Below are 128,260 nucleotides of genomic sequence, written 5' to 3'. Positions count from 1 at the left end.
TTTATAGACTACAGTTGCTGATTCTAGTTAATGCCACATATGAACTTCATATAAAACAGCTGAATAAGGCTCTAATAGATAGATAGATAGATTTCCTTGTTATGCTAAAAGTTATCGATAAACTTTTATTGCGAGGGCTGCTTGCTTTTATAACTCAGTTGTGCTTCAAAATAAATAACGTTTTCATAGCATTGGCAATTATTGAATTGAAATTTAATGATAAATGATTACTAAACCTGAGCTGAGGAGGCATTAGACGGCTTTTGGCATTGCCTTTAGCTGTGTTTATACCCACAAACTGACCTGGCGTATTCCAACTGCAACCTTTTGGCGCTGCTTTGTCAATAAGTGAACTTACTTATGGCTAGGCGAACATACAGTGGTATACAGAGATGACGAACGAGCACTAGTTGAGCTAGTCAAGAATACAAAGTCAACCTCAGACTCTGGTTGCAACTATCATTTGTCAGATATTCGAGTTACTTTCAGCTGTTGCTGAAGCTTGAATAAGTTTTTTGTAGTTGATATTTGTTGCTTATTCAATTTGACACACATTTTCAGATTTCAGAGAACTCATTAGAATCTCTTTTTCCACTATCCCTCTGTCGCTCTTTGCCCCTCTGCATGACCTCTCCCTTTCTTCTTCTTTAGTTCCACTCCATCTTTAACCCATTATTGATATTCACTTATTAAGCGTATTAATTGAACAAATTTACATCAGCTTTCTTTTCGTACTTAAGCCTCAATGGGCGTAGTCCAGATTTTAATATCTATTCACATTTTCCATTTATTTTCAATAAAAAATTAATAGAAAATATAAATTTGGCACTGAAGCTGATTATAATTTGTATTCTTCCATTTAGGGAGTGGAAAACTAATTGTTGGAATAAATTAGAGGACTATCGCGATAGCATTGCATTTCGGGTAAAATATTATTATTAATAATTTATCGATCGGCAGTCGATTGGTAATTTCCATGTCCACGAACGTGTTCAAGGGGCAAAGCGTGTGTAACGTGCTTGATAAACCTTTGTTTGAGCTCCGGAATGCGAACACGATTTACCTGCAGCACAAATTTATCTAGATTCACTTTAGCCAACCATTTAATTGCACACAAACAGGCAAAACGCAATTTACCCGATTAGCGTCCAATTAATTTCGGGTCTACATTATTTGAAACATAAATGAACATTGGAAAAGTCAGTTGGCTGATAACAAAGGCAAATAGAGAGCAGGCCTTCTGGCAGCAGTTGCCATTTGTTGTTTACTTTACAAAATGTAATTTGATTTTGATTTAGTACATGTTTTATTCACTTTGGTTCGAGACAAATGAATTCGAGAAGTTTTCCATGGTATTCGAAATATGATTCGCTGCGCTTTCCCTGACCTTAACTCGTTCGTTTGGCATTCGATTTTGATTCGCTTATTGATTTGTATAGCAGTTAGATTGACCGTAACTAAACTACTTCTCGTCGGGTTTCAGAAGCCTATTGATTCAGATATTTAATATGTACTTAGCTTTAGAACAATTGGAAAGCTTTCCAACTAATTTGCTGAGCTTTGAGTAGCTCTAACTCGGGCATTATATAAGACATAGGCTTATCTATTTACATTCAAATATTTTCAACCTGAGTCTGTGACACATCCGAGAATTTTGTGATGTAAACCCTCAACATTTTTCATAAATTCGGTTTCAATTCGGAAGTCGATCAGTATTGATCGTTAAATTTGTGTTAAAATTTAAATATTTTCTACTCAATTTTAGATTGTTATACCTGTTCAGAAGCATATTTTTTCAGAGACTCGTTATATATTTATTATTTATTAATTAATTTACTAATTAATTCTTTCATTTATTTATTTATTAATTTATTTATTTGCTTATTCATTTATTTATTTATTTATTTATTAATTTATTTATTTATTCATCTATTTATTTATTTGTTTATTTATTTATTTATTTATTTATTTATTTATTCATTCATTTATTTATTCATTCATTTATATATTTATTTATTTATTCATTTATTTATTTATTTTATTATTTATTCATTAATATTTAAATATAAATTTATTTACTTATTTATTTATTTATTTATTTCTTTATTTATTTCTGTATTTATTTATTTATTTATTTATTCATTTATTTATTTATTTATTTATTTATTTATTCATTTATTTATTTATTTATTCATTTATTTATTTTTTTATTTTTTATTTATTTATTGCTTTATTATTTTATTTCTTTATTTATTTTTATTTATTCGATAAAATTTTAATTTCTGGAGGAGTTTACTTGACTCCGAAAACTACTTAAATTGAGTTTTGAATAGTTCTAGTTCTTAAGCCTAACTTTCGATTGATTCACAGTCTACAACTAGCTTAAGTCAAAACTCTCAATTGATATTCAAAAATGTCAATGCTGAAATGTTGCCATTTTCGAGCTCTTATAATATTGCAATCCTTGTTAACTTTTGACTAGATGTAACTGAAGTAATATGAACTGAACTAGCTTTAGCAAAGCTTTTGGCTTTTTGTTTCGCAAGTGCAATAAACACTAAGAAAAAATTGTAAACGATTTTCCAAATTAGGAAACAAATTACTCAACTCCGAAAATGAATGCCCTAAACTTGGCACGAGTCCAGCTCGATATCAGATTTGTTGAATGGAAAACCTGTTGGGACGCTTACCTCCACAAGGAATCGAGCCAAGTAGCCTCCATTGAGCATGCTTCGCACTATTATGTATGGAATAAATAGTGTGTTAACGGCCATAATGAAGCTTAAAGTGAAAGGCAACTCCTTTGGAATTGTGAAGGTATTTGAATGGGGTCGCGGGGCTTAAGGCTGCAGCTTCACACGTGATTACGCTCGTGCGTGTGTGTGTGTGTGTGTGTGTGTGACTCTCTGGGGCAGGAGTGGAGGTGAATGAATGAGGCGAACGCCACTTGAGTTCAATTAAAACCGCACTCGTGTTTGTTTGCACAACAAACACACTTGACCAGCTGAGCGTATGGCCATAGGACAACAGTTTTTCGCCCACGCCGCTCTGCAGCTCGAGAGATCGACAGACTGGACGGTGGCAGGTTGCAGAGCTTTCGTTGCTGGCCATTGTTTAACAATTAACCTCAAATTGAATGCAATTAAATAAATAACGGCGTTGAAGCTTTACGTAAACGTAAACGCAAATGCAAACGCAAACGCTCGTAGGCGCCGTGTCGTTGCAACCTTTACCTTTGTTATGCCAATAGCAAACGGCCAGGTAAACACACGCACTTCTGTTTCGGTAGCCAGCGCACATATGAGTGTATCCAGCTGTGTTGTGCAAATGAAATGAAATATTACGTATACGTCATGGCGGTCCATTTGCCAGTTCGCCCACACCACACACAAACACACTAGCACAACAATGGCTGCTGTCGACTGCTGTTCGAGTATTTGTTTAAGGCCATTGTTGTAAATGTCGCTCGCCTATTGGCAGTGAAAAACAATTTACGGAACATGCAGCCAGCTACAATGTCTAGGAGTAGCAGCAGCACACACACGCACACACGCTGCCAATTACACAGCACAACAAATGTTATGGAATATGCAGCTGAATCTGATGAAGCCGCATGTGAAGACTGCACGTTTGTCGAGCACAATTTGAGTCTCTGCTATACTGTGACATATCTGCCATTGTCTTAACTAAAGAGCTGGTGTCATACCCTCTCCACCTGCCACTTTTGCCTCTCCGTCAGCAAGTGACCAAGCCAGAACAATACCAAAAGATACAAAATGGCTTAAGATATTACGTTATTTCTGATTTCATATTGAAGCCACATACATGCCATTATGTATGAAGAAGCACATCAATCAAATAGCCATTCAATTTTATAAGACTCAGCTCAATATGTGAACTCTCTGCTGATGCCCAATTCAGCTGCTGGGCGTCGTTTGGACTTTTCTGTGAGCGCTTCGTGGCAATCTCTGTCTGGATGTTGGCTGAAGCAGCAAATGAGTTAACTTAAACTCGAACTTTACAATTGTGAGAGGAATTGGCAGAGCAGTGAAGGCATAGGAAGGAGCGATCTCTGCACAGAATTTAGACAATTGAGCTGGAATTTCGCAGTTTTGCTTTATTTGTATATCTTTAGCTAATATAAGATAATTTTTAATTAAATGGCAGGCTTTAAATTATATTAAAGAAGCTGAATATTGTCGATATCTTAGACAGTTGTTTATATATAATTATCGAAAGTAGCATCACGCTTATTTGGTCAAACTATATTTTCAGGTAACTTTAAATTATCTAGAATTTTATGCACCTTTCAAATAGTTAGTTAATGTTACATAATTTATAGTAAAATGGCAATTCTTATTTTATATTGCAGTAGCTAAATGTTATCGATATCATGAACAGCTAAGTAAATATAATTATCGAAAGTAGCATCACGCTTATTTGGTCAAACTATATTTTCAGGTAACTTTAAATTATCTAGAATTTTATGCACCTTTCAAATAGTTAGTTAATGTTACATAATTTATAGTAAAATGGCAATTCTTATTTTATATTGCAGTAGCTAAATGTTATCGATATCATGAACAGCTAAGTAAATATAATTATCGAAAGTAGCATCACGCTTATTTGGTCAAACTATATTTTCAGGTTACTTTAAATTATCTAGAATTGTATGCACCTTTTAAATTTTTAGCTAATGTTACATAATTTATAATTAAAGGGAAGTTCTTATTTTATATTGCAGTAGCTAAAAGTTATCGATAGCGTGAACAGCTATATAAATATAATTATCGAAAGTAATATCAAGCAAATCAAACTATATTTTCAGGTTACTTTAAATTATCTAGAATTTTATGCACCTTTCAAATAGTTAGTTAATGTTACATAATTTATAGTAAAATGGCAATTCTTATTTTATATTGCAGTAGCTAAATGTTATCGATATCATGAACAGCTAAGTAAATATAATTATCGAAAGTAGCATCACGCTTATTTGGTCAAACTATATTTTCAGGTTACTTTAAATTATCTAGAATTGTATGCACCTTTTAAATTTTTAGCTAATGTTACATAATTTATAATTAAAGGGAAGTTCTTATTTTATATTGCAGTAGCTAAAAGTTATCGATAGCGTGAACAGCCATATAAATATAATTATCGAAAGTAATATCAAGCAAATCAAACTATATTTTCAGGTTACTTTAAATTATCTAGAATTTTATGCATCTTTCAAATAGTTAATTAATGTTACATAGTTTATAGTAAAATGGCAATTCTTATTTTATATTGCAGTAGCTAATTGTTATCGATATACCAACCAGTTTAAATGATCGAAAGTAGTATCAAGCTAATTTGGTCAGAGAATATTTACAGAATACTTCAAATTATCTGCTGTGGCTAGGAATATTTTCGTTTCGTTTGCCCATAGTTACATTCCAGTTTGTGGCCTGCCCGCTGCTTCCCAAATGCTGTTGGATAGTGTCATTAGCACTGCGTGTCGCCCATTTGCGTGCGAGTCGTCAGCCCACTTTCCCAGTTGAATCCTGTGTAATTTGTTGTTAGCCATTTGTAAATATAATGGAATTAAAAACTGATTTCACACACTTCATAATCGAAAAGAAGAAAGCGTCTCGTTGGCCTTGAGCAAGTCGAGGCTGTGCTCCTTTGGCCTGTTTGACAAAGACATTGCAACTTGCTTGCGTTTCGATTTCGGTTCTGCTGTGCCTGTCGCACAGACAGGTGTCTGGACACAGATGCGCATGCATTGCCAAAGCAAATAGAAATATTTCATAAAATGCACGAAAAGGCCACCGAACACGAAACACGAAACGACAAAAGTCAAATGTGACTCTGACACGCAAAGTTCTTGTCACACATTGCGATTTGTTTGATCAGGCGACGGGGGCTGCGCTGCTCTGCGCTGCTCTGCTCTGCTCTGCTCTGTTCGCAATCTCCGTTCCAGCTGAGTGTCTTTCGATGCTCTCCTTAAATTTGGAGCATATATATGCATGTCTAAATAGCTAGCTGTGGGCCTTTGACAATTTATTGCCTGGTGTTTGAGCAAATTGATTTGTATTGCGGCTGGCAAAGTGATTTGCAAATGAAATTGCATATGCCTCAAGAAGTGGAAAGGTTTCTAAAGCAATATAAAATATAAACTAGAATTTATGGAGCACAAATGTCGGAGTATTTATGGTAAATGAGAATTTCTGCTTTATTACTTCGAATGGGAACAAGTCGAACTGCTCTGTGGTTGGGTTTGCGCGACTAGACTAAAAAAATAAAATAAATAAAAATTTTAATTTTTGTTTCATTTGTAGCTATGACTTCATACATATATTAACTATATAAGAAAACGAGAAGTTTACCAGCTGCTGGGGCCTGAACTACCTCACTTGGCCTCACTTAACTACCTTTGCATATGCTGTAAGCTTTCAAATATGATCAGCTAGGAAATCAATACTTGACCTTGGATAGCATGAATCTCTGCCTGAATTCCTGCCCGGAATGTGACCTTTACGTTCAGCTCGCGGCTATCAATGACTTTTGCTCTTTATTGCTATTCTGCTTGCTCGCGCGACTAGCGCAAGTTAAAAGAACTTAATACTCAGCTATAATTAGTATTATTTAATCATCTAAGAAACTTGGCCGTCTCGTTAATGGCTGCATAAGAAATGTGTTTTCTGGTTTGTTTCACTTGCGATTTATTGGCAGCGTGTTTTTTGTATCTCGACTCGTTGTCTGCTGCTCTTAGCCAAGCAGCAAAGACAAAGATCGAAGTCAAGTTTTGTGTGAATTACATATTTATTCGCGGCGAAACCCTTGATGTTGGCTGTTGGTCGTTGGCCGTTGGACAGTGGACGCTTTTGTTTTGTTTCTTCTCCTGCTCATTAATTGTAATTGAAGTTTGTAATTAAAAAGTTTGCTTACAGCGTGGACTGGGCCATTAAAACGAAATGATTTCAGCTTGGCTAACAGCACAAGAGACTGGCCCAGGCCAAGTTTTGATTTAAATGGCGTGTAAGCATTCTAGGACTTGCCCCTTCTACCTCAATAGATATATTTCATTCGCCCACAATTAAGTTATTGGCGTAATTATCTCTCGGCTTTCCAAAGTCAACGTCAATGAAGCCATGAATTGCCAACGAAATTCCTATAACTGTAAATTTTGTTACCACTGCGTATGCTCAATGGATAGGCTTAAAGACCTCAAGCATTAACAGCATTTCACATATTCACATACATAACTTCATCATGAGTCACCAAAGGCAGAGCCTTAACAAGCTTCGAGGACGTGACCAAGACGACTCAAACCCAAGCGCAGCAAGACGGGCGTTATTGACTGAATGATGCACGCTCAGAGCTAAAGTGTTTTAGGCATTTGCCACGCCTCAAATCCATCCAAATAGAGTTATAAGGCTGACAGGATTTCATGGCTGCAAGTCATCCTACTGCTAACCCTGTGTAAGCTTTTGCTTTTCCAATTTCTAACACCTCTCAGCATGAGAAATATATATAATATTTGATAGTAATGTTGAGAAGCTGCACAGTAAGGCTTCACTGTCATTCATAGAGTTGAAATTGAAACTGTTTCCATTATGAATACTTGACTTATAACCAATTAGTCAAGCTCGCAGCGGGCGAAGACCAGAAGGCTTTTAGCTTCATTAGTCTGGAGCATAGACAAGCATTTCTACCAAGTTTCAAGTACAGCCTAACATACGTCAGACCATCTAGATACATATTACTCAAACCCATTATACCCCTTTCGCCTTATAAACGAGTATAACCAGTAACTAAGCTTGAGCCAGCTCACGCCTCAACCCTTAAGCAAACTACTTAGTGCAAACACACAATAGTTGCATGCATTATCAACACAAAGCTAATATACCCCTTCTCAAGCATTAAGCAGAGCATGCCATACAGTTAAAGCCAAAGCGAGCAATAAAAGCCAAACAGCATATTAAATATGCGTGTCATGTGCATGTGTTTGCCTGGCCTGTTGTCACCTTCGCAGCGTGTTTACTTCAGTCAACAGGGAGAAAGACTTTTGTCTTTTTTATTAATCAAAATCAAAGCCAAAATCAAATGCAATCAGTTCACAATAAGGGTCAACATCTGATTGCAGCCACTAGGCCAGACGTCTGCTTTGAAGACAGTTGTAAATATGTCAACTACGCTGGCTATAATAGGCGCTGATGATATGGGCAGGTTTGTAATGGGGGCTGGAGTTGTGGACCTGAAATTTATAACAGATATGTATTCATGGGAAGCGAGATGTGGAGTAGGCATGCTCATGGAAAGAAAGATGTGGAATAGGTAGATATGTGTTTATGGAAAAGGAGATATAGAAGATATATAAATATATAGTCATGACAAGGGCTACATGGATTTGATGGACAAGTGTTTAGGGAAAGCTTTGTCTTATAAACTTTTCAGCTTTGTTTAATAAAATAATAATAAAATGGCAAAATATGGGTAGCTTTTTGAGTTGAAAGATATGGAATTTGAGGTATATTTACGAGTGATAGACACAGATAATTTAGGCATATTTCCTACGTTTTCTACATTTTTTTTTAATTTTCTATATTCGAAAGACATCAAGTTTTTAGGCACGTGGAAATGCTTCAGGTTTAGCATAGTTTAATTGCTAAATTGTGTTTTTAAAAAGATATATCTATATATACAAATTTTGCCTCTTAGCAAGTCAGTAAAAATCTTAAAATTAATTAGTAATAGTTGAAGACATAACTTTGATGAAATAATGAAGACTTAAGATGCCGAGCGAGCATTGTTAAATTATTTGAGTTGAATTTGTAAGGGAAGCATTTGTAGTTGGAATTGGTGGAGCAAGAAAGTGGCTCTCCCTGTGCAATGCATAGTAGAGAAATTGTTAAGAGCGCAGTTGCACTTTGTTTTGGTAAACGAAGAAGCCGCAAGTTGGAACTTATCAGGTAGTCAAGTATGCTCGACTCACAGTTGGCCAATGCTTTCGAGAACAAAACGAATATTTCGAGCTCGTCCGCAGAAATGAACTTTAACCTACGCATAGACATATGGTTTCACGTGGCGTATACGTAATTTGTATATGTAAAGAGTGTGCATAATGTAGGAACTTATTTAAATGCGAGCATAAAACAAATGTATTCTTGCTTAGCGCCCAGTGCTGACCTTTGTGCAAATATCAAAATAAATCAGATAGTGAACAATTGGGGCTGCTGATGTGGGCATAAATAATTTTTATTGCCTACGAGAATGACAGCGAGACAAGATTTTTATTATATTTTTTTATCATAAATTACATTCAGCCATTAAGCGGAGCAGAGCAGAAGAGCAGCAGGAAATTCTTCTAGTCTAACTGCTAAATTTCATATTTTCATTTCTTTTCGTTTCTTTGCCTTTGGCAGAACTATTCAATCATGGCTGAAGCTTGCGAAATATTTTTGAATATTCACAGATTGTTCGAGCGCTTCAGGCTTGGCTAAGCGCGCTTAACAAATTACAGCCATAAGCCCGAGTAATGTATTCTCTTTCTGTATAATATGCTAATTTGATTAATCTCCATTATATGGCGCTGCCTGGCCCGGGAAGCCAATTAATTTCCAGATATTCGCGTGCGCCCTCAAAAATGCTAACTACACGAATATGTTTTAACAAATGTGAAGCATCTAATTCGAATTTGCTAACATTTCTTTTGCTGGCTAACCAAGTCATGTAAATCAGTTGGCTGGGCTCACCTGGCTGGTGCCCAATTAGGATAAACGTCGCTTCAGCCGGTGGCCAGTAAGGGAAATGTTGATTTAAACGTGAATGATGGTTTCCATTGCCTATAAAATTGCCTTGTGCCGCGTCGCCGTTCGTGCTGTGACAGTTGCGTGCGTCGTCGGGGGGCGTGGGAGTGGGCTCAACTGGGAGTCAAAGAATGCCACTGACTGCGGCTGCGGTAATGCGATTGGATTGTATACAGCGCTTGGCTGAACTTCAATTTGAATTAGATTCTCTCGTGACAAGCAGCCATGAACACCAATAACATAATTTATAGCCATAACATGCCGCTAAACAAGATAACTGAGGGCAATTCCAATGCAGCATCAAATGGAGAAAACTTTCAAATCAAGAAATTTGACTTCTTCCCATAGCATTTCCGAGCTACAACCGGCACTTAAAACCTCGTACATAGTTGACACACATTTGATCTAATCACATGTCTCCAAGCACAAACAGCTAGCCGCATGAGTGGCCCAATCTTATCGTTTGACTAACGAAGTAACGCCATTAGCCATTTGCTTGGGGCGCAACGACAAATAATAGCACAGTAAAAACAGGAGCCAACGCCAACAAGCCGGACATTAAGCAATAAGTGGGCGGTGGGCGGCTGGTCTAATGAAATTCCGTAGAAACATGTTCTCGCCTGATAAGCGACCATTGGTCAACGGGCTGCAGGATAACGCAAGTGGCATGCAATGCTCAGCCAAATGTGCACCACACAGGCGAAGGCGCGGAAGCGAGCGTGACTTCTGTTGAGCGAGTATCATGGCAAAAGTCACATAAAATATAAACAACTGAGAGAGTGAGGGCCAGCTGGGCGTGAACGACTGAGAGACACCCTCACGCCGAGCAAATACTCGAAATGCTTTACACAAATATAGGCACATGCATCATTTTCGGCAAGACTGCTCCCTACTATGCTGAATAGTTTGATTGAACTGGGGTTCTAAGCATCCATTCTTAATGAAAATTTCAGTATAGGTATATGACAGCCTGAAGAGTGTGTATACAAAAATCCACAACTCTACCTTTTTAAATATCATTTTTTAGTTAAGCTTCACATAATTGGAAAAAACTTATCTTCAAAAGAATTTATTTATAACTTGAGTATTCGCACTGAGAAACTCCATGCCAAATATGGTGCTCCTAACGCTAAAACTATTCGAGTTATGACAATAAAACCATTCAGAAATATCGATATTTATCGATATGACGAACACTTGATGACTTATGAAACAAAATTAATAAAATTATAATAGGTACAGTATACTAGAATATATATATTAAATTTCAGCTTGCCAGCTTACGTAGTTCTCGAGATTCGCTTAGAGACAGCGCTGTGTACAGTCTCACAAGGATATAACGACTAAGTTCATTATCTAGCTACAGCGTTTACATATTTTAAAGGCTCGATCACACCTTCTTCTGCCCACTATATACATTTGCTCAAAACCAATATAGCCTCTTTGCACACTTTGGCAGCGTATACCAACCCACAAAGGCACACAATTCAAGTCGTATATATATTATGATATAATGAGAGGTGAAGGGCTACAGTCAAAAACAAAAAAGCAGAAGAAAAAACATCTGTGCATTGAAGTTGAGGCTAAAAAGGATTAGCCATTTTCCTTGAAAGCATCTTTGACAGAATTTTTAAGGTTGTTTCCCGCTTGTTTTTATTTTACTCGCGCACCGCCAAACCCTTTTTGCAACTGGGCCAACTTTGAGGCATTTATGTTAATGAAAAGAAAACGCTTAACGCGCGCTCAGCACCTGGGCTGTTCAACATAAGCTTCATTGTTTTATTTGAAATGGGCAGAAGCCGAAACGTTTTCCGTCGCATGATCCTGCACTGAATTTTATGCAACGAAATGGGGTATGCCACACAGACCGAAGCCCCAACTCTCTCAGTTTCATTGTGCTGTCCCAAAACAAAGGTAAGAGATAAACTTTTGTTCTGCCTGAACTTTAGCCGCGCTGCCGTTGCCGTTGCCGTGGCTGTTGCTGTTGCTGTTGCTTTGTCATTTTTATATTTACCTACACAAAGTTTGTTTGTTTTTTTGTTAAAATTTTTAAAACCGAGTTAAGCATAATTCGTAGCAGCACAGACAGCTGAGTGAGTGTGGAAAATTCTTGTCAAGTTTTTATATTGGGTGACCCAATAAGAGAAATATGACAAGAAATTGTATTAAGATGAAAACAGGTTGGCATTTGACATTGCTTTGAATACTATTTAAAAGTTACAGCTTTGCCATTAAGTAAGGATTAACAAATTTTTATAATGACTATTAAAAATTAGATAATTCAGTGCAATATGTTGGCGCTTTGTAGACGCCCGATTCTGCTATTGGACTCTTCTATGGCTGCCTCTATACTGAGTGCTACATTAGCTATATTTTTGATATGTCTTGACAGTCTCTATCTGAATAGTGGCAGAAGCAGCAAGTGCTTTAACTCGAGCTTAAACTTTACAGCTTTGCTAGGAATTAACAAGTCATTGAAGTCATGATTGATTACAGTGCGTATACATAATCGAGCTGGAGCTTCGCTTGAAATTTATATTATTTTCATACGCTTGGCTTATATTAAATAATTTATAATAAAATGGCAAATCTGATTGTATACGATAATAACTAAATCTTAATGCTAACTTAAAGAGCTGCTTAAATATAATTATAGAAAATAGTATCACTCTTGCCAGGTCACCCTCCACAGCATTTAGTGGTTCAAGAGTTGATGATTTATTGATGCCTTGAAGTAAGTTTTCTTGTTGAAACTTATAAGTGGGAGTATGTCTAAATTGTTTATTATTCAATTTGGCAATGGCATTGGCTGAATGTGTTACTCGCTGGCAATCAGGCGCCTGGTGGGAGGCACGAGGCGAAGGGCGAAGGGCGAAGGCGCTCGAATGCCGCCAAACGCCAAAGCAATGAATTATGCAAAAATCTCAAGCGGCTAACGTGTTACAGCCTGAAAGCCTGTCGAGAGAAGAAGCCAAAGTGAAAAGGAGAAAAAATCAAACAAAATCGATTGATGTACAAATTTTTCTTAACATCCGCCAACAATTTGCTGGGGAGTAGGCGGCCTTTTGATTTGTGCCTGACTTCTTCATTGGCAGGCAGCTTCTAAATTATGTAGATTTGTTTTACCATAACGCTTGTCTGAGTGGGTGGGCGTGTGTGTGTTTGTTTGTGTGTGTTTCTGTGGTTTTTTTCCTTCTACTTTACGAAGAGTATCTTTGCTCTGGTTCGACGTACAACATTTTAAACCGTCATTAAGCTGCGCCCATAAATATCAGGGCGTCTTTTGCTGCTGCTCCTCTTCCTTTACGGCTTTTGCTTTTGACTGTAAAATTATGTAAATTTATTTGGCCATAGCATTGCCCTTTTGCTGTTGCCTTTAGTTTAGAGCTCGCTTCGCCTCTAGCCGCTGGGCCAACGAAACTTGTAAATTTCTTCTGAATTATGGCTAGGCGTAGACATCGGGCTAGTTAACTTAGTTTGCTGCTGCTCTGCTATGTGTCACGTGTTCCAACTTCGATCTTTAGCCAACGCGCTTTTCCCATTTTCCCGCTTTCTCTTTCATTTCCATCTTACTTCTTCATGCACTACATTTGAGAGCCCAAACTTTTCCAGCTGCTCAAATCGGCCGAAAATTAATTTAATTCACAGTTTCGCTTAAAAAAGTTTCTCTTTCATGTAGCTTTATGATTTGGCGGCATCAAATTTTTTGTATACGCGCTTGCAATTCAGTAAGTCGGGTATATTGGTGTGGCTAAACGAATCGATCTCGAAAAGTATATATGCTATAGACTTGAAATTTGAAATATATATTTCTGTATAATGTATGTAGCAGATGAATATTATTTTTCTTCGATATGTCTGCTCAGTTTGTTATAATCGATAAATATTGTTACTCTGACTTAGTTTTTGTTGCATAACTTGACATACATAACATCCATAACATACATGTAATGAATACACATATTATGAATGTATCAGATTTTAGATAATATATTAAAAATATATCACTTTAAGCAATACAGTCTTGATATTTGTTATTTACGCTCATCTGTAACGTACCACTAGAACCCAAGTTTAAGCAGTCTATTCTCTTATATGAAGAAGTTAAAGGAAGACCAGGAGTCAAGTTGCTTCATTAAGTGAGCAGTTTGCGGCTCACTTACCTCAAAGTGCTTTGGGCAGTCTACCGGGTATCTGGCAGTCGTTCACTTCCGTATCAAATACTTTTATATTTTGCTGAAGGAACCAAGATGCAAAATTTTTAATTATAAAAGTTTGAATCGCAGTTCGCCCCGTCGCCCTGTCGCCCTGTTGCCTCGCTGGCAGTCAGTGCATCAGTCCATCTGTCAGAGGCGAAGAAACAATGCAATGCTGAAACCATTTGAAATTGTAGCCACTTTTATAAGGTTGCGAGTCGCTGATGCTGACGCTGCCGCCGCCTCGCCTTGCCTTGCCAATTTTGCCAATATTAATTATGATTTCATTTCCGAGTCCGGGAGTACTTAACAATTGAGTGTTGAAAGTTTGCTTCTTGATGCACTTGCAGTTAATGTGAACGCGAATGTGAATGTCCTGCGAGAGTTTTGCTTGTGGCGTAACTTAATTAATTTTACATTGCTTTGAAATCCTGGGCGCTGGCTGTCAGAAAAGTGTTCAAATGATAAACGAGCTAATTAATATGCGCTGAAAAACTTTCCGCACCGACTGCAAATTAGCGCTTGTGGCGCTCCAATTATGCATTGCGATATGCAAAAACACAAAGCGACGAAGATCATGGCACTGCGGCAGCCAACGCAAATGATTTCCAGCCAGCTCCTGCTCTGGGTCGGTCAACGACATTTAGTCTAAGCTGTTGTTGCAACGGTGCGCTTCGGCAGCTGCATACGCAAAATTGCATTAAAATTCATGTGAAATATATTGAGACTTGCATGCATAATGGTCACTAAAGTTTGAAATGTGCACAAAAGTTGTGTCAAGTGTGCCACGCCCATGCGACCAGCTCTTGCCTACATAGCTACATACCACTGGCATGCCTTGCTCAAATATGCAAATAGGCAACGTCGAGGAGCACACACAGAGAGCAGCAGGAGCAGCAGAACAGAAATTTCCGGGTAGCTCTGGCCCACCTTCGCCTGCCTTCGCCGTCCTCTTAGCTTTGCCTTTTTGCGTTTTTAATGTATTTCTCTGAAAACGAAGCTCAAGTAGTTTTGCGCTCTATAAAATTTCATGCATAAACTTTAGCAAAATGCTAAAGTTTTTATAATTTAAGCCCAGCACGTATGCGTTGTCCACTGCTGTACGACAAAAAGTGCAGAGGCTTAGCAACTGCTCGAGGCAACAAATACCTATATATACATATTTGGTAGCATAGTAGCTAAAAGCTATTGCCAATACTTAAAATATCACTCTCAATTATCAGCAAACTTCAATGAGACTTTTTAATAGGCTTTAAGTGGCCATATGTAGCAATGCCATGAACTGGAATTGAGCTATGGAAGTGTTTGGCACTGGTCAGATGCTAGCAGATTGGCGCAGGTCCAGGGAATTTTTTATGGAAAACAAATTATTCATTATTTTTTGAAATATGTAAACTATAATATGTATATATATATATTGAAGTTCAGTTATACAGATGTCTGTATTGGTTTTACTCGTTTCATCGTTTAATGAAAAAGCCATTAAAAAAGTAGCTCAAGCTAATATGTAATCCCAGCGAATAAGAGAGAATAAGAGACGGCGAATATCGTATAGCGCAAATCATATAACAGGTGTGGTGCATTGTGCCTCATATAGTGTTTTACGTATAACGAATATATATATATATGAATAAATGGAACTTATATGACTTAGCTGATATGCTATGATAGCATAGTACTATTTTATTTTGCGCAACTAGTTATATTTTTAATATTTTTTTACATTTTTATTATTTTTATTAATTTTATATATAATTTCATTATTTATTTATTTTTTAAATATTTTTTTTGTGTATATTTTGGTATAGTTTCCGTATCTGAAGCACTTACCCCAATCAGTTAATGTTGTAGGAACTTAAAAAAATATATTATTTTTATTATTATATTATTTCCCTCTGCACGTTCCAGACGTTCCAGACTACTGCCATACATCTGTATTTGTACACGCCCACATCACGTCGCAATCCCAGTAAAACTATTTGTGATATATTTTTATTTTACATCTAATGCTTTATTTTGTATTTGAATAATTTAAAGATTCCTTCTTATAATGTTTCTTATGCACAATTAATTTAGCATAGTTCTAGTTAATAATTAGTGAATTTTATAGATACGTTGTTTGGTTGCGTCTTCCATAGCCACCAATAGCACTGAGAAAACTCGATTTAATGCATTTGCCTCTTGCGTTTTGCTTTCTTGGTTAATTATTTATTCATATATGCAGTAAATACAGTCTAGTGTTAATATTATATTACTTGTCTGAAAGTTGTCGATCGACCCTCGAATGCCTTAGAGCTAATATGTATCCCTAGCCATGATTTCAAGTTGCTTTATAAACACACATAGTTAATATATGGAACACGTTGCCAATGAGCCCAGGGCTTGACTCATCGATGGCGCCACAAAGCCATCTTTAGATTTTACTTGATCTGAGTGAATTTTTTAATAGTTTTTCAATTTTAAATGTAATTCAAATTGTGTTCTATTGAAAGTTATGGATTGTTCCGAAAAGTTTAAAAATTCCACAAATTTATATTGGCTTATCGTAAAGATAAATTTATCTGAGAAGTTGAAGATATTATTGAAAGTTGAAGTTCAGCTTGAATCAGGAAGTTGTGTTCGTGGTAGCTACCGATTCGATTGGCCCGGAACTGATTAAGATGATGTGCTCTATTACTTACTATTTTTACTTTAAGTACAACTACACAGAAATCGCAATTGGATGTGCTTATATGTTAGCTTGGCCTATTTCTTTTAATGGCATTATGACGAATGGATAATATACAAGTACAAACGAATATCGTATCAATATTTGTCATACGTGTGTCAGACAGCAAATATCGTAAAACGAATATCGTATGACGAACATCGTAAAACGAATATCGTAAGAATATCGTATAACGAATATCGTATGACGAATATCGTATGACGAATATCGTAAAACGAATATCGTACGACAAATCTCGTTTCAATATTCGGTATACGAATGTCGGACAGCAAATATTGTATAACAAATATCATTCACGAATATCGTATAACGAATATTGCATATCGTATTTTGCACAAAGAGTATCAGTAACGTACATACAAACGAATATCGTATATCGTTAGGTGATAAAGCTGCACAAATACAGCGCCCTTAATGGCTTTACTCTACTCAGTAAGTGTAATTTTGTAAAATGCATCTTTTGTATTTTATATTTTTGGGTTTATTTATGGTATTCTTGATATTTTGGTGGTACAACATGGTTTCTTAATGCTAGAAAATGTCCATTGAAAAGTCAACGCTATTAATAAATAAGTGAATTTCGAGTGCGCTTAAAACTAAGTTGAGCAAAATAATAAAATAAACAAGAAAAAATTAGAAAAATTAAAAAGATATTTGTTTTTAAAAAAATATCTTATTGCTAACGTTTTACAATGGTGTTTCAATTTGGTATTCATGATTTTATTTAAAACTAAATAATATCACTATAAAATGCTGGCTTAATTTACATATATATTATTTACGCAGTGTAGCTTTTGTGTTCTTTTTTTCCCGTTTTTTTTCTCTGCTTGTTTTTAATGAAATACATAAAATGTAATTCACATTCAAATATCTAATGCATATTTACATGACCTACTTCGACTGGATTATCCGACTATGGATTTACTGCTCTTACACGTAGATACACATACATATACATATATATATATATATATGTATATTTGTATTCTTTATTCGTATATTGCATTTCGCATTTTATGTTTCCGATTTTATATTTCTCGTTGTTTTTTTTTTTGGTTTTTGGTTTTTGCTAATTAAATCGCTGACAAAATGCTTGATAAATTATTTACATTGGATGTTGTTTAGTTGTTTTTTGCATAATTTTTACATATATTTTCACAAAAACTCATAGGGCTATCTCTTTGGTTTGTTTTCTAGGCAACGCAAAAAATAATTTATTCATTGACAAAATTTAATTAAAAGTGCTTTACTTAAGCTGAAAAACTATTGCAGCAACTGGAACGCGTCTTACACAGGCCAACAAAATCGAGGACACCAAGAATCAAACTGAGCTAATATTTTGTATTTGAAAGCTAAATACATTGAGATATACTTGTTTAATAGTAATTTGAGGATCTGTCATAAATGATTTCTAGATGCTAAGGATCACTTGCTCTATACCAACTCTGCCCGTATCCCTCTCCCTTGGCCTCTTTGTCTTCAAATCTATTGCAGCAAATGATGTCTCAGTGATAAAAATATGATATAAACATTTAAAGGGCATTTTACTTTCAGAAACTTTAAAGATATATTTAGGTCTATTCAGGTCAGATCTCTCCAAAGCTGGGAATTCTGAACAACTCAAATTTAGTGAGCTATTCCAGCATTAGATGCCTATTTAAGTTATTAAAAAGTCATAAAGTCTGATTCCTGTTTACCAAATTCTGTTGGACTGTGTAGTGTTAGCCTTCATATACTACCCTATCGTAGTTAGCAAATGAATACAATGTAACGTTTATATGCATGCAAGCTTTAGTCAATGCAGTGTCTGTGGAAGGTCCATGCTTACCCCAAGCCCAATCGCAGTCTGTCGAACTGACTGTTCCGTAAGCCGAAGACGAGCAGCAAAGCGCCACGCAGCAGCAGACAGTGGGGCAAAGCATTCTGTAGACTGCTCAGAGCGCCGCTGTTGCTTCTCGACTTGGAACTGGCCACGACCTCGGCATCCTCGGGCGCAATATCCATGCTGTTGCTGGCGACAATAAATTGGAATATATCGCTGACCTAAGAAGGTAAAAGTCAAGGGAATAGGGAATATATGTTTAGTATAAACAGAGAAAATATGCTGAGAACCCGTTTTAAACTCTACTCTACGCTAATAACCCAACTCACCTCATTCCAGCCATATCGATTTTTAGCTTGAACAATTGCTTCGTAATAGGCGCCAGGATGCAAGTGCTTAATAGTGTACGACATGATGTGAGTTAGCGGCTCGGAGGCTGGACGATGCTCGGGTGTCAGTATAAAATCGTGCCATCTGCCTGGCTGCTGGAAAGTGTCGTTCATCTGAGAGGCGAGAGAGAATGAAATCAACGTGAAATTAGCACCAATAAATTTGAATATTGTCCAGACTTAGGCCTCAATTCGTTGGACTTACCAGCACACGTCTATAGAGCAGACGCACCTCCTCGAGCGGCGGATAACTGTCTATTTTCCATGTCAAGTTGTAGCTGTCCGAGGAGCGACCCCACTTGGGGGAATAAAACTCAGCCGGGCCCGGCCGTCCCGACAGCTCCATGTATTTGCGCGAGCGCCCCAAAGAGTTGTCAGCAACGCAGCTGTCCAGAAGAAAGTTGAGTTTAGAGACTGTGTCACATGCCTAACTTCTGCTGTCTATTAATAACTACGCTCGTTCAGCTTGTGAGAAGAGTATATTAGCTTCTTGCCTCAGCCTGACAGTCTGACTGGCTACAACTGTCAGCAGCCACTTGCCAACAAGCCTGGTTGACGACGGATGTGTTCTATGGAGTCAACTCAACTTGACTCCAACTAGACCCTTAACAAAAACAAAAACAAAAACATAAACTTTCTTGCTATATGTGAAATGTTTTGTCAACGTTGGGAAACTTCAGACAGACTGACAGTGATGGGCTGCAAACTTGTTTGTTTCTGTAAATGGTCAAGAGACGATGTCTCTTGGCAAGGTGGCCAAGTAACTATATGTAGCTGTGGCTGTTGTTAACTCTTCCATCATTCAGATAGAAGTTACAGTGTTCTAGTTCACCTGTAGTTGCCGAAGTCCTCCTGCTGGATGTGTCTGATGGTCAGAGTGTGTCGATTGGCTCGTGTATTCATAATCCTTCGATCAGTTGTTTGTATGGGAAATGAGTTTTGATACCAGGAGACCTGCGGAGATAACACGATGTAAATGATTGATGCAGATGATTATGAGCAATAGAATTGAAAGCTAAAGGGAAGAGCTTAACGCACCGTAGCAACTGGATCGGCGTAAACAATGCAAACGAGTTTCGCCTCGAATCCCTCGCCAGAATGTATCCAGGATTTCTCCACCTGAATATCGGGTGGGTCTGAAAACAGATTAGACAAGTTAAGGCTATACAATGGTGGCTCTAAATTAGGCTTAATTCTATTTAAAAAAATTTGACTCAAAAGGCCAACAAATACTCAGGTTTGAATACTGTACAAAGCCATGAATATTTCATAGCAATTGCTCACATTAATTTAGTGCATAAATTCATTAAATAAAAGCATAAATTATTATAAATACATTTATATATAAAAAAGAAAACAATAGTCAAAGACTTCTAATTATATAGAAAAATATTTATGAAAGAAAAAAATTCTAAAATAATATAACAAATTTTATATTCGAAATTGTGTTTACTCATAATTAAAATTCATATTTTTTTAATATGATTTGCTTAGCTATAATTTAAATTATTATTTTAATGTTCGACCTGCTTTAGTCGCTGACTAACTCTGTTCAACAAAATTGATTATTGTTTTATAATAATTTTAAAACTATTTTTTACATAGATTTCGAATCTGAAAATTTTTTGAAGCAGCTCAAAATTTGAAGCCAAAGGAGAAAGTAATTTTTTTTTATTTTTTAAGTTATTTAAGAAACAATCAAAGAATGTGCATTAACCTTATGCTATTGCCACTTGGTTTGTATAGCCAAACTTTGCTAATAGCTGAGCTTCTGCTACTAAGAACTGAATTTTCATTTGCATTAAAAATGCATTCAACATTTTATCTAAGCTGAAAACTAAAATTTTGGCTGCACAGTGTAAAAATAATTTGCAAATTTTGTAGTCGAATGAATCGTTAAATATATATAGGTGTCTGTATATATTATTCAGGATAAACTTACATAGAACATCGAGGCGCATATCGACTGTGACTGGGTCACCGACTCCATTGTCGGCGGTGCATTGATAGACGCCCGCCTGCTGGCGCTCCAATTTGTCCAGTGTGAGAATAGGTCCATCGCCGATTCTGGCTGGCGATTTACCCGTGCCGCTCTGTTAGAGAAGAAGAAGAGAATTGCTTGGCAATAAATGTAAAGTCATTGAGGGCGAGAGCAGTGGATGTCAAAAAGTCAACTACAGTTGTCAACAGAAACTGAAAAAGAGGAATGAAAGAAAGACACTCGACGACTCAAGGAGTCACAGTTAACCCGTTGTTCCTACAACTAAATGTAAGCAACCAAATCGAGAACAAGATGAAATTGTTCGGCAACAGCAGAGAGAGTGAGAGAGAGAGGGAGGGGAGTGTCACAAGAGGCCATGTATGTGTAGCCAGTCTGTCTTTTGGCTGAGACAGTCGTGTCCTGGGCCAACGGGGAACACGTGTCGATATCAGCTCCAAAAGCAAATAGAAAATCGAACTTACATGCTGTGGGTCGTGTTAAGGTTGCCGGAAATGGCACTAGATTGAAGCGAAATTAAATGACATACAACTTCTTCTTCTTCCTCTTCTTCTGCTACTACGACTTTTCTTTCTTCTTCCTTCTTGGCACCCGCACACTCACAGTCGCATCGAGTGATTGAGCTTTGCCCATGTCAAGAGCAAAGCATGCAAGCAAACAAATCGAACGGAAATGTCTAAAAGTGCAGCAAGCCAAACGTTGTCTCTGCTTGGCAAGCAGAAGGTAGCAGGTGGAAGGTGCAACCCAGCAGGTAGATCAACTTCCTAGACACAAATATATTCTCTCTCTCTCTCTCTCTGAGCACACTTTGTCACTTGTTTCATTGAACAGTTACCAAATCTCTATTTCCAATGTTCTCAAAGAGAGCGGGACGGAAAAACAGACAGACGGACAGGGCTATATATTATATATATACTTTATGTATACGCTGGGATCTGCCACGCCCCCTTCTGCATGTTACATACATTTTAATAAAATCATTATACGCTAATTTCGCATTTTTAAAGAAATCAGCATATAAAAGCACATTATCTTTATATAATTTATGAAGTATAGGTATATATGTAAAGCATATATATTCCCGATCAGAATGACAAGTTGTGTGTATATAGCTAGCTTCTAACTTAATTCAAAATGAGTGTGAATTCTCACTCAAAAAGGTCTCAAGAGCTCTGCTGCAGTTGGCTCTCGAGTGACTTTTGGGTATAAAAGGGCGCCGCAGCAGCTGTGGGCGATCAGTCGAGTTGATGACCTGGACTGGGTCAGTCGCTGTGCGGTGCAGTGCAAATAGTGAATTAATTTAAGTTTTTTGTTAAATTGTTTAAGTTTAAATTATTTGTATTTCTCTAATAAATATTGTATTTGTTTAAATATATTTAAGGTTTTTTTTTTGTAAATATTTGAATATATATTTAAGTTTTTTTTGTTTAATAAACATATAAGTGTTTAAATGTTGAAAATATATCATTTTAGTATTTTAGTTACTTATAGGTTATTTATTTTAGTTATTTATAAACACTAATTGTGATTATAATAATGAAGTTTGTCGTAATCTTCATTAGCGACAATGATCATTAAGAAAAATGATGATTTGTGTACATGATTATTACTGGTAAAAATCATTAACGATAATGATCATTACCAATATGATTTTCTTATGATCATTTTCGTAATGTTAATTATGTTACGATTCAAATACCCAGGCTGCTTACTAAATTTATTATTATTATATATTTGTTAAAGTAAATAATAGTTAATAGCATTTTATTTTATATATTATTTACATACTTATAAATATATTTATATTTAACAAGTAAGAAAGCTCTAGTCGGTGCCCGACTAGGAGATACCCTGATCCCAGTCCCATTTGCATTTTTTAATATTTTCCATAATTTGTAACAAGAATTTCAAAAAAGAGAAAAAAAGCCGACGTCAGGGCACCAAAATTTCTATATATAAAATATTTATATATATCTATATATAATATTTATATATATATATATAAAATATTTATATATATATAATAAGGGTATTAATATTAAATATTTCTTCTTATTTTACCGTTTATTTTCTTTTTTACTTATTACTATTTATTTCAGACAGCTTTGTTCATCCCCTGCAACTTCAATTAATGATATATTACTAACCTTTTTGGTCCAGTAAATGGATGGCACCGGATTACCCGAGCCCTTGCACTCCAGCGTAATGGGTCCGCCTTTGCGTGCCTGCAATTGGCCAGACGTGGGTATGGCACGCACGCTGGGAGGCACTGTAAAGAGAGTAGAATTATGAGTTTAGCATATTTCTCATTAATATTCATTGCCAGTTGAGTTGTTCCAAGTTTGTGAACTGTGACACTTACCCAATATTTCCACCGTATGCACTTGATCACGATTGATTTTGTCACTGATTTGGCACACGTAGTCGCCGGCGTCTTGCGGCTCCAAATCGGATATCTCCAGATTGTAGCCATCTATCAGTCTCACGCGCTCATCCCGTGTCACCATAATGTTCGAGGCGGTGAGCACATTTGTGCCGCGGCGCCACAACAACACGAAATTGCCTGCGAAGGAAACACACACAAAATATATGAAAAGGCGTTAACAAAAATGTCATCGTGTGTGCTCCTCTTCTTCTTGTTGTTTGTGGGAAAAATTATTGTTAAATACCACAGTGCAAATATTAAGAGGCGAGGGTGGTACGAACAGAATGGATAATAAAAAGACTTTGCTTGCGCTGCTTCAAGATTATCTTCCCTTATACACTCACAGCCTGGCTTCCCTCTTACTATAGGGAACTTTCTAGCTACTTCAAGGTGTGCTTTAAGCTATAAAGTGAAATGAATATCGGGTCTGTTTGAAATGTCCTCACAGCTCTACATCCGTTCGAACAGAATGCTGTTGCTGCAGCTGGCTCTTCAACAGACCTTCTGTTGAGCTATATCCAAAATAATGTCTCTAAGTGAACTGAAGTTGTGGAAAATCTAATTTCCAAATTATTTGAGTTAATCTAGTCTAATTGCCTTAGGAGATACCTGTAAATTCTTTGGGGCCAGCAGAAATTGATTTTTGAATACTTTTCGCTGCTTCTGGACTATGAACAACTTTTAAGCTGGCTTCCGGCTGCAAAATTCTTACTTTAAGTCTTGAAAGAAAAATATTTCAATCTGAGTGAGCTGCTTGAGGCTTCGATTGCCATTTTTACTACACAATTTTTGGCCAGTTGGAAAAGAAATGTTTGAACTGCTTTCAGCTTTGTTGTGTGCAGAAGCTTTTTCATTTTTAATTTCTGCTTAAAATACAAGGAGAAATGCCAACTCCAGCGATGTTAGTTTTAGTCTTTGGAAAATGCAATTTTCAACTCTCTCAAAATAGAATCAAACTCAACTTTAGACTGCGAACATTCCCAATAAAATTCTTTTGAATCACATAAGCAGAGAATTCACTTTCGTTGTTCAAGAAGCAAACACTAAAAGAGTTTAGGGTTCTTCAACTTTAAGCTTAAGCTGCTTAAACAATAGTAAAATCTTCAGCTGACATTCAACTAGGATTATGTCAGGCTGAATACTGTTGAGACAGCCCTCGCACTTGTAAAAAGCTAAATAAATGACTATCAAGTGGACAGCAGAGTTCAAATTGTAGTTGTGTTTGTAGACTAGCCGCAAAGACAAACCTACGCACAGAGATAGATAGGGACAGAGACAGGGAAAGTGAGAGTGAGAGGGAGATATATATATATATATAGTTATAATATAAAGCCATCTATCTAATATGCTATCCGCTTTTGGATCCGTCTACTAAGCTGTGTACAGTCCCTTGTTTGGCTATCCAATTGGATGCTGTCTGCTGTCTGCTGTCTGTTGTCTGTTGTCTGTTGTCTGCTCTGTCTGCTGCTGTTTTCATCTATTTTTTAGTGTGTTTGCTCATATAAATGACATAATTTCACAGATGTTGCCAACAGATTTTTCGTCTTTTCTTTTTGCTTTTTCTGTTTCTTTTCTTTTTGCATATTTTATATAACTTACGTTTCTTTATGGCTGGCAAAGCATAAATTTGTTAAATGCGTTTGCCTGACGCATAATTTATTTATTTATTATTGTCTGAGACGCTCAACTTGGCAATCTCCATTAACAAAACATTCTAAAGCATTGAACAATTTACCCGCAACAAATCTGCTTCATCTTAGATTATTATCTCTAAATTATCTGTACAGACGTACGCTAGGCTGCCTCTGTCTGCTGCAACTTTTGTTTTAAAGCTATTAAAGACTGCACTAGTGAGTGGAAGTGTCCGACTAGCGTATACCCGTTTCTAATTAGTGCACTTTTTAGTCGTTGTTTGGACTTTGGACTTTTTAAATTAAATTTTTAGAGCTCTCTACTCTTTGTCATGCGCTTTTCACAGACTTTATTAAGCAGGAAGTAGATTTGACTGAATGAAACTGGTTTTTCGATTACTTTTGAGACTTTGCTTTAGAGCTAACTGAACAGCTGAACTATACCCGCACTGCAGTTCCAGCTTAAAACTGCGACCTTTAAACAATCGATAGCACAGTCTGAAAACGTTTTTTTCTAATTCTAAAACAGTTTCTATTGGTAAAAAAAAATATTTCTTCACATAAGAAAGCCCCAAATATATCAAAAAATCATTTTTTTTTTTCAATTTCCGTTTAAAGATTTGAGGCCATGAAATACTTTCTCTTTCAACCTTTAAAAAAAAGTAGGCAAAGTCTAGCTTACTTAGCCCTGTTGACATGTGTAATGAAAATTGAAAAGTAATGAAAGTTTGGCTGCAGCAAAAGACTTCGTTTTGTGTTAGTTTTAAACTGTGGCTGCAATACAATTATTTATAAATAAAATAATAATTGAGTGGGCAAGTTCATTCGACGCTGTTCTTCTAGGTAAAAGTTGTCAACTGCTGCCCCTCTACGACTGGCAAATTGTAATGCTAACTGCATTAGGTATTGTGAGGTCTAACAACCACTTGAATTGGCCACAAAATTTGTGTGTGGGCAGCTTGACATAAACCGGTTAAAAATACAAGCAAACAATACATAAACATTTACGTGAGTGCAGGGATAAAGGACCGAAAACTGTCTGCTGTAAGCCTTTACTTCTGCCCCACCTCGAAGGGACGCCTATAAAAGCGACTTAAACGCACACAATCATCTTTTTATGACTTTGATTATTATTGAATCGGATTGAAATTTCGTATTGCTCGCTCGTAATTGTTCAGCAGTTGCTTGAGGGCAAAAGGTTCGATGCGCCCAGCGCGTCAGCTGTGTGCCAAGGGGTGGGCCGTGTGTTCATATTATTGAGCTCAGCTCACATTTGGCCAATAAAAATGGAGTTTTATTTATATTTTATAACTTTTTTATTTGGAAAACATGAATTTGTGCCAAAGTTGTTAGCAAATTGGATGCCTTTCTGAGACCTGAAGCCGCTTGCAAGTGTCTGCAACTTCGATCATCTATGACGACAACGATGAGTGCCTAGTCGGGAGTAAATGACGGCAAAATAACCGGAAGTTTGCTTGGAGTTTGCAGTGATGCATTTTATCCCTAAGGCATATCAAGGTGTTTGTTATAAGTGGAAGTCAGGGTATTGCTCAGTCAGGTTCTTTGATCGAATTGCCTTTTTCAACTGTTTAATTAAATTTCTTTATACTGTAGCCTATGCAGTCTTACGGCTCATCGATCCATTCATGTTCTTTAGTTGTTATGTTTTCTTTATTCTTCAACCGTTTGCATGACGAAGGGCTTCGTCGACCATTTGATACTTAATTTGTTTTATTGGATTAAATACTATTTTGCCCTGGGCCGCCTTGTCTTTCCTTCTCAATTGTGTCAATTAATCCATGTTTTTTTACCCCGCTTCTTTTACCGCACTTGACAGGTAATTTAATAGCGCAATTAAACCGTCCCGTCCCATTCATTCGCTTTAAAGACTAATTGGGGATTAAATGCAGCACAGCAATGATAATAGTCAGAGTTGAAATAATGTTTGTTTTCTGCACATCGACGTTTGTTTTGCTATTAGTTTGTTGACTAAACACAAACATGTGTCCCGAGACTTGCTTATTTTAACACTTATTGAAGACGGCGAGTCAATGTTTAACAGTGACGTTTAATGTAAGGCCATTAAATGGGGTATATTGGCTTTGTGGTTTGTGTATGCAACTGCCAGAAGAAGGCTTGGCGAGGTCTGAGCTTATAATCTTGGTGAAGATTAACAGCTGATTGGATGTGGCCATATTTATCTGTCCATCGATTCGTCCTTTCGTCCAGCTACTTAATATCGAGAACTTCAAAAGCAAGAGACTTGATATTTGTAATATATATTTTTATATACCTAATACAGCGCACGTTATACCTTTTTTTCAATATTTGATCATAAAATAAGGTTAGAATTAATATTTAGATTTAGTTTTTAAAGCATTTTTTTTTAAGACTATTGCAGGTAGAGGCATCAAATTTGGTATGTGTGACTTAGTATTGAGCTCACAGCTTATGAATATTTTATATGTCTGATCTTATAATTGAAGCTCTAGTAAACTGTAAAAGAAAACTTATTTCAAATGCTAGAGGCTTGATTTTCGATATACACACAGATGTTAATGTCAGAGGTATATTCTGAAAATTTCATCAAGATTGGACAACTAGAACTGAAGTTCAAACAGTCTATTACACATAGTAGGGAGCTGACAGAAGCACTAAGGCAAGTGCTTATAGGTGCTTTTATATGTAGTCACACACACACAGCCACGCACACGCTGGTGTATTTATATGTGAAGTGCTTAACTGCAGCTTTAAGCTGTGGCAGGGTATTCTGCAGTCAGGCAGGGCCCAGCACTTGCCAATTATAATTGGAACAACAGAAATATGAAAGTTGATTAAATTCACACATTTCAACGATTTCAACAATATTATTTAAAATATGTGCATAAGTAGCAACTGTGTTTGATTAAACAAATATGCAGGGAACGGTAATATTTCAGCTGCTGCTAGAATGTGTTGCATTTATCTCTTGCTGCTGCTGCTGCTGCTGTTGATGCTGGCCTCCATATGGACCAATGATAACTGACAGCCTGAACAGATTTCGGTCGCATTGTCGTCGATGCCGTCAATGTTCAATTTATTTTCATTTCGCTGAGCGAACGAACGAACCCGCGAACGAGCGAGCGGTTAATTGCATTTTATTTATTGGCTTGTCAACGGCAGCTGCAATTAAAACTCTTGGCAACAATTTCAGCCTTTAAACTGGGTCATGTTTAAGTGTGTGTGCTCAGCCCTATGATAAATGCATTCAGTAAATTTTTTATTTATTTATTAATGCTTAAAATGTTTTTACCTTCACAAGGGCTTAAACTCGGGCGCTGTGAATTTACAAAAATTACTTTTGAAGTATTTGTAAATTTGTTTGTTTAATGTTTGTTCAACAGGGCGTAGACAACCTTAAAATCATGTATAAAAGTTGCGAAAACTGTTTAATTACTCAGTGAATCCCATTGAACCACTTTGGCAACTCGATTTATGTAAACTTTTCCCGATTCTCACATCAATTTTGTGCATTAAAGTGAATAAAATATGTTTATATTAATTTCTAAGGATGCCAAACTTGGTGCTCTGTAAATGAAAATACAAATGAGCTGGGTCAGTGTGAAAAATAGTTTGTAGAACAGTTTAAATACGCTGAATTTGCTTCTCAAGCGGAACTTTTAATTAATATGACTCGATGTGATTCAGTAAGCAATTGCAAAACATCTCAAGGCCATGCTCAGATATATAAAGACAAGGAAATTGAAGGCAAGCCCAGTTGAGTACTCTCGAGATAACCTTGAAAGTATCGTAATGGGAAAAGGAAATTGGAAAAGCGCAGAAAATCGTGAGTAAAGCTCGGCCAAGCAGCAACTTGATTGAAATCGAATAGACAAATGTCAACAATAATAGCTTGAAGTAAACCACCTACAGTATGTTAAGCTTAATTAAAATCAGATATGAAAACGATGCCAAGCAGCTTATATATAGCAAAGTATATGAGAAAGTGATATTTTTACATATTGCAAGACTCACTGAACAAACTTTGAAGGCGCCTGGGTGGTTGCTGGTAAACATGGCACATAAATTGGAACGTCAAACCCAATTTATGGCGTATGGTCAGCGACTTCCTGAGGTGCCTCCAAAGTTGATCAAATCAGTCTTACAATATATACGACCTATAAATTGGGTTTGACGTTCCAATTTGTGCGCCAAGCTTAACAGCGCTTGCCTCAAACCCAATTCTTAAGCCACATTCATCTTCCGACTGCCTACAGTCAATGGTGCCTTGATCTGGTCTGAGTAGCACTACAAATGATTCTTTCTAAAGCAGTCAAATATTCTTAAATGATGCTCGCTTTATTAAATAATCGAAATCGCTAGCCTAAATGCTGTCTTATCTTGGCTTAGAGCACACCAAATTTTTAACTCAATAATCTTATATGTTAGCAAAATTAATGCTTTCAAAATTTAGCTTAAATATGAATAACTTAAATATGAATTTTAGATTTTATTTTTAAGCTTACACAAAGTCTAAAATGACTTGTCTGTGTTATATATTATACAGCCCTTTGCTTATATAAATGTTCCTTTTGTGATTTCATTTTAAAATAATTTGGAAAATTTTAAAAAATTTTCCACATTTATCTAGCATTTCAAATCGAGTCGAAGCACATTCATATAATATATATTAAAATAATAATAATAATAAATACAGTTTTGAGTTGAATTCATATCACTTTAGCTTTAGCTAGCTGTGTTTATAAGGTGTTTAATATAATTTCAAGGCTCTTCAGCAATCTTTTCTATAAACTAAGTAAAAAAGTCTGTGTTTTATATAATTTCAATTTTAGTTTCTATTTAATTTTAAAGCAAAGTTGAATTTGGCCCACGACCGACTTTAATTAACGAATTCGATTTGTGTTTATAAATTTATAGCTGTCATTTGATAAATATGTTGCTCGTTGGCCTGGGCAGGAAAACAGGGAGCGACAAGCTGTTGACAGCTGTTGGTTTTGCATTGTTGCTCAGTTGCTGTTGCCGTTGCCGTTGCCGTTGCTGTTGCTGTTGCTGTTCAGCCTGCCAGCCATTGTTTATGGATGTTTTTGTAAAATTTATGCAGAGAGACATTTTGGCTAGAAACATATTTGCATATTTGTTATTTGGCTTTGCGGCCTACGGTAATCGAACGAAATGCGATTGGAATTTGCGATATTTAATGCCAATGACGATCTATTAATTATGCGAATTTCTATTTAAATTTTATATATTCTCGTTGTCTTACCCAGATTTTCGACCTGACAGGGCAGCACGAGTGTGTCGCCCACCACGGCGCGATAGGTGTGTCCGCGTGACAGGAAACGCGGCTGCGCCGCCGTCAATGAGGTGGACGAGGCCGCAAGGGGCTGAGCGGCATTGTTACCTGAAAGTAGAAGAAGCAAATGGGTATATAGAAACAGCAGACGCAAGTTCTTATCGCATATCGAATATAAATTTATGTTCCATTGAAATGTCTTTCAATTAGCATAAAAATATATTACCTTACTCTCCCCAATACATAACTCCCCGGATGCTCGTAAGCATTTGCTGTGGCGCGTATCGATGCCACCTGATATGCTCAATGTTCACGCAGCATATTGAACCATTTGGTTTCCTTGGGGCATCGTTTGGAGTGGCGAAAATGCCTTAAGCCACTTTCAACGACGTTTTAAGCTCGTCTGACTTAGGCCAGGCAGCTAGCCAGTTAGCTAGTTGGCCAGTTGGCCAGCTAGCCAAGACATGTTCGCCTTTTCACATTGGCGACAAATGTGCGCGACGAGGCAACTAAAGTCTGCCCCCAAGACCCTAAGCGAACTTTCAGTAGTTGCTCAAGTTCTTAGCTCAAACACCAACGCAGCGTGACAAATTTGATTACAATAGCTGCAACAACAGCAGGATTCGTGAAAAAATAAAAGTTTGCCATCAAAAAGCGCCCCAAGGAGCAAGTAAGACTGCTGGCATTAAGCAGGCAGGTACTGTCAGAAGACAAGTCGAGTGTATTCTGGTCGGGAGTGAACGACTAGCAAATACCCGGAACTGAGCGCAGAGATGCTGTCATCTTGAATGAGATATCCAGAGACAGACAGAAGAGAGTCTGTTCTGCGTGCTGTTCCCTGCTATGCGAAACAGACTGAAGGAGCTTGGGCTCTGGAGTTCTAATCTTCTTGAAATTTTCAGGAGTTAAACCAGATATTCTTATGTGTGAGTATACTAAGGACTCTCTCAATATTTTAAAGAGAAGAGCTGAATATATCCTATAGTCATCTATAGCATTCCTATGAATGAATAGCCTAAGTATTGAATATATAAACTCAGCTGTTGGTCCTAGTAAAGAGCATAAACACATAGAATCAGCTAAGCCACATTATACCCCTTCTCAATGAGAGTATTAAACTAGCTACATCAGCAAATCTCTCTGGAAAAACAACGCGTATACGCACTGACTGCACTTTTGCATTTTTATGACGCCCAGAGACACATGGTCTGGACATTGGCAATGTTTTCTCCACACGGCCAACATCTTAGTTGCTGGCACTTAGCTAGCAGGTGACTTATCCTCTCTTCGCCCAGTTCGCTGTGGTTGCACATTCCTCGTTTTATGGCGAACAACTTGGAAATGCTGTTGCACATTAAATTTGATGAGAACCTTAAAGCTGAAGCGGGAGAAATGTGAATGAAGTTTACTCGATACAGCTCCTCTGACTGGTCTGAATTGCAGTACGAAGACTTCTTCACTTCTTTTCAAGCAGTTGTCAAACTGTGCTCTACGTCACAGCGGGTGGCATAACATAAATATCGCTTTCAAGCTCGAAGCTGTAGTGTGCCATATCTGAGAAGAATTACTTTGAAGCGCAGTATATGATTACGAAGATATGGATAAACATTCTATCTTATAAAACTGGGAAATAAAACTGCAGCACTTGCAGGTGCATTGTCTTCATGTGAGACAGAAGCTAGAAGAAAGCTTTCAGCCTCTCGGCAGAATCATTCGTGTCAGCTGAGCCCCAACGAAATGTGTCAGAGCCTTGGACACATGCACTGCAGCTGGCCTTAAATTGCATGCATGAAATGCATAAGAAATTTAAGCAATTTAAGTCGAGCGAGCTGTGCCTGCTGGCAGAGTTGGCATAGGGCAGGGTGCGCTAGGTGGGTATGCTCGACTAGCTAAGTTTTCTCTTTCACTTTGGAAGACTTTTAGTTAAGGTGTCTTCAAGTTAAAGTGATCCTGTGGGATGTGTCTGACTAAAAAAGTTTTATTTTTCAATTTGAAAGAGTTTCAGTTAAGGTACCTTAAACTAGGAGGCATCTGGTCGGGAATGCTCGACTAACGAAGTTATACTTTTCAATTTCAAAGAGATTCAGTTCAGGTATCTTCAACTAAGAGTGCTGTAGCAGGGTATGCTCGACTAACTAACTTTTCTTTTTCAATTTCAAAGAGATTCAGTTAAGGTACCTTAAACTAGGAGGCATCTGGTCGGGAATGCTCGACTAACGAAGTTTTCTTTTTCAATTTCAAAGAGATTCAGTTCAGGTATCTTCAACTAAGAGTGCTGTAGCAGGGTATGCTCGACGAACTAACTTTTCTTTTTCAATTTGAAAGTGGTTCAGTTAAGGTACCTTAAACTAGGAGGCATCTGGTCGGGAATGCTCGACTAACGAAGTTTTCTTTTTCAATTTCAAAGAGATTCAGTTCAGGTATCTTCAACTAAGAGTGCTGTAGCAGGGTATGCTCGACGAGCTAAGTTTTCTTGTTCGATTTGAATGAGTTTTAGTTTAGGTATCTTAGACTAAGAGTCTTCTGGTTGGCTGTGCTCGACGAGCAGCTACAATAGAGGCTCTGACATGCCTTCCTCAGCCTGTGACATACGCTGCCAACAGCATACCCCATTTAGCAACTTTCAATGGCTTCCATGCATAATGTCTTGCAACTGCAACGCACCCGCACTTTCAAGTGGTGCACACCTCGCACACACTTAAGAAGAAACAACTTTCATCAGTCTAAGTGTGTTCGTCTGTAAATCAGTTTGCCTCGTCGCTCTTAAACTTGGATTTGTTGAGCTCTTGGCTACATTTCATTGCTGCCTTTGGCAACTGTCTTTTATGATTTGATATGTGCGAGGTTAAAGTAAACAATTTCAGATTCGAGATCTACAAAGAAAATTCTCAGGCACAAACTTTGCTTGACAGTGTTATTAATATGGCTCAAGTCTCTCAATATGCGTGTGTCTGCCGCTAGAGTATTTCAACTTCGTTGTGGCACAGTCAGCTCCACTTTCTTGCCTTTGCTTTTTTGTTAACTTTGCACGCTTCTGCACTGAGTATCTGCTCAGTGCTGAAAAATGAGCTGCAACGTGTCTCCTTTTTTGTTTGTTGCATGGCTAGAATTAGGTCACACACACACACAGGCACACAAAGCGCAGACAGTTAACGAAAACAAATGCACACCTGCTGTGTCTGTGTGTGTGTGTGTGTGTGGAGGTATATACTTTAGATTTGTGCTCGAGTGCTTACCGCAAATGCCTGTCGTCTGCGTCGTCACACAACAAACTCGATTTTAAAAAGCGCAGTTGTTGCTTGAATAATTTATCTAAAACACACACGCACACACACAGACATTTTGAAGTGTTCAGGTAGGCAGACAGGTGAGTTGGCAACACAAACACTACACAGCTCTGCCTCTGACTCGACAAGGTAATGTGGCGCTGTGGCGCTGCGGCGCTGCGGCTCTGTGGCTCTGTGTGTGTGCCAATGTGTGAATGTGGTATTAGCGCTTTGCTTTTGTTCATAAAACGCAGAGCCATCCTTTTGCCAAAGGGCTTTGTTTGTTGCACGCACCTTGCCACAGCAGCAGCAGCACCAGCAGCAGCGACAGACATTTCAATGCGAATGTCATTCATATCGAGTGTTCACGCAGCTCCAATTCCATGTCTCTCTGTGGTTTCTAGTTTCTTTTTTTTTGTTTTTTTGAGTGAAATGTTTTGTAACTATTGCTGAAAAACAGCTGCTCAAACAGATGATATGCTTGTTCGCGCTTAACCGCAGCGCTAGCTTTGAGCTCTGTCGAAATTGAATTTGCAATTATGACGCACTGTAAAGGGCTTAAACAGGGCATCAAGTTGCTATGCAAATGAATGTAACTGGCAGAAGAAGCCTTGACTGAGTCAATGTGTTCTTAAGCAGCAAAACATTAATCTTTCTCAGACTATGACTTGGCAAAGCATCCAGCTCGAGCGGTTCAAAAGAGACTTAAAAGCTAACAGTCTTATATACATACATACATCATTCTTTTTACATAATATCGATAAATATCGATACTTTTATTATTGATTTTTGAGCATATAATTTTGCTATTGTAATACTCTTACGACTAATCCTTCTCGGTAGAGTTCTTCCTCCTTTTTCACATGCTGAAAGTTCAAATATTGTTAGCTGCACACATTTAGCTGTCATCTTCATGCTCTTTAAATTTCAACAAGATCATATGTATAGAAGCCAAGTTCATTCAGTCTGTTTCTAATGGTGGGTTGTTTTGGTAAGTACAAGCGCAACCTTACTTAGCGTCTTGCTTACTCAAGTGTGTGTGTGTATGTAACTATATATAGAACAAGTCTGAGATCATTCAAAAATTAGTTTTACTCTACTTTCGCGGTATCTTCTAGTCGTGCACTCCCCCATAAGAAGCCCATACGCCGTTAGCTGTTACATCCGTACGAATACAATTCGCGCTATGAGTGTTATTTCCTAAAATGATTCATTTTATATAACAAACAAAGGACGCGCTGTCCAGCTGTAAAATAGCGAATTCGCTTCATCATTTTACTCGCACGCGCGCACCTTTACAGGTGGGCTGTGAGCGCCGTGCAGGTGAGTCATATGCATATTGCAGCACATCATTCCGTTGTATTGGTATCTTTTCTCATTTCCTGTGGCTGGGGTGGCTCTAACAAACTTTGTTTTGGTTTTTGCGGTAAAGTTGGACGCGACGACACCTTTCAAACTGAGCATTGGCGATGCTCTGGGCAAACGCTAGGTGTTGAGCTCGCTCACCTGTACACAGGTTATATACGTTTACACAGCACACGTAAGCGCCACATTTTGTTTCATTAAAACTTTGGCTAGATATGCTCTGTGTGGTGTGTGTGTATGTGTGTGCGTGTGTGTGCGCGTGTGTGTGTGTGTGTGCGTGTGTGTGTTTGCGATCAGCATCTTTGCATGTTTTGCTATTAGTTTTGTGTTTACTTCTCTTTAGCATCCACCTGACGGCGCTGCTCTATCTGCAATTCACAGCATTTTAAATTATGCACAGGAAAAACGGCGAGCAGCGAGAAAAATAACAAAAATATATAGAAAATGTCCAGCTGACATGACAAACATTGAATACTCTTATAGAAAAAGCTTAGCAAATAAATATTTGAAATGCTTCTGTGGCTTAAATATAATAATAATAATAAATAAAATATAGTTGGGAAATACTTAAAGGATATAGAAAATACTGTAAGAGTTTGACTTCTCTCTTAAGCTAAGTTTAATTAGAAAACATATTTCATTTTCTGTTTCAAGTTGATTGAGCTGGAACATCATTTAATATTTTTTATTGAATCTATATATATATATATATATATATATATATATATATATATATATATATATATATATATAATAAATAATAGTTTTAAATTAAATCTAAAACTAGCTCAGCCTTCAAAGTTAGCTGTGCTGAGACCAATTTAACTTCCACTGATATTTTCTATATCCTTATTGCATAGATGGATATATAACTAGAAAGTATTGCATATGGAATATATCTGTACCCTATCTAGAAAGTCTCTTAATTCTATACTTTCTGAATCCTTATGCTATTAGAGAGCTCTCAGCTCCCTCAGATATGTCTTATGTGCTAACTGATCAAACGGATCAGAGTTACTATTTTCCAGCTACTTTCTTCTATAATATTTTTTCTACTTAAGCATATCTGTATTATATATAGAAATATATTCATTCTTCACTTTTATGCATATATCTCATATAGACCTACTTGCTCTTAGAGCTTTCTGCTCTCAGCTTATCACCATCCAGAGTTAGCTCTGCGGAGCTACTTCAACTTAAACTCATATTCGCTATAGAATCTAGTTATTCTACCTGTATCTTTACCCCATCTAAATCGACATCTCTTAGATAGCTAACCTCAAGATTTGTTCAGCTTGCTTAGAGTTCTGAATAATCTATTCTGAAATACCTGAACATGAACTGATATATGGAGTCATCATAGCTCTAACTCTATGCCCTCTAGATTCCATTAGAGAGGCCTTAGCCTTATCTACTGAAAGTTACCTGCTGCATGCTAAACCTCTAATACCTTCAACGCGTCCTGCATCAAGGTGCGAGCAGAGCAAAACAAAAACAAGATTTTCATTTTCTCTGCAGGCGGAATGGTCTGCTTGTTAGCTGAGATTTCCATGCACAAGGGCCGCGAGCTAAATTGGCTTTGCCCTGGCTGCTTCTACTTCGTGTGCTTCTTCTTGCACGTGTTTTTCACATATTTCTCAAATGCATATTAAATGCATGCAAATTATTAACGCATAGCCAGCCACTTCGAGCTGTTCATCAGCAGAGCAGAGGAGCTCAACCTGTTTTTCCATCTTTTTTCGAGTTTTATTGGTCGTAATTTAGCAGAGTAGCTGATGACATGACAAAGGCGCCTGCTGGCTGTCAGTTGCCATAAGATGATGCCGTTTTGGCTGACTCACTTGACTTCTCCATCGAAGCATTTATCAAAATCCGCTTTCGCCTGTGCACTCGGCGGACTCCACGTTGGGTGGAAAGAAAAAAAAACTAAATGCCAACGTCAGGTGCCAAAGTCGGCTTTCAAGCGCTGACTGCCAAGCGAATCCTGGCACACAATTTCGCTGCAATTTCGGCAACACTAGAGCAATGTCATTCCAACGTCGAATGCCACACATTCATCTACATATGTGGGCGTGTCTAATGGGGAAGGGTAAGACCATTTGACAACCAAAGACGTAAGAGCGTTGCCGACCTTGCAATGCTCGCTCGTGGTTTGTAGATAGATAGAGAGAGAGATGAAACTGAGATGATGTTATAGATGGATAGATAGATAGATAAATGTTTGTAGAGAAGATCTACAGGAATAAAATGAATTTATAGCCTAAACTTTTGATAGGTATACATATGTTGACTAGAATGGTTATATTTTCGATAACTAGATTCAAAAAGTTCTTTAAATTATCGATTAGATCTAGCTGTTGAGCTACACAATCTGAAATGCCATTTTATCATGGGTCGTTTTATATCTGTGAAGCTAAGACTTAGTTTAGAAATCTGAATTTTGTCCTGCAGTCAGTCGATTCCAAGGCTTCAGTGCATAGGCAGCTCCTAGCACAGTCTCAATACTTTGAGCTTGAGCTTACTCTTTAGCAGCTTCAGTCACTATTTATAAGAAAATTTGTAGAAACTATAGAAAATATAGACGACAAAGCTGCCAGTATTAAAGCATATATAGAAAAGTTCCTTCGAGGCGCAACTGCTAAATTGGGCATCGATAGGAAGTCAGCATATGGCACCAAATCATCCAAAACTGAAGAAATATTTGATTAATTTACAGTTGCACACATAATGGCAGGGTTGTAGCATTAATATAAAACCAGCAGCAAAGCATCGCATCAAACCATTTTCATTAAATTAGAATTTCTTTTGCTACTGCTCTTATTGTGTCAGCCCAATATCGAAAATCAAGTCTCCAGCTGCAGTAGAGCCTTATAAGAAAACTTCGGCAGTTGGCAGTCTGCAGAAGTCTAGCTACGTTGACAGCTTTGCATGCACTCAGAGTCGCATACAAAACAAATATACTCCTTCCACTTGAGGCGAACGAGCATGGAAATATGCAAATGTTGCCAGCTTGTGCTTTGCTTCCGCATCAAAGTTCCGAGCCGCGAGCAGACCGTGAACCTGTGAAGCGTTCTCGCATGTTGATAGTCAATCTATTCATCTTTCTAACTGGTTTCACATTTGAAAGCTGCCAGTCATTTGCTGCAGTGTATTCGATGGGTTGGAGTTGGGGTTGGTTGAATGTTTGCTGAATCTGTTGACTTTTATGCACATATCATTTGCATAACATTATTTATCTATCCGCCCAGCGCATTAAATTTTCAGATTCTTCAGCTAAATCCGCAAGTGAAATGCTTTTCACGCCATTTTCTTTTCTTTTTTCTTTTTTCAGTTAACTCTGGCTTCCTGACAGCGCGATGCACTTTGCCAAGTTGCTCTGCATCCGCTTGCCGCTTCTTGAATCCTTCAACTCCGCTTGATTCCGATTCCGATTCCGATTCCAGGTGAGCTCTGACTCTGACAGTTTCTTCATTTGCATCGCAACTTGATGCTGCTTTGATTTATGCCTGTTGTTGTTTGTTCTTGTTGCTTGTTTGGCCTGCAACTGGGCCAATTGCTGAATGCGCTTAATGGAAATGGATTGCTGCACTTGAGCATCGATAGTGACTAATCGAAGTGATGATAAGATTAGCTCAGCATCTATCAGCAGTTACTTAAATAGTGCTGCACTTGCAAGAGCTAAATTATCTCAGCTGTAAGTTATCTACATAACTCAGAAATAAATCTTCAGCTCATATCATTGATTGCTCTTCTTCTTCACTCTGAGAAATCGACGAATTTAACTCAGGCTCTATTCGAAATGCGAAGAGTTTCCATGCTGTCAACTCATTACAAGCCCAGACATACCACATGTGTAGCTGGTAGCCTAAATGATACTCAAAGATTGATCGATATTAATCGATATGGAATAAGTCATCGAAGAAATGTAAGAAACTTCTACAGCATAATATATCTATACCGATATCTATATCTATATCTATATCTATATCTATATCTATATCTATATCTATATCTATATCTATATCTATATCTATATCTATATCTATATCTATATCTATATCTATATCTATATCTATATCTATATCTATATCTATATCTATATCTATATCTATATCTATATCTATATCTATATCTATATCTATATCTATATCTATATCTATATCTATATCTATATCTATCTATATCTATATCTATATCTATATCTATATCTATATCTATATCTATATCTATATCTATATCTATATCTATATCTATCTATATCTATATCTATATCTATCTATATCTATATCTATATCTATATCTATATCTATATCTATATCTATATCTATATCTTTATCTATAATCTATATCTATATCTATATCTATATCTATATCTATATCTATATCTATATCTATATCTATATCTATATCTATATCTATATCTATATCTATATCTATATCTATATCTATATCTCTTTCTTTGGCCTCTCTCTGAATTGCATGTTTCACTTTAAAAACTCTGTTTAAAGCCGTTTGCCGCATTGAAACTTCTTTAATTGGTTGGAAAATGACATTTAATGAGTTTGGCAGTAAATTTGGTGCTTTGGCTGTCGCCCACGCACGTTGCTGGCTATTAATTTGCCACGCCTAAAAATTGTTTACGCAACATTAAACAAATGCAGCGACAGCAGAAAAAAGGAGAAGAAGAAGACTCTGCGCTCATTGCAGGAGCCGAGCATTAGGCTTTGGCTTTCACACAGTTCTGTGCGAGGCAATGCGAAGGCGGCAAAATATCGCATTAAGAATTTAAATTAATTAAATTAAAATGCATGGTATATGTGGTTACACTGTTGTTGTTGTTGCTGTTGTTGCTACTTTCTTTCTCTCTTTCAACGTCAGACGATTGGCCACATGGTTGGGGTCTGCTTATGCCAGGAGCCGGGGGCATTTGCCTTTGGGTTGTTAAAGCTGCCACAGCATTTGCATAAAGTATAATGGCCAGCCAGCATCCTGTCGCTCTCTCTCTCTCTCTCTCTCTGTCTATCTCTCTCGCTCAGTGGGCATTCAATTTTCCGCTTTTATTTTTCCCTGTCATCGTCTTTGAACTTTTCACATTTCCTCGTCTTGGCTGTCGTGAAACATTTGTTCCACACTTTATACAAGACGTTTCCGTGCCGCATTTTCAGTTCCTGGTCCGAAAACTTACTCTCAACGATTATGCTCGTTCAGCATTTACAAGTAGAGTGTATCAGTGCCTACTTGATGGCAGCCAGAGACTTGAAATTCGATATATAGATAGAGTATTATGTGGCTTCGGCAATTCTTCTGGTAGAGTCTCACAAGTCAATAGACAGCCGCAGCTATATTGAATATTCAGCATGTTAACTACTATTAGACATCTGAATAGACAGATCTAATAGGAAACTAATATAAATTATCATCTCTTCATGGAATTTTAAATAGATAAAATGCTGTATATCATACATAGCTTTTCAGCTGTAGTCATTCAGGTCATAGCAGAATTCTTACTCCTATTAGATTGATCTGATATGATATCTGTGCAACTCTTGAAGGAAGTTCAAATAGGCAGAGAAAGAAACTATGTATATTCTTTAGATAATCAGTTAAAATCCCACCCTTCCATATCTTTAACAATTATTTAACTAGATTTTAAGAGTTCCGCATGAGAGCTATACTTGACTCTCTCTAAAGACATCAAAGAAGTAAGCTTAGAGGCATATTAAACGGGCAAAAGAAGAGACTGTGGAGGTGGTAGTAGAGTCCCTCAAGTCAACATATATATATATATAAATATATATAAATACAGTCTGAATCAGCTCTATATATTTCTCACACATTTATCACACTACAAATCCATGAACATGTATTAAGCAGTCAGTTGGACTCGACTGCAACGCTTCCTACTTGCTTTGCATTTGGCTCTGTTTATTTGCAATTTCTCTGTCCATTTCTGCTCCATCGTCTATTCGGCTTTGTTTCCTGTTGTGCTGCTGTCTATGGCGCGTAAAAATTCAATTCTCTTTTATCTGTTTCATGCGCCATTCAAAGCTAATTAATATCATCTTTCCCTGCCCTGGACTACGGCCAAGTCAGCCCAGCCAGCCAAGTTTCTGCTGGATATATGAGAGCTCGAATCTGGAATGTATTTAAAATGTTTCACACTTATAACAGAGCTGCTCCCATATCTAATTGCACTTAGCCGTTGAGGTTTCTTGGGTAAATATTCTTGATAATTAAGTTTTTGCTCTCTCTATTTGCTTTAGCTTTTGATTAAATGCTGTTTGCAGCTGGTCACTCGGCTCTGTTTGCTTAGCGTGAGGGGGTTGCGAGGCAGAAGAAATTTAATGCGGATAATTTGCGGCTTGTTTGTTTGAATTGCATTTGATGACGTTAACTCGTTTGCCCTAATGACGCGAATAAACAAATTAATTGTAGCAGTTCCTGCATTCAATGAAAACTTTCAGTTTGTCAACAGAAGCGAATGCAAATTGAATAATACAATATTTGAGCAACTGATTGATCAACCAGGCAGAGTAACTGACGAACCTAAGCTGTTAGACTGTTAAATAAGCTGGAATCTTATGTATTTACTTTAAAGCTTATCAAGTGTGCGTCAATTATGTGGAAAATGCAAATGAATTTGACTAGAAAGTCAATCAAATGAAGTCGTATAAAATTATTATTTTTCCTATGAATCAAGTTCTATGTCTCTGCGTGAAGCTTGCTAAATGATTACAGCACTTTGAACCACAGGGAAATTATTATTGCTATTTGTCTAAATATTCAATTGACTTTTATTATATATATAATTTGATATTGTAATTGTTGCCCTGTGTAGGCTGCGGAGGCTCAAAGCCTACCACTGCGAGCTGATGCCATTGCCTTAGCCTTAAGCATGTCTTCAGCTTGAATGGCCCGGCATACTCTGCATTAGAGTCACTTTAAGCTTGAATTGTGTTCATGATATCATATAGATAAGAGAGATTTTATTTCTTTGCTGTTTGTATGTGACTTATTTCCATGATTTCCTCAAACTCTTCTTGAATTTAGCACATCATTCGCTCCAATATCATTACCAATTCAGCAATGTTCAACTTTGTCACTTCTTTGCTTTAGAAAAGTGTAATCCGTCTCTATTAAACTTCATTAAAATTTTTCTACCTTAACTCATCACACAGCTGTTATCAAACCCCATTCAACACTTACTAACATCATCATAAAGCCTTGCCAAGTCAAGCTCAAACACGTCTACAACTTTATCTTAAAGCTAAATTAAAATTAAAATGAAGCAAGTGCAATATATACACTCATATTATATAGCTTTGTTCATTAAAATAGTAGTGCTGCAGTTGTGTTCATTAGAATAGTAGCGATATGAAATTTGAGCGCTTTTCAGGTTTCATCAACATTTTGCTGACATTCATAATTTGCTTACACAACAATTATAATTATTAAAGCTTGTCTTTATTAAGCCTTGTCAGCTCATGCTTAATCACATAATCGACTCTCTCTTGGAGCTGAGAGTCCATCAAAGTTTACTTTAAATGCCGCAAGCAGTTGCTAATTGCTCTTAATTCTGATCCTTATTGCAAAATTATTTGTTGGCTCCAGCCAAAGTTGCGGTAATTCAAATTGATATTTGGAAATAACATCGAAACTAGGTCAACATATTCATAGCCAGGCACTCATTCGCACATGAGTATGCACAGCCGTATGCGAAGGGAATGTGTGTTACGCATTCAATGGCGACTGGCCAAGTTCTGTCTGCACAGGAAGCGGAAGCGGAAACGAAATGCTGCACATAAGTTGCGAGGCAGGAAGGAAGCGAGCGCACCATTCGCAAAGACTTTCGGGCCATTCCGCAAGAAAACCAAACAGATTTCTTGACAGCCTTCGAGCTGCATACATGTATGTGCCAGCTCTGCTCCATCGATATTCCCGTCGGCGCTCAGCAACAACATATCAAATGAAACTCAAAACAGTGCCAAATGCTTAAGCAAACATAAATACCAATTTCGAACACTTACGCTGCTCCTAGCTTAATTTGATTATTTAAACGTGGCTAGAGTCGACTCTCGACTGCCTGATGCTCGCCGAATTCGACAGCGAGAACTTAAACCAGCTAATTGCAGCAAACTAATATGCTCCTTGCTTAAACTGAGCGAGCATCATAATTTGATTGATTTTGAAGAATGAATTCGCTGTGAATGTTGCCCCAAATTTCATTTTACACTTGCATAAACATGTGTGAATATATTTGTGTATATATATATACATATGTATATATTTAACTGGATTTATATATATATATATAAAGCTCTGTCGTTGACAGAAGCAAACGAGCAGAAGCAAAAGTAAAATGCAAACTGTGCAAAATTAATTACACTTTTAATTAGCGAATTGTTGTTTCATTGACTTGTGGGCGTGGCACATTCCAGTAGTGTGTGTGTGTGTGTTCTATTTGCAAAAATATATACTGCTCCGCATTGCACTTATGGAACAAACAACTAAGGTAAACAAACTGCCTTTAAATAAATAATTAATAATGTCAGCGCATGAAATATATTTATTTTTTGCTTGCTTTTAGTTTTTTATTTTTGTAAATTTAATTAAGTGCTTATTTAAACATTATTAAATAATAAATTAATCGAGTCTCATGTAGTGTATTAAAATATATGTTATCAATGCTCAAATAGCCCTTGGCTAATTATACGCTTTTAAGTATTAACAAATTATAGCAGATTTGTTTGAGTTTTGCATTGAAATTGAAATTAAGAAAATTAAATTTAAATATATATATTTTATATAGAGGTGTTTTCATGGAAATAGTAGTGCTGCAGTTTGTTCATAAAAATAGTAGTGCTGTTCATAAAAATAGTAGTGCTGCGGTCATTTAAATAGTAGTATAATGAAACTTTACTTTTTCAGTTTAAAAATAAAAGGACGCTCGCCTCTTGCTTAGAATATTCATTCAAAGAATACAATTACGAAAAAATTCTGTTACTTATAATTGTTTAAATATGTCTATATAGATATGATTGCATTTTAAATTTCACTACAAGTTTATTATTTTTTCAATAACCCATCAATTAAAACTGATAATTTGATTTGGTGTTTTTGAATGCCACAAAAGCTGGAAGCTTTATATTTACTTTTGATGAATGTACAAATTTGAATATTTCGTATTTTGTCTACCTCTGCTGCCAAATGTGAAAACAAAACCCTAATTCATAACATTAGAGACTTGTGCTTTACCAAATACACACATTTGTATCCCATTATTACGCTCCGAAAATTTCATTTAGCAATTGCATCTAGAACAGAAGTTATTGAGCAATTAAGTTGCCATAGTGAAGCACAGAAGGGCGTGCTTATGTGTGCGTGTGTGTATAGGTGTGTGAGTGTGTTGCATGTGTTGTTTGTTAAGTGTGTATCAAAGTAGCATTGAAGGATTGCAAGCAAGGGCTGAGGGTATCTGTTAGTCGAGCACTGCCCACTCGAGCCTGCCTGACTTGTTTTTCATGCTATTTTTGGCTTATCCATCATAATTGTACTTTACTGTGCTGCCTGTCGCTTCTGTCGTTTCACATTTCTATAAAATATTCGCTCTTAACATGCACGCTTAATTTGTAAACGCAAAAAATTCATAATGTATTGTTTTTTCTTTTTTTTCTGTATTTTTTTTTTGTTAGCTCGCTCATTAACGTACGCCGTAGGCTGATTCTACTGTGCGATTGCCAGCCATTTTTTTGTGTGCTCTGCCGTGAGCTACTTCCCACTGGAGGCAGTTTAGTGTGTGACTGCCATTTATCAAAGCTCAAATGGTGCCTTTTGTTTGGCACATCAAAGGGTTAAATCTAGCTACCCCTATAGTAAAGTGTATATGCGAATATCAAGTATATATAAATATATATATATATATATATATACAGGCAGGTGCTTGTGTATGCTTGGCATATGAACAATAATCCTGCGGCTAATCAGTGACATGCGTCGATTAATACTACAGCAATATGAGGGCTTTCGACTTGAACTTTGCTTTTATGCTCGTTCATGAAGTGAAGAAGGGTGTATTAGTTGCATGGCATGTTGATGTGGGTGTAGAGATTTGAAATTTAGTCAATTTAAATACTGAAATGTGTGTACTGATCAGAGTTACTCATACACCTTTTCAACAGATGGGATATACACGGTTGCTTGAGGCGTAACTAATCTAACAGAGCTAAGCCCTTAGAGCTACGATTATCCAACTTCATAGCTCCCATAGTTGACTTCTATAGGCAGCCTTTTATGGTCTGAACATTTCTGGGTAAGTAAATAAATTCTCTGGCTGTTTTTCAGCTATGAACGCGTATCATGCAGCTGGTTACGCCCGACTCAACTGCAAATGTTCGGCGACTACAGTGAAAGCTCATGTCAACCTGCAACCATTAAAGTGAGGCATATTACAAGCACGTTACAAACCGCTTTGTAAGTCCCACGCTATTTAGAGAAGTTGCTGAAGTAGTTCACACTGTAAGAAATTACCTATGACTTGCGCTACTTAAATTGAGTTGTGATAAATATGTTATTGAATAACTATGATTCTTATAACTTGCTTCAAGTGCCCATAGTACACTGCTCAACATAAGCAAGGATTCTGTGCCAATTTTGTGATATATGTATAACAAATGTATAACAGTTTTGTGCATTCACTGTAGCAATGCAGTTACACTGAAATCAATGATCTCCTGGTTATTGAGTCTAGCTAAACTCAGCTCTGATAACAGCTTAAGCAAACATCTTATTGATTTGCTCTAACTTGTCTCTAAGTGCACGTATAACACTGCTCAACATAAGCTCTGGGAGACATGCATAACAACTGTATAACAGTGCTGTTCGCTCCGAATCCGCTCACTTCACATTTCAGAGCTCTGCCAGCTTATGAACAGTTTAAGCGATCAAAATTGAGTTCGAAAAGACCAAATAATTTCGAGATAGCAACAAACTCTCAATATATTTTGGCCAAGCAACAGCTGCACTTTGAAGTTGGAGCCTGAGGCGATTTTTTATTAGCTGCAGCCTGCTAACAAATGCCTTCAAATTGTTTGCTTATGTTTTACAGCGGCCCACACTCAAACAAGAAAAAACTGTGTGTGTGTATGAAAAAACCGAAAAGCCATTTTGTTTGACAATCTCGGTCGACTGGTTGACTGGCTGGCTGACTGGTTGGACGGGCTTATTCAGCTGTGGCTGTGTACTTTGTCTAACAGGAAACTTCAATATTTTTCCTTTTGCGCCCCAACAATAAACAGCAAAAGGGAATGTTAGAGAATTGGCAGAGAAAAGAAAGGAATGCAAGGCAAATATTAACCCGAGGCTATTCATTAAGTAGTCTTTTGGCTCATATGCCCAATGCCGCTGTCCCCTGGCTGCCTGGACCCCTTGCGGCCGTTGGCAACATGTGGAGCACTTGAAGCCTCTTCAGGCACCGAAGGGTCTAAGTCGAGTCGCCAAACTTAATTTCTAATTTCATTTTTCATTTATTCGTTTTGTCACTTTTCATTTGAAATATTTCTGCCAACTGATTTCATCTGCCTCTTCTTGGCTGTCATTGTTGTTGCCGTCTTATTATAATGCCTCTGCTGCGTACAGCTGTCGTCTGCCGGCATTAAAGAGCTTAGTTGTCATTGCTGTCCGCCTTTGGCTGTTTGCTCTGTTCGCTCCTGCTCCTGCTACTGCTCCTGCTACTGCCTCGTGCGTCTGGCGCCCATAAAACACACCTGATGTGCAAAAATTGCTTAATTGAAACATAAGCCGCTATAATTTTGCCAGCATTCAGAGACAAATTATTGAAATTTGTGCTCTGCATATTAAAAGGCACGTCTGCCACCCGAAACCTGACGATTTCGTCTGCATTTTAAAGTTGATGTGGCAGAAATTTGGCAGCTGTCGGCAATTAAACGTTCATTTTCTGCCTTTGCCTCAATCGATTTGGTGTTTGGTGAACATTTTTAATTCATTGAAAGGTACAAAATATTAATATAAAACATTAATGATTTGAGATTTCTTAAGTTAGAAAGGACTTCGAAAATTCTTTTATATATATAAAAAAATTAAAACTTTTTTTTGGAATTTTTAAGGCTTTGTAACACAAAAATGCATTTCTTTTTTACAAAAACAGTTTTAAGTTATCTTTGAGTAGTAGTCTTAGCCTGCCTAACACCTTTCAAATATTTGCAAAATCTTTATTTATCGTCCAGTTATCGGCTATTGAACTCACTAAGCCACCCTGCAGCACTTTTTCGTTGAGTCTTCCGCAGCAGACGATATCTCGTTAGCAAATAAAGACTTCAAATAAGTTTAAAAAGAGCCTTGAGCAGTACTTTCAGATGCTAAAGATCTACATAAAAATTATAAATTATTTTCATATTAAAGTCACTTGGAAACTGGAGAAGAAACTCTATGACAACGAGCATATCTCAAGCCCCAAATGAGATAGCTTCACTCTGGTTTCAGTTTCATGTTCAACACATTTAATAAAACCTCCGAGAAGCTAAGTCCACTCTTTGCCCATCAAAATCCTGTAGGCCTGTAGAATGCCAAGCAGCGAGTCACTTTCGACGGCTTCGAGTCATAACCATTGTAATAGCTTTTTGCCCAGTTTACTTTCCTTAACTTGCCTTCCGTCAAGTTTGTTTTAACTGTTTTTTTCATTGTCTTTTTTTTGGCTCAATGTCAAAGGAAATGTTGTGCCGGCGCGTCTAACATAATTATCGGAGTTTGAAAATGTGCCCGGACGGCGAAATTTTGCGGGTTATCTCCGTAAATATTTCCCGCAGCAGTGACACCTCTTTGCCCTTTCTCCCTTGGCGGCTGTTCTTATAATTTCTGTCAAACGTTAAATCAGAACGCATTTCGCTTGCGCTGGGGCTGGGGCGTGTGGGGGCGGGGGCTATGGAGGCTTTTGATTGTAGCTTACGTAATTTATATAGCGCCTTTGTCATGAATACGCACGCGTTGCCATCTCCTTGTGATTGTGGTCCATGCCTAGGTAAAGACTGCGCTCTGCTGCTTAGCATCTCAATTTGTTATGGGTTGCTAGCTATCTAAAGGCATTGACAACTGCGCCGCTCTCACTGCGATAAAGAGACACTCGACAGCCGACGCCCAGCCGCCCCCGTCAAGGCAGTCCCAGGGGCGTGCCTCACTTTAACGCCTTGGCACACTTTGACTCTGATTTCTCTGGCTCAGCTACAGACACCTCAGACCACATTGGAGACACAATTCTAAATTTAGACTGGCTAAAATGGTGTGTGTGTGAGTGTGTGTGTGTGTGCGTCATAAACTCACGTGAAAATCTTAGAAGGTAAATTAAGTTTAGCTAAATGCTTAATGTAGCTTAGTTGGTTAGATAGATAAGTAAGTCTCTCTCTCTCTCTCTCTGCTTCCATCTCTCTCTCCCTCTTACTCTCTCTCTCTCTGCTAGTTATCTCTTCTGTATATTTAATTAATTTTCTGTTCTTCTCCTTTATCTTCTGTCAGCTTCTTTTCTGTCATCCTTGTTTTATCAGTCTTTCTTTTATTTCCTTTTCTTTCTTCTTTCATTTCTGTCTTATGTTCTCTCGATTCTTTTCTTTCTTTTCTTCACTTTTTCCTTATTTTATTCAATGTTTTTATCCTATGATTTTTCATCTTTCTCCTCTGTCTTCCCTCTCTCACGCTTCGTTCTCAATTTTTCTCAATTCTTCTACATTTTCTCTTTTAACTTCTCTTTTCTCTTTCTCTCTTCTCGTTTCTTTGTTTTCTCCACAGCTCTTTTCTCTTTTCTCCCTTTTCATTTCTACCCTTTCTCCCTTATGTTTGCCCTCTCTGCTCTCTCTTTCTCTATGCTTTCCTCCTCTCCTTCTCCGCCCTCTTCTATAGTTTTAAATTGCTCGTGTGATGAATATTAAAGTTGCCTTGAAACTAAATCTCCTGAGGAAAAAAATAAATAGAAATAGAGAATGTGGCCGCAGCAGGAAACTTTTCCAATTTGCGGACATAGACCGACTAAGCATTGAGTAAATACAGAAATACATGGACATGGGCAAACACACGAAATGCACCTGTAGCCACACGTATATGCTTACAACCATACACACACACACACACATACATAGCCACATACAAAATATATATTTAGGAAAACTTTCCATTGCCAATCAAACGAATGCTGACCTGAACATGGCTTGGCCTAAAATCGAGCAACAAACTAATCGAAGTAAAATGCTCGTAACGAATGCCTGATTTCTCGAGAGTGCCCAGGGCTGAGCACAAATCCCACAATTCGACAAAGCAAAGAAAAACTATTGCAAAGCATACAAAAAATGTTGATATCTCTCTGATTGTTCGCTTCTCTTTCTAGATTAAGTCTGTGCCATTTATGCAAAAAGTATAATTAGCTAAAGTCGAGCCTTAGCTGCTCAAGCTGAATCTGAGAACTAACTTATGAAAAGGGTTTCCCACAGATTCTGCACCTAAACGCGCTAATTAAATTATAAAAAACCGATTCTTGCATCATTTGCATTTTGCTTATATTTTGCGTTACATTTCTTGTGCTAGCTCAGCGAGTGAAAGGAGTATATTGGCTTCGCCTTTTATGACAAGCTGAGCTGCAGTGAAGCTAAAGGCTTGAAATTGGGAATATGTGTTCTATAGGCGTGTGAACCTCGTCCCTTGAGTTGCTAGAGAAACTTTATTGAAGCAGGAGACTTGAAATTGCAATATATTTATTTTTGGGTACATCTTGATTATATAATTATATCTATAATTATATCTATATGCCAGCGCCTTCTGGGCTTGGGCAAATCAGTAAAGACTTTGCCCTCAAGACCTTTTAAGGCCATCTTAAATTGAATTGAACAAATCATAAAAACTATAGCTTAAATAGCTAAGCTCACAAATGACCTGCTTTGTAGATAAATCTTTAAATTCTATAATCCACCCTTAAGAGCATAGTCAATTAGAAAATCCTGAACGAGTATTAAGAAGTCGCTGAAACCCTACAGCAACTGCCCCTTTATCAGCTTGGCCTTAGAGCCCTTTATTTTGGGCTCCACTGATACGGAACTGAACTTAAATCAGCGTCATTTAAATATTACGAAAAATATGCAGGCAGCTGCCCCTTTTTTTGTTAGGACATTAGGCTTAGGCCAGTTTCAGCATATTGCGGCTTATAAACGAGCGAAAATGCTAAGCTCTCAGTGGGGAAAGAGCGATTTGGCAATGTTTCTGGTCATTTTCGGTGTTATTCTAAAGGCTTTTCATATTCGGATTGCCAATTTCATTTGATGCTATATACAACATCAAGTCTTTGGCCACTACACAGATTTGTTGCTGTTCTTGCTTTGTACATTTCGGGCCGGGCTCTGGGTTCCGGGCTCCGGGTTCCGGGTATCCTTGTGTCCGCCCGTTTGACTGTCATTACAGACGCGACTCTCGCAACGGCGTGGCAAAGTCGTAAAGTACATTTTTTAATTAGAGTCACGAGTAAAACAAAGCAATTAGAAAGGCTGTCAGAGCAATCCTTTTACATTTCCCTTCGCTCCCAGAAACAAATTCATAGCACTGCGCCGTATTTTTAATTTCTTTGCCATGTTTTTATTTTTTTTTGTCAAAATTTACGCGCGGCCGTGTGAATTATTAAAAAACGAGAAAAAGCCGGCAAATTATGTGAAAAGGAGCAAATTAAAGGAGCAGGAAACTGACGGGTCAAAACGTTCCCGAGCCCTCTCACTTAATATACGAAATGAATGTGGAACACTTGCTCAACATTATAGCGGTTACTCAAGGTGAGTGATTGCGGGCAAAGGTAAATGTTTCGGTTGGACTCGGCTATATTACGTACTAGTTGATTAAGTCCTATTTGTTGCCAATGTCTGTAGCCGCTGACCATTCCTCTCTTCGTCTGCCCATCTGTCAGTCCGCGCGTTTGTCCGTCTGCCTGTCTTTTCTTCTGTACGTCCGTCTATTCGTCTGTCCTAGCTCATAAGCTAGAGTTTTATACACAGCACGCAAAACAAGTTTGTTGCTCTTAATCGATAACTTTACCCACTCTCATTTAATCAATTAATTGTCTTACGACTGTGAATATGGGTTAAGGCTGTTGCATGAAGTGCAGAGTATCTTATCGTCAGTCAGCATCGTCGAGAAACTCTTTGCCCGCAAACAGCTATGTCTATATTAGGATAAAACTGAGCCTAGAGTGCCAGGAAATGCCTTTTTGGAACTCTTTTCAAAGGCAGAGTAAGTCCTAGTCGGGTAGTCTCTGCTAGGGACTCAAGAAAACACATCTGTAAATATATAAAGCTGAGTATGGACTGCAGAGTAACTCCTTGTCAGCAAGTCTCAGCTAGGGACTATTTTTACTAAAAGTGTAAATGGACTAAAGTTGAGTATGAACTCTAGAGTAACCCCTAGTCTAATCTAAGGACTATTCCCACATTCAGACATTCTCAACTAGGTTCTCTGTCTATAGACTAAGCCTGAGTATGAACTCATAGTCAGGCAGCATCGTCTAGACACTCTGTTCTCATACTGCCAATCAGGCAGTCTCGTCGAGGCACTGCCTCCATATATTAATTTCTATATTGACAAATTTACACATGTTTCCCATGTCCATTGCACCCACACACTCCGCCCTAAAACAGAGTACTTTATAGACAGCAGCAGTCACACTTTTTACTATAAATTTATGTTTTGGTTCGATGGAAATTTCATGATGCTTTGGTCCAGGTCGCAGCAGAGTTGCAAAGTTTTGGACTTGGCCGCAGTTGCGTGGCTTGCAAAAAAACTAAGTTATTAAGCACAAACTGTGCGCTGTGCGAGGGTCGACTCCAAAGTTTGGTTGCTGTGGCTGTGCGGTCTGCTGTTTGTTCTCGTTGTTGTTGTTGCTTTTAGTTTATGTTTAGTGCATTTTGAGTGCAAACGTGCGGCAACAACAAGAGCAACAACAAGAATTTTAGCATCGCTTTGTTTCCAAGCGCAACACATTGACATTTGCAGGAAGTCGCTTGGCCCTAGACCCACTGAATTGAAGCAGTGGCTGTATGAAGCATGTCGCATGCCGCGACGACCAAAGCGCTCTTTGCCCGTTTCAGTTTCAGTTTCAGTTTCAGTTTCTGGCTGCAGCTGCAGCATCCGCCCGTGCACCAAATTTATTGCACTTCCACTTGCCACCAGCAAAATATTTGCGGTGTTCACAATTTACATTTTACTCTTTTCATATTAAATACTTTGTTTATTTACGAGCTCGGCCATGATTTATCATGCAATTTGGCAGTCCTGTGAGTCTTATTAGTTGCAAATACTAGCGAAATACTTCCAAGTACTAATCAAAACACAAGCTTGGAATGGTCTCTATATGCTTTGCTCTTAATGTTTTAATATTTAATGCTTATTGGAAGTGCACGACTAGGAAATACCCAGAATAACAGCTGTGCAAAATGTTCTAGCTAAGCACTGTCTATACATGTCTATCATCAGAATGCAAATAAATAATATGTTTATGAAGATTTTCAGCTATTAGAAAAATCTCTTTCCTTCTCTCTTATTCACGCTTCGAAATGTTTTCTAACATGACATGAAATGTAATTGACTTTCAATTGTGATACTCTGTATAGATTTCCAATAAGAATATTTTAAAAAGCGAGAGACATAGAGTAAGTGCCTCAAGTTACTCAAGGATCGAGTAATTCCTTAGCTTATTGAATTTCAATTAATTTGAATTGTGATGTAACAAAAAGGTTTTCGAAAGGTATATATAATTCATAGATTAAATAAAGTGTAAGAGGAGAAACTGCATTAGAAGCATGATAGATCTTAAGATGAGCAAGCTATGCTCTTAATAATAAAGCAGGATATCGATTTTAATCGATTATGATATGAAAAGATATTGATGATTAGAAAACAAGTTGATCTAGGTGTAGTGAATCGAGCAACTTCAAGACGCAAGCTTTTATAAGTTTTTAGTGACGTAAGTTCAGATACAAAGATAGCTCAGCTCAGCTCAGCTTGGTTGATCCAGGTCAAGAATAGAAATGTGCTTTACGCTGTCAGTTACACTGCAACAAAAACATTTCACTTAATTCAGGGTTTTCAGGTAGAAATGAAACAAAATAAAATGTATTTATATTTCAGTTACGCTTGTTTTCTTTGCATTTTGCCAACAGCCATTTGCCAGCCCCAAGGTTTTTCCTTTATTTCGACTATAAAAAACATAGAAATTGCAGTGGCTTTCGCTCGCAGGAGCAATGCGTTTCTTGAAGTGCTTCCAAGGACTTAGTTAAAGTAAAGGACTTACGGCGGAAAGTATTGCTCAGTTTTTTATATATTGTAACAAGCTTGCTAACGGCAGCTGAGCAGAGACTTTTAACGCACTAAGCAGAATTTTTAATATTTTCACTCGCTTGGACTGTGAGCAAAGTCTAGAAAAGTTCAAGCGAAGGCAATTGAAATCGCACTTGAAGCGAGTGCAGATGGCCAAATGGCCAAATGGACTCAAACGATGCACGAAAAACTCAACTGTATTGATTTATGATGAAGGTGTGTGTGTGGGGGTGGGGGCTAAAAACTTTGTCCTGCATTACAGAGCGAAGGCGATTGCGATGGCTTGTTCAAAGTTCAATGAAGTATGGAACTACTCGAGACTCTAGTCAAGTCACAGCATGGCCACAAGTTGAGGGCGGCAGAACCAAAGAAATTGATCAAAGTTGCGTCGCCCATTGGCAGATTGGAAACTTTGTCAAAGTCAAACAGAAAGTCGCCTGGGCACACACAACAGTTAGGGTATCTGTGAGCGAGGGCGTCAACTTGTCCAGCATTAGCAGTGCATTAGCTGCTTGCTACATTATTAATGCTCTCGCATGGTTCTTCGATTAGCCAAGTCCAACCTCAATACTAATTGGCTTGGACTATGTGTGGCGAGACGCGCGCATGACCAGAGCGTTTCATGACTCTGCCAATTACTGGCCATAGATAAGTTTCAGTGTGTGCGTGTCGACTGCGTCTCCGACTCCAGCTGACCCCCTTAACCTGTTGCATGATGACCCGAAGTTAATTACTTTGATTTATTTGTTAATTATTTAGTTGCCGTTGTTGCATGCGTGTTTGCCTGTCACAGATTTCAAATTAACAAAATTGCTTGCGGTGTGAGTGCGCAGGTGTTGTCGGGGTAACTGCAAATGCTCAATGGGCAGCCGGAGCACTTTTAAAAGTATTTATTATGACAACAAAGTTGTGTGCTCTAGTCGGCGGTACACGACTAGCAAATACCCTGAAGCAGACCTGAGAGTGCCTCAGTCACTCCAGGCTTTTGCTATACACACAGTCCCCTTCTTCTTCTTCATACAGCCCCCTACCACAAAGATTTATAGTGCTTGAATTTGACAGCCTCTTTTGCATGTGTATTAAGTTTCAAGACTCTAGCTTGCAATATAGATTGGGTTTACCTTGATTATGGAAGCTATTGAGTTGAAATATCTGAAAGCTCAAGCTCACTTAGGTTTTAGTCAGTCAAATTTCTGACTGTTTAGCTTTTATGTTCTTTATCGCATAGTCGATATATATCGATAACAAAAAATGTGTGAATATATATAAATAAATAAATATATATAAAAATATATATAAATAAAAAAATAAAATAAAATAAAAATATATATAAATAAAAATATATATAAATAAAAAAATAAAATAAAATAAAAATATATATAAATAAAAAAATAAAAATACATAAATATATATTTATGTATAAAAAATAAATATAAATACTAGTCTATATGTTGTCCTTAGTCTTTTGTAGTTAACGAGTTCAATCAAATTGATTGACAGTCTGGGCGGACAGACAGACGAATGAATGGATGGGCAGACGAGCAGAAGGATAGATGATCACATCTTGATCTACTCAGCTTCGCCTTAACAAGAAGATAAATAGCAACATGCTGGGTTTGATTAGCCCTTCTCTGCCACTGTGCAGAAAGACCTCAGCACTTTTCAGTGAGCACAGGGTATAAAAGTTAAGTGCATTCCCCCCATGATGTGGCATAAAATAATGTAATTCTTACATATACGAATACACACATACATAGACTTACATATATATATATATTATATACATTATATATATATATTTAAATAAAAATGTAAAAAGTATTTAAGACCGATATAATCTCAATTAAATGAAATTATAGCCGAGATAATGGCGACAGCAAATTTGCATTGATGAGAACGATAAAAATTGTTAATCGCTTTAAATCTGTGGCGGGATTACGGCAAATGGCAGCGAACGTAAATGAAAAACTGCGAACTATCAAATTGATATTAAATAATTTACAATATAAATTTGCATTCGCACTTCAGTTTGCTCTGCAGACGCAGTTGATGCCTGTTACAGTTGCTATTAAAGATGCTGGGAGCATTGTCTCTCTCCCTTTACCCCTCTCCCTCTCTCTCTCTCGCTCTCGCTGAACATGTCTTTTGAGTTTCTGTTCTCAATATTTACGCTTGGTTTCGGCTGCCGAACTTTATTATTAGAAAAGTTTTAATGTATTTGGCAAAAGCAGAGGAAATCAAGGCACGAAAAACCCGAAAAACCCCAACAGAAAACAGGAAAAACATGTTCGAAGTGGAGAGCCCAATGATTATCGATTGATTACTCGGAAAACTTAATTCAATCAAGGTAGGTCGGCGCTTCTAATGGAATTTGTAAGCTCGCTAAATTCAAGGGCAGTCAAAATGATGTTTATTCATATCGGGCGAGCTTAGCCCGACTATATATATATATATATTGCTGCATAATGGAATAGGCATAGAAAACTTAAAACTTAGAAATTAAATTTGTGGCCATCGAACTCAACTGAGCTGCGCCTTAGAGTCTGTTGCGGTCTCTGCTGCCGCCTTGGCCTTGCGTATGTAGGTCTTGTAGTAGAAGTCGAAGAACATGGCGAACATGAAAATGTTCTGTATGAAGCCAATGAACGATATCAGGACTGGGAACTGGCAGGGATTCCGCACGATCACGAGCAGGAAGTGCAGAGTCAAGAAGCCAAACTGCAGCAGCTGCAGCTGGGTGATGTGACGCTTCCACCAGAGCAGGTGCTTCACGGCGCCCAGAGAGCTGGCAAAGTAGTAGGCGTACATGACCGAGTGCACGAACAGATTGATCACGCCCAGCATGGTGCAGTGCGAGCCCGCCAAGAAGGTCATATAGACGTAGACGCCGAAGATCATGCCGGCATGATGATACACGTGCAGGAAGCTCACCTGCGAGTTCTTCTTGCGCAACACTATGAAGACCTGCGAAAGAGCAGAGAAGTAACTGTTTTAGCCAAGCACAGTTGAAGCGCCAGCTGCTGCCACTGACCGTATCAAAGAGATCGAGATATTTGAGCAAGTAGTAGCCATAGGAGGCATAAATCAGCCTCATCATCTGCGGCGTCGTATTATCGTGCTCCACGGGCTGGCAGCTCAAGCTGAAGCTGGGCTGCAGCAGCGAGTAGTAAACGCCGTAGACGAACAGCAGCGAGTTGGCCACCACCTGAACGACGTTGTACAGCTGCATGACGAACTTCAGCTTGAACGGCTGGCGCTTTTCCATCCATTTGGGCCCGAAATGCAGCACAAATGCCAAATATCCAATGATCACGAGCGCCACGCCCCACATTCCACCCGTCAGCGGCAAGTGAGCGATGCGCGGATCTTTGTGCTGATCGTACAGATCCTGCACCGTATAATACAAAAAGGCAACAACATTTGGCGCCATCGGAGAGCTGTCACACAGGATTCTCTGGTTCACTTAATGCCAACACGAAATTCCTCAGCGTTTCGCACAGCTCGAAAGTCGATGTTATTCTGTGGCCCAACAGCGCGCAGAGGCCCACGTGCTCAGCTGGCCGGCCAAGCTGCGTATGATAATGACCGCTAAATGAGAATCATTACCAGCGCCCAATTGACCCCGAAGCTAAATGTTGCCAGCAGTGGAATTTTAGCGAGTGGCCATTGGCCCCCAGAGCAGCCAGACTAGCTATACTGACAACAATGACGACAGAGCTATGACGCCTGCAAGACTATTCGCAATTTCTGATCAATATATATATCTCAATATATATATATTATGACAAACAGCCAGCTGAGGGAAGTGGGGTAGACCAAAGACATCTTGGGCGGGTTCTACAGTTCATGTGGGAATAGTTTATAGATAGAATAGAGTGTTGCTATTGGCCATGACTATACTTCAGCTGCCTTACAAGTTGTTGATAACGCTTGACTATTTAAATATTTAAAAGAGTTTGCTGTTTAATTATAAATTGGCTTACATTAGCTAAGCTAGAGGAAAGGCTTGCAATGCGCCTTGCGAGATTCCGTTGTGCAAGTCTTTACTGTATTACAGTTGACATATTTGAGTATTCTTACTCTATGCAATCTAAGGTCTAACACTAAGCTGCAGATTGGTAAGTATGTAATAAATATAAATGCCATTGCAACTAGCATTAAAGCAGGCACAGAAAAGTGGATTCCATACTGAGCAGCTGAATTGGTAGTCAACATTGCGAACCAAGTCATCAAAAATTTAATAAATATTTTAATGAAGTCTGAGCTCATATCAAATGGCATAGATGTAGCTTTAATATAAAATTAGCAGCAAACTAATATCAATAACAATTGCCCCTTTATTGCACTTTCTTTTACTATTGCTCTTATGCGGTCAGCCCATATAACTTTGACAACTTCAGAGCTAAGATCATGCAGCTTTGAAAGCTATAAGCCTTAAGCAGTTTTGGGCATAACTAAGAAAAGTAAATAAGATTCGAAAGACAATCAAACAGTGACAGCCAATGCTGAGCTGATTAGTCCTAAGCAGAGTGAGTCCAAGTGTCTAAGCAAGTTAACATGGCTCTGTAAGTTCTTTAAAGATGCTCAGCTTAAGCTATACTAGACTAAGTTTAAGTTAAGCGTTAAAGGCTAGAAATCATCAGAGCTGAAGCTAGTTTCGCTCATTGAGCCATGCCAAATTGATAAGCTTTGATTTCTTAATGAATTTAGCTGCTTTCTGAGCCATAAAGTAGAGGCAGATGCATCAGCTGCCTGTGACAGACTGCTCCTGCATGCACATATCAAAAGTCAATTAAGCTCATTTGAACATGGATCAATCTAGATAGATTACACACATATACGACCTTAGTAAATGGCCTGACCTTGTTGTTGTTGCTGCTGCTATGCCCCAGCACCTTGCTGGCCAAGGGAAACATTTGCATTTAGCTGGCAGCTGCTGAGCGGAATATGACAATAAACGAGCTGCAGCAGCTCATTTGCACAAATAAGCCATAACCGCATGACTGTTGGCGGCCATTCGCCGTTCGCCGTTCGCCGTTTGCCGTTCGCCGTTCGCCTTACGCCATTGGTCTTGGAACGTGGCTTGTTGGCAATGTAAAGTGTGCCGCTGGTAGTGTAATAACCATAATGCCAACGTTTATGGCCACAGCAAACAACAAAAATAATAATGGTAATCATTTCGCCGTTCGCCGGAAGTATGCAAATATACGAGACGACTGCGTTGATGATGGCAATGACGACGACGACGAAGGCGACGGCGATGTCGATGTCGATTCAGCCTGGCCAAGGCCATGAACTGCTTCAAGGATATGCGAGGAGTATATGGTCAGTCTTCGTCAAGCCACCTTGAGCTGTTTCATTTGCTTTCCTTGCGCTCCGCAAATGATGCGTTAATGAACGTGACACAGGCAAACATATAGTCAAGAGCGGCAAGTGTCTCTCGCTGCCTCTCTCGCTCTTGAGCTGTGACTGTCTGTAATCATGGCTCAGTGAATGAAAATAATAATAATCTCTCTTTTGGCAGGAAATGAAGGGAAATTCAACAGGAAACTTTTGTGACGTGCCGCAAACATTTCGTGCCATATAGCAATTCTCTCTGTGATTCTATGGCTCTGCCTGGCTCTGTGTGCGTGTGTGTGTGGATGCCTCTTCGCTGGCTTTTCAAATATTTAATTTTTGAGCACTGAAAAAGAGTATATAAAAAAGAGTATATAGTTTTAAGCCATGTACGCTTGGCAGTTCGTTTGGCTACCTGTACACTTGCCTCTACTACACTCATTGGGCAGCTGGCAAATTGGGCTTTGTTCTGGGGCTATTAAAGTTAAGGACTTGAAATTTGAGCATATCTTTGCAAGCTACAAATTTGAAGTGTTTGCAGTAGTGACAGTTTGGAACGTATCAAATGCTCTGCTGTAACTGCCACAAGTGTAACTTCTACTAAATGCTACTTGTGTGATGTGTTGGGTATATTTATACTAGCTGGGGCATGATAAGCCCTTTGTATCTTCCCAGTAATTTACCGATGATTCCCTTTATAGATTGGCTATTCATTTGTTTGAGGTACCACAAAGATCGACGATTCTTGGAAGGACCAAAACTCGTTGTAGTTCAAGTTAATTTCAGTTCATTTGAGCCTTTCTAAGAGGCGTCTTTTGGAGTGACGAGGAGTTTAACAAAATTCACTGTAGCTCGGACATTGTACGTATAACCATTAAATATACATACCCTTTACATACTCTCTGTACCTCCTATACTATCTATACCCTCTAAACAATCTTTACCTTCTATACTATCTATACTTTCTATACTCTCTATACTCTCTATACTCTCTATACTCTCTATACTCTCTATACTCTCTATACTCTCTATACTCTCTATACTCTCTATACTCTCTATACTTTCTATACTCTCTATACTCTCTATACTCTCTATACTCTCTATACTCTCTATGCTCTCTATATTTTCTATACTCTCTATGCTCTCTATTCTCTCTATACTCTCTATACTCTCTATACTCTCTATACTCTCTATACTCCCTTAAGTCAACTTTAACATAAGTACATCTGTTCTAACTTCTTATTGATTTACTATTTTCATCTTGTATTTCATGCCACATATTCATCAATTTCAACTGCTCAAATTGTCAGCTCCAGCTGTTTAGCTATCTGTCTATAGCTGGTTTTCAGTTCAATCTGCTCGACTATCGATAGCTGCCGCTCAGCTCAAGCTGTTCACCTGCTTTAAGGTATTGTATTGCTATCGCTGTAGCATATTATTTTCAATGAACGTGTTAATTAGCTCTCGCTGCAGAGTCCGCCTGCAAGACAAGTGGCAACAACTACTTTCTTTTAACAGTTGCTGCAACAGTTGCGACTATCGCCGAGAGGCAGTAAAAACGTTTTCGTACTGTCGTCATTACACAGCCATTTGCATTTCAAGGATGTAAATGTAAATGTGCAGCTGTTGGTAATTATTGCCGTGATAATGACTGCAACGGCACCAAGAAGAAGTTAAATGCCTGGGAATCACTGAGATTTTCAATGTGCTTGCGGCCATTTCCATTGATTTTTGCCTCAAACTGAATTTTATACAAATTTCGTATTTTTTCGTAGCATATTTTGAGGCGCTAACGAGCCAGACAAAGCTGAAACATTTCTCTCTTTGCGTGCGTTGCTACCAAGAAGGTTGGCCCTGAGACAGTTTAGCTCATTCAATCGAAGGCAAACGAGTCATGGACATGCCTTAAAAGGTCAGTTTAAAGCTACGAATTTGCTGTAAGCGGATGTGCTTGGCTAGGATATACCCGAACTGATTTGAATAGGTGATTTTTGAAGCATTTTAGATAATGTCAGTGGAGAAAAGATGTTGCAATTTGGATATGGGTCAAACTAAAAATTTCGATCTTTCCCAACTTTAGAGAACTAAAGGAAGGCATAGAAAAGATGGAAGGTTCTGTATCTACGTACACTTTGAGGTATCGTTATAGCATATATTTGACGTACTTTGCACATTTAGCAGTCAGCTCTTTAAGCGGACTTTATGTGTTCAATATTGTTCATATCGATATTTATTATTATTTAACTTTTACTTAAAATGTTATCGAAACTTTGGGGCAAACGTGAGCTGTGCTTGCACATGCAAATCTTTCACATTAGCCGGACTACGAGATGGATGTACTGATATAGACGTATTCATATAGACGTATTCATAGAGAAGGTTTCATATAGACGTAGTCGGCTACACGGACTACACCACAGAAATACAGAGAAAAACCCAATTAATATGGCTTTCTTTATGACTCACCTATAACTATAATGCCCTGTCTCTGCAGAATACATATCGAGTTAGTTCTATGAAACGACGCCCACACACAGATGAGACTGTTTGAAACTGATAAAGCCTACTATTAATTCGAAATCAATCAGGTTTATTTCGTTATCGCGCAGGACACAAGAAGCCAAATCCGTGAAACAAAGCACGAGGGCAGTAATAGAAACGATTTCGTAAAAATATGACAAACAATCAAATCGCATTCGTAAAAAGCCGCAACAAAACATGCCAGCTGAGCCAGAGATTTGTTATCCAGCAGCAGCTAGAGCAGCATCAGCGCTGGAGCCGGCCTAGTCAACCCAAGTGCTGGGCGTTGGTTGTTGTTTGTTAGTTAATGGTGATGGAGGCGCGGTTGGCGTGAAGTAGGAAAAATAGCTGCAACAGCAACAGCGGCAACAGCAGCGGGAAGAGGAGCAGCAGCAGGAGTTGTAGGACTGATGAAAATTTATTGCTGCCAACATACCCAAAGGGATTCGCAAATATAATACTACAACCACAGCGGGGCGTAGCCCAGCATTCGGACGGATGAGCGCGCGAACAGATGGCAAGCAGGCGTCGACGTCGACGGCGACGTCGGCAGCGACAGCGACAGCGACAGCAACAGCAACAGAAGGCAAGGCAACTGCATATAAACACGTACAACATGTCATGCAGTTTGCCTGTTCCCTGTTCGCTGGATCTGAATCTCTATATATATGGTCTATGCGCTCGTTGCTATGCTAACATGTTTCTCATGAATGTGTATGGGTGTGTGTTGTGTGTAGCGTGTGCCTGGAATGTGTGTTACAGGGGCGTGCGTATGGCAAAAAACTAAATCTATGAAAAAAATTTTACAAAAGCAAAACATATAAAATGCGGTTTCGCAGCGCAAGAAATCCGTAAAAAAATCTGTACAAACAAGAGTGCTCCTAGGAGGAAGTGAACGACTAGTAAATACCCAGCTGGTATTTCTATCTTGGCATAACTATGTGAGACACTAACTGTACTTGCTCTTGTTCTTTAGACAGCCCTTCACTATTAGAAGCAGGCTGTTTGAACTCTGCTTCTAGATGTGCAATTATTTTGATATACTCAGTGCTTCAATATAACAGCTAAATGTGCGTGTGTACCAAAGCATAAGTCTGTATAATATGAAATGAGGTTTTTCTTTGAAAACTTGGCTTGGAATGGGGAACATTTCCAAAACTGAAAATAATGCTTAGCAGTGTACATATCGAATAAACTTAAAAACCCATTGTGATCTCTTTAGTTTATATAGCTATCAAGTTACTGAAATTAGCAAATATTTATCGATATTATGAAATTGACATGAGATATAAAACGAAAGCTTCTATATTCAAGTGCGAATATCTCATAAAAATACACATCTCAATTTACAAATCTCTAGCACTTATACTTTTCGAGATATGTGCAAGTATCCATCAGCCAAAGCCGCTTATGTGGCAAGTGCAGGAAAACGGCATTCCCGCTACAACTATTTGGCAAAGGGTACTTAAGCTAGATATATATACATGTGTGTATGACAGCTAGAACATGTATGTGGGTTCATCCTCTCACCTCGGCTCTCATCCAATCTCAGCCAGTGTTGCTGTACATCGTGCTCAGCATGCACGAGCCACAGAGCACGCACTCTTCATGTTTTGTTATGAAAATTTAAGTGAAATCACTTAAAATGCCAAACAAAACTACCAAATAGGCAGGCAGACATAGGAGCGGGGGCGTTGTTTGGTGCACTTCAGGGGCAGGTCTACGTGTGATGCAGTCTTCCATTCGTGCTGCGATAATAATGCGACAGTATAAACTATTGTCGCTTGATGTGTGCTAAGTGCTTGCTCCAAATCCAAGTCTTGGAAAATGGGTCAGGCCACAAATCTGTAAGCGCTAAGGACTTTTCAGCTAATGCTATTTGGCCGCTCAATAAGCCACGTTAGGGCGATGCCGCCAATTTGCAGCGGAAGCTCGTCGCCTTGCCTCCTCCTCTGCACATTTGTTGCTGTCAATAGCTACGTTTTATTGCCGTGTCCTTTGCACTCAAGAACAATAGAGAACTTTCGCAATGGGCATGACACTCACGCTCACGCAGCTAGTTCACAAATTTATGATCAGTGACAAAGGCACATTTCCAGCTGTGATATACCTTTACTGCTGCTGTTCACTTCTCCGTGTGTGCGGCTATGCTGGTGTGTGTGTGTGTGCACGTCTATTATTGTTGTGTGTTTTTGTTTTCGCAGAGTACACGCCTTTTCAGTGCCATTGTTACAGACACGCCTCCCGCCTACAGGTTGACGAAAAAACGTTGGCAATTCCATGCTGCGCCACGCATCGATGGTCCTTTTATGCGCTTCGCAGTTTTCACATATTTCTCTTTTTTTTCGTGTGATACTCGCTCATACAGTGGGGATGGGTATATGGGTTTTCTGTATAAACTGGTCTGGAAATGTCTTTAGATGGACTTAGCTTAAGCCTACTGTAAGCTTGTCAGCTGAGAAGTATTTTTAAGCGCTGTGCAAGTTAGAGATTTGGAATTTCAAAATATATATTCTGAAAAGTAAATGACAGCTCAAAAGTTTATATATAAAGGTTCCTTAGGGGCAGCTCCAGTTTCTGAGAAGTGTCTGACTCTTCAGATAATAACTTGTTATATATAAGTTGCTTGTTGCTCTATAGATGTAGCAAATGTTGTAGATACACATCTGCTGTGGGCGTGGCTACGCAACTGCAGCTCTTATAGATTCACCTGCTATGTTTGCCAGCGAGTATTATGCAATCAGTTAGGCCCGTCTGCAATGGCCTTCAGTTGTTTTGTTTTACGCGCGTTTGCCTTGGATTTCTGCGATAATGGAGACAAATGTTGGGCTCTTAAATTTATCGATTGGTTGCTCGGCTTTTGTAGAAGTTGCTAAGGCAAAAAATATGGCCCTGGCATGTGAATTTGTTTTTATAGCCCAGCCAGCCAGCCAGCCAGCCAGCCCGCCAGCTACCTAGCCAGGTGGGCTGTCCAGATTTAATGCTTAAAGTCGCACACACCTGAACTTTCAATTTATTTTGTGTTTTTCATTGCCTAATAGAAGCAAAGCAAAGTCGTCGCCCAAGATAAACTTGCGGCCAAGATAAGCCAAACTATTTGCGCAATGTAACCAGCATTTCTCTCGGCATAGTTTCAAGAATTTGCAATTTGCGACTGGCTGCCCGGTTCCGGCTGCTGGGCCACAGGTTCGGCTCCTGTTATAAACTTTCAAATTGAAAGTTCATCGCATTTTGGCAGCTGTTCCGGTTCGCAGCTGGCTGGCAGGCAGGCAAATTTGTTGAAACATTTGTTACGTTTTGTCTGAGATTCTTAAATTTTTCTAGCATTTCTTCAGCATTTTTTGTGTCGGTCAGAGCTTTGCGTTCTGTGTACTTAAGCGAACTTTTAATGTTTTTTCATGGTTACTCAGCTCAAGCATTGCGGTTCGGTTCAGAGCGATTAGGGCAACGTGCTCAAGGGCCTCGCCACACGGATTTAGTTAGCATTTAAATATGCTCGCGATAGCTCTGCGAAATGCGTGCTCGCGTATTTTCTATTATGCAAAAACATAAATGCAACTAACGTCGGTTGAAAGTGCTTCTGGCAGGGGAAAAAGAAGCACAAATTGCAAATTTCCCAATGGGAATGATGGACTGGGAGATACCTGGCATGCCGGGTATTACCTATTTACATAGAAGCAATTATATAGATTTTTATATATAGGTTATACAACTTCTTCCTTCAGCTTTACTATTAGAAATAAAATATGAAGATATTCGATTATTTAGATAAAGCTGTAAGATACTTATATATGTTTTAAGAGCAGATAAATTGTATATTTCATGTTCAGGCAGGAAATTTGAAATTTCAATAAAGGAAATTAAAGTATAGAAATTAGAATTATAAAAATATCAAACATAAAATGTCTTTGAAAAGCAAGCAGAAGAGAAAATTCCAGACTTGAATTAAAGTAGAAAAAGTTAAAATTTAAAATTTAAAAGTTAATATGAAATTGATGGCTGAAACCTTTGGGCACTTAGTCAATTTTCAATGAATTTGAAGTTTAAAAATTTAGGATAAACAAATATTATATTATATTATTATAGAGTCAATTTATAAGGAAGCTACACTGGAAGATGCCATAGATGTTGCATTAATTTAAACAACTTTACTCAATTTTGTTTTCATTGCTAGTTTACAGGGTATATTAGCTAGTGGGAGTGAAGAGTTGTACAGACACAAGTATGAAAAAAATGTATATATATATATATCATATATAAAGTTGTACACGTTAAATGCATAAGCTGCGGCACAGAGCTGGCATCACTTCCAGCTCCCTAACTTCACCTAAAATGCCAGCGGGCACTCATGCTTTTAGTGGCATGAAGCAGCTTTTGTTCAGGCAAGCCAAGGCTGGGGCGAGAGGGAGAGGTAGCGCGAAAGAGTGTGGAAGGGAGATGGCGCGTTTGTGTCTACTTACCTCGATTCGAAATGGCAGCATCGGCATAGCAATGCGCGTGTAGCAACCAGCCCAGGCTAATTACAATCAAAATGGAACAATTCATTTTGCGGGGGCGTTGGCTCGTCGAGGAAGTCGCTAAATTCCCGCGACGTATGCTACGTAAAATGATTCTCATTGTTTCGCGTTTGCCAGTGCTAAACGCATACGCACACGCAGACGCAGAAGCAGACGCAGAAGCAGACGCAGTCGCAGCCTTTGCTTGTAATTGCTTGAAGTGGTCTCGAGCTGTGTCAACTGTAATTGATATGGTTTATGAAATACTCGAGCGCCGTCTTCTGTCTTCTGTCCTTTGTTTTTGTTTTTTAAGTCCTTACTTTATTTTAGCACTCAAATTTTAATTAAATTTATTTCTTTCTGCTCAAATGTTCTTTTATATTCACTTGTAACTCTCAAGTACATATAACATCACTTTCGTTTTTCTCTTCGAGGGTTCCACACAATGTTTAAAACGTCTCGCAATTATCTAAAAATAGATGAGAAAAAAATATATTTTATTAATTTAATTTAAGCTTTTTAAACTTGCACATATATATATAATAAAAAATTGTTTAAAAATATCAAAAATAATTTGGGAAATATTCAAAACAATTTTTAAAATATGCAGAAATATTCAATAACATATAACAACATTTTCAGAATATTGAAAAATGTTTAGGATATTTAAAAGAATATTTACAATATCTAAAAATATTTGTAAATTACTCAAAAGCTTATTTTTATAAAACCTCAAAATATTTTGGAATTATTTTGAGAGATCTATAAATATTTTCGTATGTTTTTCTTTAAAAATATTTTTAAAATATTTAGAAATATTTCCACTCTTGTCCGATACATTCAGCTCTCAGTAAAAAGAACACCTTAAAATAGTTTAAAAAAAATTAGACAAATATTTAAAATTATCAGAGATTTTCATAAATATTCATAGATATTTTTGAAGGTAGCTTTAAATATCAATATATTAATTTTAAAGTATTTTTATTGACACTCCAAAAATGTCATCACTTTTATCAAACAAGCTTATTTACGCAGACAAGCCTTGTTTTTTAATAATCCCCAGAGTGCAAACTGAAAGAGAGCTTAAGAAGCAAGTGCAGCGCATGTTTAGGGGGAAGTAAACGCCCGACGGAGATGAGGAGCAAAGTAAACGAAACTTTAACTGTAAAGTTCATAGTCAAATAACGAATTGCTCTTAAGGACATACTCATATATGCACACAAGCCCTTGCCTGGGTCTGCCATGGTCTACTCTGCTCTGCTGTCATATTTAAAGACAAAGTTTTACATAATTTAATGAGTTTGCCTTTTGTAATGGGCAAGCAGCAGGGACAAACGCTGGCCACTGCATGTGTGACCCTTGGCTGTGGGCTTACCCACAGCCCAAGAACCCAAGAAAAATAAGCAAACAAAAAAGTTCAAATTATTTCATTATCACTTTCGAGCAGGGCAAAAAAAAACACAGTGACTCGCAAAACCATAAACGGCAAAAAAGCTTCAGACTGCTCTTGTGCCCGACTAGCACATACCCTGACCGAACAGTCCAGCTGTGAGCGTGACAACGCTGACTGCACTTGCTCTTCCCACAGGCTCAAACTATGAGAAATGGATGGATTAAATTTTGGTACGAGCTTTAGGTTCTAAATGAAGAAACTACTACAGCTAAGAGATGCAATGCTTCAAGTCTCTAGCTTTTGTAGTCCTCGAGATTGTAAAGTTCATACCAAAACGCCGATGACTCATCGCAGTATAACCCGTTTATCCCACTTCCTATGAGTACAGGGTATTGCAATTGCTTTAAAGCTGTAAAAGTCGCTACTTGTTTTTTTTTTTTTTTTTGGGTGGCTTGAAGTTGGGAGCTGCGGGCAAGACGCGACTGCTCATAAAAAATAAAGTTATAAATTTAGATTAGTCCGTGCCGAGCCGAGTCGATATAACTGAAGGAACCGAACCGTCTACAGTCTATGAAGCGGCCGGGCCCCGTGCAGTTGGCAAACCCATTAAAGTCACTGCGCTTGTGTTTAAGAGGACGTCATGTATATAATTATCTATCGTATTCATTATTGCCATGGATAGCCCGAGGCGGCGCAAGGTTCTCTCCCGTCGCTTCATGTCCTCGAGGAGCAATAAAATATTTGTATCTATTTCGTACGCTGCACAGCTCCGAAGCGAGGTGCTGCCACACACACACAGACAGATGTATGTATATATATGTATATATCTGTGTGTGTCTGTGCTAGCCATGTAATTACTCAAAATGATGTAAGGTATTTTATAGGAACGGAGGTCAGCAGGAAGTTAGAAGCTTTTATATATGCCGGCCTTTGGTCTTCTGCAGGCCGAAAAAGCTTTTATCACGTGGTGCTAAAGAGTCATAAACAAAATCGTCCTGTCTGCCATATAAGGAGGCAACGCAGCGGGAGACTCTACAAATAGCCAGCCTCCATTGTCCATTGGCCATTGTCATCTTAGACGGTTCAACATTACTCTATGTTGCTGTTGGCCAAGGTTATCAGTTTTATGGTTGCATGGCCTACAGATTTATATACCCTGTACAGCTTTAAGCATGAAATTGAATAGGGTATATTGGTTTTGTGAGAGTGTATGTAGCAGGCAGCAGAAAGGGGTGCGGCTGATGCCAAAATGCATACATGGACTTGATTAGAATCAACAGCTGAATCCAAGTTTAGATATTCTTGAGTTTGTGCGAATGCATATATCTCAAGAAATATAAAAGCTAAAGACTTCAGCGTTGATATATTTAATCCTGTATACTATACGCTGTAAATATCGTAGACTTTCTTTCGATACCTCATGCCACATTGATTATATCGATAAATATCGATATTTCCAGCAGGCTTTTATACATAACTTGAAAAATGTTAATGATAGATGTACAAAATTTGGTATATAGATGCGCTTAGAGAAATGTCAGACTTATAACATTTGCTGAGTCTTAATAATTTTGCTAATTTCCTCAGAATTCGAAAAAAATAGCTGATAGAGTCTTAAAATTTTGTATATATCGACACTTTTAAATCCTTTTTATACCCTCAAAATTTCATTAGGTTCGCACATCTAGAACCCGAGTTCAATCAGTTCATTTCTTACAGAGGATGCCTGTATGAAGACCAAACAGCTAGTGCTGCTTGTGGGCATGTTATTGTGTCCGCATGCATACTGACAGTATCTTAAGCTTAAAGGTACAGCTCTGTGCTGGCTTACAGGTATCTCCTAGTCGAGCACTCCCTACAGGGCCTGCCTGTTATATACTGCACATCATAGGCCGCATGCTGTGTGCGCGTAATTTTGGTTTAGCTTTAATTTATGACACCGTCTCACAGGGCAGTCGCTGGACTTATTGCTCCAGCAAAGATCTTGACTTTGATTTCTGCCTTAACAAATTTAGTTGAAATGCTTTGGTAGAGCATTTGTCTCCTCGGACGCTGCTGCTGAGATGAATATTCCTACTGCTGGTCGCATCATCTTTAAGTGTTTCTCATTAACATTTTACGTGCGATTGCAGTTGGTTTTGGAATTTTCGTTCAAGTCATTTGCTATCTAACCTTAACTTTTTGGTGACTTTCGCTTTTGGCCAAGTTCCGTTTGGTCCTTTTGGCCCTATAAATTGCACTTTGCGGTATAATTGCGAGCTACAAGTTGCCTGCGCAATCAGTTTTTGCTGGTTAAACTGATTTTCTGCCAGCAGACGCTGACACAGGATGGGCCCCAGTGGGACGTGGATAAAGGCGAAACAGAAACAGACGGAAGGGAAAAGCCAAGTCTTTTGTCAGTCAGTTTGCTGTGGCCGACAGCCGAAACTTTAAAATGGGTTAATTGCATTGTAAACTAGACAAACAAATGGCAAACAAGTTCAGACCCCTCGCCGCCTGCGCAACACACACAAAACTCGAAAAAAGTCACTGAGCAAATTGGAACAGCGCTGCGCTAGTGGAGCTTGGCTCAGATTCGATTTAAGCAGTTGAGTTTTAATCTGTCTTTTTTAGTCTGCTGGATTATCGACTGCTCGATACTCGCTCGTGCCACAAAAACTGCATAGCTTAATTAAAGATATGCCACGCCCTTAAAAAGGGTCATTTGTGTATAATATTGCTTCAATTTATAGACGAGCTCAACTGAGTTGTCTGACTTCGTTCTGTGTAGAAGCTTAAACAGCAGCTCAGTTGCTTGACTTTCAAGTTCTGTTAAAGTCTGAAGTATATATTTTTTTCACAATTTTAGAATCCCCCAATAGATGTCGCTTTATATAAACTGAGCATTTTCTTAAGCGAAAGGTAGTCTAGTCCCTATCTACGCGCTGCTTGCATGCGCATGCAAGAGGTATGACTACTTGAGTAGACAGGACCTCCAAGTCCCTCGCTTGCCTACACACATATATATATACTCGAGTATATCCATCAAAATGTCAACTCTTCATCTACCATGTCGTATCTTGTTTTAGTAACTCCCAATTTGCCACAAGCTTAACCGACACGGCTTCACTTGACATCACAAGTTTCAAGCTTCAAGTCTGCAGCCAAACTCACATCAAAGTCGCAGGCTAACCAAATCCAATATACTCCTTTTCACTTCATGAACGGGCGTAATTAGCAGAGCCTTGTTGCCTCAGTCTGAAGACAATAAATAAGCAAAGCAGAGCTCATTTCATGCTCTGCTGCAATCACGTTGACGCAGCTTCACTGAGCTGTGCAGCAGCCTATGAATGCATTAGCAGCTCCTGGCGAGTGAAGGACACCAGGCAGAGCATGTGATATCGAGACGATTTCTAATGGTGTTCAACTCTCGCCGCTGAGGTTAAAAGTTCAAAGTTCAGCGACAATGCGTGCGGCTTTGATAGGCCTCGTAGATATGCGAGTCTAAGAACTTTTTAATATGAAGAACTGATAGAAGATTATTAAAATTTTCCAAACGAATGTGCACAAGTTGCAGTGCAACAGTTTTTCAAGTATTTGGCTGGCTCAAAAGGTTATCTGCTGCTGTCGCCATATGCCATAGAGAGATGCCATCGAGCTGGCCTAGAGGGCGAGGGCGGGAGATGCCTTTCACATACTTCAGCTCTGAGTACTAAGTCTGTAAAGTTTTGTAGCCAAGCGACACACACTCAGTGCTTGTCATGAAATTTGCTGAGCTATGCGATGTGCTGCACACTTATTAAAGATTTCTTTAAAGTGAATGACTTTCTCAAAGCTGCAGCCATGGAGCCATTCCTGACATATAATATAATAACTTGGCCAAGCCTTTGACCCAACCAAATTCATTTATAGAGCGCACTATAATCGAGGTAATTTGAGATCTTTGCTCTATCTTTTACGACCAAATCAATTATCTTTTATGCTCATGCAATTTGCAGCTTGCAAAAGCTTTTAGGTATACCTCATTACAGTCAACATATGATGGGTATTGGGCTGAGGACTTGAATAAGACAGATTTTTTGTTAAAATTTCACATGAAAAGTTTTCACATGACTTTTCACATCACAGGCCCAGCAGCAGAGAAAGAAACTTTGCATGGATTTACATGCTCGCTTAAGAAGTGAAAAGAGTATATTGGTTTTGCGATATGTTCATTCAGTTTGGGTGTGTAAGCTTAGATCAATTTGTCGCCATTGAAGATGCTTGAAAGATTTCCTCTTGAGATTAATCAGAATGGATTTAAATGCCTTCGGAACTTCAACGAATGGCGCCCTGATGAAGGTAAGCAAGATATAAACTCTACTCCATGCTGAAGTTGAATCTACAAACAGAGCAGCTCTACTATGAAACGTCCAGACGTCAGCAGTCAGAGAAACTCTAATGGCTAAATATGTTTGTCTACAAATGCAAAAATGTATAACAAACAAATATGTTTTGCCATAGAAAACCTAATCTGAAAGAACTAACTTTGCTCTTCAAACTTCCTTTCAAATTTCAGCGTGATATTGTCATCTGACGGAGGACAAGTTGAGGCAGTAAATGGCAGGAGTTAGCACAGGTGTTCAGTAAAGTGAACAAACGATTTGACTTTGATGTTGCAAATGCTCACAATGAACTCAAAGTACTATGTTTTTTAACTCTTAGATAAGTATGTCTCATTAAAGGACTATTGTCAGCTCAGAATCGGGTGCAGCATTTCAGAAAACCTTTTTTGATAGTGAAACTTTGTCAGCTTTTAAATTTGCCAAATTTTATATATATATATAGAAATATATACATATATATATATATATATATATATATATATATATATATATATATATATATATATATGCACGTAACAGATCAAATAGTATTTAAATAAAAATGAAACTTTGTTCAAATTTATTTTCTAAATTGCTTTGGACGTTTGACCAATTCGTTATTTGACAACCTGCTGAGCTCCGCAATCGAGAAAAAAACTGTTATTGAACGACATTTGTAATAAAACAACGAATGCAACAAAAAATTGCAAAATCCATAAATCAAACAAAAACCAAAAATCTAGAAAAAACAGCAATTATATTAAATTTATGCCAGGGCATAAAAGTGCTTTGTTTAGGAAGCTTCAAAGGCTTTCAATGAAAACGAATATTCGTTATTTGAGACTAATTAAGCAATTGAAAACAATTGCAACTTAAATGTAGCGTAAAGTAAAGAAAAGATTAGAGATGCATAATAAACAAAAATAAAATTTATAATTGAATGAATGAGTTTAAGCAAATCTAGAGATAAAATCTCGTTTTCGATGTCAACTGCCCTCGGGTATGGAAGTATAAAACAAAATATAAAAGCTTTTTGCTTAAATAAGTTGGATAAACACAAGCAAATAACGGTGCTCTGTAACGGCAATGACTGACTAAAAGATACCCGAAGTGCCTTTTGTCTTTCAGATGTTGAGGAAGTGGACAAAGCTATGAGAAAAGTGAAGCGTAGTCGCAATAAACTGATTTCTGATTCTAGATTTTATTAGAAGACATTTAAAAGAAATTTAAACTTGAGCTTAAGTAAGTCTTCATTCAACTTTGATGGAACAGAACTCAGTCCAGACAGACAGACTTAGGCTCAATAAAACCTTCACGCCTCTTTCTGCCCGTTTCAATTGAATGAAAGAATTAAGGATTTCCATATTCAATGGCTGCAGGATATAAATACTAAGAGCTAATTTAATTAATTGTTTATCAAAGGCCTTGAACTTGGCCAGAACTGTTGACTGGCTGAGCCACATTTGAAGCCCCATCAAATGGAGTCAGATAGGAAAAGTCAGGTTGGGCTAGACAGTGTAATTATTCCATTCAACTCATTAATTTTCAGTGACAGACAGACAGACAGACAGACAGGCCTTGTCCTCGAGTAGTGTGTGAAGAAGTTCTTCAACGATTCCTTACCGAATAGCCAATAGCAAGAAATGCCCTGAGGACTGTAATTTACATTGCCTGCACAATAACCGCGCACCTGTCACACCTGACGACGCAAATTGAGCGAGCGAGCGGACTGGTATAGGATAGGCAAGTGTCACGCCCAGACAGTTAGACAATGTTCACCTTTTGTTTACAGCTACGGCTACAGCCACAGCGACAGCTCGAGCTCAAAGTGCACGACATACAGTGACACTTGACAAATTGTGTTTGGCAAAGAAACTGTTTAGCTTGACGAACAACTTGTAGATCAGCTTGTCAGATTGGCTTTACATATCAATATTCGGCGGAGAGAGAGAGAGAGAGGGAGAGAGAGTTAGAGTGAGGGAAAGTGAAGAGAAAAGAAAGGAATAACATTTTCACTTTTCTTCCTTTAAAACTCTGAAAGACTTCAACTTGACATGCTCTCAGTGCATATCATTTCCATGACAATTTTAATGAGATTCAACATAAAATTCAAGCTTAAATTGCTTGGCTTCAAGCAACTTTAATTCTAGTACTTTTTCTTTTTCATTTTATTTTTTCAGGCAGGTTTAGATACTTCAGCTTTAGTAAATTTTTCTTGATTAAAATTGGAAAAAATTTCTTCATTTGGAAATCTATTTCGCTGAAATAAACCTGAGCTTCAATTTGGTATTTCAAATTGATTTTTGCATCATTTCTACTTCTCGATTAGTAGAAATAACAACTATGGATAAGTATTCAAGAATTTTATTACTGAGATGGCCAAAGATGGAACTCGTTGCCGAAAATAAACAATCTTAAATTTTGCCTAAATATAACTTGAGTATTTGCTATTTAATTTCGATTTGTGATATGAATGCTTATTCATTCTGATCATAAAATATGATGAATAAATTTCATCTGGAAGAAAAGCAGCAGCAGCCCATTCATAGGCAGAAAGCGTGCTTGTGCTTAGCAGCTCTGCGCAAGATTCAGGGTAGCTCATAGTCGGGCAGTCCCGAAAAAAGCCGTTTGATTTGTTTACTTTTGTTGTACATAAACTCTTTGCTACTAGGAGATACCCTGAATAGTAGCAAATTCAGGGTATCTGCTAGTCGAACAATCCTCATTTCAGCTCTTTTAATTTTTTACTTTTGTTATACATATAATATATCGCGACTCTTCCAACGCTTATTGACCACGTTGCAAATCAGTAATTACTAGATCTTCCAGATGAGGGTATACTCTCTCTCTCTCTCTCTTCGGATAGAGTGGAAATATATTTAAGAAAGCAGCTAGTGTAATGCGCCTCTTATGTATTTATTCACTTGCTGCGAGTTAATTAATTGAAATTTCAATCGCAGTTGCTCTGAATGGGGCGTATGTTAAGGACTCACTCAGCAGTAGCCTTGCGGCTATCTTGCTTAGGCAAACAACTCGCAACTCGCAACTCGCAGCTCACATGCCACGTGATGAATTCACTTGCTTCGGAGCATGGAAACTTTCTGCAAGACTTTGTACTGGTTGTCAGCAGCACTTGTTAAACGCTTTTCCTGTTCTCTTTTCTCGCTTTTGTTGTAGTAGTTTTCATAAACTTTCCCTCCATGAGCATGGGTGTGTGTGTGTGTGTGTGTGTGTGGCACAAAAGCTGTTGCTTGCTTTGCTACTTAGGCGTTAGCTAAATGCTTTGCCCGCTGGGGTCAGGCACCAGACACGTCGTAGGACCCTTGTGCCGCTCACAATGCATGGATAGCTCTTGGCCATGCCAAAGACTTGCCTTCGCTGTTTGGCGGCCATGTTGCTTGTCGCTGGGTTTTCTTTTTCCTCTCCTCAAACAGCGTTGACTTCCTTGCTGCTATTAACTATAATTACCGCATTAAACGCCAAAGTGTCTTAATATTCAATTATAAGTTTCTTTTTTCCATCGAATACATTGTGCTATTTGCGCCGCTATGTGGGCAAACTTTTACTAATATTCATTTCAGCTCACTTTTTATATGCTTATGCAAGTAGAGTGCTTATTGGTTTTGTAGTTGAACTTGTAACAGGCTATTGGAGACGTGGAGGAACAGTCGTTGCGGCATCCATAAGATCTTCCATTTATATGTCTGTTCATCTTTACGTAAACAGCCTTCAATCTCGACTAGAAATAGTGCAGGTAACTCAAGTTTGCTGTTACTTATCGATATCAAACAACGAAATCGATAAGAATCGATATCAAGCGTTTGCTATTTGAGCGTATATCAAACACTCCATGACTTAGGCTCTATATATGACATATAGCTCAGTTATCTATGTCTATATATATCTATATATATCTATCTATAATAGCTATACATTACAGGGTAACTCCCAGTCGCTTACACCTATTTAGCCCGGCACACTCTCACTTGTTCAAGTTGTCTTTGTGTACTCTGTTAGCCGCCTTAATGACGCTTGAGTGCGTACAAATTATATCAGTAAATCTTAATGCTTCTATTGCTTTTGATTTTGTGCCAAAGCGAAAGGCTGGCCGAGTTCTGTCGACTCTTTGTACTCTATATATTGAACGCTTGAGCCGGGCAGAAGTATGTGCGCCATTTGTTTTATTGCCGCATCGATAAAATAAATTGTATGTGTGGCCCTTCCGGCACAGCTAATGGCCACAAGTTGAAAGTTTCGACATCGATGGCTGATTTTCGTTACGTTGCCAAATAGATAGAGAGAGAAGGAAGAGAGGGGGAGACCGAGGCAGATAGGTCTAATGAAATTAGAAGTTTGTGCCCCACAGACTTCTTGTTAGTATCTTGGCAAATTGTCCTACGAGATTCAACTCGGGCTGACTTACTCGCACTTCACTAAACTAATGAACACTCTTAAAGCAACAGAAACTTAATTAACGAATCGTGAAACCCCAATTTTGCATATTAATAATTACGGCACAGAGTTACCTTTAGTCGAGAGCCTCAGACTAGGGCTGCGACAGGGACACGCACACGAAGCCCATAAATAAGACGCGCTGTATACAAATTTTCTAGCACGCCTCGAATTTAAGTTGAGTTTAATTTGATTTCAACTCAATGCACACGAAGCAGCTCACGACGCAGCTCTAGCTCAGCTCATGGCTGCCAAGGCAGAGATAATAATAAGAATATTTATTACATATATAAACTCCCTCTCTCCGCCCTCGCTCACTCTTTTATCGGCAATTTCATTCAATTTTACTAAATTATTTTTGATTTGCGTCTGCAGCTTAAGCTGCCCTCAATTTTCCGGCTGAGATTGGGTTTATTCTTTCACAATTTCTGTGTTTTGCATTGTTTGCTATTTGCACTAGGATATATCCTAGACCAGCTTACGATTACACATACTTAAGCCTATGTGCTATGTGCCTACATGTCTGAATAGGGAACAACTATTTGTGCCTTCTTTCCATACTCGATGAATTCATTGAATATCTTTGGATTTTATTGTTTGCAGCACATGAATAGATCTTCTATTGTTGAGAGTTCTGAGCTCTGAGCTCATTAAAAATGGGAATAGGCAGAAGAAAGCACAGCAGACCCCATAAAGTATATATATTCTTGATCAGGACAACAAGCAGAGTCGTTCTAGCCATGCTCGTCTCCCCTTCTGTTCGCGTGCTCATGTGTGTATGCGTGTGTCTATCTGTGTATCAGCGCAGCGTTCGGGCATTTCCAAGTCAGGCACTCCCGACTGGAACACTCTCAATTGTTTTTTCATAATTTGTTTAGATGAGCCTATTTCAATTACTACTACAAGTGTGTGTATATTTTAATAGAGTTTATATAGCCATATAGTTGACTCTGGTTGTTCTAGATATGCTTAAAGAACTGAAATGTTGATAAATATAATTGATAGTTTTTAGAGGTGGGAAAAGATAGCAGAATAGCTCGACAGGCACAAAATATGGAATACATAGAAGCTGTTTAAAAGTCAATGATTTCTGTGAATTAAACCAAGTCTCCAACTACCTCAATTCCGCTAAATTCTTAAGTCCTATTGACACATTTTCAATGACTTCGGGCTATAGACGTTAAATACTTTGCTAAACTTTATTATTTTCAAAGAGTTCTGTTTAAATGTTCAGCTTGAAATCACTGAGTGAACATTAAAGTAATTTGCACTTGAGAAAAAAACTGTTGTGTTAACTGCTTTTCAGAGAAGCCAAAAACTTGTTAAGCTCACCAAAATCTTAGCAAAATTTTATATATTTGAGCTGAAAGAAAACTCTAAAAGGAAATGAAGGTGCGCATTTGTGTTTATGTTTTGGTTGGTGCCTTGCAAACCTTTTCAGTTTCACAATAACGGCAATTCGGAAAAAAAGGTTAAATAGCATTCGTTGAGGCTTACTTCTGGGCTATAGAAATGTGCTGGGAAAATAATCTAAATGCAAACACAACTATTTCGAGACGATTTCCTGCAACAATAGAGTTGCGCAACAAAAGCGGGAATAAAACATAAATTTCATAAATTAAAGTTGCCTTTTCAATGGACCCAAAAAGTATGCAACAAAAGAAAGTGCAAAACACATTTCTATAATAAAAAGATTTACATATATATATAAATATATATATGTGTGTGTATCTATGTGTGCGTGTGTGTAGGAGGAGCTGGAGGAATAGAAAAGTTGTCTGCCAATCCGTCAGCTGGTTTTTGTAAATAAAACCTGCCCCGACAAAGATTTGTTGGCAGCGCAAAGTTTCCCAACATGGAAAATTCTTAGCCTCGAAGCTGTCAGCAGCCAAAAGACGCAAAATTAGTGAAAGCACAGCGAAGAAAAAATGCTGAAAAATTGGCTAGAAGTGTGTGCGTGTGAAAGTCGAGGCCTGAGCCAGTTCTTAAAGTCCGGCCATATCCACTTTTATAAGCCAGCAAATTAGGCAACAGGCTATAAACGTTCATAGCCAACAATTTGCAAGTAAATAACTTGTTTTGTCTCGGGCAAGAAGTTCAAAATGAAAACGCTCCAGCTGCTGTTACCTTCTTAAACATTACCAAAAATATAAGAAGCAGCAGTAGCAGAAGCAGAAATAGAAGCAGCAGCAGAAATAAGCCAACAGCTGCCGACCTACTGCTAGGCAGCAAATGCCATTCTCAGTTGCCAAACATTTCTGCTTTGTAGGCAAATTATTCTTTTCCTCTCTTACTCTGTTTGGGCACAGCCTCTAAATATTCTGCTCAGCTTTAACAAATATTACAAATAATGACAGGCAACTCTGTAGCTGTGTAGCTGTGTGGCTGTGTGGCCGTGTAGCCAAGGCATTGCTTCTGCCACTGGCAGCAGACATTTGCCTAACTTCCTTTCTTCGTTCCTTCCTGCACTCCGTGTATCTACTTCTAGGAGATAAATGCCCATCATGGCCGTGCACACAAGCATTTCGAAGACATTCAAAAGTCGGCATGAAATTTAATTAAAAATGTTATTGCAACTACAGCCTGAGTTGTAGTGAAACCGAAAACCAAGTCTGACTATTTATATTACGTCTAACACAATTCAGTGTGATATGGGAGATATGCTAAAGGCTTCTTCTTGCTTACATGCACACACAGCATGAGCAAGTGCATTGCTAACAGCAGCTGCGCTCGTAGCTCCCCATCATGAGCAATAGTCCGATTGAACTCAGCTTCTGCCTGTCAGATCTTAATGAAATTTTCAGCACATGAAGATGTCAATAAAATGTTTGCTCATGTCAAATATCAAGAATCTATTAATTGTAATATATTTATTTTTGGCAAATTTTGGAAGTTGACTATGACGTATCTAAATTCTGAAACAGATACAATCCGTGTATTCGTTAGGAAAAGCGGCATACCAAAATTGATATCTCTAACTTTGATGCTCTTTAAGTTATGCCTATAAAACCAACTTAATGTATCGATATTTATCGATATTAGAGAATGAGAGTGAGCTAATATTTAAAAATGTTAAGCTTTTGCAACGTTAAGGTAAACAAGATTAAGAATTTTAAATTGCAAGTCTATGTCTCTCATAGTTCCAGAGATTGATGCAGACGCAAGGACAGACAAGCCAAGCAGAGACAGAGCAACACAGGCAAATGGAGTCAGCTTCCCACTGTCAATCAGTTTTGGCTGCATGCTCAGTGAACAAGCAACACTACAATTAAATTAAAGATGAGCTCACAGTCGATCCCACAATAGGCTGTGAAATTAAAGTGGCCCCAGCCCTCCACACATCGAATCCGAATCGTGTACAAAATTATTTGTGCTACTTCCGAAATTGTAGATGTTTAGTGGTTGAACATATGCTGCTAGTTAACTGACTAATCGCATTAGATTAACACATATACAAATAAAACTCTTGACGGCCAACAACAAAGCCACAACAATTACAAGGCAGATAGTAAAGGGCAGCTTAAGCAGGCGATGAAAAAAGGCGAACAGAAAAAAGTAAAAGGCGAGAGAACAAAAAACCAATCCAATATAGTTGTTATTGCCTTTGTGTTGTGCCTTGCAAAAGGCGTTTATAAATTACTTAAAGCACTTAATGCGGCACGAAAGAAAACTGGCAGAGCAACAGGAAGGAACATCCCAGACCCAGACCCAGACCCACTCCCAGCCCCAGCCCGAAGCCCGAAGCCCAAGCCCCAAGAACCAACAACCAGAACAGAAAACAACTTGTGGCATGACCAACCCATACGCACCATTGCAATATGCTTTCTCTCTCTACTTTTTTCTTTTTTGCTGCCTTGGCCAGATTAAAGCGTATCATGTTAGCAGCAAGTCCAAACCGCAGGCAGTTGAAGTAAGAACAGTTCAGACGAGCGCAACCGACTGCCCCATACTCGTCGAACTGGAAAGCAGACTAAGTGAGAAATCAACAGCTGCAAGACTGTGGAAAATAGAGTCTGTCCGGTTTGTTAGTTTCCTAAGAGATATGAATGTAGGAGGTACAGTTCTTATAGCTGTAGCTCCACATCAGACCATATAGAAGCTCTAGCACCACATCGGAATCTCTAGTTTCCCAAGTCTCTTTAGGTCAGTCAGTACACAAAAGCCAATAGACTCTCTTTTTGCCTCTCTCTTGGGCGAGCATAACTGGGTCTATTGCCAGAGCAAAGAAGAAGCTGGCGTCTGTTATAGGCATAAGAAAATCCTCTCAATTGATTATCAATCAATTTCTGTGTGGCAGTGTAGCATCTCCGCCCTCTGGAGTTGTGCGAAACAAAGGCGATTGAGGCTGCTCTATGCCATACATAAGATTGGGCTAATGGAATTAAAACTGGGCATGAGACAGTCGAGTCGAGTCGAGTCGAGTCCTAGCCAACAGTAAAACAATAAAAACGTGTCAACACAAATCAATTGCATTAAGCAGACAGCTAGCTGTAACATGACTCCCTACCCCCCGATAGTCCGTTAATGTGGTTTAGGCTCCTAAAACGAAATTGAGTCGCCTAATCGGGTGCTCAAATTAATGCTAATGCCAACAGCTGGCAGCGACTTATTTATGCAATGCATTGCGGAATTTTTGCTGCTTCTCATAATAATTAAGGATTATTTTGTGCGCTTCCTCAAAGCATTTTGCTCGAATACCCGAAATTCCACACAGAACATAATGGAAATATCTATGTATCTCTGGCAATTGTCTCTGTCCTGAGTGTGCCTATCTCGCTCTGTCTTTCTTTCTCTGTGTGGTGGCGTTATTAGAGTCAGCAACCAAAAATATTTCCTTAGACATTTTTCCAACCAAACATCCTTTGCCTGAGGTCTCCATCGCCATCTCAGAATTGAATAAAAGTCGTCGCAGTACATGCAATATCCAAGTGGAGACAAAGTCGCATATTGCTCGCTGCCCTTTTTATACCCTTAACCCTCATTGCAAAGGGTATAATGTTTGTGGCGAAGGAATGTGAATGTAGGCCAAAGCAGCTTAGACCGAACCTATAGATGCTTGCTTGATTGGGGTCAAAGTGCCTCTGTCCATCCGTCAGTCAGTTCCTACAGCTGTCCGTCTGTGTTGCTTTATGAACACTTGGATCTGGGAGCCTTTAGGAGCTAGGAACTTTATATTTTTCAGCTAGGTCATATTTAGACAATATTTCAATTCATCGATACCTTTTTTTATTAATAAAATATCGATTAAAATCGTTATCAGATTTTCGCTTTTGAGGGCACCTTAAAGCTTATTAGACTTAAAGATAATAAAATGTAATACATTTGTGTTCTGAAAGTATAGGCAAAGCACGAATAACCCATATTTAACTCTATTCTTTCTTAAAATAGGAAGTCAACATAAATTTAAAGATTTCTAGAAAAATAAAAATCTAAATGAAATTTGAATAGATAATCTATAAAGATGTGAAACTCTGACGATAAGTAAATTTAAGGTATGGATCTAAGATGCACACCTAGCCATATAAAAGTTCTATAGAAAATTGTGCGTTAAGGGTATTGCCAAGTCGTTCACTTCCGACTAGACCACGCTCTGTCTTGGTGTTCGTTTAGAGGGTAACTCGGAGTCATTCACACCCGACTCAAGACGTCAGTCTTACTTGATTTTCTTTTTCACACGTCGACGCATGTGTTTATTCGCACTTCGCACAGTTTAGCTTCCCTTTTGGCCTTCTTTTTTTCGGTTTTCCTGTTTTGGCATTTGCACAACAATTTTTGCGTCTTGAATGGAAATTCTCGTTCAAGAAACACAATTCGCCGCCTTAAGCCAACGCAAAACAATGAAAATTGGTTTTGTTACAACGTCTGTTGGCCAAGTTTGTGGCTGGCGTCTGAGCCTCTTTGCAAAAGACGTTCGCGTCTTTTTATTGCCACAGTTATTGTTGCTGTATTTATTTGGCAACAGTAAATGTGGCCAAGGAATGCACATTGCTGCCTTTGCAGCCTTTTTGTGTTTATGGTGTTGGGGGATATTATCTCATAAAATATAAAATGTAAACACTGGTAGGCTGTCAGACAGACAGCGGGACAGAGGGACAGACGACCTGGCTGCCTAGCTGGTTGGCTGACTGGCTGGTTGGCTGGCTTTGTCTCTTTAGCACGTACACGTTTATATTCCTTAATGTGATATTCAGTGTCAAGAGGCATGCCAAAAATCGAGAGGATTTTCAATAGTCGAGGAATATATACATATATATATATTATGAGTGTTTGCACTGTCATATAAATATTTATTACCTTTTCTTATAGGTGGTACTCGGAATTTCGATATACACTTGCACTTTCTATACACTTTCAGTTCTCAGTTATCAGTTTTCAGTTATCAGTTATCAGTTATCAGTTAACAGTTATTCCTTAACTTGCAAAAGCTGTTCTATTATGTCCATAGTACTTGGCTTATTCCGCTCAACATCTTAGCAGCTGTAAGCACAGACACAGCACACACACACAATCGCACGCATAAAAGCGTGCTAGAGTAACGGTATCTTTAACTGTAGCTTGCTTTTAAGCATGCACCGTTAATACATGAATACGCGCGCGCCACGTTTCACTGTGTCCGCCTTGTGTAAGAGTTCACTTTCTACTAAACACTTTAGTGTTGAGCGCGTGCTGCCGATTACCGTTATTTGTTCGGGTCGCCTTTCGGCAAAGCTTCGTGTGTTGCCGAAGCGTTGTCGTCGGTCATGCCAATATGGGCTTCGTCACTGAGCGACAAGGCGACGTGTTGGATGCGCTCTCAACTGACATGCGGCCAAGGTTCGTTTCGAGGCAAATTAAGTATGCGGCGAATTCAAGCAGTATGAAATTTGCCCTAAGGGGCGATGCCTGGCTTACATACAGCGATCGCAGCTAGGTTATCTAAATGGAAATGAAATATTTGTCATAACTTGTGTATTACATCCTAATTATATAGTATTTTAAGCACAAATATAGCAAATATTATGTGGTCTAAATATTCAGTTCAAGCAGCAGGACTTGGCTGCTTTGCTTGTCTTACATTTCCCCAGTCAGACGACAACCACTTCGAACACACTTGCGTTTGAAGGGGTAGCGTCGCTTACAACATGTTCGCTTGCAACATGTTGGCAGCAGCAGCAACGCCAGCTCCAACATGTTTCAGGTGGCGAAGTATCAAAGTACAGCAGGCGCTGTGGATCAGACTTGCGTGTAATTAAAACCAAACAGATTCGCGCTAACCTCAGCCCACGCGCCCTGCCGCGGGTCAACCTGATAAGGCAACTGTTGCCACGAAGACAGCGTACGGTTTGTCAGCATTTTGTTGCCTTTGCCATTGCCGTTGCTGCTGCTGTTGTTGTTGTTGTTGCAGTAACAAAAGCGAAACGTTCACAATCTGCGCTTTATTCTGCTGCAGCGTCCATAGGTCGTGAATTAAGAAACGGAACACGAATTTTTGCTGGCTATGCAAAAGCTTCAAAAATAGCCAAAATACGTAACGAAATTATAAGGAATATATGTTTACAACCTGGGCCAAGCTGTCATGGAAATTAATTTCAACATTTTTCAAACTTTCTGCTGCCTTGGAGAGCGTTTCCCGTGCTAAAAAGGACTCAAAGCTGTTCTTTGACCTTTAATACATGAATCTAGCCTCCTGCCTAGTTGTTGACTAACTTAGCAATATTTAATGGCATAGATTGAATAAAAACAGGGTAGAATCATAAAGAAAATTCATGAGAATCGTAAGCTTCATTTGAATTACTCAAAAAATTATCGTGGCAAATCGGAAAGCCCTATATGTATGCTACAATAGTCATAAAGTTAGTTATATTTGTAGATAGATTGATTAAGGTTGAGCTCAGAGTTTTTTGATTGAACTGATATTTCATATAAATTGAGTAAAGTCTGTCCTTTTAGAGGCTCACAGCTTTGAGTTGGCCATTCTAATTGATTTTTTAACCAAACTTAACTAAAGCATACTTAAACAATAATGTCATGCCATTTACTATCCCATAAAATTAACTTTATTAATAGTACAAATATAATTCTTTACTTAATTTTGATTTAAACTTGTGCTACTTTAAGAAAAACACTCAATTGAATCAAGAGACTTTCTCTATGCCATATCATATATGAAAAAGGTCACAGTTCAGCTCTAATCGAGAGCTTGAGAAAAACTTTGGCTTGGTAACGTTCAGCTAAGGTCAATGGACTTTGTCTAAGCCTAGATTTATCCCGTATTTTAGGGTTTCTGGAAGAGCACCTTGACCTAGAAGTTAACTGTTCACTTTAGATATATCTTTTATCTCCTTTTCTCCAGTTGCTACTCTTCTCTTAAGCAAATTGCTTTAACTATCAGTTCAACAAAAGTTTGCTTTGACAAAGTTACATCTTGTAGCAGAGTGTAATGCAGGGACTTGTGGAAAATGCTTAAATTATGTAATATTATGAAGTTTTAATTAACATTTGATAAACTTTCAGTTTAATGCCATAAAAAGCTGTCAGAATGAGCTCAGTTGATTCAAGTGTTGAAATCTTTGTTGTGCAGTTTAAAGAGTTTTCATGTTGCACAGTTTAAAAATGCATAACTATGAGAACTTGTAGAGCTCTCTCCGAGAGCTTATCCTTGGGCGTGAGTTGAAGTTATTGTTGCACTCAGCTGCACTCACAGGAGGCCAATGTCGGATTATGTGTCGATTTCAATTTACTTGGCACTAGGTGCATATGGGCTACTGGGCTGCTGGACGGGTAGGCCAATGGCTATACCGGAAGTCATGGAGGTGCGGGTGGCTGAGGGCAAACAGCGAGAAGAACTACAAACAGGCAAACAAATAAACAAGCGGCAAACAAACATGCCTTCACGCTCCGCGCTCTGATTGCCGCACATTTGCGCAAAAAGGCAAAACAATTCAATTCAATTGACAACAACAGCCCGAAGCGAGTCCAGAGAGAGTCCAGGAAGAGGAGGGGCGAGTGAGTGGGGTGAGAGAGGGAGAGAGTGGCAATGGGCTTAAGAGAACTGGCTGACAACGCTGCAGATAGTATTAAAACCAGTAGCAAAGCGGGCGTAACTGACTGCCGAATACGCGCTCCTAACTCAAAAACTGTGCAAGAACTCACAGGCTATATAGTAGAGCGCTACGAACTTCGTGAATGTGAGCTGTAGTGATGTCTTTCGATATAGTTAGAGTGGATATTAGGTAGATCTATAGAAACATCTTTAGAGGAATTTCAGTGTACAAGCTATAAAACTCTGAAAGCAACAGAGTTTAGCGGACTTGCCTTGACTACTGTGAACGTAGCTATATAAACTCGGCCTTTTTGTGGGAACGGGGTATAGGCGGGTATATACTCTAGTCACAGTAGAGACCAAATGATTTGACTGCACTCAGGCAGACAAACATTACACCAGCTCAATATACCCCTCGAGTATAAATAGGCCTCTCTGAGGTCAGTTGAGCACACACTCGACAAGATATAACAAAATTCAACAATAGTTTTCATACAGACAGCCTGAGAGAAAGCTGACTGAAGCCAATATACTCTTTAATAGTTGACTCACGTGCGTAAAAAATGCAGATGCCAAATTTCAAGTCTTTCAAGAGGAGGAGTCTGAGGAGACTCTACCTTAGTTAAGACATTCCAAGTCTGAAGTCTCTAACGGACACGCTGAGAGGCGAATTTACATTAGTTCAATCAATATACTCTTCGCTGTTGTAGTGAGCGTGTATAAACATACATCTATGAGATCGGAGACAGATATATGTGAGTATATATATAATAAGTCTAATGTTGCTAGCTTGCCTAGGTTCAGGCTGCTACCTAAAGAGATGTGGCACAGAAAGCCAATACACTGCCTTTACGTGAAGTTGTGAAGTTAGCATATATTAAGATAGCTCTATAAGGCCTCACCAAGGTCTCAGCGAGTATTTATACACAAATTGTCAAGAACTAACTCGCCTTAGACACACACAGCAACCCAATATACTCTTTACGCTGAGCTTCCCTCAGAGATCGGGCACAGATATATATACTATATATATCTATATATATATATCATGAGTTATAAAACCAATATACTGCCTTCAGTTGATGTGAGCGCGTATAAACATACCTCTATGAGGTCGCCTGGTAAATGCGTGCAACCGAAAGTCCTAGCCACCAGCGTTGCATGACCAATCTGTGCGTTGTTTGTTGTCCATTGTTGTTGCTGTTGTTGTTGTTGTTTGATGTTGTTTGCGCTGCACTCGAATGCTTTTTGCAATGTAAACAGTCTCTGCGAAACACCCTCTATCCGGCACCCTCCACCCTTCACCCTGCACCCCTCTGCACACTCTCGCATCCCATCCATTCACAGATATTCTCACTTTTTTTGCGTCTTCTTTTTTATTTTGATATATTTTTGTTTATTTGCTTTAGTGTGGTTAATTTCCCCCCGCCTTTCCTCTAGTTGTTCGGCTGCCCGCAAATTAGTTGAATTTCAGCAAAAGCCGACAAGGCTCATCTAGACTTTTTTGTTTGAGTTTGGCCCGAGCCAGATGGGACATAGGCCGGCACAGTTCACCCCTATTTTTACTGGTCTCGCCTTGAACTGAGCTCGTCGCTCGTCCCTTTCGGAACTTAATCCGCTTAAAATTTGAAAATGCTAATAGTTTTCCATGTTGCATCCCCGTGACTTCGAGGTTGACCAAAACCATCCACTACTGCCACACGCTTTCCCAACTCGCTTTTTTTACCCCAAATAAGAGGTGTTAAAAGCCAATAACTTATACGCTTAGCATTTTCATTTAAGGCTCTGCCTGTGACCTCATCTCCACTCGTCTAATCACAACATATATGCCTCGTAATAATTTCGTAACTATTCTCGTTGATATCAGCTACCCTCGAGCCATGGGAGCGGGCATATTGGTTTTTGTTGATTTGTGTGTTATGGGTAGAAGAAGGCGTGGCCGAGTCCGTACACTTTGATGGTCTCTTGATGGGTTCAGCTTGTTCAGCATGATAGATTAGACTGTTTGCATTATTGTCTGTCCGTCCGTCTGTGTGTCTGCTCATCCATCCGTAAGGCCTTCCGTCTGTCCATCTATTAGATTTAGAGACTTTATGGATTAGCTTTTCGACTTTCAAATCATCGATAGCTTCTCTTGTGCATCCGTCCATCTGTCTGTCTCTCTCTTCGTACAACTGTTTTTCTGTCGTCTGTCCTTCTATATAGAGAACTTATGGATTTGACTTTATAGGTAGGTCTTTCTTCATTGCTCGCCGCCCATCTGTCTGTCCTGCATATAAGATTAAGAGTCTTCATAGTTCTTTACATAACACGCATAGATCAAGTTTTAAGCTATGGATAATTTTTTCTATTTCGATGAAATTGATTAAAATCGATATTAAATTTTGTATCCTGCTCTCTCTCCTCTCTCTTTCTATCTCTTTAATAAGAATCTAGAGTAAGAGTTATTATAGCTAATTTTCTATTCCCTCTCTCTCCCCCACTCTTCCTGTCCCTCTCTCTCTACCCTGGCGCCACTACCTTTTTTGGTCTGTTTTTTTTTTGTATTTTATATAAATTTGACCACAGCTGAAAGTAAATGATTTTATTAAAATATTCTTAAAGCTCGCTTTTCATAATTTAAGCACGTATGTTAAAGCGAAATCCTTTTGCTATTTGCTGTTTGCCAATAACACTGCGCAACAAGGGAACTTTTTTGCTGCTGGCACAACAGAAGCGTTAAGCTAGTAAAAGAAATTCAGTTGAATTCAGTTGAATTTATTAAAAATTGTGAGCTGATTGACTGAAAAAGGTTTCAGTGGCGCCAGAGACAAAAAATGTTTGAAAATCATTTCACTTCACTCGAGCTGAAAATGAAAAAAGCGACAATTTGTAGCAGAGTGTAATAATAAAGTTACGAGTAATATTTTGTGGCAACTCAATTAGCCTTAAAGTAAAAACTCTGATCAACAACTTTGTTGCTTGGTGTAATTGTTAGTTTTTCTGCCCCAAGCAGGGACTTCGACATCAAATCAATATGAGCCACAAAGCAACATTTGCACGTTCCACTCACCCCCGTCCAGAGACAATTATAGGAAATTCCTGTTATAAATAAACTTTATGCATTTGTCTTCACAATTATGCAGGGAACTAATTGCAAATAGGTGCGTGGGCGAGCGTTTTATGGGGCATGCAACAATGCATTAATATTATTTCCTTCTCTTGTCTTTTTTTTTTTTGGAATATTTGCCATGGCAGCCAGCCCTGGGCGTGGCTAGCTGCTGTGACATTCTATTAATAATAATAATATTTTAGCACTTAGCTAGGCAAAAACTTGATGCGAAAATAAAAGCCTCGAGGGCGGAGGCTCAGCCACACATATGCCAGCCTCTATGTATATGGCCGGACATCCTGGGGTGTATTCGAGCGGCTGTCGGCTCCTGCTCTTTTATTTATGATAATGTCTGGCCATTCGTTTGGTTTATTGTGCTAATGTGCCGCAATTAAGATTAAGAAGATGATTTTCCTGTTTTCCCAGACTGCTCAGCAGCCGCACAGCCGAACACGTGTGCGAATACATCTGTATACGTAGGTGTATGTGCTCTATAGTCTATTGCTCTTCTGGTTTTCACCTATAAATAAATGTATTTGCCACATGCTGACATTTATATGCATATCTGCATATAGCTAGAGATCATAAATTAATATCAGCAAAATGAATTCGTCGGGTTTTCGAATGGTTTTTGGGTTAAATAAATGAAATTAATTGCAAACTCAGGGCATATTAGTTTTGGGTGGCTATTGGATAGGGCATAACATATCACATCAAGTAGACTTATAAGAATTAAGAATGCCAGATCTCGTAAACTACAAATGCTAGAAACTTTAAATTTGATATGGCATTTTATCTTTATCTAAAGATCTAGAATATAAATATTTTTATTAGACTTCTCAGCTCATATTCATATAAGCGATAAATATCGATATTTTCATTTTATTTTTAGGCATAACTTAAAAATCTTAAGTAGCTAGAGTTACCAAACTTGCTATGCTTATTTTGACTGTGAATAGACAGCTAAGAATTATTTCAAATTTTGAATATGCTCAATCCATTGCCCCTATATTATAAATGGAAAGCTCATTTCAATTAGTAGAGTCATCAATTTTGGTATGCACACACATTTAGATGTTATGAACGTGCTCTCAAAATTTCATTAAGATCGTATGTCTAGAAGTCAAGTTCAATCAGGCTATTGGTCTAAGCAGAGAGCTATGAACAGCAAAGAGATTGAGTAAGCAGTCAGCAGTTGCTAGTGTGCGTGTGTACGAGTGTCTAAGTGAGTATGTATGACTACTATAAACCCCTTTTATTACTCAGGGTATCTCTTAGTCGAGCATACCCACAGCGAAACATTCTTACTTATTTCATTTTGTATTTTAATTGAAGTTCCTTATTGCAGGGGTGCCAGCAGTTGATATTGGCAGCTGGACTCCGAGCAAGTGCACGCTACAAATGGCCTTGGTTTTGAATTTTGCTTTGTCGATTTGTGATTAATGTGTTTTTGGCCAGTTGGGGCAGCAGCTGGGGGAGGAGCTGGGTCGCAGCACCCGCACTGTAATGGCCCAATGTCGCGCCGTTTACAAAATCGTGCGATAAAAAGTCTTAAACATCAATTTCCATGGGCTTGGGCCTTTCTCGAAAACCGTGCGCATTTATTTATGACAATCATTTATCACGGCGAGAGTAAAAGAGAAAAGTTTAACGCGATTACGCTTTACCATTTAGCCATTGTGAATGCTTCTCTCTGTCCATTTCTTGCCAAATTTGTAGCTCAAAACTTTTGCTACTGTCTTGCTTAACTGGCATTGAGTCGGATACACATGTATATAATGCAAATTATTATCAAATGTAAGTCTAGAAGAGAGAAACTCGAACAGAGTATAAGTTTTGACTGTGAATGCTTCTCTCTTGTTTTTATTTACGAGTTTGTATCCGAATTCCAGTGAATACCTTGCTTAAATGTCGTCTGTTTTGCTTATTTAAATTCTATACATATTTAGCTGCTAGCAGAGAGAAACTTGAGCAGAGAGAGAGAGAGAGCAGTGAGTGCTTCTCTCTGTTCTTTGTCTTCGAGTTTGTATCCGAATCCCTCTAAATATTTTGGCTAAATGTCTTTTGTTTTGCTTATTTAAATTCCATATATATAAAGCTGCTAGCAGAGAGAAACTTGAGCAGAGGGAGAGAGCTGTGAGTGCTTCTCTCTGTTCTTTGTCTTCGAGTTTGTATCCGAATCCCACTAAATATCTTGCCCAAGAGTCTTCTGTTTTGCTTATATAAATTCTACACATATTAAAGCTGATAGCAGAGAGAAACATGAGCAGAGAGAGAGAGAGTTTTGACTGTGAGTGCTTATCTATGTTCTTTGTCTTCGAGTTTGTATCCGAATCCCACTGAATATCTTGCCCAAGAGTCTTCTGTTTTGCTTATATAAATTCTATACATATTTAGCTGCTAGCAGAGAGAAACTTGAAGCTCTGTTCTTTTAATTGCTTGAATTGTTTATGTCTCTCCACACATTCAATTGAAGTGCAATTTAATTTAGTTGCTTTATTCGCATTTTCATTATCTTTTGATTTGTTTTCATTCCATTTGGAGCACATATATATACATTTAATTGCTCTGCGGCGCTCCGGGGAAATTGCAGTTATTCGATAATCATAGATTAGACGAACGAACATTTGTAATAGCTAACAAAACTTACGCAGAAACTTCGAAATGATTCCAATTGAGATTCTTGCACATGGAGTCCCTTGATTACTTGTTTTGTTGCTCCGCTTTTGCTGCCAGCTGGCAAAATTAAACATAAATATTACGTATACGTAAATGAAAACCAAGGCCCTAACCCCTACTCAAGTTTGGGCCCAAATCCATGTGGGAGCTGCCAAAAGTTCATGCCATGCTAAATTAAATCGAACTCTATGATTCGTTCGCTTTCTACCTTTGCTTTTGCTAGTCTCTGTCCGTCCATCCGCCTGTCTGCATCATCGAACTGTTTTTAGGCAGGCTTCGCTTATGCATGAATATCATTTGAGTTTTTCCCAGATCAAATCTCCAAGGCACTTTTTGCAGCAAGTAAAACGTGCGGAAATTTGCTTGCTCAACTCTAATTAGCTTTGTGGCTCAACTGCAAATGCTGAATTTGTAACATTTTCCAGTTAGACCAGCTAGTTACATAGATAATCCCAAGTGTCCCCAAGCAGACAAAATGAATTGCGTGAAACTGTTTCAGGAAGTCTTGCGGCATCAATCACAACTTGTTTACACTGTGCAACGCAGTTTGGTAACTTGGAAAGGACTTGACGGTGACCTAATCATGAGATAAGCGGGAGATGCTCTAAGCTTCAAATTTACAGAATCCCTATCTCTCTCTAGCTCTTCTCCAGATTCTAAATTCTTGACTCCACATTTGCTTTCCCTCTCCCCGTCACTTCACCTCTCTTTCTTTTTCTCTCTATGTCTTTCGCTCTCTCACTGCCTTCACCTTTGCTGAGTGCTATATCTCTCCCTCTCTGAATTTTCTGTCTTTGCCTTTCTCTCTCTGTCTGTCTCTATCTCACTCTCTTTCTTTATGTCTCACTCTCTCTTTGTCTGTCCCACTTATTCCCACTCTCATTCTCTCACTCTCTCTTTCTCTCCTTCTCTCTCTATCTTTATCTATCGTTCCCTCTTCCACTCTCTCCCCAAGATACTTAACTCTTTCCTCACTCTCGCTCTTTGCTTTCTTTTCATATTTGCTTCTGTTTCTGGCTCTCTCACTGCATCTGTTTATCTCTCTCTCTCTCTTCTCTCTCTCCCTCCCACTCGCCTCTACCAGTATCCCACATATCCATTGATATATACAACCATATCTCCTTGACTATCGGCCATTTCAACACGCACAGAGATTACAAGCATTACGCGATGCCTGCGAAAGTTAAAGCTTCTGGGCTGAGATTTCAGGCTGGCCAGATTCGAAAAGCTGCAACTCATGGCCCAGAGTCGAAGTCAAGTGGACGCTCAGGGTGCGTGGACTGTGTCAATCGAGCAAAAATTTTACAGTCATGCCGTACAATGGGGACAGCGAGGTGTGGGCCGGGACACACGTTCGCAGCCGCCTCAGAGCCGCTGTTAAGAAGCAATCACGCATCGAAAGCTGAATCGGCAAAGTGAGCCTGGCCTGAGACAGAAATTGGCATGAAAAAATGTGTGTGGCGTCGGTCGACGGTTTTCTGCAATATCATCAACTATAAATTACGAATATTGAGCCACAGCAACAACAGCAACAGAGCAGCGAGTACGTGGCGTGATAATGGATATTTGTCAGATATGTGAGCATTTTAAATTCCCGCCTATGCCCACCCGAGCAGCCGCTCGTCGTGGTGGTTTCCGCCCGCACGGCTCACTTTTGGGCATAAACATAAAAAGGTAATACGCCGCATGGGATTTCAGTAGGCGGGCGAAAAAACAGGAATAAAGTGAGCCAAATGTGTGGCACTCTGATTGCAGTTGAGTGCAAAGGAAACGTAAAAGCAAGGGGCAGCGATATAACTAAGATAGCAAATATACCAGAAGCCAAATGCGAGATTCGAAATGCGAAATGCGAAATGGTCACGTCGAATGTTTCCCAATGATGCGGCAGGTTTCAGTTTAATACTCTTTCAGACTGCGATAAACGAGTCTATTGGTTGCTCCTTAAAGCTGGACAGTTCAAATTTGTCAAGCAGACACGTCTACTTAGTTACTGGAGTGTTACTAAAGCTTTTCCAATATTTTATATTTTAGTACTAGCTTAAGAAGAGTCTATGGGTTTTATTGCCATATTCCCAGTGCTAATTTAAGCAGAGTATATTGGTTTTATTGTCTTATTCCTTTTGTTATCTGTTTATCTGTTCTTGAAGAAGCTTGTAATGCAGTCCGACTAGAAACTATTCAAATTCACATAGATACAGCTGATAGGTCACATATAATCCTACTATCAGCTTTTCAGATTCAGTTAATAAAAATACCTAAGGTATATTCTTTAATTTTAATGCTCCTTGACTTAGTGATAAAAGAGTCTATAGGTTGCAATGGCATCTGCCTCTTTGTTGTGCTGTTCCTTGCAGCTGTTGACTTGATATTCGAAACTTCTGAGCAACCTCGTCTTAGGACAAGCCTTTCACATTTATTGGCTGCATCTGCTAGGGGAATACTACTTAAGGTCTTTCGTAACAAAAACTAGAGTAATATAATTCGAAATTTCTAATACAAAGTTTCATTGATAGACAGAAATGTCGGCTTTACATTAGGAGAATACCTCAATGAGGGCTTTGGCCTTTTCCATAATATTTCGAGTTAGAGATTTTGAAAATTAATTTAATTTAGTTAATTTATAGATCATATGAAGAGCTCGGGCTTATAAAGCAACACCTCTTAAAGCAAAGCGGGTAAGACAATAAGTTATATATTATTATATATGTTGAATACCTTTACAGTTTGAACTCATGCACAAGCATAGTGGGCGTGGCAAATCAGCAGCAACTAAAACTACTACGGCTTTAGAGTTGGTTTCTCCAAGATTTGCTGTTGACCTGCCCAACAGATAGACTTATAAGTGACAAGCTTCACTCATTGAGGCATGGCAAAGAGCTTTCAAACAATTTAGCAGAGTCTTAAGCGTGAACGAGCATTCACTAGTCAGTTATACTCGGCAGCAATCTACTGCTCAAAAGGCTTCACTTGAGTTGGGCTTGCGATTAGCTGAGCCCGCAGCACAAGAGGGTTGGATGCGTGTAAAATGTGCATTAAACTTGAAGAACTTTCGACTGCTTAGACATCGAGCCCACATCTGGAAGAGGAATAAGAGTTTTATCGCTTTTCTGCAAGGCAGGCCAATATAGTGGCAACGCTTGTTGTTCGCACCTGATTTTGTGACATTGAGATTTAGAATAGACCTTAGACGCTGTCTCAATGAAATTCAGGGACATAATAAAAATCCCCACAAGCCCGCTGGCCACCTTGCCAAAAAGTTTGGGTTATCATTGTTGTCAACTTACCATACAGAGAGAGAGGGTCAGAGGGAGGGAAAAGTTCTTTGCAAACTTTTGCATATCCTGCACATATTTTGCTCTATTTTTTAACTTTCTTTGCATTTTACAACGGCAACTTCCGACTTCCGTTCAAAATAAACTAAAACTTGTCTCGCAACTGCTTCAACTGTATATATATGATTGTTGTTCGTGTTGCTGTTGTTGTTGCTGTGTTGTTGTTGTTTTCCTCGCCTTGTTTTCACTTTTCAGCAAAGGTTCAACTGTTTTGAGCAAGTGCAAAGAAAGTTTTTCACCAAGAGGCATCGAGTTATGTTTTTAACTATGAATGCCGAAGAGCACTTCGCTCTATATGAATGAATATTAAATAATATTTGCTCAGATTACCAAACACAATGATAACAACACTGTGAAACCAAGCAGCGCGAGGCACAATCTTGAATAGCTCATTACAAATGTATATTAACGGAAGTTCAGGCAATGCGCCACGGAAAGAGCCTAATATCAACAATAAAAAGCAAGCAAGAGTGTTCTAGGGGCAGTGCTCGACTAGGAAATACCCTGAACAGCATGAAGAGCGGGCGGAGAGAGTGAAGCAGTAGAACATACAAATGGACATGAGCAGAAAGCAGATAGGAGGTAGAAGAATGATCGAACGGACGAACAGAAGAAGGAACGGATGATCGGAAGGAAGAACGGCGAAGTAGAACGGACGGTCGACTGATAAAGTCTGTAAAGTCTGATAAAGAGACAGACATGGCATGAACTGATAGGCAGAAAGACTGATCAGCAGACAGATGAATGGGCGATGGATTAAAAAGCAGAAAGACTAATGAAGCAATAGACGAGTGGGCAAAGGGACTGAGGAACAGTTAACAGACGAATGCACTGTATAGGCTAATAAAAAAATATTATATATGATATATAGCTGCAGTCACGCCTCGATCAATCTGCCACAAGCATTTGCTTGAAACCAAACTACCCTGCTTGGTCATTCATAGGATACACGCTACAGTAACTGATGTACAGCAATTGTCTGTCGTTTAAAAAAAAGAAGTTGTATAACACGAATTTTCCTGGAAAGTGACTTGCACGCATTTACCAAAACATACATAAATATATATATATATATATATCTGTATATATATATATTATTAATTGAACCATGCAAGTTGTATGACATCCATAAAGAAACCTAGCGTGGCGCACCCAAAAAAAGGGAAAAGGGAAAAAGAAAACAGAAATTGAAACACGTTACGCAAGAGTAACAAGGGCTGTAAAGGGATTAACAACCCTTGGCCTAATGACGACTGCAACGTGTGCATGTCTAAATGCCAAATAAAAGCGTTGAACTAAATGAAAACAAATTACGATTGCATGTGCGAAGGCCCAAAGGAAGAGGGCCTAGCTTTAGCCACGGGCCAATGCAACATGCTGCAACGAGTCCTTTGCAGGACTTTAAGTTGACATCTAGCAAAAAGGGCGCAGACGACCGAAAAATTAATGAAAACGCAGCCTGAAATGAGCTGCGTTTAGCTATTAATGGCCATCGCACATCGCACAACGCCCCTCGCCCCTCGCCCATTGGCCTAATGACAGAACAGAGTCAAGCCGAGCAGAGCAGAGCAGTGAGGGAGTCAAATGAAGTTGCGACTGGAATTCGATATTGTCTGCTCGGCTAACCAGGGCTCTATGACGTGCTCTGTGTGCGCTTACTTCGCCGGGCAATTCCAAATTGATTGAAGCTTGAGAGAGGGATATTTATTCCCGTTTAACCTGCTGAAATGCTCGAAAACAAAGAACCTCCTTTGACCATGCGTGTGTGTAAGTCAGCGCAGTGGGCAGTTGCTATCCTTGCACTGATACCAGACACTATGGGGTTTCCCTACAAAGCACCCACAGTGTCTGCCAATGAACTGTAATAAATCTCAATAAAGTTCGCGCGACAGCCAGAACCAAGCAAAACAAACAACTGTTGGGTGTCCTAAAGCAAAAACGGAAAAGAAAAAGAGGAGGGCGAGGGAGAACGCGGGAGTGGGAGAGAAAGGAGTGCCCTTAGCCTAGTGAAAATGCCTTAACAGGGTATAATAACTTTGGGTAAGTGTATGTAACAGGCAGTAGCTGGCAAACTCGCGAGGTGTATATTATATATACTTAATCTCAATGAGCCACTGGAACGATCCAGTCTTGCTTGGCTGTTTGTCTGTAACTCGGCAAGTACTAAGGCTAGTGACTTGAATTTTGAAATGAAAATATATATATAACATAGACAGTAGTAGAAGTAAAAGTGTTTACCATACTCCATCACATCAACATAAAATCGATAAATATCGATGTTTTAACACAGTTTTCGAGGCACAACTTGAAGACTTTAAAAGCAAGAGTTACTAAATTTGGTATTTAGGTTTCTGTGTTGAATAAACACGTTCTTAGTTATTCTTATACTATATACCTAAGGCCCTTATCTAGATCTAAACTAAAACAATTTATTTCGTAAGCTAGAGCCTTACTCTTTAATATATACAAAGATCTATATGCCACAATCATGCACTGAAAATTTCATTAACATCCTGCCACTAGAAGCGGAGTTCAATCAAATCATTTACTAAAGCGCAGAGTTCAGACATCTCACAGCAAGGCAGACTCTGCTGTTGTGTATGGGCTTGCACAAAGAGAAAGTTTCAGAATTCAGTTCTGCACAGGGTGGTCTCGGTATCTGCAAGTCGTGCACTCCCGCCATAGAGCACTCAAACTTGTTTAAATTTGATTAACGCAAAGAGTGTGATGACGGCGCCGATTATATGATTTGTGTATTATGTCAAACGTATTTGCAATACGAAAACCCCGCTGTCAATGGGGGGTGGTGCGACAATTCATATGCATATATATAGAGTGTGAGTGTGAGAGCGAGAGAGAGAGACAGAGATATATGTCTTTATGCGTGTAGCTATTGGGGTTGTGCGTACAAAGTTTGTTTACATTATTAACAAGTTTTTAGTATGGCCAGAGGGAGTTGGGCGGGTGCAGACACGGACCCACACAGACACACTCCCTTGACGTGGATTAAAAACTCTTAGGAAGTTGCGCTACCCCTGGCTAGATTTCAACCCCTTGTGAAACGCGAGACTCACAATGCAATTTCCATTGTTTATCAATTTTCTGCTATTTTGAGCACCTTAAAGCGTCGGTTCGTTTTTTGCTGTTTGTAATTAAGTTTGGATAGCTGCCAGCAGCGCATAAATCAACGCACAATGATGAGTATTCAGCACTGGCGATGATTATGATGATGCACATTCGAGCACATGGATGGAAAAATTGCTGGCAAGCAGCGCGTCTGCTTCTACAGCTACTGCAAATGCGCGTTGGGTCCATTGTCTTGGCGCAGACAAAGTTTTTGGTTCGACTTCCTGCACGGATTGTGCTGGCTACGCAAAAGACGCAATAGAAATGGCACTAGCAGGAGACTGACTGCATAATACTCGCCTAAGGCTCGAGGAGGGCAAAGCTTATTAATAGAGTGACCATTTTTGGGTCTATCTATAGAGTATAATAATAGTCTAAGTCTTTCTTTAGAGTAACTCAGCAGCTATTTTCCTGCCTAAGCTAGAGTATGCAACTGAGATTCAGATCAGGAGATGATATATCCCACTATATAGATTATTTTCTGACTACTCATCATACATAGATTGCTCTCTGATTCTACATTCTCCTAGGTTATACATAACGACCCAACTCGTAGCTATATAAGCATAGAGCTTACATCAGGATATGATAAACCCATCTAAATATATTTTAAGTATTTCAAGCAGCTAGCTCAAAAACCAAGCAACTCCTTTTGCACTTGCCTTCAGCAGCACAGAAAGAAATCGAAATGAGCTGTTCATATTTTTGTCTATGGCCGCTACAGACACATAAATCTCATAGACAATAAGGATACTGGTGTATCTATGTAGCATTTGCTGATTTGAATTTATGAGAAACAGATTACAGCTCGGGCAGCTCGTATAAAAATAATATAGAATCGGAAGGCGAGCGACGCAGACAATGAGACAGTCCGAAGATATATTTCTCAGTGAGTGCAGGCCGCGTGCCAAAGCCGTTATATGTATATATATCTATATATCTATAGACTATATACAGACATGTGTGCAGCGTGAATTGGATTATGCTGTTAGCCAAGCACAGACAGATTCAGGGCCACGTGACTAGCGTCATGCATCGCTTTGGACAACAAATGCTAGAGGAAGCCACAGGCAGCTGCTTCAACACTTATTTGAATCTTATTGAAAGGTCAACCGAAAGTGTGGCGCCTCCATCTGTCGGCCAGTGCTGCTGTTGCTGTTGCTGTTGATTTTGAAGTGGGCGAGTCTGCAAGGGTCCTCAACACGCTGCATGGGTCGGCTCGTACAATCAGCACTTCATTAGACGCGTGGCCAGCCGCGCAATAAAGAGCCGGAACGCGCCAGGGCAGACAAATAACAACAAGCAGCAACTAGAATTAAGTATGTTGAGTACTCTAACCCTTACCCCTTACCCTAACGCTTACCCTTGCCAGATTCCCTTTCCCTTTCCCTTTTGATTCGCTGTACCCATTTAAACTGCGAATTTGGGGTATATTGTTTTCGTGCCAATTGATGTAAGGAGGCGTGAAGGAAACCATAAAATATATACATAAAGCTGAGCTGTCACTGCTCCGTCCGTCCTTCCTTCAGTAAGCATGTAGATGTCTCGGAAACTGCAAGGGTTAGCGGCTTAAATGGAAATTCTTATACAGAATATTCAATAAAATTACAGAATGTTTCTTTTCTTAATTCAGGCAACTTTTATAATATCGATAAATATCGTTACTTGCATTGGCTTAAGTAGAAGAGCCTTAAGGTCAGAGCTGTGGTAGGACAGTTTCCGTGCTGACTCTATGCATCATTCATGCCTCCGCTTGTGGAGAGCTCTTATCTCTTCAGCTTATTCCTCAACTCACTGGGACGTCAGCTTACCTGTATTTTGAAAACTTGTTCAGGGTATCTTCTAGTCGTACTCTCCCTATGGGAGCTCTCTCTTAGTTGATGTGGTTCAAGCTGTGCGCTGAAGTGTGGCACACACTGCGAGAAGGTCCGTCCACCTTGCGGTCGTCCCGGGCATTGGGGCAATTCCTGGTTCTTGGTTTTGCTTTGGAAAATTTGAAATTGATATTCGCACGGCGTGAAATCAGTTTCAGTTTCAGTTTCCATTTCGTTTGCCCATTCGCCATTTGGTTGTCCGTCCGGCCTTAACTATTTTTACGGCGCGTCTTTGTTGCGTTTTCTCTTCTGTTTTTCTTTTTTCTTTCCCCGGGCTGGACAGCGCGGCGCCCCATTTTTCGTTGACGCTTACAATTGCAAGGGCGCAGCTGTGAGGTTGGTGGGTGGCAAGGAGCGAGGGTTTCACTTGATTTATTGAGTTGCATAAACAGAAATGGCAACGCAATCATGTCGCAACCGGCGTAAAGTGAACGCCTTGGCATGCTACCTCTGCCCGGTTGTTGTTAAAGGAATTTGCCGAAGTGAGCTCAGCTTTCAACTCAATTTCTTCACAAGTCGTTAGGCGTCATCGAGAGGCTGCTGGCAGTCTCTGCACTTTACGGTCGATGTGGGTGCTGAGCGAACCTCCCACCAGACACAGCAGACATTCAGTCTCTAGCCACAAATTTTTGGGTCTCTCCTGCAGCAGCAGCAGCAGCAGCAGCAGCAGCAGCCCTTGTATAAATCACAAATAGATTTCTTTGCCCTTGTTCGCCGAGTCTCTAGTTTATGTCGGAGGCATTGGTGGCACTTTCTGCTGTTGTGTGTTGCGCTTCAATGAGGTCGAAATGGCTCAAAAAATAATGTGAAAAGTTGCCTTTAACCGAAAAAACAAAGAAGGAGCTAGACACTCGTCTCTGTCTCCTGGCGCTGTGTTGGCTCGTTTTTTTGCAAGAATTTACTCCTTTCGTTGCAGTCTCGAGTGCCTTTGATGCTGAAGTTATGTGACTTTGGGGAATCGTCGAGCCCCTTAGCTGCCTCTCTGTCCTCCATTGGCGCAAAACTTTGTTTGCAGCTCTTTTTTACGAATTCAGAATTGTTGTTGCTAGTGCTGCTTAGGAGTTATGCGACAGCCCCTTAGATATTGATAGTGAAAACTTGTTCAACTTTCGGTGGCTAATGTTGCGGAATGTAACCACAGCAACTGCAGATGTCATGCTGGCTCGATGTATTTAAATCAAGACGTTTCAATTTGCCAAAAGGAATTCAAATTAAAGTTGGCCAAGGCCACAAACAGACGATGAAATCGCAGTGCCAATTAATGCAATTAGCTCAAAACGCTAGAAAACGCAAAATGTAGCCACAATTGTGGCCTGGACAATGGCACAAAGGCAAATTCGCTCTGATCCCAGCAGAAAGTATTTAGATAAACGACTAGAGACAGAGAGAGGCAGAGAGAGAGAGAGAGAGAGCAACAATGCTGAGTTACCAACTGCCAGCTGCTGATAAGCTAAGAGCAGTTTAGAGCACGTAGCTGAGTCTGACTGACTGCCTAATACTTGTTCAAGGCACAAGGAGGGTTGTCATGTGTGTAGGCAGTAAATAGTTTGCTTGCAGAAGCCCTAGAGCTTGTCTATTGCTAAGCTAGCTGAGCTCAGCTCTAAAGCTAAAAGGACTCTTCCCACTCGAATAAATGTATTTATATAGAATTTTTGCTTAATATATAGAAGAGATCAGCATCAGCTGTCAGTTGTTGAGTATTTAGTTTGTTAAGTCTAAAAGTTTCTGCCTTACTTAATTGATCTTCCTCTAAGTAGCTGCCTCGATCCTTCGGACGACCTTTAAGTAAGATCAATTGTGATCCCAAGGCAAATCTTGTTGAGCTAAGCTTCATAATTGTGAAAGCTCTTACATACGATATCATTCTGTGTACAGCTATAAAGGAGAAGAGTCAGATCACTTATTGAATTATGAGTTTCTAGCTCAAAGGCTAGAAGAACTGGTCTCACCTGTCGTGTCACGCCCTTAGCTTAGCTATAGATTTTGTACAATCAAGCAGGCAAATGGAATACAAGAGTCTATATGTCAAACTTCAGACTGCAGCTTAGTCATAAAAATATATAATAATTTAAGCTAGACACCTACTCAAAGTGTGTACTCCAAGCAAACTTAAGACTATATCAAACGAGGACGAATAACATAATTTCTGTTCAAGATTTCTCGCAGGACAATGGCACAAAGACACAGTATACTCTTGTTCACTTCCCGAACAAGTATATATAGTATATATATACAGAGTGACGAATAGAAGGCAAGGCAAAACAAAGAGTTAGAGGGAGGAAGAGAGAGAGACAGCAAGAGCGATGCCTAGTGACAGCCAAAGTCTGCGCTGGTGACTTTTGGTGTCGTTGTGCCAGCAGCTCAATTAAGATGTTTTAATTGGCCTAATTAATTTACGCTCAAACGCTCTTGAAGTCTAAACGTGTTTTGCGCAGCTTGAGCAGCCGTGCGTCGTCGTCTCGCTTTGAGAAGGGTTGCGGTCTGGCCCCATTCCGCCGTCCTGGCACTCCCTCCGGCTGCCCTGAAATATGCATTAAGCCACAGATTTGCCACACGCAAAACAAAAGCTGCAACGGCCATAATAAAGCAGCAGCAACAAAATCAAGTCTTCGCCGGGCTGAGCCTTGAGTTGCCAACTGAAAGGTAACAATCAGCGAGCGCCTTTTCGCCAAATATCAAGTTATGCGTTTAATGAGCGGCACGTGACGCAGACCCCAACCAGGCCAGCCAGCTTATGGCCTTGACTCTGCAGGTTTTACAATTTCTCACTGGCACTGAAGCTGCCGCGGCTTGTCATTTGTATTAAAAATGTTTTACGGCTTTGATTTAGATTCATATTTAAATTCCGAGTTACCGACTCAATGATTTTGTGCCAGCGAAACTCTGCTAGCCCTTGGCTGAAAGTTGAGCTTAGAGATTGGCCATAACTTGTAGCTATAGAGATTAGTTTGTATGCTGATAAGACTTGTTCAATGGTCAATTTAATCTCTTCAGCGTGCCATTAAGTATAGCTCAATAACTTCATATATATCAAATCATAGGCAGCACCTCTTCTGTATCATTAAGAGTAGTCTCAATATATGATCAATACTCATTCACAGCATGATGCAGGTGTACTGGGCCTTCGATTAGCTCTTACTCTCTCACTGTGCGTGTTGCCTCTGACCATCCCTGTTTCCATGATTTGACTACTATGGATAACCAGCCAGCCTTGACTCGCATATGAATTGCTCGATAAAGTCTTCGACTTGTATGAATCTAAGCTGTCAACTGTCAACTGTCGACTGTCGAGCATTAGTAAAGTTTCAACACAGAATTGTTGACATTTTTGACTAAATTATGATTTAATTCCTTAGCATTTTCTGTCAAAGTCAGCTTGCCTTCATCCATCTATCTTTATGATCTTATGCTAATTAGAATTGGTGTAACTTTTATTAAATTTGGAAGTCAAATGCCTTTGTAGGCACATATTGAATGAAAGAATCACATTGCATTCAGAAATGTTTTACAATTACTCAACTTTTGTAAAATTCAATGCAGAAAATAATCCTCTTGAACCACTATTAAAATTAAAATAAACCGTTAAACTTCATTCGGAAATGAAACATTTATGAATTTACTTGAAGTAAATGAAGTAGTTATTCGATTATGGAATCTATTGACTTTTTTGACTATTATTATTAATGTTATTATTATTATTATTGTTATTATTATTATTATTGTTATTATTATTATTATTATTATTATTGTTATTATCATTATTATTATTATTATTATTATTATAAATTTGTTTCTGTATTCAAACAATATCTAAAGGTTATCAAACTCTAGTAATTTTTTCTCAAAATTAGGGTACATCGCTAGTATTTCAGAAATTAAGGGATTAAAGATATAATCATCTAAGAGCTTCATGGTTTCTTATCACAATAATTCGTCGTTCTCAGTTTACTCAAAATAGTTTTGATTCGAGTCATTCGATACCTCTGAACTTTCAATGTTTAAGCAAGACTTTGCTGTAGAGATTTTCGATTGATGAAAGGAAACTTAAGAATTTAAAATAAATAAAATTTGTATGATATATATATATATATATATATATATATATATATATATATATATATATATATAAATCTGTCAACACTTTGCTCCACTCAAATATCGAAAAGCCATATTCGATGATAAAGCTTTAAGATTTATGTAAAATACTTCCCACAAAATACTTCCGCTCTCCATGCAGTAATGAGCGATGTTAAAATGCTTGAGCAAGCAAATGGTAAGACCATGAATATGCACAGGAGTGAAAGATAAAGTGCAGCGCTGAGAGTTGGGATGGCAGTCGGCAGTCGGCGGTCTGGAAGTGAATCCGAATGCGCCATTACAATAAAAATTCATTACGAAAAGGAAAGAAAGGACGGCCGAAAATGCTGAAAGAAAAACCGCAATAATTTCTCGCAAGAAAAATAAGCGCTCTGCCAGTTGCATGAAGAAATATAGCCGCTGCGAACTGCTGTCCACCTACTTAAAATTAATTTGCAGCAAGCCGCCGAGCGCATCTCCCGCAGCGCGAGCGTGTTTAAAGAAAAAACAAGATTGTCTAGGGCTGTTTCCACACACGCACACACACGTACACACACGCACACCAGCAAGGGGGTTGATTGGGTGTGGTCCTTAAACTGGCATTGCGCTCTGACTTTTGCTGCGTATGTCAAAATATTGAAATATTAAACAGCAAACGGCAAACGGCAAACAGCTAACAGCCAATAGCAATGAGCAAACAGCTATAATGAGTCGGTTTGTTGGCCTAATGAATGTGCTCTGTACACGACATCCTCATAAACTCCGCCACCCTCACACTTACTTACCAAATTAGTACAAGTTACAAAACTCACAAAAGGAGGCCCGTCGATTGCAGCCGCGCGATAACGCGATGCGAGCGGCGCTTTTTTTCAGCGCACAGCGGGACAGCTGAGCGGCCTGAGAGGTCGGCGACACTGCGAATACCAGCAGCAGCAGCAGCAAATAATCGACATTAAAAACTGCAGGGAATCTAAGAGCTACCCCTTGAGGCTGTATGAAAAGGGTATATTGGTTTTGTGCAAGTGTGTGTGGTACGTGAGGGAAGGTGTGGCATGCCCAGTGGAACGAGCTGAGTCGCTAAACCATCTTCTCCTGTCTTTTGCTCGAGAACTACAAAAGCTAAAGACTTGATAATTTAAAGATAAATTCTAATTTATCACACGCAGTAAAAAATAATTAGTTTTCTTTGATATCTCAATCCAGTTCTATAATATCGATAAATATCGATATTTCAAGTTGGTTTTTGATGCATAACTTGAACGTCATACAAGATAGAGGCTTTAAATTTAATATGTAATCTTTAAGAATGACCAGACATATTGTGAACATATATGTCTTTAAATAACTTTACTATAATCTATTAATATTTAAAAAAAAAACCCTGATTTTAATAGCTGAGTCATAAGCTTTGGTATACACACAAATTTGTATACCATAGACATGCCCAGAAAATTTCATTGATCAACTGCTAGCAGAACCCAAGTTCGCTTAGTCTATTGCTCATAGTGGAAGTTGTCAGTCATTGCATTTCCTCGTCTGATAATTAAAATGATTAAATTATTAAATAATCAGCTCTTCCTCGGTTTCAGGGTATCTCGTAGCGTGCACTCCCAACTCTTTCACACTTTTTTTTTTATATATTTTTATATATATTTTTTAAGGTTAGTTTAGGCTGAACATTCCAATTGAAATGCGGAAGCAGCAGACTGTAGAGACTGTAGCGACTGGCTGCCATGGGAGCCGTTGTTAATAAAGCATCGCTAATAGGAGCCAAAATTATCCATCTCATTTAACAAGTTCATTTATCGCCGCTGCCTCCACATAAATATATGTATTCTCATACATATAGTCTCATGTGTGGTAGCTGCTTTCTAGCTACATAATAATGCCCCCTCATTTGCCAATGCCCCGAGGCGCACATAAAGCCATTAAGCCCCTGCTCAACCCTTTGAGTTTGGCGTAATTTAGAGAACGATTTCTTGTTCGGGTCTTTGCTCAGTGCAAGCCTTCGACCGTCATAAATTATTATACACAAATAAGCTAACTGGAAGCCAGAGCATGGAAGTTGTAAAATAAAGTCTAGACACTGCCATAAACTAGCCTTGATTGGGAATCGTTCTTGGCCTAGATGATCTTAGATGAGATAGCTGTGAAAGCGATAGCAAATTGTAATATACTTGGGTATGCTCTAATTAGGGTTACCTAATGGGAATGCAAGCAGTATGGGATTAGCCTATAAGCATCTTATATTTCCTATCTTCCAGCTTCCCTCTTCCATCTTCTATTTGACATCTTCCTTCATCCATCTTCCATCTTCCCTCCTCCATATTCCATATTCCATCTTCCCTCCTTCATATTCCATCTTCCCTCTTCCATCTTCCATCCTCCATTTACCATCCACCATCTTCCATCCTCTATCCTATATCCTCTCTCCTCTCTCCCTCACATTATAATGAGTCGTCTGATTGTTTTTTATTTGATGATTGGCATAGGTTTTCACTTAACTTAACAAGTTGGGAGAGCTGCCAGAGCGCAGTGAGGTTATTCAATGCAGTGAGCAAAATATCTGTGGCTTGGTAGACCACTAAGCAAATGGGTTGCAAAAGCTTTCCCCTAAAAATAAATCAAACTCCGACGCGACATGGCAAACAAGCAACAAACAACAAAAAGCCAAGCCACATAAACTAATCCAGCTATGAAAGGCAACATACTCTCGGGAGCAATGCCAGCACGGGGTGCAGGTGAGCGTCGAGCTGGAGCATGGAGCGACGAGCATCGAGCATCGAGCATCGAGCATCGAGCATGGAGGCAATTCAATTATATTTTTGCAATAATTTTCAATACACTTAAGTGCAGATATCGCATTGGAGTAGCGTCGCTGCACACCTTTCTCTGCTCTGCGCAACTTCGGCGGCAGTTTAGAAAAACAAATAACAGTCAATACAAACTCTGGCTACCTTCACACACACACAACCTCATATAAGTGTATATGTGTGTAGATATAGGCTGCCTGCGTGGGAGTCTAGTATATTTGCTTATGTGGCTGCTGCTGCTGTTGCATATATATTCTTTATTTTATTGGCCTGGGTCGCTTGTGCATGTTAATGGAAATTGAAACAGCGATTGGCTTTTGGTTTGCTTTTTCGAACTCTGGCAAGAGTTCGGGTCGCAAACTTCTTGAATTATAAAAAACCAACTGAAAATTAACTTAAATTGTTTCTGCCGGTCGTGGGGAAGGAGGCTAACTGGTTATCAAAGTGGATTACAATTTCAATAGGGATAAGTTGATTGCCTCCCAGTGGAGCCAAGCGTTTTGAGTGTCTTTCCATCACACACATATGGGTGGGTGTGTGCGTGGGAGAGTGTGTGGGAGTGTGTATTCGCTGTTTGCTTCCTTAAGCCTACTCGGCACGTCGTCTGCTTCGTCTACTGCACCTTGATATGAATCCTTTGCTTTCTCAGCTTCCAGCGAGCCTGACACCAAGTTGTATCGCTCCATCTCATACCATAGTTCTCAGCACTCATACACACCTGATACCAGCTTTGCTTTACCCACACGCGGCACACTCAGCTGAGTCCCACTCACCTTACATAGCTCCATTAGCATACGCGGCCAGCCAAGAGTTGCCCTTGATCCATCCAATATCCGAGTTTGACATATATTATCTTACTTATATTATTTTATACCAATTCTGACTAATTCAAAACGGATCTATCACTGAATGCCTCTTTATATTTCTGTCCAAAATTCTTATAATTTGCGAACAAATCTGATTGACCATTTGAGAACAAAAAAACATTTCTGACTCGACTTTTTTCAAACTAAGTTTTAGACACAGACACAGCATTCCAAGATGCTACAGCTCCAAGAGGACCGAAATATCTAGGTGCTTCTGTTTAGCTGAGAGTTCTGCTTGAGCTGATTGCATTTCTGAACTTTATGCTGACTCTATTCAGTTCGTTACTTTCTATTAACAGTTCTTCGTTCAGAGAGTATTCTGACATCGTCAGCTGAGACTCTTCTGATCACAAAACTGATCAGTCTTGATCAGTCTGACTATGTAAAATATGCAGCAATCTTCCGATACTCATCAAGAGTGTTGAAACAGCTCTAACGCGAAATATCATTCTCTTTTGTCTACCAGGACAATGCTGGTGTTGTCAATCTTGACTCGTGTTGCAGCTTGACCAACGCTGCCTCGACTTAGCTGTCAGCCAGTGCTATGTGCACTCGTTACTCCTGCTGCATATGAGCTGCTGCTAGGACTACATCATGAGCAAAGTGTTTGTGTCTGTGTCTCGTAAATTCAAAGCAATTGCTTACAAATCACTCGAAAATTGCCATCGAAGCTGATAAAATGTCGCGCATGTCGTGCATTAAGTGCAACTGCTCCAGAACTTCTCTAGACAGCAGTGCCATCAGTTAAGTACAGCGCGAAGGACATCCGAAAAGGATAACTTCAACACGAACCGAGCGCGAGAGAGGGAGAGAGCAAGACGAGCTGCAGCTAACCCACATTGACATTGACATTCGATATTATCTCCAGCAAACGATCAGAAATTGAAAAGGAGTTTTCATTTTTTTAAGGACTTTCACAAATCGAGCGACTGGGTTCGAATTCATAAGCGTGCACGAGCTTATCTAAACGCACTTTGTCACAGCTTATCAACATCTCTCGCCTGTCTGCGAGGGTGGCTGCAGATGGAGGGGGATGCTCTGCTGAGATAAAAAAAATACACAACAGCGCAGTGATTAAAGCAATTTACAGATTGAATGCGAACTCTCAGCTACGCCTCAGCGGACGCTGTGCAAAACTTCAATAACTTTAAACTGCTGAGCTGCACTTGCAATTGTTGGATAAAGAAATAACTAAGTGGGCGTCCGTCGGGAGTGAACGACGTGGATGTACCCTCACTTAATTACTATGTGTTAAGGTATGTGTAAGTGAGACTTTAGTTAACCTTTGGTAATATTAAAGTGATTTTCCTGAGCTGCAACAATTGTTTAATGTTTTGTGCTTTGCTACGTTTTGACAGTCAAATTTATTGATTGTTAGATATTTTAAGAAATTTTTATATTATTTTTTCTGCGGCATATTAGCTTGAAATTCAGTTCTTTGAAAGTTTGTTCTTAGAAAATATCACAAAATAGTTCAGAAAGTAAAAAAGTTTAGATTGATTCAGACTACAGATTATTTCTTGTAAAGCCTCTAGTTTCTTATTCCTGATCTATGCTTATGATCTTGACCATACCCATACCCATGCCTATGCCTATGTCTATGCCTAAGTCTACTATGCCTAACTTACATAGTCTTTTCAGAGACTCAAATGTTTGCTCATGGCCTGAAGTGTGAATTGTAGTTTTAATTTGAACTTGGTATAAAATTAATTATATGATTTTATAATTTTCTTATTGAAATATATAAATTTTAACTTTCTTGATCTAATGTTTGGTCAATGAATAGCATAAAAAGACCAAGAAACTTTAAGTTCAAAATGCTTGGCCCAAAATATGCTCTATATTGTGTAAGCAACTGTAGAGGTATCCAAAAATTTTAGTACCTTTAATGAGGAGATTCTACATAACACATTTGGCAGTCTATCTATCAAAACCGACGAGTTATGCTTAACTAACTGAAGTTTGATATCGATTTTAATCGATTTCTTATATAAGTTATCGATTATTTGAAAGAAACTTTAAGTACATGTGAGGTAGAAGGAACTGGACCAGATTTACAGACAGACAGATAGAGTTAGATCTACTCTGATGTTGATCTTTATCAGGAGTATATATACACTTTGTGGAATCAGCCACGCCTGCTACTGCCTGTAGCATACTAATTCACAAAATACATATACCCATATTTACTCATTTCGAATGGGTAACAACAACAGTAAGAGCCACGCCAACATTATCATCTACGATGGCAGCCCTTCGACAGTTTGTGTTGTGTGTTGGGGGTGGTGCGAGGGACAACAGGCAACAGACAACAGAGAGAGCGTCAGGGATGTACGATATAGTAAAAGTCTTATGAAATGCAACCATTTGGAAAATCCAGCCAATACTTTTATTGTTATTGCTTCATGTAGCAGGGCAACAGGGCTGTGTGGCAGGCGCGGCGAGTCGCCGAGTCGGGGAGGAGCGTGAGCCCTTGTCGGGGTCTTAACTGGCATATGGAGTACATATGCTGCCACTTTGAAGGCACTTTTGTCAGCCTTTTTAACAATTTGCAGTTTCGATTTTGCACGCTCTTCAAATTTATATCGCCGCTTCGCTGGCCACACAGAACACATTTCACATTTCATACTCATTTCAGTCAGCAAATCGCTGCACTCATTGCAGTTTTAGGGGCAAAGATAATAATGGTGCAATAAAAGTCAATCAACATCAATTTCAATTAGCAGCAACTGGAAGCAAGTAACAAACTGTGAGCGCCGAGGCAGCAGACTGAGAAATGAGCTCCGTGGCTCCAGCCAAAGCATTCAACGTCTTTTCCACCAAATGTATAAGTTAAAATAAATAATTTTTCTTATTTTTATTTTCACATGTGATCAGGTCGATCCCAGATTTTAGACTAATTTTTCCTTAAAATTATTGTACCCTAGCTAGCTAAAGTCCGAGTTGATGGCGGCAGCGCTGCTGATGACTCTCGCGACATCGTCTGCATTCAGCGACCCGCTGCTGAACTTCGGTACTTTCGCGCTATTGCAGCGGTTCTTGATCGAAGAGAGAGTTGCGCGCCAAATTTGTTGTTAGCAATTGCAAGCTGCTGAGCTTCGGTACTTTCGCGCTATTGCAGCGGTTCTTGACCGAAGAGAGAGTTGCGCGCCAAATTTGTTGTTAGCAATTGCAAGCTGCTGAGCTTCGGTACTTTCGCGCTATTGCAGCGGTTCTTGACCGAAGAGAGAGTTGCGCGCCAAATTTGTTGTTAGCAATTGCAAGCTGCTGAACTTCGGTACTCTCGCGCTATTGCAGCGATTCTTGACCTCAGAGATAGAGATGCGCGCCAACTTTGTTGGGTATTCCAGGCTGCGGAATTGTGTAACAACTTTGTTGTTAACTCTTCCCTCTTTAAATCCGACTTGTCCCCAAGTTGATATCGCAAATGACCGTGTTCGATTGACGATAGGCAATCCCTTGTCTTCCGAGGTAGCCAGCAGCGGATGGTCGATTCGGTATTGTCGATCTGCTGAGTCCCTCTGATGAGTTTCGTAGTTTCGTGTTGCTATAGTTGCAGTAAGTCCTGGTACCCTGAACTAGCTTTGATTACAATTGGTATCGCTTAAATTAACAATTCTTTTCTTAAGGCATACGGTAATATTAATAATGGCTTACAACTATTCGATATTTCGTACAAATTTTTTTTTATTTTTATTTTTATTTTTATTTATTTATTTATTTATTTTTTTCTTTTTTTTTTTTTTTTTTTTTTTTTTTTTTTTTTTTTAAATTCATTTTGCTTTAGGTGAATTATCTCGTTATATTGCGTAAGATAGAACGTTAGCGAACTCAAGCATTTTCTCTATGGATAATGAGTTAGGTTTTGACGTAAACATGAACTGACTCGTATGATCGTCAGCCATTTGAGGGAAAAGAATCATTGGTTTTTTATATTACTTTTATGGACTATTTTTCCCGATTCAGTTAGTATAGTAGTACCCCTGTCTTCCTTCACCGTCTCTTTCTTATACCTAGCTGTTAGCTTAGACCCTAAGCGTGTGTTTTGTCTGACAAAGATTTCCTGACCGATATTGTAGTCTTGTAATTTTTTACGTTGTTTGTTATGATGCTCCAAGTCTGTTGCCTGTTTTGTTCTGATTCTTTCTATGTTGTTCTGTCTGGATCTTTCGTAACATTCCGGGTCTGTTGTAATATTCCTTCCAAAAAATACATCCAAAGGTCTCTTATTGGTAACTGAATGTATCGATGAGTTATACTCATATACTGCTCTATCCAGTAGTTCCTTAAAATTGTTCTGCTTCCGGTTATTTTTTAAGCACCTCATTATTTCGGATAAGGTGGAATGGAATCTTTCCACTTGTCCGTTAACTGAACTTTTGTAAGGGGGAGCTTTATAGATTTGGATATCTAACTGATCCTTAAGCATGAAGGTTATGGTTTCCGAATTCAGCGACTTTTCGTTGTCCATCACAATACACTTTGGTACTCCGTAATAGAATACTAAATCGTGTAATGGTTCTTTAATATCCTGGATAGCTTTTGATTTGATAATTTTGGCCTGAGCTAATTTTGAGAATTTATCTAGTGCTGTTAGTACCAATACTTTTTCCGTTGAGTAAATGTCTACATGGATGATTTGTCCTGGATACTGTGGAATAGGGGTTTCTTTTAGTTCTGGGTTCGTAGGGTGTCTATCGTACTTTTGTTCTTTACATATCCTGCACTGTTTGACAAGATTCGTGATTTTCTCCTTCATTTTGGGGAAGTAACATTTTTCCGAAAGTTGTGCCTTATTTTCTGCTATGCCACGATGGGCCCTACTGTGTTCTTTAAGTATTTCTTCTTCCTGTTCGATGTCTGTTAAAATGTCTTTTACATGTAATGACGTGAATCTGATTTTATAGTTTTCGAAGTGTAAAGGATAGATCTTTTGTATTACTAACATTATATCTTCTGATGTTATGATTCCGTTTAAAACTGATGGATTTAAATATTTTTTTAAGATGTCCAGTATGTCCTTTTCGTTATAGTTTGGTTGTTGAATCGTATGCCTATGGAATGTTGGGAATGGGATATCGAAATTGTAGCTGGTTAAGTCATTTTTCTTGATGAAGATTTGATTTTTGAATGCATTAATCGGGACTTCTATGCTGGGAATTAAATTATCTGCTGAACTTTCCGCACTATGCTGTGTTGACGCGACTGAATAGATCTGGCTAGGTCTTGATAACGCATCTGCGACTACGTTACTTTTACCCGGCTTGTACAGCAATTCGTAATTGTATTCCTCCAGGTATGCTTTCCATCTTTTTACTCTGGAATTTCCATTCCAGCTACTAAGCGAATAAGTAAGAGGTTGGTGATCAGTGTAGATTTTAACTTTTGATCTACCGTATAGGTAGTTTCTGAGGGCTTTTAATGCCCAAATTATGGCTAACATTTCTTTCTCGTTAGTGGCGTAATTTTCTTCTGCTTTGGAAAGCGTTCTAGAGAGAAAGGAAATTGGTCTGTCACCTTGGGATAGTACTGCGCCTATGGCGAAATCGGAGGCATCTGTTGTTAGTTGGAATTCCTTGTTGAAATCAGGGAATTGAAGAATAACTTCATCGGACACTAGTGAGTTCTTGACTTTGTTAAAAGCTTCTATTGCCTCTTGGTTCATATTAATAATTTTTTTCTTTGAATTGTTTTTGGACACTCGTCCATCTTCCCCTCTTAAAAGGGAGCTAAGGGGTTTAGCTAACTTAGCAAAATCCCTTATGAACCTTCTATAGTACCCTGCTAGTCCTAAAAATGCTCTTAAATCCTTTAAAGTTCTGGGTTGTGGGTAATTGGCTATTGCTAGTACTTTGTTTGGGTTTGTTTCGATACCTTGGCCAGAAATAACGAACCCTAAAAATTCTACTTTGTTTTTGTAAAACTCGCATTTGTCCAATTGGCATTTCATGTTGGCATCTTGCAGAGTTTGGAAAATTGTTTGAAGATTTTTTGTATGTGATTCCCTATCCTTGCTAAAAATAATAATATCGTCGATGTAAATATAACAGATTTTCCCGATGTGTTCTCTGAGAATATCATCGAGCGCACGTTGGAAAATAGATGGTGCGTTTTTTAAGCCGAATGGGAGTCGTGTAAACTCGTATTTCCCGTTGTTCACGGAGAAGGCTGTTTTCGGTATATCAGACGTTTTTAGCGGAATTTGATGAAATCCACTCTTAAGGTCGAGGACAGAAAAGAGTTTATTATTTCCGAGTTGGGCTAATACCTCGTTAATCTCGGGGATGGGGTATTTGTCTGCTATAGTGGCTTTATTGAGTTTTCTATAGTCTATTACCATTCGAAATTTCCTTTCACCGGATGCATCTAGTTTCTTAGGAACTATCCATACTGGTGAGTTGTAAGGTGACCGTGAAGGTCGAATAATGCCATTATCTAGCAGCTCTTGGACTTGACTATTCACTTCATCTTTCAGGGACATCGGATATTGGTAAAATTTTGAATATATTGGGGAATCGGTAGAGGTTCTTATTTCTGCTTCAACATTCGTAGCGTAGGTTAATTTTTCGTTTGGGTCCGCAAAAAGATTAGGATATTTCAGGATTAATTGGTCGAGGTCTAGTTTTTGTCTGTCGTCTAAATGTTCCGTCCTGGGTATGATTGTGTTAACTGCTTCGTATTTTTTTTCTTTTATCTGTATCTTTTTTTCTCCTTTAATTGTCATTACTTTGTTTGCTACGTCGATTACTGCTTCTAAATCTTTAAGGCTATCGTTGCCAAGAATGGCATCAAATGATTTTAGAGTTGGTAAAAGAAAAAACTTAATGTTACATTCTGGATAATTGAATAAATTGGCAAGTTTGTGGTGTGTTATTTCAATACTACCTCCTACAGTTATTGCTTTAAAAGGTGTTTCGTTAGGTTTTGGATTTGTAACATGCTTCGGCTGTATATAGTTTCTGTTTGAACCAGTATCGATAAGAATTTTGAAAATTTTGTGACCCCCCACTCGACATTCGAAATAGGGTAGCGAGGAGTCGCTCATTCTAAAAAATTCAAGTCTGTATTGGAGTATTGTGTGGTTTCTGGTTCGCTGTTTGCGTTCGCTTTCTCAATATACCCTGCCAAGCTCATGTCATATTCCTCCTGGTTGTTGATTTCTATCATTGCCTGCTCGTATCTTTCATAATCAGTCATGGTGGCGTAAGCCTCGGCATAGCCTTGTTCATTTTGTCCCTGACATTCTGCTCCCTCAGTGTTAAAGAGTCTTTGTCTTTTCCCGTCTTGGTTTATGGGGAATGTTGGCCTCTTACCGATCTCAAACTGAGGTCTGTTCATATAGTTGACCATCTTAGTTTGCATACTACGGTCGACGTCCATTGGTTCTGCTGGCTTGACAGCAGTCGGACGGGCTGGGGCTATTGGTTGGGTCTGGGTGGGTTGCGGCCAATATTGTTGTTGGCGACCAAATTGGTTTGGTGGTCTTTGAAATTGAACGGGCTGTACCTGGTTATAGCTGTAGAATGGTCTGGGTTGTGATATTAGTCTACGAGGCGGAATTGGAGGTGGATTCTGAGATGGTAAATATGTTGGAAGTATGTAAGTTGGGTTGTTTGATGGAGCCGGTATGAACCTACGAGGTGCCGGAATTGGGTTTTGGTCTATGTTTCTGAATTTCGAGTTTTGCTGTCTATTGTTTGCGTGGGTTATCCTATAGGTTTGATTTTCTAATTTCAGACACAAATGCAAAGCTTGCGGCAGGTCAGTTGGTTCCTTGACGCCGAGAAGGCGTGGTAAATCACCACGTAGGCCTCTTATAAATGCATCTAATGCCCTATCCCTATATGATTTTGTCATAACAACCTCAGTTTGTCGGTCTAAATTCATACAACTAACCTTGTTGAGGATTAAAGATAGGTGTTTGTAAATATTTTGGTAAAATTCCTCAACTGTCTGTTGTCCGTTTTGTATCATAGTGGTTAGTTGGTACTCCAATGTACTTAAGTCGCGTTTGTCCGCAAAGTGTAGAGTAAGGCATCGAGCAATTGCCTCCCAGTTTAGGGGCATATTGTAAGAGTCTAGTACTTGGTCTGCATGTTGGGTTATTTTACTACGGATAGTTTGTAAGATACCAAAGTATTTAGGTGACCCTTTAATACTAGAGTACGCCTCTAGAATCCTATCTACCCCCTTTTTCCAGGAGCTAAACTCAGCTGGATCTCCTGAAAATTCTCTCATTCCTTTCACTATGTCCGGTACGCGGTCTAAGTCTGCAGTATTGCCTCTAGAGTCGGGATCTATGCTATAGGCGGCTGCCTCAGCAAAATCGCTAGCATTGCTGTTACCACTCATGTTGCTTAAAATTGTTGCCAATCTATCGTTGATTATTCTGTCTATATAGTTTTCGATGGAATTTGTTTCACCACTACTATAATTTTGATTCATCGTCTGTCTACTTGCTGTTCGTTGCTGCTGTCTCTGGTTGTATTCGTCGTTATTGGCGTTGGTTGGTGCTGAAGTCGGAAATTCGTCCGTGTCAACTGTATTAAGTACTGCGGGTCGTAATAGATTATTCGGGTTGGCCATGGTTAGTTAATTTTTTGTAAGTAAAAGTGAATATGTTTATAGATAGAGTGTGATATTGAAGAAATGCTTGGAATATTTAAAAAAAAATGTTGTAGTGTAAAATTGTAAAAGCAAAATGAATTTTATGTATTATATAAAATTGTGAAAGTTTTTGCAGCGCGTTTGTGTTCTACTGTTTCTTATTTTTTTGTTTTAGGTTACACTGCGCAGCTACAAGCACGGCACACTAAGCTTATATTTGTAACTAGTTTTTGATTTGATTTCTTTTTTTAATTTTAATTTTGTATTAATTATTTCACTTAAATATTTTTTCCAATTTACCTTAACTTAATCAGTAATTTTACTTATTAATTTTCTTAACTTATATTTCTAACTAGTTTTTGATTTGATTCGTTTTTTTTTTTTTTTTTTTTTTTTTTTTTTTTTTTTTTTTAATTTTTTTTCAATTTACTTTAACTTAATCACTAATTTTCTTTATCTTACAAAACTATTGTTGGTGCGTGCTCCATCTCCGATGATGCCGAATTTATCCCTTTTGGTTTCCCCTACTCGCGGTTCGGCTGTTCATACGTTAATCCAAGACGTGCTCTGCGAACGGATCATACAAAGCGTGAGCCCACGTTGCACAAACTGTGGCTGCTATCCGGTTTTGACCTTTTCGTGATTAAACGCACTTAGAAACGTTTTGTTCTGTCGTGGTTTATTCGTGGCCGATTCGCGTACTTAGATGACTTTTTGCACTGTTGTATCGCGATCGGTCCCTGCTCGGGCGCCAGTTAAAATAAATAATTTTTCTTATTTTTATTTTCACATGTGATCAGGTCGATCCCAGATTTTAGACTAATTTTTCCTTAAAATTATTGTACCCTAGCTAGCTAAAGTCCGAGTTGATGGCGGCAGCGCTGCTGATGACTCTCGCGACATCGTCTGCATTCAGCGACCCGCTGCTGAACTTCGGTACTTTCGCGCTATTGCAGCGGTTCTTGATCGAAGAGAGAGTTGCGCGCCAAATTTGTTGTTAGCAATTGCAAGCTGCTGAGCTTCGGTACTTTCGCGCTATTGCAGCGGTTCTTGACCGAAGAGAGAGTTGCGCGCCAAATTTGTTGTTAGCAATTGCAAGCTGCTGAGCTTCGGTACTTTCGCGCTATTGCAGCGGTTCTTGACCGAAGAGAGAGTTGCGCGCCAAATTTGTTGTTAGCAATTGCAAGCTGCTGAACTTCGGTACTCTCGCGCTATTGCAGCGATTCTTGACCTCAGAGATAGAGATGCGCGCCAACTTTGTTGGGTATTCCAGGCTGCGGAATTGTGTAACAACTTTGTTGTTAACTTATATGCTATATAAATATATCTATATAAATTTGTGTGTGTGTGTGTGTGTGTGTGTTGGGTTCTTTAGCAAACATCATGCTGCTGATGCAGTCAACGACGGAGTCTCGTCAGCGTCTGCAAATTCATCCGAATCAACATTCACTTCAAATTGTTCTTTCAACCTGGCCAAAAAAAAGGAAAGCAAAACGAACTGCTATTGATTTAAATTCCAGCAAATGTCAACAAATACAGCTCGATAACAACTCAAGCTGAATTTGTATGTAATTTATTAAAGTTCAAGCCTATTTTCCTATGTTCAAATTGAAAATTCTTGTACAAAGATCTTTGAGACACAAGCAAATATGTTGCTATGACCAGACAATACTCGTTTATCGATGCAACATTTAAATAAAATTTATTAATGGGCGTGGCAAATAGTTTGTCTAGGCCTATTTGTGGCGCAGCTCAGCAGAGACCATGGCTAAGCACGCCCAGGCTGTGTTCTAGAAAGGCTGTTCAGAAAAATAGTAGTGCGACTAAGCAAATTTGTATAAAATATTTGGTCAACTTTTTAAAGAGTGTGTCTATATCTTAAATGTTCAGTTATGTAACTCAACTTTACTTAACCTTTACATGTTCATCAGGTGTTGGTAACACGAGCATAGTTAGGCTGACCACAGCAGAGTGATACAGTTTTTGTTAGCTATATTTCTACAGCTGCTTAAGTTATCGATATAGTTTAGCTACTTTGATATTCAATGAAATTTTCCATTTCGTTATTTATAATATAATTATTTATTAATTTTAATTTAATTATTTATTAATTTTAATTTAATTTTAATTTTAATTTAAACCTAATTTTAATTTTAATTTTAATTTTAATTTTAATCTTAATTTTAATTTTAATTTTAATTTTAATTTTAATTTTAATTTTAATTTTAATTTTAATTTTAATTTTAATTTTAATTTTAATTTTAATTTTAATTTTAATTTTAATTTTAATTTTAATTTTAATTTTAATTTTAATTTTAATTTTAATTTTAATTTTATTTTTAATTTTAATTTTAATTTTAATTTTAATTTTAATTTTAGTTTTGGTTTTAATTTTAATTTTAATTTTAATTAATTTATTAATTATTTAAGCTCAGTCTTTCATCCTGAAGCCATAAACAACATGTCTTCAGTGACCAGACTACTCGTGTCACAGTTGAGAATACAATCTTGTATACTTTCAATCAATACTCAGATGTAGATTGGTATGAAGTGATGAAAATATAGATACCTAAGCAGATACCTAAAAGAAGAAGAATACAGCGACGATCTGCTGAACTGGACATGGGCAATGAATAAACGAATTGAGCTAAATCATGGTAATTTAACTGATTTTTAAATTATATTACTTATTTATATAATGGCATATACATAGCTAGAATATAGAATGAAAAGTAATATAAAATGCATAACTGTTTTTAACTTACTGCAATTTATTTTTCTATTGCTCTTATGTGGTCAGACTTCATTTCAAAACCCCAGCCTACAGATTAACTTTAACTAAAGACAATATCATTTAATTTATAAAACACTTAGTCATAGCCGATATGCCACGTTCCTACTGAGTACTTGCCGTTTAGCCAGCTATGGCATATACTGACATAATATTGCGCACAACCAATATACTCTTCTCGCTTGGCTAGCGTGTATAACAACAGCACTCAGAATGAGCCAACGGGCTGTGAGGCGCGCACTCAATCAGGAGTTTTGCTGATTGTTTATTTTGTGACATATGCGAGCGTTGAGATGCAAATTATATGCAAATAGGAATTTAAAATTTCAAACTGCGTATTTTTGATTGAGAGTGAGAGAGAGAGAGCATGTGTGGGTGTTGGCTAATCAAGCAGCAGTGGCATAGCAAAATACTCAACTTAAAAATGTTAGTATTCAATAGAACGAATAGCCAAACAGGGCCAAGCGAGGCGAGGGCAGGAGACACAGCTGGAAATATGCCTGCGAGCCAATTGGCAGCAGAGCAGAGCAGAGCAGGCGTTGGCAAACGGACTCATTTAAATTTAAGCGAAATGAATTGAAACGATTTCACAACGAATGAGTACACCAAGCACCACATCAATGAAAAGCCCTTTAAGCCCCCTTTTTATGGGTGCTCACAGCGCCCAGAGCAAAACCCAAAAAGAAGAACTTTACTAATAGCAATTTGTGTAAAAATCTAGGGAAATGAAGGAACGATGGGACGATTCTGTTTGCAGCTAATCAATAAGTTATTTGATTACATAGAAATATGTGGTTGAATATGATATACAGAAATATAGAATTTCAATACATCAACTTTAAAGTGGCAAGTTCTATGAGAAAATAATTAACTAAGAGAGAGAAGAACTCCAAATTTCTATAGCAAAATCTTACACTGCTCTACAGAACTTTACTTTCAAAAAGCGATTCAGATACATTCAAGTAATCAGCATCTATATATATATAGATATATAGATAGATCAGATGTCTATAATGTATCACAAATCACGGAAGCATTTGATGCGTTTCCCTGCTAAACACCACAAGCCACTCGATTGTTTTAGGGATTACAGAACCCATTTGGTGGCATCATTTGCTGCAACCCATCGATTTCCATATTTGGGTAAGCCACAACACGAAAACTCACCACTTCGCAGTTGTCAATGCTTTGGGTCCGCTCATTATGAAGTAAAAAGCAATTTGCTGACAGCGACGCAGCTGGCAGCAAATGTTAAAGAGATTTCAGATGCGTGAATATTTGTCATTAGCATTGAAAGTATGCGAGCTCAAGGGAATTCTTCGATTCCAAATTGTAAAAGAAATTACACTAAAATAAAGTGAAACACATTTAAAATGCGATGCGATTCGTTGATACAACTAATCTGAAGCATGGGAGGTTATCTGACCACCACATCGATGGATGAATTGAAGATGTTGCCAGAGGGCAGAGACAGTGAAATCAGTGTGAATGGAGAGTAGCTATAAGTGACTGAACTGTAGTCGATGGAGAGATATGTGTGAACTCAGTGTGTGTGGCTGAAGGCGAAGTGCCGAGTCGTCCTTAGCTGGAAATTAGTATTAAAGAAATTTCTTAGCTTAGATTTTGTTTTTGCTATAGATGAAAGAGCAAAGAGTTGCTCTCTATTGAGTTGAGATTGAAATTGAGTAAGCTGTAGTCAGACTAAGTCAGACGAAGTTACTGAGGTTTCCAGAGTACTCTATGAGGAAACTATACAGAGAAAAGAAAGAAAGAGTTAAGTTAAGAGTGACTAAGCTGAAGTCAGATTTAATCTTTCAAATCTGTTATGAAGTTACAGAAGCTGCTACGGCTTTTCTATGTTGAGTCTACTCAGTGTAAAGAATTTAGCTCTAATATTTAATAAAGAATTAGACTAAGCTTTCCCATCTATTTGGGCTATCAGAATATTCTATGATGAGACTATTCAGTAAAAAGAATAGAGTTAAGAAGGAGTAACTAAGAGTCAAACTAGGATTGTTCTATCTACATTTATCGTGGTGAATACGAAGTTACTGAGGTTTTCAGAGTATTCAGACCAAGAAATTAAGTTAAGATAGAGGCCCTAAAATTCCCTAAGAGCTGAAAACAAAGTTCCAGATTTGAGCTGAACGCGAGATTTCTAAACTTTCTCAAGTTAACTTGGTACTCGCAGATCTCAGTAGAGTATGAATTATATCACGCCATAGACACTTATGTCTAAGCTGTTTACACAACTTTGGAAATGTGTTCAGCTAGCAAACAATCTTCTAATAGCAAACAATCTTCTAATAAGCTCTCTCAGGATTCTCTTCTGAAGCCTCGCCATCAGCATACCTGAGAAACATCTACTTACAGCTTCCATTCCTTGCCTTTGTCTGTCTATCCAAAATTTGTCTCTGTCAACTTTTCTCTCTATAATCTACAATCTTTCTACAATAATCACTTAAATGCATAGATTAATAAATAATAATTTAATTTCACTCAGTAAACTAAAGTCTGAGTCTGAGTCTGAGTTGCCCACAAACTATCACAGACTGTTGTAATCCTCTTCGTAACATCCCAACAGGTTTCTACGTCTATCAAACTATCATCAGCAGCCCAGCATCTGCTTGGCTGTGGTACGCTCCACTTGTAGCATTGATATCTAGCTTTAGGCTGGCCTAAGATCGAGCGTAAACTCATTTGACGTCAGACGTCACTCAATCATGCAAATTCTAAGCAACTCTCACTTCAGCTCAGGAGTGAGAACTCAGCCAGAAGGCATAAAGGAGCAGACGGCTCAAGACAGCGCTTAGCTGCTGAGATACAAACAGATTTCTCCAGCTGCAGCTGGGAGCTTAATAGCAAGCGACTCACTTTTGATTTCTCAACAGTTAAAGCTGCAGCATTTTTGATTGAGTTGATGCGAGTTCCGTGTTCGACCCAGAATATTGCAAAATCTCATATTCATAAAAGAAACAACACAGATTGCTTGAGTGATGCACATACATACGTATGTATACATATGTATGCATGCCTATGCCTATGTGTGCATGGCTTTTCTGGCATAATTGAAGCGCGCTCATTAGACCATAATCTCGCTGGCATCATTTATAGCCAAGTTCGAGCTGAAGCAACTGATTATAGACAACAAACATGGAAATGCAATTAACGGGTTAATGTCAACACGAAATGGCCGTCGATTGTTGTTGTTGTTGTTGTTGCTTGCAACAAGCCCCAAAAAACGCCTGACCAGCTGAGCTGAGCTGACCTTTTGCCACACATATGATGTCGCTGCTGCTGTTAGGTATTTTCCACTGTAATGGCCAAATACAAATGCAAATATATGTTTACGGAGTTATTTAATTAACAAGTCGTTAGATGGGAACAATGCGTTGACGGCGGCTTTTGGTCATTTCGTTTGCTAATTGCATTGCAACCTGTGGCGCAAAAAACCTATCTGAACAGCAGCAACAACAACAGCAATAACAAACTATAGCAAACGATTTGGAACAAACGCAATCACTAATTATAAACACTTTTCTACCACCCAGACAGCTCGCTGTGGCAGCGTGTTGCATAGTAAATTGGTTTGCCTTTGTTTTCCCAACTGCCACAGACTCCCCGTGTGTACGTGGGTGGCTGTGTGGGCTGCTGCATAACGGAATTATGTTGCAACAGCATAGATGCGGTTTTGCTGCATAACTACCACGTCTGCCCGGAACTCCCTCTCCGCCTCATCTTCGCTCTGCGGCTATTGCCACAGCCATTGCTGGCAGCTCTGATTTTCTAATTAGACAAAGTTCGCAGACCATTTTTGGTGGCCACCAACGCGCGTTGAGGCAATTTACGCATTTCAGCTGAGAGTTGCTCAAACTGCTCACCTGCATCTGAATTGCCGACCAAAAAATAAAAAGATTTTACATAAAATAAGTAAAGCGAGCTGCAATGCAGTTCTGATAGACTTGGAGTTACCCTCTGGATTTTGCTATACTTTGCACTCAAAGTCTATCAGGTCTGCAGCTGGAAGTCACACTTCAAACTCATAAACTAACCTTAGACTGACTTGGGAAATACTCGTTGCTTGCGTGCATTTTATAAAGAATCTCTTTAATCGATATCCAGTATAGCGAACATGTTATCGATGAGACAAACATACTCCTCATGTGCTAACAAGACAAAGCAGACGAATTCCTAGATGCCTACGCACGAATAGAAGGACAGATGGACGGACGGAAGGTCGGAGGAACATATAGAAGGACGGACGAACGTAAAGAGAGACGGAACGCTGAACGGAGAGGTAGACGAACGAAAGGACGGAAGGATGTAGGGATACATAGGAAGACGGACGTACAGACAGACAAACAGATGAACGGAAGGACGAACAGATGAATAGCAGAACTGAAGGACGGACAGAGAGACTCACGGAAGGACACACTGACATATAGGAGGACGGACGACTATAGAGAGGAACGGACGGACACCTTTACAGGGTAAATTTGTGTCAACTATTGCTCAGGCTGCGAAATGCAAATATTATATTGCTTCAGTCAGGCCACCTCCTGCCCGTTGCATGCATCGAGCCAACACAATATACCCTGCTTAGGCATTCCCAATGGATTTTGGGATATAACAAAATTGTTATATTCGTTATGACGAATGCTGACGACAAGTATCTTTATGACTCGGGCTACATTTTCTCGAATATATTTGGATAAAATTGCGTTCCCCCACTTGGACTACACATACTTCGCCAGCTCGCATAGGCAACGCCTTCTGCCGTGCCGTACACGACTCAAGCCACAAACTACGCATAATAAATTCAGGCAGCTCAGTGAGCTATATCCCCACAGATCTTAGCGAAAATTGCGATGCGCAGGAAAAAGGTGCGAAAAACAGGCCGCAAATGCAGATATGTTTACTTCTGTGTGTGTGAGAGTATATGTATTTTACGTATACACAGGTGTGTGGGGAAGTGTGTAAGATACAAGCCACAGGATAAGTGAAGGTGCAAAAAGATGGAGCGTGAGCCCGGGGTAATCTCAGGCGATTGGTGGGCGAGAGAGAGAGAGAGGGAGAGAAAGAGAAGGAGAAAAAATTGCGTTGAGTTGTAAATGCCACGCAGGGATTTACGTTTTCATTACGTTTGTTAAAAAGAAGGCCGGCTGCCTGCCCACCTGGCTGCCCAGCTTGGCTGCCCACCTGTGCATGTGCTTGTATAGGTAAATGGCTGCCTGTTGTGTTTCGTGTGTAATTTATGTTGCTTATTGTCTTCTGGCCAGAGAGTAGGTCGACTGCTTAACAGGACTGCTTCCAGGCGCCGTAATGTTTCATAAACGTTGTGATCCTTTGTGACAGCCTTTGGGCACAGCTGCAGCAGCCCAGGACATTGGCTACCCGTTCAAAGATTCAGCGCCCACGCAGAAATTAAATTTAATCGCTCCTCCACAAGAGACAGGGGAATGAGAGAGATGTAGAGAGAGGGGGAGGGTAGAGGTGGGCGAGGGGGGGATGGGAAGTGCCTGCCCACCTCTCATAAGCACGTGGCGTCCTTCTCTCGAGTGGGTAATAAAAAGTCCCAAGTTTTTCGCTGTTGCTGCTTGTTAATGTGGCACTTGTGCTGCGCCGTAGCTGTAGCTGTTAGCTGTTAGCTGTTGCTGCTGCTGCTGCTGCTGTTGCCGTAGCAGTTAGCTGTTAGCTGTTAGCTGGTGCCCTTACCGGCTCTAAGTGGGAACTTCATCATCGCGGACACCGCGCTTCAAGTTGCAATCTCGAGCTACCATAATTGTATTCAACAAGCTGTCGTCGCTTCAGATTCTTTTTCTACTTTGCTTTTTCACCTGGCTAGCGTGAATTTTTTTCATTTTGAAACCCGTAAACATAATCCACCCACTCGCACTGCTGCCTTATGAAAATTGCAAAATTTATTAGCTGACTTTCCTCATTTTCGGCCCTGCTTAAGATATTTATTTAATGTACTTGAGTTTTAATTTGCTTTCCTCTGATTTACAGCTCGCCCCCAGCCAAGTGACATTGTAATTTGGCACACAGATCAGACCCGAGCGAGAGAAATCAAATTGCCTTCAGCTGCCTGAATTAATGTTTAACTTTAACTTTGCATCAAAGCTAAGCCTAACTCTTTGTCTCCTCATTCCTAGTTGTGCTGGCATATAGATGTGGCCCTCAGATGTGTATGACATAGTACGAAATCAATTTATTAATTTGGCTGGAAATGCAATAATTACACGGTTACACAGGCGCCATTTCCGAGGCATTACTCACAGCGGCTTCCCTTGATTTTGCATGCAACATGTTGGCATGTCATGTCTGGGTTCTCCCAAACAACAACAGCAACAGCAACAGCAACAGCAAAGAGACGAAGACAACGACGACGAGGACGACGACATGTGAATGCTAACTATAACTGAGGCACATTCCTGCATGTACATGTGTCCTAAGGTTGGCTTGTTGAACACTTGATGAGATATTAAGATTATGTTAATGAGTTAATTAACTCACAGAAGCAAACAGCAGCCAACAGAGGCAGCCATACAAAATGTCAGTCTATTCGATGGGCATGGGCACTGGATGTTATTTGACGGTAATTGAATTAATTGTTAATTAATATAATGACTAATGAATAATGAATAATGTAGGCATGGTGAGTAATGAGTAGTGTGAAATGAGTAATGAGTAATGAGTAATGAGTAATGAGTAATGAGTAATGAGTAGTGAGTAATGAGTAATGAGTAATGAGTAATGAGTAATGAGTAATGAGTAATGAGTAATGAGTAATGAGTAATGAGTAATGAGTAATGAGTAATGAGTAATGAGTAATGAGTAATGAGTAATGAGTAATGAGTAATGAGTAATGAGCAGTGTGAAATGAGTAATGAGTAATGAGTAATGAGTAATGAGTAATGAGTAATGAGTAATGAGTAGTGTGAAATGTGTAATGAGTAATGAGTAATGAGTAATGAGTAATGAGTAATGAGTAATGAGTAATGAGTAATGAGTAATGAGTAATGAGTAATGAGTAATGAGTAATGAGTAATGAGTAATGAGTAATGAGTAATGAGTAATGAGTAATGAGTAATGAGTAATGAGTAATGAGCAATGAGCAATGAGTAATGAGTAATGAGTAATGAGTAATGAGTAATGAGTAATGAGTAATGAGTAATGAGTAATGAGCAGTGTGAAATGAGTAATGAGCAATGAGCAATGAGTAATGAGTAATGAGTAATGAGTAATGAGTAATGAGTAATGAGTAATGAGCAGTGTGAAATGAGTAATGAGTAATGAGTAATGAGTAATGAGTAATGAGTAATGAGTAATGAGTAATGAGTAATGCGTAATGAGTAATGAGTAATGAGCAGTGTGAAATGAGTAATGAGTAATGAGTAATGAGTAATGAGTAATGAGTAGTGAGTAATGAGTAATGAGTAATGAGTAGTGAGTAATGAGTAATGAGTAATGAGTAATGAGTAATGAGTAATGAGTAATGAGTAATGAATAATAGCATTAAAGCTAAGGCGAATTCACCCCACGATTTGTTTCTTCAGTCAACTTTAATATAATTGTGTTAGAGTTGGCTGCAAATGATTTCAAGTTGATCGATTGTGTATTTGTCAAACTGATTTGTAGAGTGTTTCGATTTGATGGCGCGGAAATCTGTGCACACACACCTCACACACACACACACACAGACAGAGGTACAGATAACCAAAAACACACACAAATGGACCCGCATCGAGTAATGATATGCAAATAGCATGCGCTTTTCAGTGGCAATCGCACATGTCTCGCTCTCCCTCGGTCTGTCTCTGTCTCTTTCTGTATCTGTGTCTCTGTCTCTGTCAGTTTTTGCAGTCACCGAAATCCCCAGAAAACCTCATTTCAATCTCAGCTGAGCTCGCACTGAGCTGCGCCGCAGTCAGGTCTGATGAAACCAGATGCCGACAATCAGACGAGCGTTCGTACAGTGCGTCACATAAGTATGTGCGCACTCGCATTGACTTCATACCCCAATAGCAGCAGCAGCAGCAGCAGCAGCAGCACCAGTTGAGGTTCGATGTAACACTGCAGATAACCAAAGTCATTATTGTGCATGACGCCAGCAACTCCCCCTTTTACACCTGGTCGGAGATTGAATTTAAAGCTGTGCCAAATCAAATGCAATTTGTTTTGCTTGGCAGTCAAGCGCAGTTGAGTTCTTAAATAAATGTTGCTAGTTTTAATATCTTAGACATTTTGAGCCAATTCCCCATATTTGCTGAGGTCAATTTTAAATTATACACTTCCGCTTCCTTGCGCCAAGTGTTCGCTCGATTGACGCCGGGGCAGCGTCTCGGCTGCCAAGTTGCTTTTTTTTCCGTCGTGCCAGCCCGCGCCCTGGGTAAATATTGAAATCGATTCAGTTTTCTCTTTTCTCAGCTCCAGGTGCAGCCCGTCTGCCGAGATGTTCTGGCCGACGAGTCCAGGCCAGGGCAAGGCGGGGCACCGCCAGGCTGGCTTTCGTGGTTTCATCTCCCTGTTGTATGCTTCATGTTTGTGCCTAGTTGTTGTCGTCGTTGGCTTTGGCGCTGGCTACGGCTACGGCTACGGCTCTGGCTACGGCTCCGTCTGTAGCTGTTTATGCAAGTGGATTACGGTGTTTGGGCTCTGATTATAAATCATCTTTATAATCCGTAAATCGTGTTTGGTTAACATAATGGAATAAATTTATTTTATTTATTACAGCTGTAAGTTTTAATAAGATTTCCAGCTCTGACTTTCTGCCTGCGTGTGCCAACTGAACTTTAAAGGCTGCCCCCGAATGCATTGCCCATTGCCCATTGCCCATTGCCCGTTGCTCTCTGACATTGCTCTGGCAATTATTGTAAATTGCTCAGTGTCATTTACACACTTTCCACGCATTTTCACGCTACACACATTTTGGGCTCCTTCGTGGGCAATGCCTTGAGCTGCTCTGCCTTGCCCGTTGTCTGCTGCATTGTTCTCGCTCTGCTTCTTCTTCTTGTTCTGGCCACTTCAAGTGTCCCTCCGGCCGTTGCGTTTACCAACCTGCCCGCAAAATGGCAGTGCCACAGCCACATTGCCTCATTGCCTCATTGCCTCATTGCCTCACTGCAGCTCATTAAACGCATGCACAGCAAATTGCAAATATATATAAAGTAAGACAGAGCGAGAGGGAGAGGCAGCTAGTAGTGTAAAAGGCGTGGCAGACAAGGCCATAACTGCGGGCCAAAGTTGTTCACGCCACTTGCCATCGCCTCAGCTGTGCATAGCTTTTTTTTCCATAATACTTTAAGAATAAGCTGCTGCTGCTGCTGCTGCTGCAGTCAACTCTAAATTGTGTTAAGTCTGTGTTTGGCAATATTTTAACACTTTAATGCCATATGCCTGCACTTTAAAGGTGATAATGTTACCTGCAATAGCTACTTAGAGGCAGCAGACGCCACTAGATATACCCATTGAGCTTAAACAGCGTTTGGTAAAGCGATTTGGCTGAGAATGTGAACTAAGAATCTGCCCTCTCACATAGGGGCGGGGTTGAGCTCTGACTAGCTTAAGAGGAGAAACAAATAATCTAATATCTATACACTAGAAGCAGTAGAAAGTGCAGAGTCTGTCGGCAAATTCTGTCTGGAGACACAGAATATGGGCAAGCAGGCTAGAATGTTATTGGGTAAACGTATCTGGCGCTTGGAAGAAGGTGAGGCAGTAGAGAAATGCCAGCAAAGTAGATATATGTTTGATCAGAACGAGGAGCTCAGTTGATCAAGCCGTGCGTCCGATTGTCTGCCTGTCTGTCCGATGGTCCGCTTATTCATCTGCCTGCTCCTCCATCTATCCATCCCTCTGTCTATCCTTTTGTCCACCCGTTTGACCATTCGTCTCTTCAACTTCTCCCTTTCCATTCATCCATCTGTAGTCTCTTCCCTCCATCCTTCTGTTCACTCAGCTGACTATCCGTCTGCTCAGCTGCCTACCGTTCTTCCTACCGTCTGTCCTTCCATCATTTGCCCATCTGTCCGTCATCAAGTCAGTCTCAATATGAAGACTTGATTAAGATCATACAACTAGAAGCCAAGCTCAATCAATCTGCGTCTCCTCCCAGGGAGCAGCAAGAGCAGCTCATGGGAATCAGCAGTTGCACTCCTCCACCTCGCAGTCACTTACTCCCGATTA

The 128,260-nt window shown here is 38.9% G+C and overlaps 2 protein-coding genes across 2 annotated transcripts; both read right to left on the bottom strand.

Moving 5' to 3' along the window:
- Positions 1–17,757: 17,757 nt before the first annotated feature.
- LOC111603498 (opioid-binding protein/cell adhesion molecule homolog) lies at positions 17,758–82,182 on the bottom strand. The gene is made up of 11 exons (XM_023321104.2): positions 82,089–82,182; positions 65,571–66,075; positions 30,245–30,382; positions 23,288–23,488; positions 23,073–23,194; positions 20,869–21,019; positions 19,965–20,062; positions 19,759–19,880; positions 19,132–19,312; positions 18,867–19,040; positions 17,758–18,758 (listed from the first exon to the last, which is right to left on the bottom strand). Exons 2-11 carry the CDS (start codon positions 65,725–65,727, stop codon positions 18,540–18,542), a joined length of 1,563 nt encoding a protein of 520 aa, XP_023176872.1. The 5' UTR covers positions 65,728–66,075; positions 82,089–82,182; the 3' UTR covers positions 17,758–18,539.
- LOC111603499 (elongation of very long chain fatty acids protein F) lies at positions 55,641–56,777 on the bottom strand. The gene is made up of 2 exons (XM_023321105.2): positions 56,285–56,777; positions 55,641–56,217 (listed from the first exon to the last, which is right to left on the bottom strand). Exons 1-2 carry the CDS (start codon positions 56,681–56,683, stop codon positions 55,774–55,776), a joined length of 843 nt encoding a protein of 280 aa, XP_023176873.2. The 5' UTR covers positions 56,684–56,777; the 3' UTR covers positions 55,641–55,773.
- Positions 82,183–128,260: the final 46,078 nt, after the last annotated feature.

This window comes from Drosophila hydei, unplaced genomic scaffold (assembly GCF_003285905.1).
Source record: "Drosophila hydei strain 15085-1641.00,03,60 unplaced genomic scaffold, DhydRS2 tig00008144-arrow-arrow-pilon, whole genome shotgun sequence".
Classification (NCBI taxonomy): Eukaryota; Metazoa; Arthropoda; class Insecta; order Diptera; family Drosophilidae; genus Drosophila; species Drosophila hydei.
Note: the sequence above shows the minus strand (reverse complement) of the source record. Positions and strands in the feature narration are given on the sequence as shown.

Coding starts and splice junctions, on each gene's coding strand:
- LOC111603499 (XM_023321105.2), bottom strand. CDS start 56,683: ATGGCGCCAAATGTTGTTGCCTTTTTGTATTATACGGTGCAGGATCTG. Junction 56,218..56,284: donor ATCTCGATCTCTTTGATACG/GTCAGTGGCAGC, acceptor GCTCTTTCGCAG/GTCTTCATAGTGTTGCGCAA.
- LOC111603498 (XM_023321104.2), bottom strand. CDS start 65,727: ATGAGAATCATTTTACGTAGCATACGTCGCGGGAATTTAGCGACTTCC. Junction 30,383..65,570: donor TGCTGCCATTTCGAATCGAG/GTAAGTAGACAC, acceptor TTCTACTTTCAG/GTAACAATGCCGCTCAGCCC. Junction 19,041..19,131: donor TGCTCTATAGACGTGTGCTG/GTAAGTCCAACG, acceptor CTCGCCTCTCAG/ATGAACGACACTTTCCAGCA.